This window comes from Canis lupus, chromosome 24, assembly GCF_011100685.1.
Source record: "Canis lupus familiaris isolate Mischka breed German Shepherd chromosome 24, alternate assembly UU_Cfam_GSD_1.0, whole genome shotgun sequence".
NCBI classification, from domain to species: domain Eukaryota; kingdom Metazoa; phylum Chordata; class Mammalia; order Carnivora; family Canidae; genus Canis; species Canis lupus.
Genome location: NC_049245.1, coordinates 25,058,128 through 25,199,441, shown reverse-complemented (window position 1 = coordinate 25,199,441; position 141,314 = coordinate 25,058,128). Strand labels below are relative to the sequence as shown.

Sequence of the window (141,314 nt, the reverse complement as noted above, 5' to 3'; positions counted from 1 at the left end):
GAAACTTTTTTTTTTTTAAGATTTTATTTGATAGAGAGTGTGAGAGGGAGCTGAAGCAGAGGCAGGGGTAGAGGGAGAAGGGGAAGCAGACTCCCCGCTGAGCAGAGAGCCTCGACGCAGGGCTGGATCCCAGGGCCCTGAGATCATGACCTGAACTGCAGACGCTTAACTGACAGAGCCATCCAGACACTCCGATAAAATACAAACTTATGACATGAAGGAATTTTAAAAACAATTTGTGAGGAATAAAACAGAATAGCAGAATAGTAACATATACTCAACTACTATTCATAGTTTACCAAGTTTTGATAACCTTATCAAATACCTAAACTGAAAAAAAAAAAAAAAACCTAAACTGTTCTTACAGGACTCCTTAATTGAGGTATCACTATATTACAAAAGAAAACAATGTGATGTGATGAGCACTGGGTGTTCTATTCAACCAATAAATTGTTGAACACTACATCTGAGGGGAAAAAAAAAAGGAAACAATTTGGATATGGAGTCATCACTCCATGAGGCCTCCAAAGACATTTTCCTGAATTACAACTGTTTCACTGCACAGGAGATTTTAATGACAAATAGATTATTTAATAGTTAACTAACTCATCACCTTATTCTTTAAATATTAACTTTTACTCCTGGCCTTTATTATTAATACCAGGAAATGGCCAACATTTACTTCACCACAGGCTAACTCCTTTACAAATACCTTATCCCCAAATACTGCAACGCAGAGAAGTTGGCAGTATTATCCCATTTTAGAGGAAAGGAGACTTAGAGCAAATAACTTGCCCACGGTCACCTGGCTAGGTGGGGGAGCTGGGATCTGAGAAGCAGGACCTCCTCTAAGATCCACTCTACTTATACTACTTTTTAAAATGGGACCTTTGGGGATGCCTGGGTAGCTCAGCGGTTGAGTGTCTGCCTTTGGCTCAGGACATGATCCCGGAGTTCTGGAATCAAGTCCCACTCGGGCTCCCTGCATGGAGTCTGCTTCTCCCTCTGCCTATGTTCTCTGCCGCTTTCTGTGTCTCTCATGAATAAAAAAAAAGAAATATATATATATATATATATATATATATATATCTTAAAATAGGGCCTTTGAAAATATAAATGAATAATAAATGAAGCCTTTGGGATATCTGCACACTAAAGATTATTAAGGGATTACTGTTTAAGTTGTTCTGTTTTATTTATTTTTTTTTTTTAATTTTTATTTATTTATGATAGTCACAGAGAGAGAGAGAGAGAGAGGCAGAGACACAGGCAGAGGGAGAAGCAGGCTCCATGCACCGGGAGCCTGACGTGGGATTCGATCCCGGGTCTCCAGGATCGCGCCCTGGGCCAAAGGCAGGCGCCAAACCACTGCGCCACCCAGGGATCCCAAGTTGTTCTGTTTTAAAAAGGAAAAAAAATTAAATCTTTTCCCTCTCGACTGAGAGAGTTTTGGATAAAATACAAACAACATGAAGGAATTCTAAATTTTTTTTTTTAAAGTCTGACTTTTGGGATCCCTGGGTGGCGCAGCGGTTTGGCGCCTGCCTTTGGCCCAGGGCGCGATCCTGGAGACCCGGGATCGAATCCCACGTCGGGCTCCTGGTGCATGGAGCCTGCTTCTCCCTCTGCCTATGTCTCTGCCTCTCTCTCTCTCTCTCTCTCTCTCTCTCTCTCTGTGACTACCATAAATAAATAAAAAATATTAAAAAAAAAATAAAGTCTGACTTTTTTTTTTTTTTTAAGATTTTGTTTGTTTATTCATAGAGACACAGAGAGAGACAGGTAGAGACACAGGCAGAGGGAGAAGCAGGCTCCATGCAAGGAGCCGGACATGGGACTCGATCCTGGGTCTCCAGGATCACACCCCAGGCTGCAGGCGGCGCTAAATCGCTGTGCCACTGGGGCTGCCCATGAAGGAATTTTAAAAACAATTTGTGATGAATAAAACAGAATAGTAACATATACTCAACTATTCACAGTTTACCAAGTTTTGATAGCCTTATACACTGGTTTTCTCATTCCCATTTTAAAGATCAGGAAATGGAAGGAGGGGATCCATGGGTGGCTCAGCGGTTTGGCACCTCAGCTCAGGGCATGGTCCTGGGGTCCCGGGATCGAGTCCCACATCAGGCTCCCTGCATGGAGCCTGCTTCTCCCTCTGCCTAGGTCTCTGCCTCTCTCTCTCTCTCTCTCTCTCTCTGTCTCTCATGAATAAATAAATAAACATTTTTCTAAAAAAAAGGTAATGGAAGGAAAATAACATTTACTGATATTTCCAATGATCAATGTGAGGCAGTTAGGACGATATTTAAGGGAGGAAACAGGTCCCAGAGGTTAAGTAACTACCTACACTGGAAGTCACCCTCCAATGCCCATGTCAAGAGTTTTAAGTCACATGCCCAAGTTATGTGTATTCCCAAGAGAGTGGCAGATGATGAAACTCAAACTCAGGCATATTGCCTCCATGTCTTGGTCCTTGCCATGACCTATCACACAGCCTGGATATAAAAGGAGGCCTCTTTCACTACCTTGCCCTTCTAAACTGCAGATACTTAAGTCTTATATAGGTTGCATCATGACCAATTTCCTACTCATCAAATCACATTGGACAGCATTTGCCACTCCATGGGACCAAGGGACAGTCAAACAGCACCAGCCATGGCCAGGAGCCTCAAGAAAGGGAAAAAGGCAGCCTGAGCTGGACAAGTTTGGCTTCTACAACTGAGGGATGTTTGCATTATCAGGAACATCCTCTGGGATGAAGTGGCAAGGCCACCCCTTCTCTCAGTAGTGCTTCAAATCTGGGTTCCAGACTGCCACGTGTTTGACATTGTGATTAACATGATTTATTCAAACCTCTGAGGAGAACAGTATGGCATTTAAGTAAGGATGCAAGAGCACTGGGAAAATGGGTAAAGAAACTTGGTACTCCATTGAACAAGTTATTCAATCTCAGCTTCCATGTCTGTTAGATGAGGATAATAGATAAACTGAAAACATTCCATAATCTCCGGGACGCCTGGGTGGCTCAGCAGTTGGGTGTCTGCCTTTGGCTCAGGGAGTGATATTGGAGTCCCTGCATGGAGCCTGCTTCTCCCTCTGCCTATGTCTCTGCCTCTCTCTCTCTATCTCTTGTAAATAAATAAAATCTTAAAAAAAAAAAAAAAAAAAAAGATTACATAAGCTCCAACAGAGTGCTCCAAAAAATGCTAACTATAGTTATTATTGTAAATGCCCACATTTCCAGGCCAGGTTTCCACAACCTAGGAATCCAAACACTTGTGTGCCTGCAACAAAGGTATGTCAATCCATCTAGCTGTGTACCTTTTCTTTTTTTTTTTTTTTTTTTAATTTTTATTTATTTATGATAGTCACAGAGAGAGAGAGAGAGAGAGAGGCAGAGACACAGGCAGAGGGAGAAGCAGGTTCCATGCACCGGGAGCCCGACGTGGGATTCGATCCAGGGTCTCCAGGATCACGCCCTGGGCCAAAGGCAGGCGCCAAACCGCTGCGCCACCCAGGGATCCCTGTGTACCTTTTCCATGTAGGAAAGAACCCTCTTAAAAATCAGGTCTCGGGGGATCCCTGGGTGGCGCAGCGGTTTGGCGCCTGCCTTTGGCCCAGGGCACGATCCTGGAGACCCGGGATCAAATCCCACGTCGGGCTCCTGGTGCATGGAGCCTGCTTCTCCCTCTGCCTGTGTCTCTGCCTCTCTCTCCCTCTCTCTGTGTGACTATCATAAATAAATAAAAATTAAAAAAAAAAAATCAGGTCTCTAGGGGTGCCTAGGTGGCTCATCGGTTAAGCGTCTGACTCTTGATTTCAGCTCAGGTCATGACTTCAAGATCTTGAGACTGTGTCCAACATCGGACTCCATACTCAGCACAGAGCCTGCTTGGGATTCTCTCTGTCTCTCCCTCCCTCTCCACCTCTCCCACTCCCTAAAAAAATTAAGTCTCTACTAAAACAATGAAAGCCTGAAATACTATCTAAGATGCCTGGGAATCAGCCTTTAAAATCCTAGCATTAAAAAAAATTAAAAAAGAAAAAAATAATAAAATCCTAACATTATGTTCCTGACATGAGATAAGCACTCATTAGATTAAACCATCATTTTTTTTTAATATAAAAAAAATGTCCCCAATGTGGGACTTGAACTCACAACCCTGCGATCAAGAGTCACATGCTCTATAGACTGAGCCAGCCAGGCACACCCAAACCATTTTATTTTTTTAAGATTTTTTTTTTTAGAGATTTTATTTATTTATTCCTGAGAGACACAGAGAGGCAGAGACACAGGCAGAGGGAGAAGCAGGCTCCTCGCAGGGAGCCCGATGTGGGACTCGATCCCAGATCCCGTGATTACGCCCTAAGCCAAAGGCAGGTGCTCAACTACTGAGCCACCTAGGCGTCCTTATTTTTTTAAGATTTTATTTATTTATTCATGAGAGACAAAGAGAGAGACAGACAAAGGCAGAGGGAGAAGCAGACCCCCTGAGGGAAGCCTGATGCAGGACTCAATCCCAGGACCACAGGATCAGGACCAGAGCCAAAAGCAGATGCTCAACCACTGAGCCACCCAGATGCCCCTCAAACCATCATTTTAAATCCTTCCCCACTCCTCCTCTCCCTCCTTCCCCAAAGTCCATGGATCCAGACACCACCTCCCTTTCATACAAACTGCCCTATTTATGCTGGATGACTCACACCAGGCTCCTAAAATTTTATGGGATTTCTGCAAGCTCATTACTTCCATTATTTGGTCAAAGAAAGCAAAGAACAGCTGGATACCTAGTCCAAGACCTAGCAAAGTTGTCACAGCGTTACAAATCAGGGTTTCAATTTTCAATAGGTTACTCTAAGTTAAGGTTAGTCAGTCAACAACCTGTAATGGGCAATTGCTAAGAGAAATGAATAAGACAGGAACATTCTCCCTTTCTCTGAGCTTACAATCTAGCCAAGGAGGCTCTAAGTAACCATCCATTTTGGCTTAAAGAATATTTATCATGAAAAATGTCAACTTCCCCACAGTAGCTCCTAGAGAGATGAGGAAGGAAGGTTACGGAGTTGTATATATAACATTGAGCCCTGATTTCCAGGCAGTGTCAGCAACTGCCTTTGAAAATAATCAGGTGTCCTCAAAGAACTGTTTCATTCAGTGAGGAAGTTATTCGAAATCTAGATTTATCATCGTCCTTAGCAATTTCTTGTCTGGGGTTTTATGGTTGAGTATATCGTTTGGGAAAAAAGCACTTGGAAGTCATTTTTAAATAGTGCTTGCACTCAGGATACACTTTCAAATTTCAGATAGGGAGTTTGAGCACCTTTAAAATCCTGAAAGAAGTACCAGGTAGCTGATTATCCAAGGATATGGAAGGCCTCTAGGAAAAGAGGATTAAAAACATTACATCTCACTTTCCCCAAACTCCAGCCAAAAGCAAATTACCTGCTTCACTTTTAAATTTCATTCTGCCTGCCCTACTAATTCAAAGGCAAAAAGAAAGCTAGCGTGGGAGGGTACCTGGGTGGCTCAGTCAATTAAGTGTCAGCCTTTGGCTCAAGTCATAATACCAGGGTCTTGGGTTCGAGCCCTGTGCCTTAGGCTCCCTGCTGAGCAGGGAGTCTGCTTCTCCCTCTGCACCTTTCCAGCTTGTGCTTTCTCTCTAGTTCTTTCATAAATAAAATCTGGGGGAAAAAAACAAAAGAAAGAAAGAAAAGAAAAGAAAAAAAGAAAGAAAAGAAAAGAAAGGAAGAAAGAAAAAGCAGGCAGGCAGGCAGACTGGGGTAGGGAGGAGAAAACACTTTTTAAATTTAAATCAGTAAGAAATTACCAACATAGTTGTATGGAAACTACAAGACTCTCTGTTAGAGATTCAGGGAAGAACCTAGCACTGAAGGAACACTGAATAACAGTGAAAAGTTTAGGCAATTTTGAATGAAATAAAGCATGGAACTGGCAGAGGACATGGAGGTAGAAGTATGCTGAAGTTGGGTGTGAAGACAAGCCGGCTGCCTAGGCTAGAAAAGAGGCAGTGACAGAAGTGACTAGGAGGAGGGAAGGATTGGCAGCCTGCCCAACAGAGCACGTGAAGGAAATCAGATCTGCTAACAACAAGCTCCCACAGACACTGGGTTTCTAAGCAAGGTACTGACAAAGACACAGGGCAGGGTAGACTTTGGAGATAATCAGCCCCTCATTTTACAAATGGGGAGAATGAGGCCCAGCAGCATTAAGTGACTTGCCTGAGGTCTCACAGTGAGTGGAGGAGCTGGGACTAGGGCCAAATTCAGATCAAATCCGTTACTGAAGAGGAACTGACATTCATGTGAGGGATAAGGGGGAGGGGGAGGCACGGGACACAAAACAGTCTAGTCATTCAGGTTTGTCCTGATTAGGGCCAAGAACAGTATCAAGCTGGAAAAAGGCCATGACAGGTGACAGCCAGGGAAATAGGTGCAGATGACTTAAGACATTTAGGAAGGAAAAAACCACTAAGATTCAGTTGGTACAAAAAGAGAGAGAGTATTGTAAGCACTGATCACCATCAAAGAATATCATCTTCCCACCAGCATTTGCCTTTGTGAAGCTCTGGTACAGAGATAAACCAGTAGCTTCTATTGAAGGTCCAGGCACCTGCCTTTCCCAAGTCCATTTCCAGAACCTAGAAAACCAAGAAGGACTCCTTGGAAATACCAACATGTATGACCCTACTAACTTGGGAGTATCTCAGACTCTCTACGCATGGTAGGATAACAAGTGAGTAAGTAAAAAAGATGAGATGGCTAACTGCAGTATTCACTAGAAGACTATGTCAAGGGGCACCTGACTGGCTCAGTCAGTTGAGCGTCCAACTCTGGATTTCAGCTCAGGTCATGATCTCAGAGTCCTGGGATTGAGTCTCACATCTGACTCCCCAGTCAGCAGGGAGTCTGCTTGTTTTCCTCTCCCTCTGCTTCCCACTCCACTTGTGTGTGCTTACTCCTGCATCTTCCCCCTTTGAAATAAATAAATATTTAAAAAAAATAAAAAGACTATATGCCAAGAATTATGTTCAGGGGCACCTGGGTTAGCTCAGTCTGTTAAGCATCTGCCTTTGGCTCAGATCATGATCTCAAGATCCTGGGGTTGAGCCCTGTGTCACCTCCCTGCTCAGCAGTGAGTTGGCTTCTGCCTCTCCCTCTGCCCTCCCGCACCCCAATCTTTTTTCTCTCTAAAGCAAATAAAGTCTTTTTTTTTTATTCTTTTATTCACAAGAGACACAGAGAGAGAGGCACAGGCAGAGGGAAGAGAAGCAGGCTCCACTGCAGGGAGCCTGATGTGGGACTCCATCCAGGGACTCAGGGATCATGCCCTGAGTCCAAGGCAGATGCTCAACCACTGAGCCACCCAGGGGTCCCATCAAGTAAATAAATTCTTTAAAAAAAAATTTATATTCACAACTGCAGCACCTGGCTAGCCCAGTTAGTAGAGCATGCAACTCTTGATCTCGGGATCATGAGTTTGAGCCCCATGTTGAGTATAAAGTTTACTTTTTTTTTTTTTTAAAAAAAAAAAAAAAAAAAGATTTATTTATTTATTCATGAGAGACTCAGACTGAGAGAGAGAGATGCAGAAACACAGGCAGAGGGAGAAGCAGACTCCTCGCAGAAGCCCGATGTGGGACTCGATCCCAGGACTCCAGGATCATGACCTGAGCCATAGGCAGGCACCCAACCACTGAGTCACCCAGGCATCCCTAAAGTTTACTTAAAAAAAAAAAAAAAAAAAAAAAAAACTAATTATGTTCACAATTAAGCAATTATTTAAGTTTTTTTTTTTAAAGATTTTATTTATTCATGAGAGACACAGAGAGAGAGGCAGAGACACAGGCAGAGGGAGAAGCAGGCTCCATGAAGGGAGCCCAACGTGGGACTCCATCCCGGGACTCCAAGATCACGCCCTGGGCCGAAGGCAGGTGCTAAACCACTAAGCTACCCGGGGATCCCATCATTTAAGCATTTAAATTTGACAAAATAGGTGCCTGGGTGACTCAGTTGGTTAAGCATCTGCCTTGGGCTCAGGTCTTGATCTCAGGGTCCTAGGATCCAGCCCCAAAGGAGCTTCCTGCTCAGTGGGGAGCCTGTTTTCCCTCTCCCTTTGCCATTCCCATTGCTAGTGCCTGCGCACACTCTCTCCCAAATAAATCTTTAAAAATATATAAATTTGACAAAATACATAGAAATTCAAATTCCTTAAGAAATTTTAGCTGGGGGGGGGGGGGGTGCGCCTGGGTGGCTCAGTTGATTAAGCATCTGCCTTCGGCTCAGGTCATAATACCAGGATCCTGGGATGGAGCCCCATGTGGGGTTCCCTGCTCAGTGGGTGAGTCTGTTTCTCCCTCTGCCCTTTTATGCTCTCTCGCTGTCTTGCTCTCAAATAAAATCTTTATTAGAAAAAGGAATTTTCACCATGGTTTCAAAAACAAAATGCTGGACTAGCATATAGTTATAATTAAGTATAACTAATAGTCCTTGGAAGGTGACTTGTACAAACTTTAGGGGACGGGGGCACTTAAGTGGCTCAGTGGTTGAGCATCTGCCTTTGGCTCAGGTCAAGATCTGGAGGTTCTGGGATGGAGTCCCACATCGGGCTCCCTGCAGGGACCCTCTTCTCCCTCTGCCTGTGTTTCTGCCTCTCTCTCTCTCTCTCTCTCTCTCTCTCATGAATAAATAAAATCTTAAAAAAAAAATTGGGGGGAAGTGTCTGGATAAAGAGAAAGTGGAAAATAATACCTCAGCATAAGGCTAACCACACCACCTATTTCCACAAAGATATCCTTGGCTTTGTGTATAGAACCTCACTACTCAGTGTAGTTCAGTAATATGGCCATCACCTGGGAATTAGAAATGCAGATCCAGAGGCTCCAACCTAAACCTACTGGATCAGAATTAGCATGTTAGCACGACCCTTCTCCCACAAGCAATTTATATGCACATTCAAGTTTGAGAAGCATGGACACAGAATACTTTAAAGGTGCACTGTATATAGCAGTACCAAGCAGATAAAATACCAGACAGGCGTATAAAGAGATGAAATATCTGTTCACTTTCTGTGTATCATATTTTATTAGGTACTGCTCAGACAGACCTCCAGTGTTTTTTATCAATTTGGTACTTATTAACCACCACATGATCTAAATGTGGGATCCATTTCACTTCCTGAAATAACACACCTTAGCTCTAGGGCTTTCATGACCATGAAAAATAAAACACTTAGTTGTTCTGAAAATATAGTAACGGTTAATTGTATTCAAGCTCCAACACTGAGTTCAGAGCACTTTTTCACAATCTCCATTAATTCCTACAGGTTCCTGCGAGTATCATTAAATCCTCCAGCATCCCTAAGAAGCAGGTGCTTGGCAAACATCCAATCTCCAAATGAGATTCAGAAGGAAGTGGTCCTGAAAATGCAGTACCTTCCTGCCTCATCCTGCCAGTGTAGCTTCTCAGGCCCAAACTCTCTCCCCCACTGAGGCCTCATACAGCTGCACACTCAAGTACTTCCCAAAAGGGAGAAAGGTCAGAAGTATCATTATCCCATAAGCACTTGGGATTCCAGCTGTGGAGAAATTAAGCCGGTTAGGGGCTCAGAGAAGCCCTGAGTAAGATCTGGAAAGACAGAGGGAAATACAAAAGAAAGAACCTACTGAGAGGCTTTTAAGAGACAAGAGGTCCCAGATATTTGGTGATTTTAAGATGGGGATTGGGAGCAAGGCTTGGCAGACATGTGAGAAAATGATAAGAGGTAAGTATCCATCCCCCACCTGCAACTCAGGGAAAATAACAAAAAGAGTGACAAAGAGATTCCTCCAAATGACCTATTTTCTTGATAAAAGGAAGGAAGAAAGCTAATGTAGGGAGGAAGTTTATGAGCTGGAAGACTGGAAGACTCTCTTCAGAATTTTTTCCCAATGGGGGTGGGGGAGGAGAGAAGCAAAGGAGAAAACAGTACACATCTAACCAGAATCTTATAGGAAGCAAACCACTGGAAGATTAAAAGTCCTGTGAATAACCAAAGAAATGTAAAGGGATTTCCTTTCCAGTTTAAATTCAGCGCTGGAGGGTCAAGCAGTCCTGGATCTGAGGCCAGCTCAAAGGGTAGAAAAGAGAAAAACTCTACAGACTCCAGTAAGCAGAGCACTGTCCAAAGGGAGTTAGAAACCAGAAAAAGGCAGAAAATGGGATAGGGCAAGCCAAGATAGAAGAGTTCCTGTTAGTAGAAAGCAAAAACATAAAAGGTAAAATAGATGTATGAAAGACAGCATGCAGGTACCCTTTAAGGGAGGGATCTTTCACTTGGGGGAGGGAAATTCAAGGTGTGACTATAGGAAGTGTGCTCAGAAAAAAGGCCACTGAAGCAGAGAAAATGCTGTGCTAAAGAAAGATAAGCATTCACCAGAGGAAGGAAGAGGAAATGGGTGCCCTGACCAAAGCAGGGAGAGCACCTAAAAGGGAAATGGGGTTCCAAAGAGGAAAGTAAACTGAGTAACGAAAATGTCTTGGATAAAAGAAAAGCTAAAAAGGATAGGAGGCATCATGCTCAAGAACCAGATATCATGGCGCAGGCCTGAGAGAACTTAGAAAAAATGTGTGCCCTCCCAGATTTAAGAATCATCAGGAAGGTGGCTGCAACCCAAGGACTGGGCAACCAAAAGGAGTGGATCCTGTACATTTTGGAAACACAGGAAACAAATACACTCTCAGATATGAACCTGAGTCTCCCCCAGGAAATAAAGTAGTTTAATTTGAGGAACTCATGAAAATGGGTGCAACCCCAAGAATACAGTGACTAGAAAAAGCAGTGAATTCCTTTATTTGTGCAACCGCAAATATCTACCTTTAAACTTCAGAATTTGGATCGCATTTTCAGTAGACTCTGGAAATAAGGAGCACCCCCAAGGGCTGGGGAAACGAAGCAGCCCCTAAATTTAAAAAATTTTGGAAAGCATTTGCAAGATCTGGGGCCAGGATAAGGAGATTCTTTCTTGGATATGTGGGAATAGAAGTATCCCCGAAACTTTGGCTACCGGACCCCAGATCTGAGAGTCAATTATGGAGCAAACCCCAAAATTTGAAAGGGAGTGCGTGTTCAGATTAGTGGCTCGGAAAAGGGAGTGTCCTCCCAGTTTGGGGGGGGGGGGTGCCTGGGAAATGGGATACATCCTCAGTTTGAGGGGCTTTGGAAATTAAGATAAAACCCCAGGGCTGGAGTTTAAGAAAGGGAGTGCACCACATTCTCTAAACTATAGAGAAAGGGGACACTCCCATAGTCAGGGGCTTGAGAAAGGGGTGTGCTCCCCAGAATAGGATAAAAGAGTCAATAAAAGAAAACGCATTCCCAAAGCACAAGGCAACAGCAGCGGCTGGAGGTGGAGCTCTCGGGGACCACGCAGCTCAGCCTCTCTCTAGCCCCAGCGCTTACCCCCCACCCCCAACGCGGCCCGCTCCGCGCCCCGAGCCCGCACCCCGCGGCCCAGCCCCCTCGGGCGGCGCTGATTGGCCGCGACCGCCGTCATTCCCTCGGGCAGCCCTGGGGATTGGGCGCCGCTCGCACGCCCGCCACGCTCTCAGCAGCGGTCCCCGGGCCTCCCTCCCGGCTGGGCGAGCGGGGCCGGGCGGAGAGCGAGGCCAGGCAGGGGACCGGGCAGCGGCGGCGGCCGTCTCCTCTGCCGCTGGCACGGCGCGCGCACGGCGCGGGCCCGGCCCAACCCGGCTCCGGCCCTCCGGCTTCTCCTCGCCGCGCCTCGTCGCGAGCTCACCTCACAGCCCCGCTCCGGCTGCGCCGCTCCAGGACCAACCGACAGAAGGACTCTGCGTGCTGCGCACCACGTGACCCCCGGGACGCGCCCAGCGTATCCCCCGCCCCCCCACACACACGCACCATCGCCACCACCGAGTGACGCAGCGCCCCAGCTGCCCCACCCACGGCCCCGCCCTGCTCGCTCCCCGTGGAGACGGCCCCGCGGCCACGCCCACTGCCCTGACGCGCGGGAACCAGGCCGGCGCCCTGATCCAGAGCACGAAGTCGCCACTCGTCAGGTAACACGAAGCCTGGGACTGGACACCCACGATCCATCACCTGTTAATTTTGCCTCCCAAGTGCATCTGGAAGCCCTTACTTCTTTCCGTCCCACTGCTGACACTCCAGTCTAGGCCCCCTCTCTCTTAGATGATGGTCGTGCCCTCCATCCCATTACCCTTTCCCCTTCCAAACCATTCTTCACACACAGTGGAAGCTTTTCAAAATTCAAATATAATCACAAACCCGGTTCTTCGGGTTGAAATCTTAATATCCCCCTGTAGCCTATCAACCAGGCTCTTCAAAGTCTAATAAATCCTAACCTGCCTCTCTCACAATCTCACACATCCTGCTTTCCCACGTTTTCCACCCCTTTCAAGTGCGCAAGCCAGGTTCCTTGACCCCTCAGGGTCTTTGCACTAATACCTCCTCCACTTTGCCTCATTAACTCCTTGGAAAGGATTCCAATTGCTGGTGTGGAGAGGAGCTGTATTTCGCCTCTGGGGACCAAGGTCGGAGTTGCAGCCACATCAAAAGAGTATGAAATGTTTTCCCAATAGGACTTGGGAAGTCCCAAGGAGATTGGCTAAACATTTGTTATTTGTGAGGGCAATGAGGACTTTAACTTACATTGAAAAGACAAAGCAGCCAGATTGTATTTTTTTTTAATATTTTATTTATTCATGAGAGACTGAGAGAGAAAGAGAGAGAGGCAGAGACACAGGCAGAGGGAGAAGCAGGCTCCCTGCAGGGAGCCCGATGTGGGACTTGATTCTTGATTTCAGCTCAGGTCATGATCTAAGTCGGGGGATTCGAGCCCCCTGTCAGGCTCTGTGTTCAGCATAGAGTCTTCATGTCCCTCTCCCTCTGCTCCGCCTCTCTCTCAAAGAAATAAAATATTTTTTAAAATGTAAATCTAATCATGTCACCACCCTACTTAAAACAGCCAATCTGTTCACCTGAATCCTTCACCCTTGCTTGTCCTCTAGGTATATTGACTTTCTCTCAGTTTCTAGGATTCTTCCTACATTCTTTCCAGCTGCTGGCTCATCGCATAGGCAAAAAAGCTTTGCTTTTTTGCAAAGCTGACTCTTCATCATGCAAGGTCTATTTGTCATCTCCTTGGTGAGACTCTCTGTAGCTACATAATGTAGAAGTGCTTCAGTTGATCAAATGCCTGCGCCATGACAATTACTCTCTACCTTTTCACTATTCATTTTCAACAGAGCATTAACACAGTTTTGTTTCATTTATTCTCTTGATTGTATTTGTTTCCTGAATTAGAGTGAGGAACTATTTTATTTATATCAACTGAATTGTCAAATCTGGCAAATAATAGATGGTCAATGTGTATCTGTCGAAGAACTGAAAGGAAAGAAAATGATATTGAAAAGAAAAACTAGGGATCCCTGGGTGGCGCAGCGGTTTGGCGCCTGCCTTTGGCCCAGGGCGTGATCCTGGAGACCCGGGATCGAATCCCATGTTGGGCTCCCGGTGCATGGAGCCTGCTTCTCCCACTGCCTATGTCTCTGCCTCTCTCTCTCTCTCTCTCTCTCTCCGTGACTATCATAAATAAATAAAAAATTAAAAAAAAAAAAAAAAAGAAAGAAAAACTAGGGCAGGCCCAGTGGCGCAGCAGGTTAGGGCCTGCCTTCAGCCCCGGGGTGTGATCCTGGAGACCCGGGATCGAGTCCCACGTCAGGCTCCCTGCATGGAACCTGCTTCTCCCTCTGCCTGTGTCTCTGCTTCTCTCTCTCTCTCTCTCTCTCTCTCTCTCTCTGTGTCTCATGAATAAATAAAGTCTTTAAAAAAAAGAAAAGAAAAACTATTAGATTCTTCTTTATGACCCAAGTCCATAGGAGGTGTTCTTTAAATCAGGCTTGAAGAAGGCATTACTTCAGGGCAGAGGGAAGTGTTTAGGAAGAGGTTCTGGGAAACCAAGGACAAAAGCTTCAGCAGCACTTATAACAGTACAGAGTTTAGGGCATCTCTGGTGGCTCAGAGGTTTAGCGCCGCCTTCAGCCCAGGGCATGATCCTGGAGTTCCGGGATGGAGTCCCACGTGGGGCTCCCTGCATGGAGCCTGCTTCTCCCTCTGCCTGTGTCTCTGCCTCTCTCTCTCTGTGTCTCTCATGAATAAATAAATAAAATCTTTAAAAAAGAAAAAAGAAGTGCTAAAAAAAAAAACAGTACAGAGTTTAGTGTGGCCCCTGTCCAAGGATAACATGCAAATTAGTGAAATATTCCATGTTTGTAAAAAACAAAACAAAACAAAAAAAACTTCAGTAATTTAAGGACTAGAACCACCTGCATAAACTCATCTAAATGTTCTAAATACACTAAGAAAGGATCTTCCCAGGATCCTCTTGGTTTATATTTATTAACATGAAATTGTTCAAATGTTAGTGGCTGCTGTAGCATATAGAGGATTTGTTGTCCCACTACCATAAAATGCCAAGAATCCCATATTCAATAGTCCCACATAAATACAACATGTTTCTTCACTTATTTAGCGTGCATGTATTGAAAGCCAGGTTTGGGACGCCTGGGTGGCTCAGCAGTATACCGCCTGCCTTGGGCCCAGGGCATGATCCTGGAGTCCCGAGGTCGAGTCCTGCATCGGGCTCCCTGCATGGAGCCTGCTTCTCCCTCTGCCTGTGTCTCTGCCTCTCTCTCTGTGTATCTCATGAATAAATAAATAAAATCTTAAAAAAAAAAAAAAAAAAGGGACACAGGGCAGAATGAAGTGTAGGCCCTGCTCTCAAGGATCTCAGAGCCCAGTAAAGAGATCATTGCAATTTGTAAGTTAAGGTTCTTTTTGTCTGTTGCAAATACAAGCACTGACAGTGTTGCCAATACAAGCAAAAGAGAAATATATTACAAGGATATTAGGGGCCTAGAGCATAGACAGGAGGGTAAGCTTGGAAAACAAGCAGACAGAAAAGCAGCTTCACCAAGAAGCAGCTGCTGCTGCCAACAGCACCACACACCACAGCTGGGATTCAATCCTAACATCTTTTTGTCTTTGAGTCACTCGTTTCAGAGGCAAAAAATCTTGGCCCAGAGCCACTGTTGATTGGTCAATCTCAGGTCACATGGATTAGTCCAAGCTGCCAGGGAAAGAAGAGAGGAGCAATCTGCCCCTATGGATATTCCCCCATTGGGAAAATTGGGAAAGAGGGGAGAGCTGATGCTGGCCAACCAAAATAATTTGATGCAGATATGAATAAAGTACCTTGGGAGTTAAGCTCTTTCTGATTCCTGCAGAAACCTGGCTTGCCAGCTTCTAAACTGGATCTTCACTGGCTGCTAGTCACAGAACTCCAGTTTGCAAAATTCTCATCTAAAGCCCTAGTTTTACCACTGCCTCCTTAGCAGCATCCATCTTTGGGCCTTAAGATCCTCTCCAGTGTCTCACTAGTAGTGGGTCTCAACCTCCCAATTATATCATAGGTAGAGCCTTTCTTCATACAAGATGGGCATTCAACTAATAGTTGCAATTAGTAGAATAAATGAAACAATGAATGTAAAGCAGCCTCAGTTCCACAGAGTAGAATCTCTCCTGCTAAGTATCCAACCAATTCAGAACTCTGGTCCCAGCCTGTAAAATGACAGCTCCACAAAGAAACCCCGCATACACATGAAAGGCATTCAGTAGCTGCATGGAAAGTCTTTTAACTCCCTACGCATCACTTTTCTTCTTAAATTGTCATATTTAAGTTAAATAGTGTATGAGGAAATCTATTATTAACTGCAAAGTTCTATAAAATTATTTTCTGATTACTTTCTTACTAGATTCATCATCATCTAGAGTATTCAAAATGTCCCTGCCTAAAGAGAAGCAGAACTAATGCCCTAACATGAGATAGGATATTCAATTAGAAAACTGATCTTTCTCAGCCTCTAGCCAACAAACCTTTACACTCTGTCCTTATGCAACCCCAAGGTATTTACAATGAGTCTGTCTAGGGAAAAGGGGAAAACTGAAACAGAAAAGCAACCCTGGGTGCCTGGGTGGCTCAGTCAGTTAAGCATCTGCTGCCTTTGGCTCCGGTCATGATCCCAGGGTCCTAGGATCAAGCCCCACATTGGGCTCTTTGTTCAGCAAGGGGACTCCTCTCTCTCCCTCTGCCTGCCACCCCCCCTGCTTGTGCTCGCTTTCCCTCTTTATTTCCCTCAAATAAATACAATCTTTAAAAAAAAAAAAAAGAAAGAAAAAAGCTGTGACTCACACTCACAGACCCCATATATTCAGAATATTACCAAGCTTGAGCATGTCAGTCTCCAAAGTAGGAACTAGGGTATGATATCTGCAGCACTCAGCTGAGTATGAGAACTCAGGAAGCCGGAAACCACAGTCACAGCAGCATATGAAAGGTCCAAGAACCTTCACAAGGCGCCAGGGGCCCAAGGGAAGCAAGTTGAGTCTTGGCCCTGGCCTGACGTCTTCCAGTCTGGACCTGATGGAAAGTTCTTGAGTTCCCCAAGCCTTAGTGCTCTCCAAGTGAGGGGGAGGAGAATTAAGTATGAATTCTGATATATTTCCAGCATTTTGCAAGATTATAGGAAAGGAGGAAGAAGAGGAAAAAGAGGAGAACATTTTTTTATTTTTGTCCTAGATACTAAGAAGAATAATAAGGGGCATCTGGTGGCTCAGTTTGTTAAGTGTCCAACTCTTGATTTCAGCTCAGGTCTTGATCTCAGGGTTGTGAGTTCAAGCCCTGTGTTGGGCTCCACACTGTGCATGAAGTCTACTTAAGGAAAAAAAATAAAAAATAAAAAAAAAAAGAGTGATAAAATCCACCTGGACTACGTCAAGGGACTAAGTCCTGTTGTACTTTGTCCTTTGGGAGCTCTAGTATTTAGCACTGTTTTCTGTAATTTATGCATACTTAATACGTATTTCTTGTGGGTTGAAACCCATGCCAATCCAGAGATAAAAGAGAAAGGGGGAGGAGTTTAGCCCTAGGGGTCTAAAGGAATGGAGGTTAAAGATGTCAATTAAATGAACAGTCTCTAAATCTGCTGGTACTCCACTCCCCAAATGTTTCTTATAATTTAATTTTAAATAGTTAATGCTATGCTAGGTGGTTCAAATGCCAAAAACTATATAAGGCATACAATGCAAAGTCTACCTCAAATTCTTGTCCTTCTCTGGTCTTGTTTCTACTGATTAACTACTGCTCTTACTTTCTTATGAATCATTTCAGGATTTCTTTACACATAAATAAGCAAACTCAAATATAAGTTAAAAAAAGAAATCTAAGTTCAAATATGTTCTGACTCTTTTAAACAAAAAGAAACATTTTTCTTAAGCTTTTTTTTTTTTTAAGTAATCTGTACACCCAACATGGAGCTCAAACTCCGAAACCTGAGATCAAGCGTCCCATGCTCTACTGACTGAGCCAGCCAGGTGCCCCCAAAAGGAACATTTATATATGTTGTTTTCCACCTTACCTTTTTCATATATTTGGACACTGTGGAATACATTTTGGACACCGTGGAATACATTTTGTCCAATGGCATAAAAATAACTTCTTTGTTATCTTGTTTTATATTACTGCTCTGTAGAGTTTCTTGTATGGATATACTATGATTTGCTTAATCAGTCACTTATTGAAGGACATTTAGGTTGTTCCCAATCTTTTGCAATTTAAAAACAATGTTCCATTTACAAATAGTAAACCACATGTGGGCAGGTAGAAAACTCCCATCTAAGTTCTCAGAAGTGAGATGCCTGGGTGCCTCAGCGGTTGAGCATCTGCCTTTGGCTCAGGGCGTGATCCCGGAGTCCTTGGATCGAGTCCCACATCGGGCTCCCTGCCTGGAGCCTGCTTCTCCCTCTGCCTATGTCTCTGCTTCTCTCTCTGTCTCTCATGAGTAAATAATAAAATCTTAAAATTCTCAGAAATGAGAGCTCTGAGCCACAGGAATATATATACATTTGTAACTTTGGTAGAGATTGCAACTTGCCCTTTATAGATTCCCCAAAGATATAACTCCACAGTTGCAAAATATGTCACAAGTAATCTATTACTTGTAATAATTAAAATCCAGCAATTTATTTATAATTTAAGTAGAAGCAATTTCAAAATTATTCCCATTATGTTATTTTCATTTACTTTCATTCCTGATAAAGAAATGACTAATGTGGGGCAGCCCGGGTGGCTCAGCGGTTTAGCGCTGCCTGCAGCCCAGGGCATGACCCTGGGGTCCCGGGATCGAGTCCCGCATCGGGCTCCCTGCAGGGAGCCTTCTTCTCCCTCTGCCTGTGTCTCTGCCTCTCTTTCTCTCTCTGTGTCTCTCATGAATAAATAAATCTTAAAAAAAAAAGTTAAAAAAAAAGAAATTACTAATGTTCCAGTTTCTAGCTAGAAACATATATAACCCGCTGTACAACTGTGTATATCACACATATCAATGTTACCCCTGTGTCTTTAGAAGAGATATACTGAAAATTATCTTGACGGTCTTAATGTAGAGAAAAATATTCTTAAGCATGAAAGGATGAGTTATTAAGGAAAATATTATAGATTCAACAGCATTGAAAAATTCTATTCTGGGGATCCCTGGGTGGCTCAGTGGTTTAGTGCAGGCCTTTGGCCCAGGGCGCAATCCTGGAGTCCCAGGATCGAGTCCCACGTCGGGCTCCCGGCATGGAGCCTGCTTCTCCCTCCTCCTGTGTCTCTGCCTCTCTCTCTCTATGTCTATCATAAATAAATAAATAAATCTTTAAAAAAAAAAGAAAGAAAAATTCTATTCTATTGGGGCAAGGCTAAAAAAATTCTATTGTTTCTACAAACATATATATATTTTTATATATATACATACACACACACACAAACACACCCATACTGACAGTTTGCTGCATGTAGGGAAATGAGAGTGGGAGTGAAGGCTAAGGAAGCATAACTCAAAGAAAGAGTGGCCATTCACTTTGTTTCCAATGTTCATAAACAATGTTGCAATAAGAGAAAAGAAAAAGGGGGAGAAAAAGAAAATCTTCTTAAAATAGAACATGGTTTTGGCTAAAATGAAGCCCAATCTGAGGAGAATTAAAAAACTGATGATGATGGTTTAGGGAAAGATTTTATTTTAAAGTTTTGGGTTTTTATTTATTTATTTATTTATTTATGATAGTTACACAGTGAGAGAGAGAGAGAGGCAGAGACACAGGCAGAGGGAGAAGCAGGCTCCATGCACCGGGAGCCCAACGTGGGATTCGATCCCCGGTCTCCAGGATCGCGCCCTGGGCCCAAAGGTAGGCGCCAAACCGCTGAGGCGCCCAGGGATCCCCGAAAGATTTTATTTTAAAAAAGAAAAAAACAATGTTGCAATAAGTAATTCTCTTACTAATCATCATTCACAACGTTTCCAATTGTTATAAACAATGCTCAATAAACAGCCTTGTATGTTCAAAACAGGAAAAAAAGAGAAAAAGTGGGGTTGTGTCTGGCTTAATGGAAATTATGCACCAAGAAACAAACCTATGAGTGTATCTGTAATTATGCATTTGAGATTTTTAAAAAAGTGGTGATGGTGGTGGTGGTGGTGGTGGTGGTGAAGAAGAACATTAGTAATTGACATTCTGCTGCTCAAACACCCTGGAGTCCCTCTTGCCTGCTGCTTATTGACTCACTAAGACCCAAAAGCTCTCTCCTCCTTCTTTCTTGCCCCATACTTTTGCATCTGAAATCTCACCTCCTTAACTTCACCCTCCCCAGTACAACCCACAGTTCCCTTAAGTCTAAAACTATATCTAACATCCAATCTGGTTTCTAAATTCCAGGCTCTAAATAGCACACTAAAGAAAGTCATTGGATGATAATTATGGAGAAACAGATAGTCAGTCACAGGTACTCTCATACCTTATTCCACTTTCCATGCCCTTCTTGTCTATATTATTGTCTTTTTTTTCTTTCCTTGCTACTTCATAAACCCTTTTCAGTTCTTACACTTTTCCTTTTTTTTAAGTTTATTTATTTAAGTAATCTTTACACTCAAAGTGGGGTTCAAGCTTATAAACCCAAGATCAAAAGTCATATGCTCCTCCCACTGAGCCAGCCAGGCGCCCTTGGGTCTAAGTTTTTTATTTAACCTACTTCCTAAATTATTATCCCTCCTCCTCCTTTTATTTTCAGGGGAGCCTTTTTATTGCAGGTGGTAAGATAAAGGCAGAAACCTCTGCATCCTAGGCTAAAGTAGAAATGAAAGGTGCCATAGGGAACGCCTGGGTGGCTCAGCGGTTGAGCGCCTGCCTCTGGCCCAGGGCATGATCCTGGAGTCCTGGAATCGAGTCCTGCATCGGGCTCCCTGCATGGAGCCTGTTTCTCTCTCTGCCTATGTCTCTGCCTCTGTGTGTGTGTGTGTGTGTCTCGTGAATAAATAAATAAAAATCTTAAAAAAAAAAAAAAAAGAGAAAAAAGAAAGTTGCCATAAAAACCCAAATGACAAAACCTGACAACTGCAAGAGAGCTAAATCCCACCCACATTTAACTCTCCCTGCCCCAGAGGGCTTCTGTCCTCCTACCACATGCCTTGGGGTAGGACCTCTGATTTTTCAAAGGCCAGATGACAAATGTTATATTTATATTCCCTATAGATTTTTCAAATTTTCACCCCTACACACTCACCTTTGCCTGTCTCCCTTTCTTGATCTACACCAAATCTTTAACCCTTTTGGAAAAAATAATGTTGATGATAATATTCAGTGAACATTTACTGTTTGCTAAGTACTTTACATAGCAAAGCAGGTATCGGAGAGAGGTCCTATTTACTATCATCATTTTGCAGTTGAAGGAATGGAGGCCCAGAGAAGTTATGTTGCTTGTCTAAGGTCACATTGCTAAGAATAATATAAGAGCAGAAGTGCCAAGCTGGCTCAGTCAAAAGAGCATGTGGCTCTTGATCTTGAGGTCATGAGTTGGAGCCCCATGTTGGGTATAGAGATTACTTAAATAAATAAAACAAAAAATTTTTTAAATTCTATTTCATATACTTAGAATTTAAAATTCATGGGATCCCTGGGTGGCGCAGCGGTTTGGCGCCTGCCTTTGGCCCAGGGCGCGATCCTGGAGACCCGGGATCGAATCCTGCATCGGGCTCCCGGTGCATGGAGCCTGCTTCTCCCTCTGCCTGTGTCTCTGCCTCTCTCTCTCTCTGTGACTATCATAAAAAAAAATAATAATAATAATAAAAATAAATAAATAAATAAAATTCATAAAGGTAGGGACATTGTTTTGTTTACTGCTATATCCCCAGTGCATGGAATAATGTCTAACATGAAATAGGTACTTAAAATTTTTCATGATAATATCAAACAATATTTTTTGAGTACTTCCATTATGCCAGGTATTCTAAGCTTCTTTCCATATTTATTTTCACATCTAATCTTTATAACAACTTTGTTTTTAAATTAAAATATTTTTAATTTATTTATTCATGAGAGACACAAAGAGAGAGACAGAAACATAGGCAGAAGGAGAAGTGGGCTCCTTGCAGAGAGCCTGCTGCAGAACTCGATCCCCAGACCCAGGATCACGACCTGAGACTAAGACAAGCTCTCAACCACTGAGCCACCCAGGCATCCCCAATTTTTTTAAAAAGATATTATCTATTCATTTGAGAGAGAGAGAGAGGACAAGCAGGGGATGAGGTATGGGGAGAGGGAGAAGCAGACTCCCCACTGAGCTGGGAGCCCAATGTGGGGCTTGATTCCTGGACCTTGAGATCACGACCTGAGCTGAAGGCAGACCCTCAACCATATGAGCCACGCAGGTACCCCTGTAACAACCTTAGAAGATTTACCAACCTTTTAAATGTGATGTCCAAAACTTGCTGGTGGCCTATGAACAACTGGGTCTCTAAGAAAAAAAGAAAAGGTTGATTTTCAGCATTTGCAGATCTATCTGTGGTATAAATACCCACACTGTAGCTGATTTCAAACTACCAATGTGAAATCAACTGGCTCACAAAATTCCTGGACATTTAATAATTGGTTCATGAACTGGTACAAATCCACTCCAGCATACCACTGGCTACTGTTCTTAGCAGAGCACAAAAGACCTTTCATAAAGTAACCCTTATATACCTTTCCAACAAAATCTCTTGACTTTTCAACTCACCCACGCAGCTGACTTTGAAATCATACAGAATTCCTGTCTGTGTGAGAACATGCCCTGCTTGTCTATACTTAATTGTCACTGGGCAACATGCTAGATTTCTGAGAAATTCTTTCATCCTCTTCTTTACATCCTGGCTTTATACTGATACATCTCCAAAGCAACCCCAACCAATTCAACAAATAGTTGTAAAACAACCAGCACATTCCAGGCAGGATGCTAGGAGCTGAGAATGGGGATGTGGGTAGATAAAGGAGAAGCAGTTAATGTTCTCAGAGCAGCTCACAATCTGGTAGTGAAGTCAGATGTGTAAACTGAATTACAATCCAATAAGAACAATAATGAGAGATTGATTGAATCTATAAGGGTAGGCAGGATTAAGGTCAGCTTCCTAGAGGAAGTAAAATACAAACATCTTTAAGGACAGATATTTTCTAGGCAGGCAGATACAGGCCATCTGAGACTTTGTTAACAGATTAATAAGGTGGGGTAAGACAGATGATATGGCTTCCTGCATTCTTCTGTGCTCCACAAACCTTCAGTGGGAAACTATTGCACCCCATTATACCAGAATCTCCAATGGCAAAATGATCAAAGTTAATGAATAGATCATGAAGACAGGACTTAGAAAAATAAAATCTTTAAAAAAATAAATGGGGCGCCTGGTTGGCTTACTTAGTAGGGCATGCGACTCTTGATTTCAGGGTTGTGAGTTCAAGCCTCTTGTTGGATGTAGAGATTAATTAAAAATAAAATCTTAGGGGTACCTGGGTAGCTCAGTTGATTAAGCTCAGTCAGGTCATGATCCCAGGGTCCTGGGATGGAGCCCCACATCAGGCTTCCTGCTCAGTGGGGAGTCTGCTTCTCCCAAACTCCTTCTGTCTCTGCCCCTGCTCTTGCTCTCCCTCTCTCAAATAAATAAAGCATTTAAAAATAATGATAATAATAGGGACGCCTGGGTGGCTCACGGTTGGGCGTCTGCCTTTGGCTCAGGTAGTCATCCCGGAGCCCCAGGATCGAGTCCCACATTGGGCTCCCTGCATGGAACCTGCTTCTCCCTCTGCCTGTGTCTCTGCCTCTCTGTCTCTCACGAATAAATAAATAATATCTTTAAAAAATAATGATAATAAAATAAAATCTTAAAAACAAATCATGAACACAGAGAGAAATATAGTAATAAGTTAACATCTTGAGAAATGTTTATCAAGATTTTATGTCTGTTGGTTATCATCAAATCCATAGTCAGCAAACTAGGTATTCTGTTGCTAGATCCAAGAATGCCACGGAACTTGACAGACCTGTTTGAATCAACAAAAACATTGGAAAACATAGCAAAAAACATTGGAAATGACAAACCAATGGTCAGATATAGAGAAAAGTACATATAATATATAAATAATAAAAACAATAAAATTAACAGTATTTGTCAGCTACTGATTTATGTGCCTTCCCTGTATTAACTCATTTAACTTTTGCCTCAATTTTATTATGTGGATTCTATTATCCCACAGATACTTCACAGATAAGAAAACTGAGACTTAAAACAGGTTGAATAGTTCACTCTCTGTTACAAACATACAGTAGAGTGCTGGAGCCAGTTTCTATTGGCTTGCAAGAGCTGATAAATATTCAGTTGGTAGCTTAAAATAGGCCATAGTGGAAATATTTACACCATGGCAAACAGTACACATCAAGCTTTTGGGGGTTTTTTTTGGTTGTTGTTGTATGTGTATGTGAGAGAGAGAAAGTTTGTCAGCACACCAGTGGTAGTCTTAGGCATTATTCTAGACCCTGGGGATATAATAATGAATAAACAAAAACCCCTGCCTTCATGGAATCTATAGTCTAATGGTAGGAGATGGGCAATGAACAAATAAGTAAAATATGTGATACTTCAGATGATGACAAATGCTATGGAGAAAAATAAAGCAGGAAAGAGGACTTAGTAGTTAGGGAGAGCCACCATTTTAAATAGGATGGTAAGAGAAGGCCTCACAGAGAAGGTAACATCTGATTGGTGACCTTAAGGAGATAGGAAGGAGGCAGAGCTGTATCTCTCTTGAGGAACAATGCCCTAGGCAAAACTTTCCAGCAAATGCTAAGGCTCTTAGAGGTATAAATGTAGATTGGGTATTCAAAGAACATCAAGGAGGGCAGTGGATTGGAACAGAAAGAGTAATGGGGAATCTGCAAGTGAATTTAGGCTTTTTTTTTTTTTTTAAGATTTTAATTATTTGACAGATAATGAGAGAGCAGAAGCAAGGGAGAGGCAGAGGGAGAGGGAGAAGCAGATTCCCTGCTTAGCAGGGAGCCCTATGTGGGGCTCGACCCCAGGACCCTGGGATCATGACCTGAGCTGAAGGCAGATGCTTAACCAACTGAGCCACCCAGGCGCTCCAGGCTTTTTTCTTTTTTTTAAGATTTTATTTATTTATTTATTTATTTAGTTATTTGAGAGAGAGACAGACAGAGAGAACACAAATAGAGAGAGAGGAACAAGCAGACTCTTCAGGGAGCAGGGAGCCTGAAATAGGGCTCAACCCCAGGACCCTGATCTCATGATCTGAGCTGAAGGCAAATACTTAACAAACTGAGTCATCCAAGTGCCCCTGGCATTTTATTTTTTTTTAAGATTTTATTTTATTATTTATTCATGAGAGACACAGAAAAAGGCAGAGACACAGGCAGAGGGAGAAGCAGGTTCCATGCAGGGAGCTTGATACGGAACTCGATCCCGGGACTCCAGGGTCACACCCTGGGCTGAAGGCAGGTGCTAAACTGCTAAGCCACCCAAGGATCCCCATTTTTTTTAACCTAAATAAAAATTAAATCTTGGTATTCATAGCTGGATAAATCATAAACTAATAGCAAAAATGATAGCTCATGGTTTTGAGTGGTGCTAAGGTCTTCACATATCTTACTTAATTGTCTTCATATTATTTTACTTAATCCTCAGAGCAGTGTGTCAGGCTGGGAAAAGTGAAACTTAAAGAGATTAAGTAAATTGCACAGAATTACAATATGTAGGAGAATGGATGAGAACCCATGTTTGTTCCTGCCTGTTCTATACCTACCCATTTCTATTAGAATTGGTAGGTGAATTTGTTAGATCCACAGAGTTAATTTGAGTGACAGGGTTTCAATGTAATTGTAGGGTTTCAATGTAATTGTAGGGCAATAGAAGGATGTTATTAGGCATGTGGGTGTGATTTGGCAAATGATTAGCAAAACAAAAACCTATAGACCTTAAGAAAGACATTAAAAATTAACTGAAGAAGGGGCACCTGGGTGGGTCATTAAACGTCTAACTCTTGATTTCAGCTCAGGTCAAGCTCTCAGGGTCCTGTGATCAACCCTCACATCAGGCTCAATGCTCAGTAGGGAGTTGGCTTGAGGATTCTCTCTCTCCCTCTGCCCTTCCTCCTACTCACGAGCTCATTCTAGCTCTCTCTCTCTTTTAAGATTTTATTTATTTATTTATTTATTTATTTATTTATTTATTTATTTATTTATTTAAGACACAGAGAGAGAGGCAGAGACACAGGCAAAGACAGAAGCAGGCTCCATGCAGGGAGCCCAACGCGGGACTCAATCCTGGGACTCCAGGACCACACCCTGGGCTGAAGGCGGTGCTAAACCGCTGAGCCAACCAGGCATCTCTCACTCTCTCTCAAATAAATAAATGAATCTTTCCAGAAAAAGAGAATTAATGAATCACTGAGGGTAATGGGGATATATATGTAGAAGGTAGCATTTGAACTGGATCTATAAGAGTAAATATCGGATCCTTACATATTAGTCAGGTTCATGTTAAAAGCTAGAAAACATGTTACTAAAGAGAGAGGATTTGGGGGTGCCTGGGTGGCTCAGCGGTTGAGCGTCTGCCTTAGGCTCAGGGTGTGATCCCGGAGGTCCAGGATCAAGTCCCACATCGGGCTCCCTGCATGGAGCCCGCTTCTCCTTTTGCCTATGTCTCTGCCTCTCTCTCTCTCTCTCTGTGTGTCTCTCATGAATAAATAAATAAAATATTAGAAAAAAAAAAGAAAGAGGATTTAATATAATGGATTGTTAACTACATAACTGAAGAAAAGGAAAAATCTAACATCATGGTGGTAGTAACTATAGGAACAGCTACCACCACTAGGGCTGAGGAAACAAAGGGAAGAAGTTGGAATTATTAAAACACAAAACTTAGAAAAAGGGGGGGGGGGCGGAGGCAAACAGCTGAAATTTAGATGTCTGAAGAAGAGGTGCTACTTGGCAGGTGCCAGTGTCTCTCAGTTCAGAGGAAGAGCCCCGTGGGGTTGAAACTCAGACCTGTGAATAGGAAACAATGGACGATCAGTGTTGGTGTCTCTGAAGAAGGAACAATGAGACTGGTTCTGTATGTTTTGGGAAAACTGCATTCTGATTCAGCTGCTTGTAGTAGGAAGGCACTGCCACTGCTGGAATGGAGAAGCTTTGCTGGATGCCACAGATAGGAACAGGAAGCAAATGGGAAGGAGGCTTCCATCCTTCCTCCTGAGTCTTGCAGTGTTCTTCTAGTAGTCTCTCTCTCTCTCTCTCTCTCTCTCTCTCTCTTTTTAAGATTTATTCATGAGAGACACACAGAGGGAGGCAGAGACACGGGCAGGAGGAGAAGTAGGCTCCCTGCAGGGAGCCCAACATGGGACTCCATCTCAGGTCTCCAGGATCACGCCCTGGGCTGAAGGCAGCGCTAAACTGCTGAGCCACCCGGGCTGCCCTTTCTAGCAGTCTCTATTTGGAGACCTTAATAGAGAGCCAGTACTCAAAGGAGAAATATAAGATCCCAACCCCAAAATTGTAAAGCAGAGGGTGGATTTGGAGGTGCGAAAATACCTAGTAACTGACCCACTTCACCTGTCAGAAGGCTCTGCATGGTCTAGCTTTTCATAAGCTTCTTTGCTGTAGCCACATGACATTCTGGCAGATCCTTAAAGACAGCATACTTCCTCCTGTTACAAGGCCTTTTACATACTCTGTTCTTTGACTGGAAGGTTCTTCACCTATTAAACGCTCTTCTCACGCTAAATCTAGCTTTAAGATGTTTTCATAACCCCATAAACCTCTCTTAGCATTTATCACAGTTGCACATCTTTTTACAGATATGTCTTTTTTTTTATTTTTTTTAAATTTTTATTTATTTATGATAGTCACAGAGAGAGAGAGAGAGAGAGGCAGAGACACAGGCAGAGGGAGAAGCAGGCTCCATGCACCGGGAGCCTGATGTGGGATTCGATCCCAGGTCCCCAGGATCGCGCCCTGGGCCAAAGGCAGGCGCCAAACCGCTGCGTCACCCAGGGATCCCCCAGATACGGTCTTTTGATCAATGCCTGCCTCCTCCAAATAGATTCTAAGTTCCAGGAAGGCAAGGGCCATGACTGGTTTTGTACTCCATTGTTTGTTTTCCTAGTGCCTAGTTTAGTGACTAACACACTGTAAAATTTCAGTATATAAGGATCCCTGGGTGGCTCAATGGTTTGGCGCCTGCCTTCGGCCCAGGGCATGATCCTGGAGACCTGGGATCGAGTCCTATATCAGGCTCCCTGCATGGAGCCTGCTTCTGCCTCTGCCTGTGTCTGTGTCTCTGCCTCTCTCTCTCTCTCTCTCTGTGTCTCTCATGCATAAATAAAAGTTAAAAAAATTTTTTTTTCAGTATATATTTGTTTAAGGAATTATTTCAATATCCTGAAACTGGAGAATGAAGCCATAATGTGCTAAGAGATGTATACAAGAAAGCAGAGATTTGGGGTCTTTTTATTTCCATTATCTCCCTCTAGCATCTTGTTCTAGATTCTAGAGGTCCATAGAAGATCCCTTCTTTTTTTTTTCCCTTTTTACTGAGGTAAAATTCACATAACATAATATTAACCACTAACCATGCAATTGTGTCTAATACTTGGCATTTACTATATTCACAATGTTGTGCAACCATCATCACTAGCTAGTTCCCAGAATATTTTCATCATACCCAAAGGAAATCTCATACCCATTAAATAGTCATTCCCCGGGGCAGCCCTGGTGGCTCAGTGGTTTAGCGCCGCCTTCAGCCCAGGGCATGGTCTTGGAGACCCAGGATCAAGTCCCACCTCAGGCTCCCTACATGGAGCCTCCTTCTCCCTCTGCCTGTGTCTCTGGCTGTCTCTCTCTCTGTGTCTCTCATGAATAAATAAATAAAATCTTAAAAAAAAAAAACTCATTCCCCATACTTCCTTCACCACACTCCCTGGTAACCACTGTCTGTTTTCCATCTCTATGGAATTACCCATTCTGAATGTTTCATATTACATATGTGAGTGACCCTTTGTGTCTGTTTTTTTTTTTTTTTGGTACTTAGCACAGTGTTTTTGAGGTTCATTTACTTTGTAGCACCTATTAGTATTTCACTTCTTTTTATGGCTGAATAATATTCCATTGTATAGGTATACAACCTATACATACATTCATTAGTTGATAAACATTTGAATTCTGCTCATTTTTTGACTATTATGAATAGTACTGCTATGAAAATTTGAGTACAACTATTTGTTTGAAAACATATATAGAGAAAACATATTTGTTTGAAAACGCCTGGGTGGCTCAGCAGTTGAGTGTCTACCTTTGGCTCAGGGTGTGATCCTGGAGTCCTGGGATTGAGTCCCGCATCGGGCTTCCTGCATGGAGTCTGCTTCTCCCTCTGCCTATTTCTCTGTCCACCTCTCTCCCGTGTCTCTTGTGAATAAATAAAATCTTTAAAAAATATTTTTTTTCTTTTTTTTAGTCAGATCATGAATCACATGCTCTACCGACTGAGCCAGCCAGGTGCCCCTGAAAAAAAATATTTTAAAATATTTTATTTATTTATTCATGACAGACACAGAGAGAAAGGCAGAGACATAGGCAGAGGGAGAAGCAGGCTCCCTGCAGGGAGCCCGATGTGGGATTTGATCCCAGGTTCCTGGGATCACCCCCCAAGCCCAGGGCTCAACCACTGAGCTACCCAGGTGTCCCTGAAAACATATTTTCAATTCTCATAACTACACCTAGGAGTGGAATTACTGGATCATATGGTAATTCCATATTTAACTTTTTTTAGAAACTGCCAAACTGGGACACCTGGGTGTCTCAGTGGTTGAGTGTCTGCCTTGGGCTCAGGACATGATCCCAGGGTCCTGGGATCTAGTCCCACATCCAGCTCCCTGTGGGAAGCCTGCTTCTCGCTCTGCCTATGTCTCTGCCTTTCTCTCTGTGTCTCTCATGAATAAATAAAATCTTAAAAAGAAAAAACAAAAACAAAAACCCTACCAAACTGTTTTCCACGGGCCTTGTACCATTTTACATTCACACCAGCAAGGTCTGAGGGTTCTACTTTTTCCATGTTCTTCCTGACATCTCTTATCTCTTTTACAACCACTGCATACAAGTCATGTTCATGCTGCATATATTCCAACTCAGATGCTTCACTTATATAAGGAGATAGGACCTAATTATTTAGAGATATTTAGACAAATAATGTTTCTTTGGGCCTCCTCCAGAAAATAATTGTTAAGAACCTATTTTTTCCAGCTCCAGAAAAGAATGAGCCTACTAAATACATCCTTTTTTTCTGGGCTATTCATTGTATAAGCCCATTCACTCATATCATGTAATCACATGCTCTCATTCAAAATCATTGTGGATTGTTGCTTTTGTTTTTCATCCAACATTTTCAAGGTGTATATCCATCTTGTGATGCCTTGTCAGCAGGATCTTCCTATTGCTAGATTTGCTTAAATCCCAAATCTTTTGCAATGTTAAGGTTTGACTGCATTTCTTTTTGCTTCCATTAACAGATTTTTTTTCCACTCGACCACCATTTATTGGACTTCAATCATGAGCCAGTTTCAGCCCTACAGCATTCTGCCTCTGGGCCCTGCAAAAGAGACATGGAAGGAGAGTAGGCAGTGACTGTAACATGAGACCCTGTTCTGCTCCAGGACCAATGTTAAATGTCCATAAATGTCTGCCAGTCAAATGAAAGGGTTATCCTTTTTTTTTTTTTTTAATTTATTTATGATAGTCACACAGAGAGAGAGAGAGAGGCTGAGACACAGGCAGAGGGAGAAGCAGGCTCCATGCACCGGGAGCCTGACATGGGACTCGATCCCAGGTCTCCAGGATCGCACCCTGGGCCAAAGGCAGGCGCCAAACCGCTGCGCCACCCAGGGATCCCTGAAAGGGTTATCCTAATATTGAAACCATTTCCCAGAAAATAGTGAGGCTCATAGGGAAGTGACCTGGGCCCAAGGGCTGCTCTGGGGGAGGTGCTGGCCTGATGTAAGACCTTTTTTTTCCTCCCCGCCGGGTGACCTGCTCGCAGATTTTTTTTTTAAAGGATTTTTATTATTTTGAAGTAATCTCTACACAAGCATGGGACTTGAACTTACAACCTTGAGATCAAGAGTCAAATGCTCCACCAACTAAGCCAGCCAGATGCCTCTGTTAGCAGATACTTTTTTTTTAAGATTTTATTTATTCAAAAAAACATTTTATTTATTCATTTTAGAGAGAGAAAAAAGAATGTGAGCAAGGGAAGGAGCAGAGGGAGGTGAGGACGTGATCTCCAATAGACTTCACGCTGAGTGCAGAGCCTGATGTGGAGCTAAATCTCAGGACCCTGAAATCCATGACCTGAGCTGAAATCAAGAGTCAGCCGCTTAACCCACTGAGCCACTCTGGCGCCCCTGTTTTGTTTTAAAGATTTTATTTATTTATTTATGAGAGACACAGAGAGAGAGAGAGAGGAAGAGACACAGGTAGAGGGAGAAGCAGGCTCCATGCAGGGAGCCTGACTTGAGACTCGACCCCAGATCCCCAGGATCACACCCTGGGCCAAAGGCGGCGCTAAACCACCGAGCCACCTGTACTGCCCTATGTATTACTTTATTTGTATGCATTTGTCAAACTCATTTATTGGTACAGTTAGGATTTGTGAATTTTGCTATAAAATTTATCTCATTAAAAAAAACTATTAACCTCTAGTTAGGAATATGAAATGCTGAAGTGTTTGATAAATGTATTGATATCTGTAATTTATTTTGAAAAGCATTAAAGGGGCACCAGTCTGGTTCAGTTGGTGGAGCAAGCAACACTTTATCTTGGGGTTGTGAGTTCAAGCCCCACATTCATATAGAGATTACTTTAAAATAATAAAGAATCTTTAAAAAAAAATCTGCTAGGGCGTCTGAGTGGCTCACTTGGTTAAGCATCTGCCTTTGGCTCAATTCATAATCTCAGGGTCCTGGGATTTAGCTCTACATTGGACTCCCTGCTCGGCAGGGAGTCTGCTTCTCCCTCTGCCCCTCCCCCTGGTTGTGCTCTCTCTTCTTTCTCAAATAAATAAAATATTTTTTAAAAAAAGGGGATCCCTGGGTGGCGCGGTGGTTTGGCGCCTGCCTTTGGCCCAGGTCCCCATCCTGGAGACTCGGGATCGAATCCCACATCGGGCTCCGGTGCATGGAGCCTGCTTCTCCTTCTGCCTGTGTCTCTGCCTCTCTCTCTCTCTCTGTGACTATCATAAATAAATAAAGAAAAAAAATATTAGAAAAGGAAAAAGAAAAAAGATCTGCTAACAGATCACACTAAGATGAGGGGAAGAAAATTTTTACATCAGGCCAGTAGCTCCCCCACAGTAACCCTTGGGCCCAGGTCATTTTGAGTTTTGTTTTGTTTTTTCTAAGGTTAATTTTATTTTTTGTAAAGATTTTATTTATTCATGACAAACACACACAGAGAGGCAGAGACATAGAGGGAGAAGCAGGCCCCTTGCAGGGAGCCTGATGAGGGACTCAATTCCCAGACCCAGGATCACACCCTGAGCCCAAGGCAGATGCTCAACCACTGAGCCACCCAGGCATCCCAGATTCATTTTATTATAAAGAGAGAGAGAGAGAGAACGAGCACAGGGTGGGCGGTACAGAGGGAGAGGGAGGGTTTTAAGCAGACTCTGCGCTGTGCAGGCTGGATCTCATGACCCTGAGATCAGAACCTGCACTAAAACCAATAGTCGGATGCTTAACCGACAGCGCCACCCAGACTCCCCCAATGAACAGTATCTTGAACATGATTTTTGTTTCTTCAGGTGTTTTCTAACTAAACTGGAAACTTTTCTTTTTTTTAAAGATTTTATTTATTTATTCACGAGAGAGAGACACACACACACACACACACACAGAGAGAGAGAGAGAGAGAGAAGCAGAGACACAGGCAGAGGGAGAAGCAGGCTCCATGCAGGGAGCCTGACGTGGGACTCCATCCCAGGTCTCCAGGATCACGCCCTGAGCCAAAAGCTCAACTGCTGAGCCACTCCAGGCATCCCCAAGCAAAATTATTATGAGACTTGCAGCTCATGGTATCAGCCTGAAATAAATGGCTAGTGATGTATCCCTGAAAAATCTCCTCTTCTTTTAAGAAATAATCATTCTCAGATTGATGAAAATTCCTTTGGGATATGTCACTACAATGCTCCTGACATTATGGCCAGTAGACAGACAAGTATTTGAAACAAATGCCAAATTCAATCAGTAAATTGATTAGACAATCAAGTATTAAGGAGGAAAATGATAATTTCATACACCCAAATGTGGGTGGCAAAATTAATTCCATCTGTATGGAGAGGCTTGCATTTCTTGCTGTAATAATGACTTAGGGGAAAAAAAGGTTCATTGTGCCTGTCAGTGGCTCGAGAATATTGCTGGAAACTATCAGGCATACTATGCAACTGCAGTCTTTGGTCCAGGTCAAAAACTCTGGCCAAAAAGGAACCTTAGTCTTCTGAGTTAGTGTCTGCATGACTGCATTCTTTTTATTTTTATTTATTTTTTATTTTTTATTTTTCATGACTGCATTCTTTTGGAATGTCAATCACGAATTTTTGAGATAATAAATTCTTTCTCTTATGGGTGGCTTTTTATACAGAGATGTTTAAATTTAAATATAGATATATTGTCTTAAAACTTTTATATTCATTTTTTAAAAGATTTTATTTATTTTTAGAAAGAGAGAGAGAGCACACGTGCAAGTGGGGTGGGAGGGACAGAGGGAGAGGGAAAGAATTTCAAACTCCCTGCTGAGCATGGAGCTGGATGTGGGGCTGGATCTCATTACCCCAAGATCATGAGCAGAGCAGAAATTAGACACTCAACTGACTGAGCCACCCAGGCACCCCTTAAAAACTTTAATATTAAGTTTAAGAGTCCTTTGTATATATTTATAACTAAACTGTAATGTTTAAGAGATTTTTGCATACTAACAATTCTAGTTAAATATTACTGAGTAATTGAGATTTGTGATGTTAGTTGGATTACAATCAGAAAATTTTAAGAAATTTTGGGACACCTGGGTGGCTCAGAGGTTGAACATCTACCTTGGGCTCAGGGCATGATGCCAGGGTCCCGAGATCGAGTCCCACATCGGGCTCCCTGCATGGAGACTGCTTTTCCCTTTGCTTATGTCTCTGGCTCTTTATCTCTGTGTCTCTCATGAATGAATAAATAAAATCTAAAAAAGAAAAAATTTTAAGGCTGACAGTATTTTTTTTTTTTTAAGATTTTAAAAGGAGAAGCAGGCTCCCTGCAAGGAGCCCAATGTGGGACTCAATCCTGGATTCCAGGATCACGCCCTGAGCCGAAGGCAGACGCCCAACCACTTGAGCTACTTAGGCATCCCGGCAGACTATATTTGTAATTTTCTTTTTTTTTTTAATATTTCATTTTTAGGGCATCTAGGTGACTCAGTCAGTTGAGCATCTGACTCTTTTTATTTTTAAAGATTTTATTTAATAAAATAAATATTACATTGGATGTAATCTCTGCATCCAATGTGGGGCTAAACTTACAACTCTAAGAATCACATGCTGAGGGGCATCTGGGTGGCCCAGTTGGTTAAGCGTCTGTGTTCACCTCGGGTCATGATCCTAGAGTCCCGAGATCAAGTTCCATGACCAGCTCCCTGCTCAGCGGTGAGCCTGCTTTTCCCTCTCTTCCTGCTTGTGCACTCTGTCTCTGTCCCTCTCTCTCTCGAATAAATCAAATCTTTAAAAACAAAAGAATTGGGCAGCCCAGGTGGCTTACCGGTTTAGAGCCGCCTTCTGCCCAGGGCGTGATCCTGGAGACCCTGAATCGAGTCCCACATCAGGCTCCCTGCATGGAGCCTGCTTCTCCCTCTGCCTGTGTCTCTGCCTCTCTCTCTCTCTCTCTCTCTCTGTGTCTCTCATGAATAAATAAATAAATTCTTTATTAAAAAATAAAAACAAAAAGAATTGCATGCTCTACTAACTGAGCCAGCCAGATACTCCTATATTTATAATTTTAATTTCTTGGATTTAGATGAATTATTTACCTATTTGGGATAGTTTTAAAGTGCTAAAAAATAACAGAACATGTTAAAATGACAAAAGGGGGTGCCTGGCTTTCTCAGTCAGTAGAGTGTGCAACTCTTGATCTTGGGGTGCTGAGTTGAAGTCCCACATTGGGTATAGAACTTATACCAAAAAAAAAAAAGAAAAGAAAAAAGATCCAGGGGTGCCTGGGTGGCTCAGTTGCTTAAGCATCTGCCTTTGGCTTGGGGCGAGCCCCTCATTAGGCTCCCTGCTCTGGGGGGAGCCTGCTTCTCTCTCCCTCTGCCTACCTCTGCCCCTACTTGCTTGCTCACTCTCTGTCAAATAAATAAAATATTTAAAAAAAAGATCCAAGCATACTAAATTTAAGGAAATTTGTCTAACATAAATAGGACTAATTTTTTTGAGAGTGTAGTCTGTTCAACTTGAATTTAACTCAATGGATAAAATGAAGGTGATTTTAGAATTTTAGCTTCATAAATGAAATTTTAAAATTGAGTCTTTTTTTTTTTTATTTTTTTTTATTCCTGAGAGACACGGAGAGACAGGGACATAGGCAGAGGGAGAAGCAGGCTCCATCCAGAGAGACGGATGTGGGACTCCAGGATAATGCTCTGGGCTGAAGGCAGACATTCTACCGCTGAGCCACCCAGGTGTCCTTCAATATTTGCTTTTAAACATAAAAATACTTTTTAAATAAAGATTTTATTTGAGGGCGGTCCCGGTGGCGCGGTGGTTTAACGCCACCTGCAGCCTGGGGTGTGATCCTGGAGACCCGGAATCGAGTCCCACATCGGGCTTCCTGCGTGGAGCCTGCTTCTCCCTCTGCCTGTGTCTCTGCCTCTCTCTGTGTGTCTCTATGAATAAATAAACAAAATCTTAAAAATAAGATTTTATTTGATATTCATAAAAGATTTTATATATTTATTCATGAGAGACACACAGAGAGAGGCAGAGACATAGACAGAGGGAGAAGCAGGCTCCCCCGGAGCCCGATGAGGGATTCAATCCTGGGGCTAGGATCAAGCCCTGAGCCAAAGGCAGATGCCCAACTGGTGAGACACCCAGGAATCCCAAAAATACTTTGTTTTAGAGTCAAAGTTTTCCAGCTGGTGTTTCTTGGTTGTGCTCTAAATTTCCAGGTTCGGGGAACCTGGGTGGCTCAGTTGGTTATGCATCTGACTTTGGCTCAGGTCATGATTCCTGGGTCCTAGGATTGAGCCCCCCCATCTGGCTCCCCACTCAGTGAGGAGCCTGCTTCTCCCTCTCTCTGTCTCTCCTCTCGTGCTCTCTCTTGTTCTGCTCTCTCAAATAAACAAATAAGATCTTTTTAAAAAAAATAAACTTCCAAGTTCACTCTGATCATCCTTGAGCAGAAAATAATTTAGGAAATACTCAATAATTGGGACACCCTGGCTTGACTCAGGGCATGATCCTGGAGTTCTGGGATTGAGTCCTGCATTGGGCTCCCTGCATGGGGCCTGCTTCTCCCTCTGCCTGTGTCTCTGCCTCTCTGTGTCTCTCATGAATAAATAAAATCTTAAAAAAAGAGAGAAATATTCAATAATCAAGTGATTGAAAGCTTAAAACTTTCCTATTCCCAAATAAGTCTAGAAGTTAAAGTCAAATTTTGTGTTGTCATATTCCCAAACTAAAAAATTAGTAAGGGGCCATCTTTATGCTTTGACATTTGCACAATTAACAAGTCACAATAATAGAACTAAAGGGGCAAAAAGAAGGCAAAAGTTAGCTTTGTTTTTTTGTTAGCTTGAGCAGTTCTGTGATTTTCAACACAAAAAAAATTTTTTTTGGAAGATTAATTTATTCATGAGAGACACTGAGAGAGAGAGAGGCAGAGACACAGGCAGAGGGAGAAGCAGGCTCCTCGCACGGAGCCCAATGTGGGACTGGATCCCGGGACTCCAGGATCACAACCCAATCGCTGAGCCACCCAGGCGTCCCTTATTACTTAAAAAATTTGAAAGAGGATCTGAATTTTCAGAGGAAGCAGTAAGGTAATATCACTATGCAACATCTATTAATCCTTTCAGAGGAACACCTGTGTGGAAAATTAACCAGAAATGTAAAGGCCCTTGATACATTTCCACTAAATAATTATTCAGCAATAACAAGTTACCTTTTCTGAGAATTAAATATTTGCCAGGTACTTTATGGACATTATCTCATTTAATCGTCACTATGCTTCTAGGAGGTCTTCATTCACTTATTGAGTGTCCACCTGGCTGGGCACCAAGCTAACTAAACACTGAGAATTCAACAGTGAGCATTATCAGCTTAGGTCAGTTTCACGAAGCTTAGCCTAGTAATTATGCTACCGCCTCCCTTCTTCATAAAAGGAAATGGAGGATAGGCTTTGAGAGATTAATTTACTTGTCCAAGGTCACAAGGTGTTGGAGCAGCTACAAGAGCCAAATTATCTCTCATGTCTATCTTTACCCTCAATCATTAAGCTCTTAATAGACTTAACTGTAAGATTTTTCCCCCCTTAAGTCCTCTTAACTTTTTCAAAAAAATTTTTTTTCAAATATTTTTATCATGGAGGAGAAAGCCTATAGTCAACAACCTCTCGGCTGCCTCTTCTTTTTCAGTGTTGACCAGAGAAATGTGATGTTTTTATACTGTCAGGTATCTGGGAAACTTGAAGGGCTAGAAGTCAAGTACCCGGGGAATGGGGGACATTTTTGAAGAAAACAATAGGAACCCTGACACAAGGCCGGAGTATCAAATCCGAGGCACAAAGCTGATCCATTGCCAAGGGAAGCACTTTGTTTCTTCACCTTCTCTTTGCCTTTCTCCACTATTTCCAAGGGTGTTTAGTCAGCCGAGCGTAGCCCACTGGCTCCAAAAGGCCGGAGAATCTAATTTTTATTCTACACCCATAGCCCCCTACAGTCTCCTCTTGGCTTCTTTCTTACACGCTTTTCACTTTTTCACCCTTGGAGGTTAATCTATAGAGGGCAGTTTTCGTTATATTCTGTCGCCATATGGACAAATTGCTTTATGGCGACCTTGACAGACACCAGGGTGGGAGGCCCGGGGGAGGGGAGCGGCGGTCAGCTCTGGGAGAGAAACCTTCAGATAGCTGTGAGGAGGCGCCACAAGGAGGAGGAAACCACCGAGCTCCACTCAGCGTTCAGTTTTTAGAAAGATTGACGGGAAGTGTACCAACTGTCTTTGCTCTAGCTTCTTGCGCGGTCTCGCGAGATACGGACGTCTATGTGGAGAGGGTGTCAAAGGCGCCGCTCTAAGTGGGGGATGGGAATATCTGTGGCGCAATCATTGCGCGAGATTGGGCCATGGTCGCTGGGGCCGTGCTTACGTCTCGCGATATTTTGGCTGCTCCGGTCTGGAACTAGGGACAGCTTCTCGCGAGAGCCCGTGCTGGGAGCTCTGTGAGGCCCCGTGTGTTTGTGTGTGTGTATGTGTGTTGGTGGATGTGAGTACGAGGAAGCAGCGGCCGCCATTTCACAGAGCTTGCCGAAGCTGTCGCAGGGGTGGATCCTGAGCTGCCGAAGCCGCCGTCCTGAACTTCCGCGCGGGCTCCTCTAATCCCATTGTTTCTTTTAGATTCGCTCGGGCCTATCCGCCCTCGGAGCCCGAAATTCGGGCTGGGCGGTACCGTGGCCTGGGCCTAGCGGCTTAACAGTAGCAACAGCGGCGGCAGCAGCAGCAGCAGCCCCCCTCTTCCCGAATACAAGCACCCCAGGGGCCCGAAAGCCCGCACAGGTAAGGAGATGTCGCGGGCCTGTGTATTGCCAGAGGTTTTCGGAGGCTTGGTTTTCGGCTGTTTTGAGGGACACTCAGGCGATCTATAACGATGGCGGTGGGGGGGGGGGATCGGTTCCATTTAGGCGACCGCGCCCTTATATTCTTTTCGTGTGTATTTCAGGGTTCTTGGGTGGCAGGGACCCCAGAGAGGCGTCGGGCGGATGGCGACCGGTCCCTTCGAGGCCTGGCCGGCCGCGACCTCCCAACATGGCGCCAGCCGAACGCTACCATGGCACACAACCCCTCCCAACCGAGGGAGTTTCCCTTTGCCCCTAAAATGGCAGCGCGGGTTTTGCGCGGAAAGAGGCGCTCTCACTCGAGGCGCGCGGGTTCTGTTTTTGGAGTTAATTGTGGGCGCTTTTTTTTCTTTATCGTATATTTAATGCCTTGTATTCGGTTTTGGAGATAATTCAGATTTAGTTACCGAGCCTGGTAAAGTGCATCGTGCCACCTCAGTCATTCCAGGTCTTTTTGTAGGCTTTTCTTAAGTTTTGGAGTTTGTCGGATAAGAAGGAAATTGAGCAGAATTGGAAAACGTTTACTCACTGAATTATCTTTCTTATTTTCTAGGCGTTTAGAGAAAATGGCAGACGATATTGATATTGAAGCAATGCTTGAGGCTCCTTACAAGAAGGTGAGAAAAAACATGTCGGTGAGGTTTATATATTTCTTAATTTAGCATTATCACGAAACTACTGCTGAAATGTAAACTAACCTCCCCGGAGCCCTCTTGATTTATCTTGTCAGAGATGCATTACGTGTAACTTACAAAAGTAAATATATGCTATTGATGTAATAATATTGTGCAGTAGTTTCACTTCAGCGTGATGAATAAATGCCCATCTATCTCTCTTTGTAGACTTGCCTAACGATATCTCACCTCTACTCCCATGAATTCACCTTTGATTCCAGTGTGAACTGTCAATCATAAGGTAGTAATTGAGTGACTTATCGCTGTACCGTGGTCCCCTAGGTAAAATGACTCAACTAAGAATTACCAGCTCCAGTTTGGTATAGCAAAAAGGTGAATGTAGTGGTTTGGGAAACTAGCAGGGGTCCAAGAATAACCAAGCATAACCAGTCTGTGGCAAGCAAATCTTTTAAATAAGTTTTACAAGAAGAAATGGGTGAGATTTAAATTTTTTCTATATATATATATGTATATATATATATTGACTGGTGATAGTAAATATTGAAACAGGCAGGTATTGAACTGCTGCTCTGTTAAAAATTACTAAAATTCTTGGATCCCTGAATAGAAATTTTTTTAAAGGCAAAGGAGACAGTATCACAATTTAGAGTCACTTGATGACGGTTTTACTGTCCTCCGTATTGTTTTTTTTTTTTTTTTTTTAATTAGTCCCTGCCATAATATTTCACACTAAAAGCTACAAAGGAATTATTTTGGCTAATAGTATAGTCTGACCCATTTCAGTATCACAGTATAAAAAGTAAAGTGTCTTTTCATTCTTTCACCAGTTGGTGGTGAAAATAGCAGTATGCATGCATTATCACTGGTGTCGCAAACTGTAAGCTTTGTAAGTTAGCACTTATACTTCTATAACTGATGTAATCAAACTTTAAAAATAAACATTGCGCTAAACCTTTTAAAATAATACATTTGTTTTGTTGGAGTGTATAGCACGACCATGTGGTACCAATTTGGATGAATTCTTTTTAGCTTTAAATAGTGTATGTAGTTTTGTAATGCTTAGACTCTTGAAGAACTACTTTCTGTTTTAATGTTAAGATTCTTGTGTCTTAGTTTAACATGGATGTAATTCCATGTAAACAGGTATGGAAGTAGGAAATGTTTAGGTTGGACTGGTGGATTATTAATTGACTTTCTTGGGTTCTTGGGAGTCAACATTACTAAAGCAGTGTGAATCCCTGTTTGCTTCAGGGCGAGATGTGTGACAGAGGTGGCATCAAGCTCTTACAGTCCCAACCCTCCAACGGAAATGGGCGAAGATCTCAGGAATGGCATCGGTCACAGGAAATCGATAGTGGCTGGCTGCTAGCATGGCCACTTGGGGCTTAGGCAGAAATAGAGCCATGGTACTGACCAAAGGGACCATAGCACATGGAATAAAACTCAAAACAGGACTTAATTCATGTTTTATAGAAGTTCTATTTAACCACTTCAACACTGTAAATCTGGATAACTTAATATCTAACTATATAAAAAAGTAAAATTTAACATGTTAATATGCATTTTTATTTTTGTATCTTGATGTCTTAATTGTAAGCAACAAAGTGGTTAAACACATACCCATCTAAATTTTTTTATAGCCTTCCGTGTTAAACTATAAATAAGTAATTAGTTTTAAAATTGTTTTGTATTTTCTTATTCCTGTTCCCTTTACCCTTTGACAACTTGAAATGTTACCACTTCGTCCTCATGATGTTCTTCTATCAACCCTGCTTAGGATGAGAACAAGTTGAGCAGTGCAAACGGCCATGAAGAACGTAGCAAAAAGTAAGTTATAAGAAGGGACCTGGGGTGGGGGGACCTTTATGTGATTGAGATCTTAAATTGTGTTCCTGTGGCGATAGCATCAAACTGAAAGTTCTCTTCAGAAGCTTTTCCTTGTCTCTCCTAGAAAAGTCGTTCTTTACCTTCTGAAGGGATGAGAAACTATTTGAGGATATGAAACTGGATTCTTTCTTAGATTTCAGGATATAGTTTCAGGGATTTTTTTGGACACCTTACCCTCCAAGCCTACTCACAACAATCTGGATAAGAGTTCCTGTATTAGAGTTTGTCTTTTGTCTTAAGTTTTTAAAGTTTGGCTTAATATTTTGGTGGTGTGTTATCAATAAAACTATCATACCCACTAAAGATCAGTTAGGAAGGGAAAAAAAGGTAACAAATGACTAACTCGTGGAAAGTATTGTTTGCTCTAAATAACTGAAGGGGTCAGAATTGTGAATTATGCTCATTGCTGTTTAAAGGCCCTTTTTGTAGTAATAGAGCACACTTAAGTACTTTTTAGGTGCCTCTTAAATGGTTTTTGATGTCTTCAGTTTTTTAAACTCTAATAGACTTAAACAGTGAAAATGGAGTTTTAAATTCTGCATATTTATGCAGTTTACTAGGTTAAATGAGTAACTCGTAACAGGAACTCAGTGTTAAATTTTAGTATAGAATACAGTATATAAGTCTCAATGACTGTATAAACCAGAACCACATTATAAGGTTGAATCCTATTTTTGGAGTATTCTTTCTGCTCTAAAAATTAATGATTCTTAACATCATATGGTCATGTTAAAAGCATTAAATTGTTTTAGTAGCCTATTTTTGTGATGTCATTAAAATAATTTGTCACATACATGACCCTGTAGTACCTAACAAAGAATGGTAACATAGGCCCCTTATTTGATTTTTTTTTTTTTTTTTGGCTCTTTTCCTAATGAGAAGAGCTCAATAAGTGCTTCGTAATACACTACCTCAACATCCTCACAGCAACTTTGTTAGGTTGATTGAATTTCACAAAATAGATGAGAAATTCTTAGATTGAATTATCTAGGCATTGTTATGCTGATTTTTAAAATTCTTATATTTAAAATGATCCAATTTGTAGAAAATGTCATACTTTTGGGGGGTACAAACTGGGGTAGAGGATCTGTTACAGTCCTCACTAATCACAAAAGATTGCAGGAATTAATCACATTGGGTTTAGTCTTGAATTATTACGGTTTGAGGCAGTCAACCAATTGCATGGTTTAACATCACCCGGTTTTAGACCTTTTACCAAAGTAAGTTTTCTGATTAATGGTTCTAATTGCCATTTCATAATGAAAACCTAGGAAGGAGTATCCAAATAAATTAAAATTATCCAATCTAGGATTAGGCCTTTTGTGTGGGTAAAGACCTCACCCTAAGTGCCAAAAGGATGAGGACATGCACTTTGGGCACAGTTTTCTTTGTTCCACCATTCTCAGATGTCACTCCTTGCTACTAACTCAATCTCCAGTTTATACTTGTTTTCATCCTGCATCTAAGCTCATTAAGGCTGCCAAGCTTTTATAGGAAATTTAGCACTAAGCTCCCATGACTGATGCTTTGTGGTCTTTATCTAATGTAAAGAGTCTTAGGATACTGAATAGAAGAATGGATTAATTTTCTTTAATTAGCTATAGAATAGCCAATTTAAGGGAACATCCCAAATACCATTTAGTATCTTTTCAAATGTACAAGTTATTTCTGTCCTGCTTCTCATTCTCTGTTAAAGTTGCTTAAATAAATGGCTTTTTTGTTCAATCAGGAAATTGTTACCCATTTTTCTAAAGGGAATTAATCTTTCAAATTAATTTTACGGTTATCTAGAAAGTTTTCATATTTAAGGTTAGATAAAATGTAAAACAAATACAGTGTTCTGCATGAATTCTCTTAAAGGAAAGTGCCATGTTGCATTTTTCATCCTTAAACTTCATTGTCTGAAAAGCAATCGAGTGTTGGGATATAGTTTTAAGGTAGTAAGAAAATGGATATTCTGAGAAATTGAGAGTTGACTAATTAATAAATGTTTTCTTTAAAAAATAGTTCGTATTCTCAATACATACACTCAGTTGTATTTTGGTAGTAATAAAAAGAACTACGTTTAATAATAACACAAATTGTTTATCAATTAGCCTACTTTCTGAAGAGCTATACCCCTAAGTATGGCAAGATCTCAAAGTATACCTTTTAAGTATTTGAGCTTGCCTTCATGGGAATATTATTTGTTAGTATAACCATTTTTGGAAAGTCTAAACCAGTGTCCATTCATTCAGTTAAGCTCTTTAGGAATTTCTCAAAAAAGGATAACAATAAAATGACACAGTTGAAATATATTGGCTACTGTGTGTGGATTATCTATAAATTTTGGAATAAATGACTTTTCTATTTTTTTTCTTATTTTCCAGAGTACTTTGCATTTAAATTTTAGATCTTCTTACATGGAAGAGGTCAAATCCAGTTATAGCAAAACACCTTTACAGCAGAGGCCATATAACCAAAAAGTCCAAAGGCCCAGCCCAGTGGACCATTTACTTCAATGATGTTCAGTACAAAATTCCACTGCCACTAAAGACTTTGGAAAGTCCCTTTTAAGTTGTAACAGGATTTGACTATTAGTGTGGATTTTGATAACCCTTCTTTAGTTAACTTAATGTTCTTTCAAGCTGCAATTTGTTATAGAGAAGTATATTGCTTTCTTAAATTTTTGTCTGGGCTTTTATGAAGAGGATCGTGCTTCTGAATGTCTTAGTATGTTGCTGTCTTTTTACCTGTCTGGGGTTGCCTTCAGATGTGGGTGGGGACTCATTTGAAAAAAGTTCTAGGAAGACCTTTAGTTGAAGTTAGCTCTCCAATTTTCCAGTCCTTTCCTTTGGCAGAATAAGTTTTGGGCCTAAAAAGAGGTAGATTGGGAGGTTGGCTGCCTCTCTGCTGTGGGCCAAAAATAAAGCAATACTTTGTCCTTTTTGTGGGGGATGGAGTTACTTTTTACTTTGTCCTCTGATTGATTATATGTAGGACTTTTGATTATAGCTATCTCACAGAATTCTTTAGGCTAAGACATAGTGTAAGGTGTTCCAGGCAACAAAGTTGGAATGTAATCTGTTGCCCTTCTGGGCATTGCTTTGATGACTTCTATATAAATAATGAGTGTAGCCTAATTTTCTGTCATGTGCTACCTAGCATATACATTTCTGACAGTCAGGTGGATTATCTTGAAATTTTAGACAAAGTTTCTGCCTCCTTGGAAAGCTCTACATCTCCTTGTGATTGGAGTGTGGGTTTCAAGATTCCAGAAGGTGGGTGTCTTCATTTTCTATTTTCAATGCACTCTAAGATGACCTGCTTACAGGTTCTCTGAGGCAGACTTCAATTGCTCTTGTGCTAACTTTGCTTTTGATAAGGACTAAACAGTTTAATTAAATTTTCCAAATGATGTAGAGTTGTCAAAATGTTTAAGTATCTTTTTAGCCACTACAAATTGACATTTTAGTGGAATAAGTTTATTTTGAAATGTCTTTCAATTTATATTGAAATATCTGAAGGCACCTCTAAAATTTGGGTGATGACACAGAGGTACAGATGGTAAGATTTAATTACAAAATGGATGGGTGGTATACTGTGAAAAAAACAAATGAACAGAAAGATATGACTGACTGGCTTTTTTACCTTTCAGAGTTTGAGATTTTATAAAGATTAATAAAGGTGGTGATCCTTGTTTTTGATTGCACCCCACAGGCTTGTATAAACTGGCATGCTCCATTTTCTGGTGTACTCCTTGTAACTTTAAATAGAAAGTATGTGAAAAGGTCACAAAAATCTAGGTGTGTCGGAATGCATTTTATTGCATTAGTTTTATTGTGTGCCCATGAAAACCAAAATATTGATGCTGGTATGACCCTTTGAGGTATAAAATACTCATTCTTTATATGTATAAATTGGGTCAAAATGGCTCACGAAGGGAAATTAGTGTTTTTAATAAAAATATTTATATATGGCCCACTTACTTAAATGTTAACATAGTCTATTGTAACTTTTATTACTGTGGCCAGTTATATATTGGTCAAAGATTTAAAAGTTCAGGTTTTGATCATCTACCTCCCAACAAATGATTTCCTTGTTAAAGCTGTAACTGACTCTCAGGAGAGATCATTATAGTTCCCGCTTTCAACTGATTGTCAACTGACTGCTGGCTGATTTTCAGTAGTAGAAGGCAAAGGTGGGGTGCTATTTACCTTACCTAGGAATTATTTTTCCATAGGTATGATTATGTATCATTGTATAATAGTAAAAATAGCAAAATAAATTTACAAAAAGATTAAAAGATTTCTGACCATAAAAGGAAGTATATTTTGGCAGTTTTTTAAACTGGCAAGATAATGGTAATTTTTTTCTTCTCAGGAGGAAAAAAAGCAAGAGCAGAAGTCGTAGTCATGAACGAAAAAGAAGCAAAAGTAAGGAACGGAAACGAAGTAGAGATAGAGAAAGGAAAAAGAGCAAAAGTCGCGAAAGGAAGCGAAGTAGGAGCAAAGAAAGGAGACGGAGCCGCTCAAGAAGTCGAGATCGCAGATTCAGAGGCCGCTACAGAAGTCCTTAGTATGTAACTATAATTATGATGATTTTGGTTTAAGAATCATTCTGAGTATCCAGAAAACAATTTAACCTGAGTAATTTGCCTTGTAAAATTTTGTTTTTCAATATTCCTAATTAAAAAGCATTAAATGAGGATATTGGCATTGAAAACACTAGCAAATTAGGAATACAGTGTGTGGACCAATACATAACTTTTGTTTTACTAGGCATACAGATTATTTTCTGTTATTCCATCTAAAATATTTTAACTGTATGCTGGTCCAAATTAAACCAAAGCATTAGAGTGCTTAAAAGATTTGATATGGGTGGTAGTGACAAATATTTGAAAGCTTAAAAGTATATGAGCTATTTCAAATATTTTTTACTGAACATAAATTTAAAATTCTAAAGCTCAAATAGATATGTTATAAATATGTATATTTAGTCAAATATTTAATTAATCTTGTCTGGCTGTTTTCAGCTGAAATGACAGACCCTTTGTGAATTTGATGTATGCTCCTTTATGATGATGAATTTTGGAGCTCATCACATTTATATTTAAGATTTTTAAAAATCATAAAACACTAAAATGAAACTATGGAAGTTTGAATGTAATTAACAAGTTGGAAACATATTTTACTTTAGTCATTTAAAAAACCATGTTTGGAAGGAATCTACCTACATCTCTTACAAAACAAGGATTGAATGTAGCAGTCCTTAGAGCTTTATGATATTCCCTCTTAATATGTTACTGTAAATAAACTGGGGGAGAGGTATTAAAATTAGCCTTGATAACTTGAATGGTTGAAGGTAAAATTCAAAAAGACATCTGGGTTAAGAGTTTTGACTCTTTCACGGGGACAAGTTAACACTCTAAGTTTTGATTTGTCACCTTTTAAAAAAAAGGTAACAACTGACAAGTGAACTTAATGAGTATTGAATTAACAAGAGAATGAAAATAAAGGACCTACAATACTATTCATGAAATGTTTGGGTATTATTTGAAGCCATTAAAGTTAGTAACACTTTGGGATTCTGATCCTGGCTCTTTAACCTTTGGGGGTGGGGATTGAACTTGTTTACTGAGTTCCTCGTAGCTCCTTATTTCACAAAGCTTTTAAGAGCTGAAAGAGGACCACAATATTTTAATTCTTACTGATTAATTCTGTTTTTTGTCTAATATGTTAAGATTTACCATACTTGTTCTTATGGAATTTAAATAGGAAAAGGATCACCTTAATAAATTCTGTATATTATTTTGTCTCTTGAGTGATGAATACTTGAAGGCATCCTATAATCCTGGTCTGACTTAAAAATGATTTAGTTCTTATGTGTGGTTTCATGTGATCTTTAATTTATTAATTGTGACTGTTAGTCTGAATTATGAAGGACCCATTTACCGTAAAATTTTATTTGGAGCTGCTTGGGTGTTTCAGGTATGAGTCCATGAAAAACGAGTCCAAACATTGATCACATACCACTTACTTTGATTTTGCTATCCTTATTAAAAAGGAGAGTAGGATGAGCACTAAGGGACATATGACCTGTCCCTTTAAGTTAATTTGGTCTTTAAAAATAAAGTCCCAAAACTATTGGGCCTTTTTCTTTTCTTTCCTTTTTTTCTTTTTCTTTTTCTTTCTTTTTCTTTTCCTCTTTCTTTTCCTCCCTCCCTCTCTCTCTCTCTCTTTCTTTCTTTCTTTTTTTTTCTTTTAAGATGTTACTTCTATATTCATGAGAGACACAGAGAGAGAGGCAGAGACATAAAGCAGAGGGAGAGCAGGCTCCATGCAGGGAGCCCAACACGGGACTCAATCCCTTGTCTCCAGGATCACACCTTGGGCCAAAGGCGCCCCTAAACCGCTGAGCCACCCGGGCTGCCCTGGGCCTTTTTTCAACTAAGAATAAAACTGGATCTTAGAATAATTTTATCATTTCTTTTGAAAACATTGATTTATTACATCAAGTTCACAAAACCTTTTGAAATATTAACTTTACATCTTTACTATGGAACGTTTTGGCAGAAAGAAGTGAAGTATGACATGAAAACTGCTTTCATGCAGTCTCTGAGATTTACTGTTAAATTGAAAAGTTCGAGTTTTAAGATAATAATTATAGTCCCCTTTTAAAAACTCAAACAAAAAAAAACCTCAAACAAAACGTATGTATGAATGTTGTGTATGTACGTACATATAAATACATATATTCTTGGGAACAAATCTGCAAAGATACACACCAAATTGTTAATTGTAGTTACTTCTGGTGTGAGGGAAGTTGAGGGTGATTTATTTTCACTTTTTTAAATCTCAGGAATGTATTCAAAAACGTGTAATTAAGAAAATATAGACTAAACATGAAAGAATTTTCAGAATCTTAATATTGAGGCTGTAACCTTTGGTCTCGGCACCTCTCAGTGGTCCAGGATGGATAACTATAAGAGCAGTTTGCCTGGGATAGAGTTAAGAAAAAAAAGTCTTTATTTCCTCTTCATAATTGAGGTGGAAAAAAATCAGCCTAAACAATGTTAAACTTGCTGGAGAGCGCATGAACGCGATCTTAGCAAGACCCTAACCCTGTAACTAGTGTAATTTTGTGTTTCCTTTTTAGCTCCGGACCAAAATTTAACAGTGCCATCCGAGGAAAGATTGGGTTGCCTCATAGCATCAAATTAAGGTTTTTAAACATACTTCTGAATTGTTTAAATTGTTTTTCAAGGAACTAATGTGATGTACTTGTTTGGGTAATTTCTGAAACTTTTTAACTTTGCAGCAGACGACGCTCCCGAAGCAAAAGTCCATTCAGAAAAGACAAGAGCCCCGTGAGGTAGCTGTTGTCCCTATTTTTTTTTCTTTAGCACTTTGAGCTTTTGTAAAGCTTTTGCAACTTATGCTAATGTCAAATTTATTAACATTTGGTAATTTGAACTATGTTAAATTAATGTGGATATGTAAGTTTTCATTTTAGTATCCCATAACTAAGAATGGAGCAGTAATTATATTAATGTGTAGATATATTTGCTCTTAAATCCCTTTAAAATTTAATGATTATAGAAAACTTTAAATAGACTTGACTCCACCTACTTTAGAATTAATAAATTGTGAGTTACTAAAATAGCCTCATGAGGAATTGATTGTAACAAATCATGGATTATCATCTGGTTCTCTCTGCTGAGATAAATTTCCAAAGTCTTAACCAAATTGACTTGTTTCTAAGTAGCAATCTTATATTTTTGAGTGTTTGGGTTATTTTCCTCTTAAATAACCTTAAGACTTAACCTATCAAACCTACCATATATTTTGGTTCAGGGAAAACTAATATGTGGTAGCCTTGTTCATTACTGGTGTTCCTTTTGGCTTCCCTTAAAGGGTACCTTTTAATTTTAATTTAGAGTTTGTTATTTGATGTATTCTAATTCTAGGATTTGATGAAAACTAATGATTTTAAAGGCTCCTTTTTGTAACATTGAGCTTTTTTACTCTTAATATTTAATTTAACACTTAAAAGAAAATGCTCCATTCTCATTTTCTGGTTGTGGTCTTTGCTTTGTAACTGTTTTATAGTTTAAAATTACCTGCTTAAAATAACCTGATTCATGAAGGAAATGTCATAATTTTGTAGGTGGAATATTCTAAAAGTAACTTCTGAAAATGTCCAGAATGTATTATGCTTTTATGTTAAGGATTTACTTACAAACTTAACCTTAATGATGCTCTATAATAAATAATGTTAATAGAAACTAATATTTTTTCCTTGAAATTCATGAAATTAAGTTATATCTCATGTGCTCTTTACTTGGGCACTTGAGTTACCTATATACAATCAGAAGTGCCCTCAATCTTCAAGATTCTTTGTAAAAATGAATAAATTGAATCCCACTACTGGTATTTGTGTAGATAATACTTTTAATTTTTGTTTTGCGTATGGGTATTTTTGTGTTTTATAACCATCAAGAAACATTGCTTTTTGGAAAAAAAAAAAAAAAAAAGAAACATTGCTTTTTGGATACTAAATTTGTAGTCTTATAAGACTGAGTAAATGACCAGGTCACTATTCCATATATCTAAAATTGTTAACTAAAAGTTCAGAGGGAAAAATCAAAATAGTTCTCTCATCTCAGGTTTGTCATTTGTGATTGTCAAATTAAAATCACATCATGATTTTAGATTTTGCTTCAGAAAATCATCCTTTCTACTAATTTTGGAACATTTTGACATTGTAGCTAGTCAGTGGTTCTTTTTAGTGATTATTTTTAAACTCTCAGGCTTCTGATTGGTCTTTTATTATTCTGCAGAAATTACCATTTACAAGATTGAAATGCCAATGGACTTTTGTCCTGACACCATGTAAGATATTAGTAGAAGAAGCATTTGCAACTATGATCTTGTTGAGGGAATTGAGTCACCAAATAATTTTATGAACATTTTATATAAATCTTAAGTGAAAAAAAAAAATCTTAAGTGAAGTAGTGGGAATAGTGACAAACTACTTCTGGTAAAGTTTATTCTGTTTATTGAAAATGAATATTATGAAGTTATTTTAAGAAAACAATTTATAAAATATTTTAATATTTATTCCTGTTAGGGAACCTATTGATAATCTAACTCCTGAGGAAAGAGATGCAAGGACAGTTTTTTGCATGCAGCTGGCAGCAAGAATTCGGCCAAGGGATTTGGAAGAGTTTTTCTCTACAGTAGGCAAGGTAAGGTTTTAGTCTGTTCAGGGAGATAGAGCAAATGAGAATTGGTGAACATTTATGACACTCAACTGCTTAGCCAGCTTCCCAAATTAGAGAACATTTAAACACTAAGTCTTTTGATACAGTAAAATTCAGTTAGGGAAGCTTTTGGGTGACATTTCTATTTTGACTCAGAAGTTATAATAATGTTGGAATTAATAACTTATTATCACACATTCATCAAAAGTAGAAGGGGACTGACAGGTTACTTAAAACATGGGCACCTGGCTGCTTCAGTCCAAAGAACATGAGACTCTTAATCTCAGGGTTGTGAGTTCCCGGCCCATGTTGGGCATAGGCATAACATAAATAAAACCACGGTGTCAGTTAAAAAAAATTTTTTTTAATTGGTTTTACAGTAGATGTTGCATAAGGAGAATCTTGTTAAGTGTGTGTTTTCTTTTTAGGTTCGAGATGTGAGAATGATTTCTGATCGAAATTCAAGACGTTCCAAAGGAATTGCATATGTGGAGTTTGTGGATGTTAGCTCAGTGCCTCTAGCAATAGGATTAACTGGCCAACGTGTTTTAGGTGTGCCAATCATAGTACAAGCATCACAGGTAATTTTTTTCCTTTTTTAGGAATTTGATTAGTGTGATAGTCTAAGAAGCCTGCTGTTGCTTAGTATTACACCGTAGTACTTTAGTATGTAATCATTACTACCTTCATTTAGATCTTCTTAGAACAGCTTTTTTTTATTATTAATTTTATCTTTATTTCGATACCATATATTCTTAACAGCATCTTATATATATATATATATATATATTTTTTTTTTTTTTTAAGATTTTATTTATTCACTCATGAAAGACACACACACAGAGGCGCAGAGACACAGGCAGAGGGAGAAGCAGGCTCCATGCAGGGAGCCTGATGCGGGACTGGATCCCAGGACTCCAGGATCATGCCCTGGGCTGAAGGCAGGTGCTAAACTGCTGAGCCACCCAGGGATCCCCCTGTTCTAATACAAGTTGTAAATCTGTTTCATGAAAAATACCTAAAAACTTGGTCTAGAATTTTAATGATTTGTGATGATTTATTGGATGGGGATAGAAGCATTTAAGAATTTGTTTACCCTTTAAAATAGAGTTATTTTTGACGTTTTAATCAATGTTTAATTACAAATGTCTTCACTATTTTATAATACACAGTAGTATAAGATTTTATAAATTTTTTTTTAAGATTTTATTTATTTATTCTTGAGAGAGAGTGTCAGAGACACAGGCAGAGGGAGAAGCAGGCTCCATGCAGGGAGCCTGACATGGGACTCGATCCTGGGTCTCCAGGATCATGCCCTGGGCCTAAGGCGGCGCTAAACCGCTGAGCCACCCGGGCTGCCCTATAAAATGTTATAATTAGTTCGAATAGCTATCCTGTTTAGCATTTCTTGAAGGTAAGATGTTTTGAACTGATTTTGAGAATGTTTTGTTTAGTTCCTCTTTGCTGGTACTTCATAGTAATCCAGTATTGCCTTTGAAATGAAATTAGTGTTACTAATGTTTATTTAAATGTGGAAAAATTGGAATGTATCTTTCTATGATATGAAAGTATTTTTAGGATTCTTTGTCAATACCTATTTTTATTAAGACAGTTATTGATACCTGTCATGCTTGATAGCTCAGGGTCTTTTTTTTAATGGAGAATATAAGATTTATTTATGTATGTATTAAAAGATTTTATTTATTCATGAGAGAAACAGAGAGAGAGGCAGAGACCTAGGCAGAGGGAGAAGCAGGCTCCATGCAGGGAGCCTGATGTGGGTGGGACTCCACAATCACATTCTGGGCTGAAGGCGGCGCTAAACCGCTGAGCCACCCTGGCTGCCCAAGAATATAGGATTTAAATATTCTTGCAATCCAAGATGAAATAGTCTGTTGATTGATACTGTGTAACTTCTAAACTGGTTATTTATCAAACTTAAATGATTTTATAAAGTTAAGTTCTAAATATTGGGTGTTTTTCACTTGAATGTGTATACACAGTAGGAAAGTAATTGTTAGGAAATGGGAAAGATTAGTTCCTTGATTCACTTCCTGTAATGGAGGACAAACTTAATGGTGTGTAGATTAGCCTGAAAAAGGCTGAGGATCCTCAAATTAAATGAATTTATGATTAATTTAATTTTAACACTTTTTTAAAAAAAGATTTTATTTTTTCATGGGGGGCACAAACACAGGTGGAAGGGAGAAGCAGGCTCCATGCAGGGAGCCTGACATGGGATTCCATCCCAGGCCTCCAGGATCACACTGTGGGTGGAAGGCGGAGCTAAACCTCTGAGCCACCTGGGCTGCCCACCACCTTTGGATATATACTGCTCAAAATGTTTCAGTTTGTTAACAAGAAGAGGAGCTTGTAGTAAAATATGAATTGATAAATACTATCTTTGAGAAAGACTTCCAATGGAAAAGATGACAGCTAAACTGAAAGCTTTGATTTGATTTTATATTGACATAAAAAAAGCCTTATGGCAGCAGCAATTGGTGTATTGTACTTTGAGTAACAGTGATTTTGAGGTGTTAATTTTAATGAATATCGAATAATTTATGAATTCCAAAAAAAACAGTATTACTTTCCACATTTACCATGATCTGATATCAGGATGCATCTCATTTAGACGGCATAGTGTACTTTTAGTATTGATTTCATTTTAAGACGGCATAGTGTACTTTTAGTATTGATTTCATTTTATGTAAGAAATGAGGTAATATGATTGTTTAATATATGACTTGTATATGCTCCTAAAACTTAAAAGTTGCTGCAAAATATGTATCTTATATTAAGTAAAATATTGAGGTTTATGGTTAGAAAATGGCATTTGAACCATATTCTTAATTCGGTGCCATTAATCACGGTCACATATAAGTGGAACCATACAAAAGCTTTTTTGTGTATGACTTACTAAAGAGTGTGGTTTCATCACTTTTCGCATCGCTTGTCATTAAGCAAACGGGAATGAGATTTACTATGATTAAAATGTTTTGGATTAGTGTGTGATGTCCATTTTGTCATCCAACTTATAGGCAGAAAAAAACAGAGCTGCAGCAATGGCAAACAATCTACAAAAGGGAAGTGCTGGACCTATGAGGCTTTATGTGGGCTCATTACACTTTAACATAACTGAAGATATGCTTCGGGGGATCTTTGAGCCTTTTGGGAGAGTAAGTCCCAGTATCTCCAATTATCCTTAATCGGTTCTTGATCCAAGTATAATTGCATAGTAAATAATAGTCACAAAATTAATGTATTCCTGAAATTAATACAACATGAAGAACTGTAGTATATGACTACTGTATTTTTTCATGCTATGAATGAACAGCTTTATTGAGGTACTGTGATGTACCCAAGTCATATAGTTCACAGTTGATTGCCTTTTAATGTGTTGACAGTTGTGCAGCGATCAACTACATTCAGTGTTGATTTTATTAAGATTTTTTAAAGATTTATTCATATATTTGAAAGAGAAGGGTGGGTGGGGTAGTGGGGAAAGGCAGAGGAGAGACTGTCTCAAGACTGAGCGTGGAGCCTGAGGCAGGGCTTGATACATCAACCCTGAGATAATGAGCTAAGCTAAAACTAAGAGTTAGACATAACTGACTGCCACCCAGGCACCCCTATTTTTTAAGACTTTTAAAAGTCATCTGTACACCCACTATGGAGCTTGAATCCACAACCCTGAGACCAAAAGTCGCCATGCTTTCCTGACATAGCCACCCAGACACCCCTGCTTAATTAATCCAACATCTTGGATAATTTAATGTGTCTAGTATTAATTAGAATTAATGTTTCGTATTTTTAATATAATGGAAAGGAAACAATTTTATTTCTTACACCTGATTTTAGTTTACAAAGGACATCTGGAATTTTAGTGGTTTGTTTTTGAGGCAAAAGACTAAGATTGTACTTTTTTTTTCCATGCTCCACAGTGCATAGCTTCTTGTTTGGGTAGTGTCTAGGCTTTCAGAGGTTTTTTGGAAATGAGGGTTTTTGATGGTCTGTTTTTGTTTTTTGGGGGAAGATACTTTAAACCATGTTTCAAAGAATAAAATGCTTTTGTTTCCATCTTTGCACTTACAATTGTTTTTATTTTTAGATTGAAAGTATCCAACTCATGATGGATAGTGAAACAGGTCGATCTAAGGGATATGGATTTATTACGGTAAGCAATTATCATTAATACTATGACGTAAATGATTGTCTTTAAGGTTTTGTTTATTTAATTTTAACTATTTATTCATGAGAGACATAGGCAGAGGGAGAGGGAGAAGTGGGCTCCATGCAGGAAGTCCAATGCTGGGACTCAATCCTGGGACTCGGGGATCATGCCCTCAACCAAAGGCAGACAGACGCTCAACTGATAAGCCACCCAGGCGTCCCTAACTTTAAGGTTTTAAATTTTTTTTTTTAATTTTTATTTATTTATGATAGTCACACACAGAGAGAGAGAGAGGCAGAGACATAGGCAGAGGGAGAAGCAGGCTCCATGCACCGGGAGCCCGATGTGGGATTCGATCCCGGGTCTCTAGGATCGCGCCCTGGGCCAAAGGCAGGCGCCAAACCGCTGCGCCACCCAGGGATCCCAACTTTAAGGTTTTAGATCAAAGTACCACAGTAAAACTTTATTCGTTGTTCATAATGGGGAAGGGTGCATGGTTAATATTTTTAAATGGTTTAGAATAATTGTAGCCGTGTTTACCAAATGTTGCCGTTTCGCCAGTTTTCTGTTATCTTGTTTATAGGCCATTTGCATAGCTAAGTCTTCATGTAATTGAAGTTTATGACCCCATTATGAGTTCTTTAGTTTGTAATATTTTTATATGTTATTAAAAGTGTGTGTTGGTGTGGTGCACCTGGATGGCTCAGTTGGGTAAACATCTGACTATTAATTTCACCTCAGATCATGATTTCTGGGTCCTGAGATCCAGCCCTGCCTTGGGCTCTACACTGGGCATGGAGTCCGCTTAAGATTCTCCCTCTCCTGTTGCCCCTCTCCGTACTCATCATGCATGTTTTCTCATTTAGATAAATAAAATCTAAAAAAAAAAGTTTGTGATTGGCCATTGCAGCCCATTGATTGAAGAGAGTATTAGGTGGCAGCGGGAATAATTGCAAATTTAAGTGCCCCTTTTAAAGTAAACTCTCTTATGTTTTATTTACAGATGGAATTCAATTACATAATAGCAATTTTTCAAATGTTCGGTGTTAGAACTTTGGAAGGTTCTGAAAATTGTTATTGATGCTGTAAATGCGGATTGTCATTTTAGCTGCTGTCATAGAAAAAAGTTATATAGGTCCCAGTTTTTTGTTTGTTTTTTTTTAGGTCCTAGTTCTAATCAAGGACTTATAATTGTGTTATATTTAAATTGTGTGTGTGTGTGTTCTATCTAAATTTTAATAAAATTTGGGGCGCCTGGGTGACTCAGGTTAGGCATCTGACTCAATTTCAGCTCAGGTCATGATTTCAGGGTTGTTAAGATCGAGACTTGCATCTGGATCTACACAGTGTCGAGCCTACTTCAGATTCTCTCTCTCCCCCCCATTCAAAAAAAAAAATCTTCTTTAGTGATAGAGGAAGTTTTATTTGTTTTCATTTATTTATTCATGAGAGACACAGGCAGAGGGATAAGCGGGCTCCTTGCAGAGAGCCCTATGTGAGACTTGATCCCCAGACATGGGATCATGTCCTGAGCTCAAGGCAGATGCTCAACCGCTGAGCCACGCAGGCATCCCATTAAAAATGTTTTTAACATCAACTATGCAAACTATTTACTACTATTTAGTAATCTGTGTAATGCTAGATTATGCACATTTACATTGTGCTGTTTGTTGGTTAATTTTTTTGTAAGGATCTGTTATTTTTCCTTCCCAAATAAAATGTTTTTAAACACATTGATGAAAAATACTAAGCTATGGAATTGCTAGGGATATATTTTTGTTTTCGTTAAATGAAAATAAGAGTGTGCAACTAAATTTCTGTTTGCATCCTGAATATTAAGAATTTTCACGGTTTGGGCACCTGAGTTACTCAGGGATCACCTTCTGAGCTGAAGGTAGATGTTCAACCACTGACCCACCCTGGCATCGTAGGAAAAAACATTTTTATGATTTTATTGGTAGTAAGATGACCCGGAATGTTGTATGAAAAGTAGTACCTGAGTGAACTTTTAATTTTTCTAAATAGTTCGTTTGTTCTTTCTCCTTCCTTCTGTCAGCACAGGCAGGGGACTGCCAGGGAAAGGAAGAAGCAGGCTACTTGCTGAGCTGAGAGCCTGACTTGGGGCTCCCTCCAGGACTGAGGTCATGACCAGGAGAGTGCCAGGGAAAGGGAGAAGCAGGCTCCTTGCTGAACTGAGAGCCTGACTTGGGGTTCCCTCCCAGGACCCTGAGGTCCTGACGTGAGTGAAGGCAGATGCTTAACTGAGCCACCCACATGCTCCCAAATAGTTGTTTGTTTATGGAAGGAAAACACCATTTTAGTTTATCCCAGGACATTTAAGAAGATGCATTTTTATTTTTGGAAAATTACACATTCTGTTACTAAGATTATTTCTGAAGATAGGCATTACTTGGTCATATCTTGCTTTTTAAATCCTCACATAGCTAAGCTGATTTGAATCAGCTTTTGTGATCTGATAATATAGCTTATATTACTTAAAAGCTAGAATAATGTCTACTTTACTTTGCATCCAATTGTGTAATTATTGATGAATATACTAGACCAAATAAGTAAGAATTGCTTTACCTTACATATATATGTGATTTAATATATGGGACTTTTTACTTTTACCCCTCATTCAATTATACAGTTTTCCGATTCAGAATGTGCCAAGAAGGCTTTGGAACAACTTAATGGATTTGAGTTAGCAGGAAGACCAATGAAAGTTGGTCATGTTACTGAACGTACAGATGCTTCCAGTGCTAGCTCATTTTTGGACAGTGATGAACTGGAAAGGACTGGAATTGATTTGGGAACAACTGGTCGTCTCCAATTAATGGCAAGGCTTGCAGAAGGTAAGTTTTTCTTAGTGTTGTGAATGATTTATTGTGGATATGGTAATGAGAAAGGTAGCCCATTTACATAAACTAATAAATGAAAAGGGTGTTTTTCTATTTTTGGAGTTGACCGCCTTATGTGGTTTATGCACCTTTATATGGAATTACTTGCTTTAAAGTTCTAATGGAATCTAATTTATGCCTTTTGAGTGCCACAGCATACATTATAAGATTCCTTTTGCTTTATCATAATAATTCCATTCTTAAACTTGAGAAACTTAGTTGCCACTATTATACTATGTTCTGCTTGTAAATACTTTTAGTGAAGTGACTTTGGTGTGGTAGTAAGGACCCAGAAAACTTAGTTTTTCTGCCCTTGACATAATACAAGTTACAAGATCTGTTTTTTTTTACACAGGTACAGGTTTGCAGATTCCACCAGCAGCACAGCAGGCTCTACAAATGAGTGGCTCTTTGGCATTTGGTGCTGTGGCAGGTAGGAATTGAATCTTTTCTAATTTGAAATCATTGTTTTTTCACTAATTCGAAAATTTGCCAAATTTTTGCATTTAAAAGGACTTACTGAGAATTCAATTCATCAAGTACTTCTTAGCTCGTAAATAGAATTATTCACTCATAATAGGCTGTCAGGGCATTTTTTTTGAACCCTACATACCAATTTTTAGTTTGAATTGCCTAAATTAGACCTTTTTAAGTACATCACTTTTAAAACCCGAACAAGTTTATATTAATTTCAAAAAATGTTTTGTTGTGATGTTTGAGTTCAGAAAACTATCAGGGGCCTTTAAGTCCAGTTTTATGTAAAATACTTAACACTATCGAGAATGTAGAGAAAACTGCTTTCCTCTAAATAGTACATGCTATTTTGAGTTTTTTAGTTAGGGTAATGGGCCCTCCTAAAGAGGGCAGGAAAATAGAGTACAGTTGTGTAACAAGGGGGGCTCAGTTTATGAACCTTTTTTTTTTTTTCATTATGACTTAAGTACCTCAGATTTGCTTTTATAAACCTTGACACTAACCCAAATCTATGAGCCTAGGATAGCATTAATTTTAAAATATTGAAGACCTTGCTTTTATAACATCTAAGAAGAACCATTTGCATTTGGACTTTGGAAGACAGGAAATATAAATCTGAAGAAGTATGGCACTTTGTATTTTTAATCAGTCCATTGATTTTATCAACAAAATGAGACTTAAACTAAAAATATGTAAGTTTTAAGACCATAGTGCTACACTGAAACATATATAAATGTTCATGTGGTTGAGTCGTGATTTCCTTTTAAATCAAAAACTCATTAATGAAAGGGAGAGGATCCTTTTTTACTTTCACGTCATATTTCATTAGAGATAAGGGACTTTTCAGTGTTTTCCTTTTAGTGGACATCCACAAGTTTGTGACTAACTTTAGAAAATCTGCCTTTTGTGTTTCTTCTGTCAGATTCTATTATTTATTTTGAAATCTGATAGGTATTTATAAAGTTTCTGAGAAAACTGGGGTACCTGGGTAGCTCAGTAGGTTAAGCCTCCATCTCTTGATTTCAGCTCAGGTTATGATCTCAGGGTCATGAGATCCAGCCCCAGGTGGTCTGGCTCCACACTGGGCATGGAGTCTCTTTGATAATCCCTCTGCCCACCCCCCCCCCCCCACTCATATGCATGTGCGTGTGCTCTTTCGCTTGCTCTCTCTAAATAAATATATCTTTAAATTTTTTTTCTGATAAAACCATGCCCGTTTATCTTTATGGGGAAAAAGTCCTAACCATTAATGGATTTCTGTGTCTTGAGTCACGGGATAACTCCCCCCAGTATCCCTAAATTTTGACTGTGTAAATAATATTATACACCTACTTTCTTGAGTGAGCAAATAGCCATAGAATGCTGCTTACTATCATCAAAGCCATTAAAGGAACCCATCCCTTCCAGAAATGTAACCCAGTCTGTGGTTTTAAAATTACAATTTAATCTGAAAACTAAATCTTCCTATTGCTTCCCATTGTTCAGATCATTTTTTCAGTAATTTAGAAAATACTTGTTTACCATATTCTAGGTATTTCACTTAGAGGCTCTGAGTTATTTGCTGTTTTTAGAGATTTGATGTAGTAACATAGGATTCATTTCTAAACAGTCTTAGTTATATCCTGGGTGTGGTATCCTATATGTTGATTTGATGTTCTTCATAAACAATATCCTCACCTAATTGAAGATTTTTGAAAGTTAGTATTCTCAACTAATATTTCTGGATTCATGATGTATGGCTCACCTTCTTGGGCACACTTATTGTGCGGTTTATATTTAAGGTGGGCTGACCGTGATCAAATAAAACTCAAATTGGTTATAAATAGCTAGTTACCGATATTGTTATATTCACCCTTATTTATGTTTCTTGAGATGATTATAAAGTTTGATTCTGTCTTCTAACCCTTCCCGTAGATTGCTTTTGCAACCAAATTAATAATGGCTCGATTTTTAGGTAAATATTTCTAAATAACTCAGTATTTTTTTCCAGATAGTTAACATTAAATCCTCACACAATTTTTTTTTGAAATGCTATAAAGAATGTTAATGTGTCCAAAACCCTTACTCCTAAGTTCTTTAAGGCTGTTTTTTTTAAAACCAAGGGTAAGTCATCACTCTATCCACTAATTTATTTTAGAAGGTTAACAAGTGGTTTCTAAGATAGAATCCTTATCTTTATGAAACCCATGCTTTCTTTCCTAACTTCTCACAAATGACCTGTAAAGTCACTTTTTAAGTCTTGATAGGGGATTTACATATACTTGAAATAGCATGGATTATGGGTTTTTTTTAGCTTTTATTTATTTAACTAATCTCTACATCCAACGTGGGGCTTGAACTCCAGACCCTGAGATCAAGAGTGTCATGTTCTTCCGATTGAGGCAGCCAGGCATCCCATAGGATGGATTTTTGGTATCTTATACCTTTTTCCTTATTGTAGGGAAAGAATAGACAAATTGTGTTATCATTTAGTTTATTGACAGTGTCTCTATGGATATATCTTCACATTCCTTTAGTATATACTAATTATGTCTCTTCAACTCCCAGATAGCAGTTTTGAGCCCCTAGGACACAGGTATTTTTGTACCCCAGCATAATTTGGGGTACTGATCCCTTTTCCTTTTTGCCACCCTCCCCCCATTTTTTAAGTAATCTCTACAATCCAACGAGGAGCTTGAACTCACAACCCACATTGACTGTCTCAGTCCACTCACTGAGCATGCCAGGTGCCATTTTTGCCTAATTAAGAAACCTTGACGATGATAAACTGTTGCACTGGAAACACGTGTTAATGAAAATTAGGTTACTGGATCTAAACAATTTTTTTTTTTTTCATTTATTTATGATAGTCACACAGAGAGAGAGAGAGGCAGAGACATAGGCAGAGGGAGAAGCAGGCTCCATGCACCGGGAGCCTGACGTGGGACTCGATCCCGGGTCTCCAGGATCGCGCCCTGGGCCAAAGGCAGGTGCTAAACCGCTGCGCCACCCAGGGATCCCGATCTAAACAATTTTTAATTGTATTTTTATAGCTTGTAAACTTAAAGATAGCACAGTGGTATTTATTTAGCCTTGCTGCTTTCACTGCCAAGCAGCTTTCTGTTAACTTACCTTCTAGTGGAGAATTTAATGATTATATGGGGAAATATACTGGGAAAAATCCCCATTTTATTTATTTTTAATAGTTGTGTTAAATTTTTCTAGTATTATATAGATAATAGTAAACTTGGTTAAAATTTACTCCTACTTCATTAAATTTCCAAACTATGCCAAGAAACCATACCTTATTAAACTATTATCTTCTCGGCCAGAGTTGAATAGCCCAAGTACTTGGAATTGAATTCTCAAGATCAGGGTTTTCATGGATTTTCTGACCGGTGTGCTTCCCTTTCCCCATTTCCCATTATTCCCATGTGAAGAGTAGTATAGAGGAATCCATTGGAGATGTGGAAGAGTAACTAGGAGTAGGAAGACAGGCATAAGTTAAGTTTCCTAGGATAGGAGGAAAGAAAAAGGCCCCAAAGCCTTGTCAATGAGGAATGGGGAAGGAGGTTTGGCTGCCAGGTTTTACTATAAGTTTATTTTGATGAACCCTGCTATGTAGTCCTCTTTTATTAATGCTTTCCTGACATTTACCCTGTTAGTTGAGGCTCTTCATTGTTCCTGCACTGAGCTGTAGAATTCTCTTTTGTTATAGATTTGCAAACAAGACTTTCTCAACAGACTGAAGGTGAGTTGAGCTTTTTATTTGTCTTTGAAGTAGATGTCAATTTAGCAACACATAGTTGTTTTTTAATTATATCACTTAGTACATTCTGTATTTTTGGTTTTTGGAGAATGGCATAATATGGTAAATACATAGTTAACCTAATGTGTAATTTCAGTCAGCCTAATCCAAATCATTACAATTCCATGGATTAAAGAAAATGAAAATGTGCATGTGCATCTTTTTAAATTTGGCTTTAGTATGCTTAGAATTATTTTTAGCCTTGTATTAAGTCAAAATGGAATTTGTTGTTTTAGTATACAAATCTTTCAGGAGTCTGAACTTACAAGGTTAAGGACTCTAAATTCATGATTTGTATCAATAGTACCAAGCATGTGGCAATTATACAGAACTAAATTGCATGCATATTTCAAAGAGACTGAAAATGTATCTAAAGTAGGCTATTTTCTCTTGTTTTTTTATTGCCAAATCTCTGCCATTTGTTCTGATCACTTTGCTATTAATTCAGTATCCATCTTTCATGCGTTGTCCTTAAAGGTTATTTAGGAGAATGATTCTATATGAAAAGGTCTACCATGTTCCTTCATAGGAATTAAATGTAGGGGCACTGGGTCGCTCAGTGGTTGACCATCTGCCTTTGGCTCAGGTTGTGATCCCAGAATCTTGGGATCAAGTCCCACATCAGGCTCTCTACGGTGAACCTGTTTTTCCCTCTACCAGTGTGTCTACTTCTGTGTCTTTCATGAATAAATAAAATCTCTTTTTTAAAAAAGGGATTAAATATATATTTTATTTTTTTCCAGCAAGTGAGACAAGTACTCATCCTGCTTTTCCTCAACAGATTTATAAAAGTTGAACTAATAGATTTTTTTCTATTAGTTGTTTTTATGCTGAATTCATTGTGCTTTGCATTCATTTAGTTTGAGCTGGAACCTTCCTATCACATACTTTCTAAAACTTTTATCTTTTTTTTAGTCCTAATATAGTTCATTTGTGAAAATAAAGTACTCTCCAATTGTTTTGTAATGACCTAGGATTTATTTCCAAAAAAATGTCCATCGTTTATGATAGTGTACACAGTGGGGCCTCATTTTTACATTTATTGTAAGATAAACATGGTTACATCTTTCGCTTTTCTGAATAAAATATGATGTTACCCTTTTTTGGCATTTTTATTTTAATATAAGCTTCATGAAAAAATGTTTATTTGAAGTAATAAAGGAGCAGCCAAAAGCACTAGTAATTCTAACAAATCATCATTTTTATGACATATTTCATGCATAGCCCTAATTTTTACTCAGTAAAATAATTTCTGATATTTCCTCAGGTGATTGTTCATTTTAATTACCATAATTTCTAATGCGCTGTTTTATCCTTAGCTTTGTTTGTTATATATTGGAATGAAATTTGGTCAAATATAGTGATTACGGTGAGTTCTGTAACAGCTACTGGTAATGTTTTGTGAATCACATAAAAAGCAATGGTGCAGCTGTCTTGGACAGTGCTCTCACTTCAAATTGAAAACCAGTATGGGTTTTAAATATTCCTTCTGGATATTAGTGTCCAGTAGTTTTTAATTTTCATAGTGAATATTATAGATTTATGCTATTTTTGTTTTGTGCCAAGACAGACTTAGTCATTTAAAAAATTCATTTGATTTTGTAAGAGGGTTTATATTCCTGGCATATTAAATTTTAAATGGTTTGATGATTATCTGCATCTTGTTTGTTAAACAACCCTTTTATAATGTTTATTTTAAAGAAAATGTTTAACTGTATTCATGGGAAGAAACCTAAAAGGATTATATTTTGATCATCCCCTGCTTCTTGTGTATAAACTTGAGCAGTTAAATCAATCTTTTATTTTATCCTTTGCCTTTCTGGATTGATTTGTATTGATATTTGTCTAATTGAATGAGTTTTGATTACACCTGAAGTTTAATTTCCCGTCTAAAACTACAGATTCCAACTCATTCAAGAAAAGCTGTTTCAAATGTTAGGTTGCTTCAGTTTACTGGAAACTCAAGTTGGTTACACACTTTGATAGCATTAGTAAATAAGGTAAATTAGGGAAGTGACCGATCATCCTAGTTTCACAGATAGGGTTTAGTGGGGGTTTTTTATTTTGTTTTACTCAACAGGGCTAGTCTGATGCATTTTCCATGAAACTAATTTCTCTCTCTCTCTTTTTTTTTTTTTTTTTTAGCTTCAGCTTTAGCTGCAGCTGCCTCTGTTCAGCCTCTTGCAACACAGTGTTTCCAACTTTCTAACATGTTTAACCCTCAAACGTAAGTAATAGACTTTGGTCAAGTTGAAAATGGTATATACCATTGGCACTTAAACAATGTGGAGATTAGGTGGGCAGACCCATGCCTGCACAGTCAAAACTCCGTATTGTAAATTTTGACTCCCCTGAAATCTTAACTGTTAAGAGCCTATTGTTGATCGAAAGCCTCATAAATAGCATAAACAGTCGATAAACACAATCTTGTAAGTTTTACATGTCTTACGTAGCATATTCATACAATAATGTAAAGTACAGGGCAGCCCGGGTGGCTCAGTGGTTTAGCACCCCCTTCAGCCCAGGGCGTGATCCTGGAGACCCAGGATCGAATCCCATGTTGGGCTCCCTGCATGGAGCCTGCTTCTCCCTCTGCTGTCTCTCTCTCTTTCTCTCATGAATAAATAAATAAAATCTTTAAAAAAAAATAATGTAAAGTACATTTATAGTACTATAGTGTTTTTTTATTTGAGAAAAATATAAGTATAAATGGACTTGTCCATTGAAACCCATGTGATTTAATGGTTTCAACTACTATGAAAATATTAATATTCAGCTTTTCTAAGTTAACATTTAGTATACTTCAATATATTTCACACTTCAAATAAGTTTTGATCATTTTAGGGTATTTAATGATAACTTTATTATTGCTAATTCCTTTTGGTATGTTGTGAGATTTGAAGTAAAGGGTAGACAGATTTTGTTTTCCAACGATATCTAAGAAGTTTTGTATCAGTATTACTTGTAGTTTACACACATTGTGTTATATTAATTTCTGGCTCTTAACAGTTCTTCCAACTATACCTTATTCTATGCTCACTATAGTTGTAGTTCCTATCTATCACCATACAAGGCTATTATGAACCATTGACTATATTCCCTATCCTGTACTTTTCATCCTGTTGATTTACTATTTCTGTACTAGTAGCCTGTGTTACTTCCCACTCCCCTTCGCCCATTTATCCATCCCTACACCCTCCTCTCTGGCAGTCACCATATTGTTCTCTATGGGTCTATTTCTTTTTGTTTTGTTTGTTCATATGTGTATTTGTGTTTATTTCTATTGTCAGTTTTATCGTCTACCACTTGTTGGCTTTGAAATTTTAATGTTATTTTAATCTTCTGTAGGAATAGAGCATCTTCTAAAATTTACTTCTTAGATTAATGGAAGTCAGGAATCAGGAATTTCTTTCCTGATACCTAGGCACAATGATTAGAATGCCATTTATCTTTCCGAACTCTTCTGGTTGGTTTAATCAATTATATTTATAATACATTCCAAGGAAAATGTAGATAACCTGTTCAGTTGATTTGATGAATTATATATGATCTGAAACATTGTCTTATACAGTGATGTTTTCTACAGTGGTTTGTAACATGCTGTTTGCATTGTTTATATTAATACATGGTTTACCATAGGGAGCCTTGGATTCTTGTGCACTTTTTATTTTAGCTTCGGCTGTGAAATGATGAACTGTTGGTATACATATGATTTGATATATATGAATAAATACTTTAAATATTAAAGAAATTAATAAGCTGGGGTGCCTGGATGGCTCAATTGGTCAATTAAAAATTCATAAACTTTCTTGGAAATAGTGCCTTATATCTTGCTTTTGATTTCCTTCAGTGTCCTACCCTGCTAATGTCAATGATTTTTTAATTAAGTAAAATAATTCATATTTAAAATATTTATATAGTGAGAATATATATAACATTTTATAAGTTTCAATGGTATCTAATAAAGCTTAATACTTTTTACAGAGAAGAAGAAGTTGGATGGGATACAGAGATTAAGGATGATGTGATTGAAGAATGTAATAAACATGGAGGAGTTATTCATATTTATGTTGACAAAAATTCTGCTCAGGTATTTTATTTTTTTTCCCTGGAGCAAAAGAAGTTTAATCTGCCCTTTACCCACCTCACCTCAGGTGTTGTGACAGTATGTTACTAATCTTTTATGACTTAGCCCTCGTGCATACTTGGGGCATATTACTACTATCCTAGGAAGTTTTTGTTTTTTAATTCTGAAAGAAATTTTAACATACTAAATATACATCCTCCAAAATAAGGACACTCCTTTAATAAGTGAAGATAAAATCATGCCATGCTGTAGCAGTGTTGCTGGTTAGTGTTAAAAGCTTTCCATGAAAACCTGGCATCTTGATTGATGTTTTAGTTGCTTTGAAACCATAGACAAAAAAGGAATAGAAAAAGTTTTGGAAGGAGAAAATGATTTGATTGAAATTGAGGTATACATAATAGTTAATGAAACAAGTATTTGGTATAGAGCTCTTGAGTTTTTGTAGACAGTTTGTAAAAATTGTATATTTCCCTTAACTTTTGTTGTTGTATTTCAGGGCAACGTGTATGTGAAGTGCCCATCAATTGCAGCAGCCATTGCTGCTGTCAATGCATTGCATGGCAGGTGGTTTGCTGGTGAGTTTCATCTGTTTTTCTAAGTCGTTTTATGGAGGATGTAATTTTAGTGAACATAACTAAACCTTCCTATCTGTTTCTTTCAACAGGTAAAATGATAACAGCAGCATATGTACCTCTTCCAACTTACCACAACCTCTTCCCTGATTCTATGACAGCAACACAACTACTGGTTCCAAGTAGACGATGAAGGAAGATATAGTCCCTTATGTACATAGCTTTTTTTCTTTCTTGAGAATTCATCTTGAGTTATCTTTTATTTAGATAAAAATAAAGAGGCAAGGGTCTACTGTCATTTGTATACAATTCCTGTTACCTTGAAAAAATAAAAATGTTAACAGGAATGCAGTGTGCTCATTATCCCTAACTAGCAAATCCCACTGTATACAAAGCTGTTCTCTTGTTCTGCCTTTTAAATGTACATGTAGAAAATTACATTAAGGATCTATAGGAATAGTTCTAGGGGGGAACAAATGTGCTTAATGTAAAAAGGCAGACAGGGATGTAATTATGTTTTTAATGTTTCAGAAGCCTAACTTTTTACACAGCAGTTAGACATTTCACGTTTCACTAATGTTGATACTTGGCTAATGGTTTAGCAGAGGTTTCTGGAGTACACATTTAGTGTATGGAAATTCAAGACAGCTAAAGGGCTGTTGATTAAAATCTCATCTTGCTTCGTGATCAATTGGCAAGAAAAAGATTTCAAGATTACATTTCTGGATGGTATCTTTTCAATTAATGTATCTGTAAAAGTTTCTTTGTAAATATTATGTGTTCTGGTGTGTCTAAGATTCCAAACAAAATGATCCCTGCATTTCCTCAAGATGTTTAGTGGCAGTCTGGTAAGCAAAGCAGTCTGAGCAAGAAATAGGAAATGCAGAAATAGGTTTTGTCTGGTTGCATATAATCTTTGCTCTTTTTAAGCTCTGTGAGCTCTGAAATATATTTTTGGGTTACTTCAGTGTGTTTGACAAGACAGCTTGATATTTCTATCAAACAAAAATGACTTTCATATTGCAACAACCTTTGTAAGAACCACTCAAATAAAATTCTCTTAAAAAGGCCACAAGAAATCTTCATTTTTGAAATGTTTTAAAGTCATAGAAACTTGAAAATAGAATATTAGTTTCTTTGACTTTTAGTAGTTATTCAAGACTTGCTTCTTGGGGAAAATTCTTACTGTGCAGAGTCTGGGGAACCTTGCCCTCAAATTGTCTCTGTACATTCCTCCATTTCACCATACCTTAGCCCTGTACTTATTAGGGTAAGCTATCAAAAGCAAAGCTGCCTAGGCCTTAAACCTGGGTATTCTTAAGTCTATTCAGGGATCTCTGTGAAGAAATGTTTCACCTTTTAAATACCAAACAAAGCCTTTTAAGTTTGAACATTTAACTGATTTCCGAAATTTACTTAGCTGCATTTGTTGCTCAAATTAAGGAATTTGAGTCTTAATTGTATTTGGGCAATGAGCTATCACCATTCATATCCTGAACTCTACTTCAAGATTTTGCATCTACCTTGAACCTTTTGAGTAGGCAGTGTTGCTCCTAATGGAATGATTACCTTCTAGTATTCATTTCTTTACATGCTTTTTTTTTTTCCTTTTTAAAGATTTTATTCAAGAGAGACACAGAGGTGGGCAGAGGGAGAAGCAGGCTCCATGCAGGGAGCCCGATGTAGGACTCAATCTTGGGACTCCAGGATCATGCCCTGAGCCAAAGACAGATGTTCAACCGCTGAGCTACCCAGGCATCCTCTTACCTGTTCCTTTCTTTCTACTGTTGATTTTTTAAGGCTCAAGTTTTTAAAATTTGACAGTACAAGCCAGGGACAGTGAGAAGCAGGCTCCAGCCAGGACTCCAGAATCATGTCCTGACCTGATGGTAGACACCTAACGTACTGAGCCACCCAGGTGCCCCCAAGACACAAGTTTTCTAGTTTTATTCAGATATTTGGTCAATTTGAAATTGGAGGCGTCACAATTATATACCAACACTTTTGAATGGATACTTAAAACTTCCCTTAATTGCTTCACTTACCAAATGTAAAGAAAAATTTCAAGATTCAAGTTAATTATTTTTCAAAACCAGGCAGCAGTATTCTTTGGAGCTGACTACATCTGTGTTTTTCCAAAATACCTCCTAGTACCTTCATGATTTTTTAAAAATTTTATTTGTTCATGAAAGTCACAGGCAAAGGGAGAAGCAGGCTCCATGCAGGGAGCCTGATGCAGGACTTGATACCAGGTCACCAGGATCACACCCTAGGCTGAAGGCAGACACCAAACTGCTTAGCCATCCAGGCATCCCCTAAATTTTTTTATTCTTGATTCATGTCTTACCCATGTTTTATCATTACTTTCCAGGGAGATGAACTAACAAAGGTAGACTTCCTTAATCTCCAATGTTAAAAAGTGGTGGCAAGAGAAAAGTAATTTCCCCACTGCCACAGAATGAGTTGTAAATGATTTTAAAGCAAGGATAGAAGTAATTTGAATAGTGTGACAAAATAGTTCAAATGAATTCTTAATCTTACAGATAATGCATTCTTGAGGCCACATGTCACATTGGGAAGTATTGCTGTAGTTCTTCTGTAGTGTCTTTAACACCTCCCCACCCCCCAAATAGACTCGTGTAGTTTATGTGCATTATAACATTACCATTTTCCTTGAGGGGCAATGCAGTTTAAAGTGCAATCTGTCGCAGGATGTATGGCTATAGTAGGGGCGTGCCACTTGGCCTTATTATAAGGAAACTACCTTATGAAGCCAATTAACAGAATTGTGCGTGTGTGTGTGTGGGGGGGGGGGCGTGTTCATTATACAAATGACATCCTCATGGATGGTGGGTTAGAAAATTATGAGGTTTACGCAGTTAAGGCTACATTGTGTTGGATGGTTTGGATTTTTTTGCCAGTGGATGATATTTCTGCACAAAATCTGAACAAGTTTTGGATGAACAGAGTTTTGGAATTGAGACTTAACGTGGGTTAACACTAACTTTTGCAGTGCAACCTTGAAATGTAGGCTTAGTTAAGTTTTTTTTTTTTTTTTTTTTTTTAAGATTTTATTTATTCATTCATGACAGACACAGAGACAGGCGGAGGGAGAAGCAGGTTCCATGCAGGGAGCCCAATGTGGGACTTGATCCCATATATCGATCACGCCCTGGGCTGAAGGCAGCCCTAAACCGCTGAGCCACCGGAGCTGCCCCTTAGTTAACCTTTAAAATGGTGAGAACATCAACCTTAAGGGGTTGAATAACGATAGTTTACTAGAATCTATGAAAAGTTCCAGGTATGGAAAATTTTCCTAATTTTGGATTAACAGAGGATTTGGAAACTGATACCAAATCTCATTGGCTTATTCAATGCTGTAAGCTGGGTATATATAGGTGCAAAGTGAGAAGAAATTCCTTTAACACAGACTACTCAAAGAATTTTGTTTTATTATAGTACATGAGCTGGACTGATGGGAAAGGGTAGGTGTATGGGCAACCACTGCCCAGATTAGCATCGGATGCCCATCCCGATGGCCATGAATGTGCCAAATGTGCCGCCACTCTGCATCATGGTTTTCCCGATGCCGCCCATCAGCTCCCGACCCCGCATTCCGATCCTAAGAGAGGAGGAAAGCAAGATGGGCCAACTGGGAACAAAAATATAAGAAATGGCATAACTGCCCTTTCCCAATTTTTCATGGTAAATCAAACACTTGAAGTCTGGCAAGACATTATCTCTTCCCAGATAAGGGGGGTAATGACTAGGAAATCAATGCATCAAGATTTCTAGGGGTATCAGAATATCCTATGACCTGCCTTCAGTTTGTGGGAGGCAACATAGAGGAGCTAGTTTTTCCCCTTTTACCTCCAGGATATATGGAACACACATGCGCCAATAAAGACATTTATCTTTCTGATGGTTTCCTGGTGTTAAAGCAACGATTCGTGGAGTCAGACCTGTGTTCATGCACCAGCTCTGCAATTAATGGGCTAAGTATAAAATGGGGACCATCACATTCACAGGATTGTTGTGAGAACACATGCAGCACTTAGAATAGTGATTCACACTTGGTCAGTGCTCAGTAAATGATAATTTACAATGTGGAAAAACGGGAATTAACTCTACTACATGTGAAAATGACATTAGGGTGTTGAGTTTATCTGCTGCGTATCTACATCCTGTTTCCAGTAAGTAAAATTGCTCAACAACTGTTTCACTATGTGCAAGTGGAAATAAAAACAGCAGCGACAGTAGTAACCATTTATTGAGCACTTAATATGTGCCACATTCTGTGGTATGTGGGCTCTGATTTAATCCTCACAACTCTATGAGGCAGATGTTACCTTACTGACCTCATTCTCCACTTAAGGAAACCCAGACTCCAACGTGCTTTAAGGTTACAGAATGAGTGAAGAGTCAGATTTTCTGACTTTCAGTTTGAATCAGAACTCATATTCTCAAGCGCCGAGGCTTCCAACCTTCCTTCCAGACTGAAGGTGGGTAGGGAATCAGTCTCGTTAAAGGATAGCGAGGAAATTGAAACGAAGTAGGCTCTATCCAGGCTGCCCGCCAAGTGGCGCCGGGCAGGAAGGGCCCGTAGTCCCGCCCAGAGATCACCGCCCACCCCCCTCACCTGAGACAGGAAAAGGTGCCGAAGAGCGCCCCGGCCGCCATGCCCACTGCACAACCCATCACAAAGCCCATCTTCACGCGGTCAAAGCAGCTCGGTTGGGACTGTCCGTAGGGCCCCACGGCCACCGGCATCTGCGGGGTTCGAAGGTTAGGGGAGTATGGGCCTAGCCGCCAGCCCGGGCGGGGGCCGGAGGAGGCGGGGTGGGGAGCGAATCTAAGGGTTCGGGGAAGTCCAGGGAGGAAAATAAGCGCGTAGCCCAACTCCATCACCCTCTTAGCGTTCGGGTCCCCGCGCCGCGGTGCCCCCCACCTCACCTCGTTCGCGGCTTCGGTCGCTCAGTTCTACGTCTCACCCGGAACGCGAGGCGGAGCGCGCCCGCGGCCCGAGCAATTGCTTCCGGGACGCGGAGCACAACTTCCGGGAGCACGTAGCTGAGGACTGCGGCCGCTTCGGGCGGGGGGCTCTGCCTGCGGGACCATGCTGCTGCGAACCGCTTGGAGGCGGGCGGCCGCGGCTGTGCCGGTAGCTCCGGGGTCCAGGTCCGAGGCGCCCACTCGGGGGCTGCGCCTGCGCGGTACGCTCCGGGTCCTGCTCGCCGCCGCCTCCCGGCAGGCGCGGACCTTCTCCCTTCGCGTGGCGGTGCACCTCAATATTACAGAGCCTCCCTCTTCCGCGCGCGCAACCCAGACCCTCTGACCCTGCCTTCCTGCTGCACCCCTCAAACTTCCTCACGCCCACCCTCAGAACGGTTGACTTTGCCTTCAGATCCTGCCCCACAGGCCTTCGGAGCCTTGCAAGTTCCGTCGGCCTTCAGACCTCTCGGCCAACTTTAAGAGATGCTGGTCGTCCAGCCAGTAATCTTGGAGGGAGATCTTACCTACCCTGTTTCCACAGTCCTGAATGGCTGCCCTTTCCTATCCCTCCCTGCTCCCAACGAAGCAATTCGAATATTGTCCCTACATCCCCCTCCAAGAACATGGTCTCTCTCCCTAACCTCCTTTTACAGTTTGCTTAAGTTCTCTGATCTGATGTTTTGTTTGCTTTTCCGTTGAGATTCAACCCCTGCGTCCTTTCAGCTCATCTCACTCCCATCCAGCTTTCACCTCCTGCTGTCTTGGATACCCTGTGTCCATAGGTTCTCTCACGCTTGGCCCTTCCATACCTTTTTTTTTTTTTTGTCAGTTGTAGACCATGCTCCCCAGTCTGCTGTTCCCTCAGATACAGCCACTGCTCCACCGGCAGAGTCAGTGCTGCGACCTCTGTATATGGATGTGCAAGCGACAACTCCTCTGGTAAGGATGGAGGGGCAGATTTCCCCAAAGCTGTTTATAACAATTACAATGCAGAAGTGATAATGCACCAAAATGACTGGATCCTGCAGAAGTGAGAGTCATCGTGAAGTGTGTGTTGGGAAAAGCAATGGGCCAGGAGTCAGGAGGTTTAAATTATAATAAACTAGAAGCAGTTCTACTTACTAGCTATTGACCTTGATCAAATCACTTCGGTGTAGGCACTATAGTAGGAATAAAAGCATAGGCTCTGGAATTAGCTGGATTGCTATTTACTAACTATGTGAATTTGGGCAAGTATTAAAAGGGTTAAAAAGGTGTAAAGGAGCTCTTTATACAGAACCTGGCACATGATAAGCACTTCAATATTAATGGAAGATTTCATCAACATGTGGACTCTTGTCACTCCTGGCCCTTGTAGATCGCATCACCTGGCAGGATGTAGAAACGGCTGTCGGGACCAGGCAATGTTTGTAGATTACCTGAGGAGATGGTAGGATGATAATCTGGTAGAACGATGGGTCGAGAGTGGGAGTATATTGGGCTGCTATTTGTTTAGTACCTGAGGGAATGGAAGAATGTTTAAGGCACAATCTAGGCGGTGTCTGAAGGGTTGGGAGTGTGTGGAGGCAGTTTGGGCAGGTCTGAGGGGATGGAGTGGGGCCTGAGTGATCTGTGGACTCAAGGAGACTGATTTATTCTTTTGTGCTCAGGACCCTCGGGTACTTGATGCCATGCTCCCTTACCTAGTCAACTACTATGGAAACCCACACTCCCGGACACATGCTTATGGCTGGGAGAGTGAGGCAGCCATGGAACATGCTCGCCAGGTTAGTACAGAAGGATAGGAGGTTCTGATGACAGGTTCGGTGGACTATGGGAGGCATTTCATTCATAGCTCTGGGTGGAGGTGGACATGATTTGAGGCTCTTTCAGGAAGAGATTAGAGATCAGGCCTTGGAGTCCCTCTGAAGGCATTTTATTGGTTGTTACATTTCCTAACTAAATGACCTTTGGAATGTTACCTAGTTTTTATGAATATCAATTTCCACACATTGAAAATGGAGATTGTAATAGTTCCTACTCCTTAAGATCATTTTGTGGATTCAATGAGATATTGCTGATGATGTGTTTTATTAACACAATGCTTATACATACCAAGAGCTCAATTAGGGCTTTTTATTTTAAGTTGCTCCCCCCACACACACAAGTAGATTCCACACCCAGCATGGAGCCCAATGCAGAGCTTGAACTTATGACCCTGAGATCAAGACCTGAGCTGAAATCAGGACTCAGATGCTTAACCCACTGAGCCACCAGGCACCCCTCAATAAGTGCTTTTTTTTTTTTTTAATTTATTTATTCATGATAGTCACACAGAGAGAGAGAGAGAGAGAGAGAGAGAGGCAGAGACACAGGCAGAGGGAGAAGCAGGCTCCATGCACCGGGAGCCCGATGTGGGATTCGATCCCAGGTCTCCAGGATCACGCCCTGGGCCAAAGGCAGGCGCTAAACCGCTGCGCCACCCAGGGATCCCCAATAAGTGCTTTTTAAAAAGCCAATATTGTGGGGTGCCTGGGTGGCTCAGTCAGTTGATCATCTGATTCTTTTTTTTTTTTAAGATTTTATTTATTTATTCATGAGAGACACAGAGAAAAAGAGAGAGGCAGAGACACAGGCAGAGGGAAAAGCATGCTCCATGCAGGGAGCTAATGTGGGACTCGATCCCAGGTCTCTAGGATCAGGCCCTGGGCTGAAGGCAGCACTAAACCGCTGAGCCACCCAGGCTGGCCCTGAGCATCTGATTCTTTTTTTTTTTTTTTTTTAAGATTTTATTTATTTATTTGAGAGAGAGAGAGCACAAGCATAGGGAGAGGTGGAGGGAGAGGGAGAAGCAGACTCTGCTGAGCAGGGAGCCAGACATGGGGCTCGATCCCAGAACCCCGGGATCACGACCTGAGCCAAAGGCAGCCGCTTAACCAACTGAGCTACTCAGACGCCCCCTGAGCATCTGATTCTTGATTTTGGCTTGTCATGATCTCAGGGTCATAAGATGGAGCTCCATGTTGGGCTCCACACTTAGCCGCACTCACCAAGATGTCTGCTTAAGAGTCTCTCTCCTTCTTCCTCCTCCCCCCTGCTCGTGTCCATGCATTCACACATGATCACTCTCTCTCAAATAAATAAATAGATCATAAATAATAAATAAATAAATAGCCAGTATTGGGGCACCTGACTGGCTCAGTCAGTGGAGCATTTGACTCTTGTTCTCAGGAGTGTTTGAGCCCTGTGCTGCGTATGGATATTAAAAATAAAATCTTAAAATAAAAATAAAGATAATAAAATAAAAATAAAATCTTTGAGGAGCCTTCGTGGTTCAGTCAGTTAAGCTCCTGCCTTCTGCTCAGGTCATGATCCCAGGGTCCTGCTCAGTGGGGAGTCTGCTTCTCCCTTTCCCTCTGCCCCTCCCCACCTTTTTAAAAAAAGATTTTATTTATTTATTCATGAGAGACACAGAGAGAGAGGCAGAGACACAGGCAAAGGGAGAGGCAGTCTCTATGCAAGGAGCCCGATGTGGGACTTGATCCTGGGACTCCAGTATCACGCCCTGAGCCAAAGGCAGAGGCTCAACTGCTGAGCTACCCAGGCATCCCTTTTTTTTTTTTTTTAAGATCTTCCCCTCTCCTTGCTTGTGCTCTCACTTTCTCTCAAATAAATAAATAAAATCTTTAAGAAAGAAAAAAAAATCTTTAAATAAATAACCATTATTATTATTATTATTATTATTATTATTATTATTTTGTATCAGGCAGGAAAAGAGCCTCGGATCTGGAATGGAACTGAATCTAAATATTGTCTGACCCTAGTGGGCACAGAACTTTTTGGGCTGTTGATAGGATGCAGTGGAGCTTTTATTTTATTTTATTTTATTTTATTTTATTTTATTTTATTTTATTATTTATTTTATTTTTTATTTTACTTTACCTTATTATTTTATTTATTTTATTTTGAGAGACACAGAGAGAGAGAGGCAGAGACACAGGCAGAGGGAGAAGCAGGCTCCATGCAGGGAGCCGGGATCACGCCCTGAGCCAGAGGTGGCGCTAAACCGCTGAGCCACCCAGGGATCACCTGGAGCTTTTCTTGAACCAGAGCTCTGTCCTAGCTATGTCTGCAGTTGCATTGCTGTCTGCAGAACTGATATTATTTATCTCTGTTTCTTGGTTTGCAGCAAGTAGCATCTCTGATTGGGGCTGATCCTCGTGAGATCATTTTCACTAGTGGCGCTACTGAATCTAACAACATAGCAATTAAGGTAAGAAAATGAGAAGGCATATCTGGGCTTTCCTTTTTTTTTTTTTTTTTATATCTGGGCTTTCCTGACTTGAGACTTGGCCTTCCATCATTTGGGTTCCTGTATATATTTCCCCGCTACCCACTCTGACCCTATTGTGAAAAAAGACATAAGCAAACATAGGCTCTTTCTGATTTATTGCTTCCTTCAACCCTCTGAGATCTACTCCATCTTAAGTCTTTGTTCCTGTTGAACTAAGTTCAGTGAGGTAGTTGGACATGAAGAAGGTGGCTCTTTGACCATTAACTACTGGTATTTTGGACAGCAGCTACTTTAGGGAGTGGATAATGGTGACTCAGCCCTTTTCCCCATACTTTTTAAATAATTTCTACACCCAGTGTGGGGCTCCAGCTCACAACCCTGAGATCAAGAGTCACACATTACCAGCTGAGCGAGCCAGGTGTCCCTTCCGCATCCTTTTGATCTAGTCATAGTGAAGTCCAGAATCCACTTGCAATTAGACATGCTTCTCTTCTAGTTACCACCTTCACCCTTCTATATGTGATTTCAGGGCTGCCTTCCTCTCAGCCTTCTCTTTTCTTTCTGATGAGATCTATTTGCTACAAGTTTCTCCTGTTTCTTTCTTTTTTTAAGATTTATTTATTTTAAAAAATCAGTTATTTATTTTAGGGGTGGCTCCTATCTTTAGGTGCATAGAGCCCAGCATGGAGCTCGATCCCATGACTCTGAGATCATGATTGGAGCTGAAACCAAGAGTCTATAAAGTTAGCCAATTGTGCCGCCCAGGCATCCCTTTAAAAATTTTTTTTTAATTTGTTAAAGATTTTGTGTGTATATATATATATATATATATATATATATATATATATATACACGCACATTTATTTATTTGAGAGAGAGAGAGAGAGAACATGCATGTGTGAGGGACAGTGAAGAGGGGCAGAAGGAGAGGGAGGAAAAAAAAAAAAAGAAGGAGAGGGAGAGTGACTGAAGCACGCTCCATGCCCAGCGTGAAACCCAATGTGGAGCTCAATCTCCCAACCCTAAAATCATGACCTGAGCCGAAATCAGGAGTTGGATGTTTGTTTGTTTTTATTTTTAAAGATTTTATTTATTTATTCATGATAGTCACAGAGAGAGAGAGAGAGAGAGAGGCAGAGACACAGGCAGAGGGAGAAGCAGGCTCCATGCAGGGAGCCCGATGTGGGATCTGATCCCAGGTCTCCAGGATCACACCCCGGGCCAAAGGCAGGCGCTAAACCGCTGCGCCACCCAGGGATCCCTGGATGCTTTTTTTTTTTTTAAAAAAGAGAGATTTTATTTATTCATTCATGAGAGACACACACACACACACAGAGAGGCAGAGACATAGGCAGAGGGAAAAGCAGACTCCACACAGGGAGCCCTATGCGGGACTCAATCCCGGGACCCCAGGATCATGCCCTGGGCCAAAGGCAGGCACTAAACTGTTGAGCCACCCAGGGATCCCTAGAGTTGGATGCTTAACTGAGGGGCACCCGGTCCTCAGTCACTTAAGTGACTGTTTCTTGATTTCCGTTCAGGACATGATCTCACAATCCTGGGATCAAACCCTGTATTGGCTCCCCACTCAGCAGGGAGTCAACTTGAGGATTCTCTCCTCTATCTGCCTCTGCCTCCCCCCCTACTCACTTATGTACTCTCACTCTCTCTCAAATAAATTAATAAATCTTAAAAAAAAGAGTTGGATGCTTAATCAACTAAGCCACCCAGGAGCCCCAGGATTTTATATTTTCAAGTATGTCTACACCCAACATGATGCTTGAATTTATAATCCCAAGACCAAAAGTTGCGTGCTCTATGACTGAGCCAACCAGGTGCCCCTCCTGTTTGTTTAGATGTTCCTATTTTGAAGTACTGATTGCTGTGCTTCTGCATGCATTCACTGCATTGTGGTGTCTCTCCCTATCAGATGGAAGCCTCCAGGGCAGCCAAACTGCTGAGCCACCCAGGGATCCCAAGACATCTTTCTTTTTTTTTTTTTTTTTTTTAAATTTTTATTTATTTATGATAGTCACAGAGAGAGAAGGAGAGAGAGGCAGAGACAGGCAGAGGGAGAAGCAGGCTCCATGCACCGGGAGCCCGACGTGGGATTCGATCCCGGGTCTCCAGGATCACGCCCTGGGCCAAAGGCAGGCGCCAAACCGCTGCGCCACCCAGGGATCCCCCAAGACATCTTTCTAAATGATTTTCTTTCTTTCTTTTCTTTTTTCTAAATGATTTTCTGAAGAGATTGTAGCATAATTACTGCTATCAGCAGGGAATGAGTGTTTGAGTTTCACTTATATACTGACAGCTTTGGGTATTGTTGTCACCGTATTTGCATGTTTTATTCTTAAGTGGAAATAAAGAGAAAAGCTTTTTCCTGGGATGCAAGGATAGGCATGTTCCCTATTTTCTACCTGTAGCATCATAAAATATGTTTTTTTATATTAAAATCTCTTGGCACAGAGCCTCAAAAATCTTTGGGGTTTCCTGAATGATAGAAATGTCTTTTGTTACATAATAATCCTGTTTATACAACATAACAATTGTTTGTTTCATAACAATCCTTTCTGGACCATACCTGAGTTATGGTAGTGAAGTGACTCATGTGGGCTCTTAGTTGCAAGGGACTGGCTGGCCTTTCCAGAAGAACAAAGCATGTGATTAGGGGGTTGGAACTTTCAGCCATACTTCCCTCAGGGCAGGAGAGGGGAACTAGAGATTGAGTTCAGTCCTGTGGCCAGTGATTTAATCAGTCATGCCTTGATAATGAAACCCCCATAAAAACTCTGGACAATAAGGCTCAGAGGATCTTCCAAGTTGACGAACTCATGGATGTACTGGGCGGGTGGCATGCCTGGATTCACAAAGACAGGGCATGGAAACTTTGTGCCCATCCCCTCCTCAGGCCTTGCCGTATGCACCTCTTCCATTTGGCTATTCCTGAATTATATCCTTTATAATAAAACTGTAAGAGTGTGGTGCTTTCAGCAAGTTCTGAGAGTCATTCTGGTGAATTACTGAACCTTAGGGTGCTGTGGGAAGTCCTAAATTTGTAGCCAGTGGGGCAAAAGTACTGAAGTCTGGCTTGTCCCACCTGGGCCTTGTGGCTGACATCTGAAGTAGGTTTAGGCTTTTGGGACTGAGCGCCTTAATCTGCAGGATTTCTACTAATTCAGGGTAGTTAGTGTCAGAATTAAGTTGAATTGTAGGACACATACTTGGTGTCACAGAATTTTTTTTTTTTTAACATTTTTATTTTTTCATGAGAGACACAGAGAGAGAGAGAAGCAGAGACACAGGCAGAGGGAGAAACAGGCTCCATGCAGGGAGCCTGACATGGTACTCGATCCCAGGTCTCCAGGCTCACGCCCTGGGCTGAAGGCGGCGCTAAACCGCTGAGCCACCTGCGCTGCCCGGTGTTACAGAATTGATGTTGGAGCATACAACTCTTTCCCACTTTTTCTTTCAAGGATTGCAGTCCTTGCTGTCTCTCTGAGTATCCCTTCTTTCCTTCCACCACCACCAATTTCTAGGGAGTGGCCAGGTTCTATAGGTCACGGAAAAAGCACTTGATCACCACTCAGACAGAGCACAAATGTGTCTTGGACTCCTGCCGTTCGCTGGAAGCTGAGGGCTTTCAGGTCACATACCTCCCGGTGAAGAAAAGTGGCATCATCGACCTGAAGGTAGGAGTGGCTACTGACAGGAGGGGGCAAAATAGGAGGAGCTTGGCTTCAGCCAGTAAATCTGTTATCAGCCTCAGCCGGAGCTTGAAGGACTAGATCTAATGATGAGGGGAAGGTTGGGGAAATAGGCCTGGGAGAGAAACTGAGCATATGTTCCCCTTCAGTGTGTGGACTATTTTCTTTTTCTCTGGAGGAGTTGTTTCTCAGCTTTGTCAGTGCTTCCTGGTTTGTCTGAGGGCCATTGGCTGTGTGTGTGTAGGATGCCAGGGACTCAACACTCACCATGGCAAAGCTCTAGCCTCTTCTTCCCTTGTACTGATGTTTCTCCTCTCTCTAAAGAGGAGGCGTAGTTTTTGTGAAGAATATTTCCCTTTATAGCCCATATCCTTATATGTACATTTTCGGTAGTGATTTCATGCATCTTGTCCATCAGATTTTGGATACCAACATCCCTAGTCAAATCCTAAGATGCAGTTTGTGGGAAGAGCCCTGTCATATACCAGTAGGGAGAGTTTTACTTCATTTCCAAGTTGGATGCCTTTTATTTTTTTCTTGCCCAATTGCCTGGCAAGGACTTCTAGTACAAAGTTGAATAGAAGTGATGAGAGCAGACATCCTCATTTTGTTCCTGATACTGGAAGAAAGCTTTCCTCCTTAAGTGTGATGTTAACTGTGGATTTTTCATAGTTGTTCTTGCATAAATGTCCTTTATTAGATTGAGAAAGTTCTCCAAGTCTGATTTCTTTTGGGGGGGGGGGTATTATGAAAGCATTTTGGTTTAGTAGTTGGTTTTTTGTGTTTATTGAGGTAGTCATGTGGTTTTGTCCTCTTTATATGGTGTATACATTCACTGATAGGTTACTGGATTTGGTTTGCTAGTATTTTGTTAAGGATTTTTGTATCTCTAGTCATTAGAGATCCTGATCTGCAGTTTCCTTGTGATATCTTTTTTTGGTTTTGATATCAGGGTAATACTGATCTCAGAACAGACATGGTGGTTGTCACCTAGTGTTTTAGTTCTGTTGACCACTGTGGCCCTTCGTAAAACTCTCCACTTCAGCCACAGAGCCTTGATATCTCCCTGATTGGGCCTGACCAATCCTGCTGTGGGTCTCTTCTCACATAGCCCCTCACCTCTGATTTCTTCTCCTCTTTGCACTTTCCTTAATTCTCTCCCTCTTTTACCCACTTAGCTCAAGTTCAGCTCTGTGCTGAAATCTTCTTAGCTGCCCCAACCCCTATTTTTTTTTAAGATTTTATTTATTTATTCATGAGATACAGAATGAGAGGCAGAAACATAGGCAGAGGGAGAAGCAGGCTCCATGCAGGGAGCCCAATATGGGACCTTATCCCAGCACTCCAGGATCACGCCTTGAGCTGAAGGCAGGTGCCCAACTGCTGAACCACCCAGGCATCCCTGCCCCAACCCCTATTAATATCTTTTTTTCTCTAAATTCCTTAAATTCCTTAATGGCTTTTTACTACTATCCTCTGTCGTATGTTTGTCTATCTCTCCACCAGGTTAAGTCTCCTGAATACTAGGAGCATGTATTTTTCTGGCTTTTATTTCTCATAATGCTTAACGTGTGCTATTCTTTCACCTCATAGTATGTATTATGCCATAGTGTGTGGCACCACGGATAGCAGGATGAACAAGACAAGTTTAGTTCCTGCCTCCTGAGAGGTTACATTCTAGTAAAGGGGACAGTTAACATATAGGCAAACATGTAAATGAAGTAGTTACAAATTAGGATAAATACTGTGAAAGAAGCAAACAAGAAGCAAGGGAAACATGGCAGTGAGCACCTTTATAAACCAGTGTCCAGGAAAGCAAGATGTTGGGAGGCTGATTAATAATTCCTTTAAGAGAAATATTTTAGTCAGACGAGATCCCTGCCTCAGTAATGTCACCAATAACCTTGATTTTTGCTACTTTGTTGTTTGCAGCTTACTCTGACAACCTTACATAGGAAAGATTCTCCTCTTTTTTTAATTAAACTTTTAAATAATTGTCAATTCACATGTGATTGTGAGAAATCATACAGAGAGATCTCACGTATCTTTTATCCAGGTTTTCCCATGATAACATCTTGCAGAAGTATATCACAGCCAGGGTATTGATGTTGACACAGTCTGCCGGTCTTGTTTTCGTTGCCCCAGTTTTACTTGAACTCACTTGTCACATAGAGGTTTGTGTAATTACCACCACCATCACATTACTTTCATCACCACAGTGATGCTTCCTGTTGTTCTTTTAAAACCACTAATTTGATCTCCATTTCTTTAATTTTTTATTTCAATAATGTTATATAAATGGAATGATAAAGTGTGTAACGTTTTGGGACTGGTTTTTCTCCTTAGCATAAGTCTTTGGCAACTCATTTAGGTTGTTACATGTCTCAGTAGTTTGTTCTTTCTGTTGCTGAGTCATAGTCCATGTGTGGGAAGTACCAGAGTTTAACCATTCACCTGATGAGCGACCTCTGGGTTGTTTCTAGGTTTTGGCTGTTGTGGTGAAAGCTGCTATGAAAATTTATGTGTATGTTTTTTGTGTGAATCTGTTTTCATTTCCCTGAGATAAATGCACAACAGTACAATTACTGGATCGCAAGGTAATTTTATGTTTAGTTTGGTAAGAAACAAAAAGTGGCAAACTGTTTTCCAGCATAGCTATGCCATTTTACGTTATGACCAATGGTAATAACCAAGTGAGTAAGTGATGCAATTTCTCCGAATCCTTGCCAGCATTTTATGTTGGCGCTATTTTTGTTTTAACCATTCTGATAAGTGGGTAGTGAAAGGCCCCTTTCCAAGACTAAGCTTGCCTATATTCTGAGTTAGGGAGGACTTTGTTGGTACTTTAAGTCTCCTTGCTCCTGATACTCTTAGGAACTAGAGTCTGCCATCCAGCCAGATACCAGCCTGGTGTCAGTCATGACTGTGAACAACGAAATTGGAGTGAAGCAGCCCATTGCAGAAATAGGTGAGTATCATGGGTGGACCCTGATGTATGCCTACCACTGGGATCCATCTGAGGAACAAGAATGGTCTGGGAGGGAGGTCAAGGGAAAGGGAATTTCAGAGCATGAGTCCTTCCTTGTTCAAAGACCTATTGTGTATGGTATAGCAGTATTTGAATCCTGGTCTAGTATTCTTTCTGTTCCTTTCTATTTAACTGCAGTTGCTGCCAAAAACAAAACACCATTCTTTTTTCTCTTCCCCTTTAACTTTTGTCACTTTAGTATATCTCTTTATTATGCTCACTTAGAGCCAGAGACTCACCCTGTAACTCCTAAGGCACATTAGCAAATAGATCTGCTAATCTTTGCTTCCTTTACAAAGGATATAAAAGTTAATCTGATACATTGAAAGGCCTGTGTCAAGGAGGTAAGACGAGTCTTAGGCATCAGGATATCAGGGATGTTTTGATTTGGTGATTTGTACTTGCCCTTATTTTCTCTAGCTGAGAATGACAGAGAGAGTGGGAGAGAGAGATGGAAAGAGAGACTAAGAGAAAGAGAGTGAGAAGTTATTTACTATATGGCTAGAGGGTAATGACAGATGCAGTTTTGCCTTAGAACTCATGGTATGAAAAAAAAAAAAGAACTCATGGTATGTTGTGGGATCACTGCCAGGTGACTTCCCAACATTGTGATATGATTCTTCCCCTCTGTTGTTTCCTCAGGGCAGATTTGCAGTTCCAGAAAGGTATATTTCCATACCGATGCAGCCCAGGCTGTTGGAAAAATCCCACTTGACGTCAATGACATGAAAATTGATCTCATGAGCATCAGTGGTCATAAAATCTATGGTCCCAAAGGTACCAGCCCCTCCTAGAGTTCTTTCTCCCAGACCTCCCAGTAAACTCCTTGACATATGTTCCTTGTAGTTATTTGGGACTGCCGTTGCTCTCAGATGAAGTTGTACATTCATAGTGTCTTGCAGAATGCAGGTGTCCTTTAGCAATAACCAAGAATACACTTGCCTATTTGTAGACTCTTTCAGTTAACTGTATATATCAGTCCATTGTTCCATTGCCTCTTTAGAAAATCCTTAGAAAGCAAGTAGAGGTTTATTTGGTTGAGGACCAAAGGGTTTTGTCATATCAAATTTAGCGAGATAAGTCCATCTATCCTGTCTGCCCCACTATAATATTCAGAGCAATGTTCTTTGAGTCCTTCATTCCCTGTGTCTTTCTGTAACACAGGGGAAGATTGGACTTTTATATCTTTTGGCGTTTATTCCTAGATTTAATGTGTTCCTATTAGTCTCTCAAGGATATTTGTTTGTTCCCTATGGTCCTGTTGGCCCAAGAATGTTTCTAGCCAGAATTCTGTCTTTTCTCTCCAGTCTTTTATCTTTTATGGAAGTAGCTATAAAATTTCTCTGTCTCTGAGGTGAGGAGGGCCTGTGGGGGTTGGTAATGTTGGTACACTTTCTGTGTTTGTAGTGTATGTCATTGGGCTATACATTCTGAGAAAAAAACTGATAGCTCTTGGAAATATGTAAAATGTCTTCTTCTCAAGGTTCCCAGAGGTTATAGAGTGTTTCTATGAGTTATTATTATAAAAACCACAGTAGGCCTCCTATCTTTAATGTTGCCTTTATTGGCTTTTATTGTGGGTAAATGTATTTTGATAAAACCAATTGAGCAGAAGCTCTGATCAACACTTATTTTTTTTATTTTTATTTTTTTTTAAAGATTTTATTTATTTACTCATGAGAGACACACACAGAGAGAGAGAGACAGAGATGGGCAGAGGGAGAAGCAGGCTCCATGCAGGGAGCCTGACATGGGACTCGATCCCAGGTCTCCAGGATCAGGAGGCCCTGAGCTGAAGGCAGCGCTAAACCACTGAGCCACCTGGGCTGCCCTCTGATCAACATTTATTTATTTATTTATTTATTTTAACATTTAAATGTATATAGGTATCTCACTATCCAGACTCCTACTTTCTGAAATCAGGATCCCAGTGGATTTAGATAACATGGTGTCCTTCACTGTCCAGACATGGGGTCAGAGCATGTGCTCTCTAAACTTGGGAACTGCAGAGATTCACATAGTGAGGATACTTGAATTTGATAAGGAAATAAAATATTTCTTAATTAAGTGTAGTTTGTTACATAAATTATTTCAAAACTGAGATCCTTTGTAATAAATCTCTGTCTAAGCAGTTGTTCTATGTGAAAAAAGATGAACTTCACCAAGTGGCCACTCTATTTAAAATCTTTGACAGCTTTGTGAATATCTTTGCAGATTCATGCTCATATTTTGGCATGAAATTCCTGTAAGTGGGTTTGCCAAGCCTTAAGTTATATACATTTATTGAAAATATTTTATTTATTTATTTGAAAGAAAGAGAGAGAGCGTGCATATAAGCAGAGGAAGGAGCAGGGGGAGAGGGAGATAATCTCCAACAGACTCCTTGCTGAGTACAGAGCCTCACACAGGGCTTGATCCCACAACTGCTAGACCATGACCCAAGCTGAAACCAGACACTCATTTGACTTAGCCACCCAGGTAGGTGCCCCTTAAGTTATATATGTATTTTTTAAAATATTTTATTTATTTGAGAGAGAGAGAGCGAAAGACGAAGACAGCACAAGCAGGGAGAGGGGCAAACGGAGAGGGAGACACAGACTCTCCGCTGAGTAGGGAGCCTGATTCGGGACTTGATCTTAGGACCCTGGGATCATGACCTGAACCAAAGGCAGACATGTAACCATCTGAGCCACCCAGGCGCCCAGGTTATATACATTTTTAAGCTTTGATATACTGTGGGAGATTATGCTGATTTTTAATTACAATCTGATCTTTCTTTGCTTTTTCCCCAAAGGTTTTTTGTTTTTGTTTTTGTTTTTTTTTAAGATTTTATTTTTATGTAATCTCTACACTCAACATATGGCTCAAACTTACAACCCTGAGGTCAACGGCCTGTGTTCCACTGACTGAACACATCCACTTTTGTATTTAAAATTTTTTTTTCCCCCAAATTTAAAAGCTACAAAAAAGTACAAGGCCAGAAAGTCTCTCACCTCTATCTACCATTCATGTAGTTCTCTGGGAAGGCTATTTTTTGAATATTTTTCTAGAATTATTCTATGCATTTGCAAGTGCATATCCCCTCTTTCCCCCTCTGTTTTTACTCAAAAAATAGCATAGTATACTCGTTGTTCTGCATCTTCCTTTTTATATCTAATAATGTATTTTTTAAAGATTTTTTTATGTATTTATTCATAAGAGAAACAGAGAAGCAGAGACATAGGCAAAGGGAGAAACAGACTCCATGCAGGGAGCTTGATGTAGGAATCAATCCCAGGACTCTGGGATCATTCCCTGAGCCAAAGGCAGATGCTTAACCGCTGAGCCACCCAGGTGTCCTGTGTATTTTTTTTAAGTAAATACAAACTTTATTCAGATTTCATCAGTTTTCTAAAAATGTATCTTGGAGATTTTACAGTCGCAGTACAGAAGGAGCTTCCTCTCTTTTTTTTTTTTTTTTAATTTTTATTTATTTATGATAGTCACACAGAGAGAGAGAGAGAGAGAGAGGCAGAGACACAGGCGAGGGAAAAGCAGGCTCCAGGCATCGGGAGCCCGATGTGGGATTCGATCCCAGGTCTCCAGGATCGCGCCCTGGGCCAAAGGCAGGCGCCATACCGCTGCGCCACCCAGGGATCCCCTTCCTCTCTCTTTTATACACCACCTTTGTATTTCATTGTGTGGACTGTATCATAATTTATTTGCCCAGTCCCCTGATGATGAATATCTGACTTCTTTCTGGTATTTTGCTCTTATGAATAATGATACATTGCATGATGCCATTTCAGACATCCATAGGGAGCTACTTTAAACCATTTGGTCATTACTCCTTCTAGTACTTACCTTCCTAATGTTAAATAATTTTTATAAATATTATGATTTTACTGCTGTTTCTCCTTTTCCTCCATTTCTTTTTATTTTGAAATTTTCAAGCTTACCAAAAAGTTGAAAGATTATTTTGACCCCATCCAAAAGTGATAATTTGTTCCATCTGCATTTTTCATCTTTTCTCTATTGTAACAAATTTTGTTTCCCAGGGGTTGGTGCCATCTACATTCGCCGCCGGCCCCGTGTACGTGTGGAGGCCCTGCAGAGTGGAGGGGGGCAGGAGCGGGGTATGCGGTCTGGGACAGTGCCCACGCCCTTGGTGGTTGGGCTGGGGGCCGCATGTGAGGTGGCACAGCAAGAGATGGAGGTATGGGGAGAGCAGTTTCCTTCCTCAACTTCTTCCCCAGTGCTAGGTCTACTATTAGAGGTTTCTTTTTTTTTTTTTTTTTAATATTTTATTTATTTATTCATGAGAGACACAGAGAGAGAGAGAGGCAGAGACACAGGCAGAGGGAGAAGCAGTTCCCATGTGGGGAGCCTAATGTGGGACTCGATCCCAGGACTCCAGGATCACGACCTGAGCCAAAGGCAGATGCTCAACCACTGAGCCATCCGGGCATCCCCTATTAGAGGTTTCTTTTTTTTTTTTTTTTAAGATTTTATTTATTTATTCATGAGAGACGCAGAGAGAGAGGGAGGGAGGGAGGGAGGGAGAGAGAGGCAGAGAAACAGGCAGAGGGAGAAGCAGTCTCCATGCAGGGAGCCTGACATGGGACTCGATCCTGGGTCTCCAGGATCAGGCCCTGTACCAAAGGCAACGCTAAACCACTGAGCCACCGGGGCTGCCCTATTAGAAGTTTCTTAGCACAAATGAATGAATCAGACCTTTGCTGGAAGAGGAGGTTTAGGAAACCCATCCTTGTCCCAGTGCTTCTGGCATCTTATTCTGAGGGAGATATAATGGGCTTCAAAATCTAGGTCCATTCAGTAGGTATTGGTTCATTTATTTCCAGCGTATTGGAACCATGTGTCCAGTTATTGAGCACCTTTGCATGCCAGGTGCTGTGCTTAGTGCTGGGGATACAGTGGTCTCCCCACTGTAATACAGGATGATAAGTGGGTCTGATGCACAGTCACTTCTGGACACAGGAATAGGGATCCTCATCTTGTATGTTTCTGAGCTGTTAATGGTCACTATGCTTAGTCCTCCCTTACCTGCTCCTCAGTACGACCATAAGCGGATCTCAAAGTTAGCAGATCGGCTGACACAAAAGATAATGAAGAGCCTTCCAGATGTGGTGATGAATGGGGACCCTGAGCACCATTACCCAGGTATGGACATGCCTTTTCTATCCCCATTCTGGAGGAGTCTGAGACTTTGAAACTTCTTTCATAGTGATTCTCTTTGCAGGCTGTATCAACCTCTCTTTTGCATATGTGGAAGGGGAGAGTCTGCTGATGGCTCTCAAGGATGTCGCCTTATCCTCAGGGAGGTGAGTTGAACTGCATAGACAGGAACTGTGGCAGGACTCATTAGCCTGGCCTCTTAAGTGGCATAACATTATTAAGCTTCCTAAGTGTGGAAGTGACAGAAGAGCTCTTGGCTAAGTATAAAGGTCATTTTGTAAGTATTGAGTTTTTAGCTGGCTTGGCTCTGGCTGAAGTTTGCCACCTTAAGAGGGCTTCCTGGGTAGAATTTTGTGCCTTTTATGGCCTTAAGAGATGCATGCATGCATCTGTTCTAGTGTTATACTAGCAGTTCTGTTGCAGACCCCCAGAATTAAAGGATGCTCCAAAGGCCACCAAGGGTTTAGCTGCCATCTAGGCTGGTACTGATGGTGTATTCAATCATAGGGGAGTGAGCACTTGGTTCTCCACTGCTTCTGGTTGTCAGACTCAGCTCATGTGGTATAGTGTTCCGTCATGCTTTGGTAGTGTCCTTGCTCAAGGACGATATCCTCCATAAGGACCAGAGGAGCTAGGTTCATATTCCAGAAAATGTAGACAGCTCTGGACTCTTTAGCTCTACCAAATTAGAATATCTCTTTTATTTCCATGTAATGACTTCAGGGACCTGAGGATGGGAGGAAGACCAGGGGTTTGTGGCTAAAAGCAGATGTTGATGATGAACTGAGCAAGGATCCTTGTGTTTCTCTTCAGTGCCTGCACCTCTGCATCCCTGGAGCCCTCTTATGTCCTTCGAGCAATTGGCACTGATGAGGATTTAGCTCATTCTTCTATCAGGTCAGTCAGTTGAACTACAACGTTTATGAAAAGCATCCTCTTTGGTATTATTCATCTCCTCTTCAGACTTGTTTTCCTTATCCCTTTTTGATTTTTCTTGGAAGTTTCTAGAGCAGCAGTTCTCAGACTTCATTGAATATCACTTGGGAAGTTTGTGAAGATTTCTGAGTCCCACACTCAGAAATTCTGATTGACTAGGACTGGAGGAGGAATAAGAAACTTCTCTGGTGATTCTAATGTGGCTGATCCACAGACCCGTGTCCTGAGAAACTCTAGCCATGTTCTTTCTGTGACTTTTGTAGAGTAGATCCTTGTTGAGTATTTGCTGAATGAATTTACCTTGGTGCTAGAGTTCAAATGCAGAGCTCTTCTCTTGTGCCTTTTTTCAGGTTTGGCATTGGCCGTTTCACTACAGAGGAGGAAGTGGACTACACAGTGGAGAAGTGCATTCACCATGTGAAGCGTCTTCGAGAAATGAGGTATGCACTATGCACCAGACACCCTTTGGAAGAAATTGTAGTGCTGGCTCCTCTCTTGTCCTCAGGCTTTATGTTTATACTGCCTAAAACCAGCTTTTGAGAATACTGGATTTTAGGATTTAGAAATTCCACAAAGTTGGGGCCCCTGGTTGTCTCAGTCAGTAGAGCATGTGATTCTTGATCTTGAGATTGTGAGTTCAAGCCCCACATAGGGCATAGAACTTACTTTAAAAAAAAAAAAAAAAAAGTTCCACAAAGCAAGATAGTGGATCTTCTTGGCTACTTGTTTTCAGAATATGACAAAGTATTATTTTATTCTTTTTTTTTAATTTTTATTTATTTATTATAGTCACAGAGAGAGAGAGAGAGGCAGAGACACAGGCAGAGGGAGAAGCAGGCTCCATGTACCGGGAGCCCGACGTGGGACTTGATCCCGGGTCTCCAGGATCGTGCCCTGGGCCAAAGGCAGGCGCTAAACCGCTGCGCCACCCAGGGATCCCTTATTTTATTTTTTAATTTTATTTATTTATTCATGAGAAACAGAGGGAGAGAGAGAGAGAGAGAGAGGCAGAGGGAGAAGCAGGCTCCATGCAGGGAGCCCGACGTGGGACTCGATCCCAGGACTCCAGGATCATGCCCTGGGCTGAAGGCAGGTGCTAAACTGTTGAGCCACCTGGGCTGCCCGACAAAGTGTTTTTAAAAACTAAATAACTATATAAAATCAGACGTTTTTCATTATGATAGTATTAATATCAATACAAAGTTAGTGATTTGTAGACTACATAGAAAAAAACTCCCTTTAAGATAGGAATTCTTTTTTTTTTTCCAACTTATTATTTATTTATTTATTTATTTATTCATGAGAGAGAGAGAGAGAGAGGCAGAGACACAGGCAGAGGGAGAAGCAGGCTCCATGCAGGGAGCCCAATGTGGGACTCGATCCCGGGTCTCCAGGATCACGCCCGGGGCTAAAGGCGGCACTAAACCGCTGAGCCACCCAGGCTGCCCTTAGATAGGAATTCTTGAGATGCCTGGGTAGCTCAGTGGTTGAGCAGCTGCCTTTGGCTCAGGCCATGATCCTCGGGTCCTGGGATTGAGTCTCATAGCGGGCTCCCTATGAGGAGCATGCTCCTCCCTCTGCCTGTGTCTCTGCCTCTCTCTGTGTGTGTCTCTCATGAATAAATAAATAAAATCTTTAAAAATTTTTAAAAAATAGAAATTTCTTCTTAAAAAAAAGTTTCATAGTTTTCTTTAAATTCTCAAAAGTTTGGGGTGCCTCGGTGGCTAAGTCAGTTAAACATCTGCTTCAGCTCAGGACATGATCCCAGGGTTCTGGGATCAAGCCTCGAACTGGGTTCCCTGCTCAATGAAGAGTGTGCTTCTCCCTCTTGCTCTTTTGTTCCCCTTGCTTGTGCTCTCTCGTGCCCTCTCTGTCAGATAAATAAAATCTTAAAACCTAAAATAAAAACACAAATTCTCAAAATGTTAAGAACTACTACTCAGAGTATTCTTTGTAAAGATGCTTTATAAGCAAGGTCAAGAGATGCTTTGTCAGCCAGCTGCCACCAGGGCTTCCCTTAGTAGCCATAGAGCTCCACTTCTTCCTAGGGACATTGAAGCCTCTGAATTTTTTCAGAGTCTGGCTCCATTCTGGTTAAATTCAACTTTCAGGATTCTCTTGGTCTAGTTATTGAGAGTGAGGAAATTTAAGTATATACCCTTATTCCCTTTATGAACTTTCTTAGGTCTCTCTGGGCTCTGGACTTTCCCTCCCAGAGTCTAGTTGTATTGCTGAAATATCTACAGCTTGCTTAGTTTTCTAAGGCTCAAGATTCCTCTGGCTTCAGCATCTTCAACCTGTTTCTTCTGACCTTTACAAACTGAATTCAGCATGGTCTTACTAGCCCCTGGCTAAAGCTTTAGTTTGTGAGTCTATGACAGTAAGTGACTTCTAAAGAGAAAGGATAAGAAGGAGATCGCTAACTTTAAGGAGCCACGTTAAAGGTCATACATAGAAAGGCATGCTGGGAATGCATGGCATAAAGGAGAGGGATAAGCCAAGAAAAGAGTGAAATTGGGTAGAAGAAAATTAACTGGGAACTCCAAACCGGAATCCTACAGTCATAACACCTTGAAGTAATATCTGGTCTGGGAATATTATGCAAGGCATTCAAGCTGAAGGGAATTAGAGCTTAGCCGAGATTTATCAGCAGCAGTTCTGTGTAAGATGAAATGCTCAGATCTAAGATGCAAGAGATACTTTTGAATTGGAACCAGGGATGTTGGAAGCACAGTCCAACTCTGGGGTGATGAAGCTGGTAGGAATTGGTTAAGCATGCTACATATCTTGGTAATTTAGGGCTAAGCTCTAGCCCTGAGAAGTAGAGAAAAACCTAGAAAGAAGTGTTGAAAAGTTGTCTATTTGGGTGGGGATGAGTAGAGAGGCAGAAACTTGATGCTTATATAGGTTCCAGGGGTCTTGGTTCCACTAAGGAAACTGTTTCCATAGTATCTCATGAATGGGATGAGAGCTTCTTGAACATGACCGCAACCTGATGCCACTGACTTGGCCCCACTGGAGCTGAACCTGTGGTACTCAGTTATTGTTTTTTGGCAGCTATGGAGAGGCTGGAGCTGACAAGAATTTAAAGAGAGCTGGGAAGGACTTGTTAACCACTATGTTGGGGTTTGTCAGGGCAAGAAAGTGGAGAGACAAGAACGGATAGAGTTAAGTCAGGGCTCAGGGGTCAGAGACCAATGTCAGCTGTTTCCTATCTAAGCCCTTACTCACCCAATGTCTCTTTTCTTTGGCAGCCCTCTCTGGGAGATGGTGCAGGATGGCATTGACCTCAAAAGCATCAAGTGGACCCAACACTAGAGGAGTGGGCCTCTGACTTTGTGCTGTCCTGGCTTCTCCTACTTCACCAGCTCATGCACATCTGGGTATCTTATTATACCCAGTGGATGCTTCATATCAGACCAGAATTGGTGTAGTCCAGTTGACTTCAGCATCAACTACTATCAGCCCAAGACAGAAATATAAGAAAACTATCTTTCCTCTAGCCTCAGCTCCTTTGGTGGGGGAACACTCATGTTTCTCTCCAGGAGTACTTCTTTGGTCTTATGGTGAATGGATGTTCTTGGTGGGGAGAGCCAGAGGAACTGGAAGATGGTTCTTTGTTCAGAGACCTCAGTTCTCTATGTGGACATTTGAATTGTTGCTTACTACTGCACAGCAAGAATGACTCCTTCAGGAGCAAGCATAATCAACTGCTATTTAATTTCTTTTTTGGCTCCAAAGCCCACCTCTTCGTGTTCATTATAGACTGACAGCAAGTTTCTTAGAAGCCTTGTCTCCTGTTCTTGTCCCTTTATATTTTTTTTTGACCTAATGGAGCTAGAAATATCTATATAACCCCACCCATTATTCTAATAATTTATGTTTCTTTTTAAAAAATATTAATTTGCAGATAAGAGAAATAAAATCACCTTCCTTTATTTAATTTGTGACTTTATGAAAGTCTCAGGGAGAATTCCAACCTGTACTTGGAAATCAGGAGCAAACTACCACCCCACTTGATTCCAGTAGATGACTCAGTCTGCTTGCATATCCCTTCATTTGACAACTATTTGAGTACCTTTCAGGAACCTAATATTATTCTGGGTATTATGAATATATTGACTAATGGGACCAAAAGGACTCTGTCCTCAATGAGCTTTCATTCTAGTAGAGAGATGGAAAATAAGAAGTAAACAAAGCTATTATAGATTGTGATGAGTGCTACAGAAGAAATACAATGATAAGAGGAAATATTAGAAACTACTATGCTAGATATACTAGGAAAGCTTTTTAAAGCAGGTGTTATGTAAGCAAGAACACGATTTCCAGTCAGGGAAAGAGCTAGAGATGAATGAGGAATGAAAAGGAGCTGGAAGAGTAAAAGGCCTGATATGTTTGAGAAACCAACAGGATAATGTAGCTAGAGTAGTTTCTCCATTTGTGAGTCTGACACTGTAAGTGGATAGTTACCAGAAATTTTAAAAAGCAAGAGAAAAAATAAATTGGAGTACATCACACATTTTTGAGTATTTTATTTTGTTTTTTTGTTTGTTTTTTTGTTTTGTTAAATTTTTTAAAAAGATTTTATCTGAGAGAGAGATCATGAGCACGGGGGAAGGGCAGAGGGAAAAGCAGACTCCTGGCTGAGCAGGGAGCCCGATGCTGGATTCAATCCTAGGACCCTGGGATCATGACCTGAGTTGAAGGCAGACACTTAACCGACTGAGTCACCCAGGTGCCTCTTATTTATTTATTTTTAAGTAATCTACACCCATGTGGGGCTCCAGCCTACAACCCTGAGATCAAGGGGCACATGTTCCACCAACTTAAGGGCCATGTACCCCTTAAGTATTTTATTTTGATTATATATTTGAATGTGTATACTTGGTTGCAAATGATGGTCAAAAAAGTATGAGAGCTACTAGCTCAAAGTATGGTAAATGTATATGGATAGGAGGTAAATGTATATATATGGGGAGGAGGTTTTTAAACAAATTTTTTATTTTGAATTACTATGTATTTTTAAAAACTTTATTTGAAAGAGACTGAGAACAAGAGACATCACAGAAGGAGAGAGAAAGGGAGAAACAGACTCGCTGCTGAGTGTAATGTCTCATGCAGGGCTCAATCCCAGGACCCTGAGATCATGACTTGAGCCGAAGGCAGATGCTTAACCTACTGAGCCACCCAGGTGCCCCTTGAGTAATATTAGATTTATTTATTTATTTTTAAAAGATTGTATTTATTTATTCATGAGAGACAGAGGGAGAGAGAGAGAGAGGCAGAGACACAGGCAGAGGGAAAAGCAGGCTCCATGCAGGGAGCCCGACGTGGGACTCGATCCCGGGTCTTCAGGATCAGGCCCTAGGCTGAAGGCGGCGCTAAACCACTGAGCCGCCCGGGCTGCCCTAATATTAGAGTTAGAGAAAGTTTCAAAGACAGTACAGAATTAGATGCCCATCACCCAGTTTCCTCTAATTCTAACATCTAATATAAAACTTTTGTGTCAAAACTAAGAGATTAACATCTATATGTTACTATTAACTCCAGATTTTATTCAAATTTCACCAGTTTTCTCATTAATGCCCTTTTTTTTTTTTAAGATTTTATTTATTTATTCATGAGACAGAGAGAGAGAGAGAAGGCACAGACACAGGCAGAGGGAGAAGCAGGCTCTGTGCAGGGAGCCTGACGTGGGACTCGATCCCGGGTCTCCAGGATCAGGCCCTGGACCCAAGGTGGTGCTAAACCGCTGAGCCACCCGGGCTGCCCTAATGACCATTTTCTATTCCAGGAGTGAATCCAGGAAACAACCTGGATTGTTGTTGTTTCCAGTTGCATTTAGTAGGTTTTGTTTCAAAACACTATAGTATACCGACAAAGAGTATATGTAACAAAGTGTAGGTTTGGTTTAAAAGTGTGGCCTGGTTTTCCAATTTTCTGTTTTTGGCATACTGCATTAGTACTAGGCAAGTCTGCCCCTCGAATCTTCCCAAAAACTTGTTGGAGTTGTGGGAGCTTAGTCCCTGATTTTCTTGCGCAATTGACCCCTCACTTCCTGATTTGAAAGATTAGTTCAGAGACGCCTGCGTAGCTCAGTGGTTGAGCGTCTGCCTTCCACTCAGGCAGTGATCTAGAGTCCCAAGATGAGTCCCACATTGGGCTCCCTGCAGGGAGCCTGCTTCTCCCTCTGCCTATATCTCTGTCTCTTTCTCTGTGTCTCCTCTGAATAAATAAACAAAATCTTTAAAACAAAATTAGCTCAATTTTCATGACAGTCATTATGTTGTTGAAAACCAGGCTCTGTGCTCCAGAGCTGAAATATAGCACAAGGATAGAGTTTGGGGGTAAAGAGGAAAGATAGTTTTATGATTTCCAGGCAAAGGAGGCTGCAGCAGGCTAATGCCTTCAAAACTGCCTACCCATAATTGGTAAAAGGCTGAGGGGTTTTATAGAAAAAAATACAGGGTCTGGGCAGTTGGTTGGGAATCTGGAAGTACTGCCAGCCCTATTGGTTATGTCTTCAAGGGAGTCTCATGATTAGCACTGGCAATGGCTATCGGAGTCTCATTCTTTTTTTTTTTTTTTTTTTTTTTTTTAAGATTTATTTATTTATTTATGAGAGATACAGAGAGAGAGAAAAAGGCAGAGACACAGGCTGAGAGAAAAGCAGGCTCCATGCAGGGAGCCTGATGTGGGACTCCATCCTGGATCTCCCAAGATCACGCCCTGGGCCGAATGCAGGCACCAACCTGGTGAGCCACCCAGGTATCCCCAGAGTCTCATTCTTAGGTATACTTTGAGGTAAGCAAGATGTCAACATTGATGCAGAGCTCCTGAAACAAAGGTTTCTATAGAAAAACAAGGGAAGGAAAAGGAGAAGCTTTTTTTTTTTTAAATATTTTTTTAAATTTTATTTATTTATGATAGTCACACAGAGAGAGAGAGAGAGAGAGGCAGAGACATAAGCAGGCTCCTTGCACCGGGAGCCCGACGTGGGACTCGATCCCGGGTCTCCAGGATCGCGCCCTGGGCCAAAGGCAGGCGCCAAATCACTGCGCCACCCAGGGATCCGAGGAGAAGCTTTAAGAATAAGGAAGAGGGGTAATTTGTTAAGTCTTGCTGAAACATTAGTGTGTCTATCTTAATCTCTATCCATCTTCATGTGTGTTGTTTTTTTTTTTGTTTTTTTTTTTTTAAGGATTTTATTTATTTATTCCTAAGAGAGACAGAGGCACAGGGAGAAGCAGTCTCCATACTGGGACTCCAGGATCACACCCAGAGCCAAAGGCAGACACTCAACCAACTGAGCTACCCAGGCCTCCCTCTATGGCGGTTTCAATGACAATAATAGGGTTGAGGCAGCAGGAGTAGAGTCTGGGAGGCTGGGACCAGAGCAAGCACAAGAATTATTTTTTCTGTAATAAAATAAAACTAAGTGCAGCCGTGGAGGGGTTAATGAGAACTGGGTAAGGCTCCTTGGACTGAAATTTTTGTATTTATTTATTTTGTTTAAGATTTTATTTATTCATGAGACACAGAGAGAGAGAGGCAGAGACACAGGTAGAGAAGCAGGCTCCCTTTGGGGAGCCTGATGCGAGACTCCATCCCAGGACCCGGGGATCATGACCTGAGCCAAAGGCAGATGTTCAACTACTGAGCCACCCAGGTGCCCCTGGACTGAAATTTTTTTTTTTTTTGGACTGAAATTTTTAAATTCTGTCAGGGCATCATCAACAGAACCAGGCACTACTTTGTGGTCCATTTCATCCTCGAAACAATTATGCGAAGGAGGCACTATTTCTTGCGTTTCGCTGAGGATCGAGAAAGAAGTAATTTGCACAAAGGCCCGCACTGAGGGGCAAAGCGAGACTCTTACCCAAACCACCGCTCATCAATCACTCCCCTTAGGCGGAGTTAGTGCGCAAACGCCACACGCAAAAGACTGAAAAGTTCCTCTCGCCACAAATACCTGCAACTTCCGGGAAATTGCCCAAGAACCTCAGCGCGCTTGCGCCGCTCCGCCCCGCACGTCACCGTTCCGTCCCTCCCCTTCTGGAACGCGGAGCTGCTGAGCGGGCTGTCGGCCATTTTGTGAAGCGGCGAAAGAGGTGGTGGCTGCTGTGGGCTCCGGGAAGCCGTTCGGGCTGGGGCTGTCGGCCGCGGGGCGGAGGCACTCGCGCGGGGGGTAACTCGGGTCTGGGTTCGGGTGCCGCGCAGCTCTCCCCGGTAAGACTCCCGCAGCCCGGAACGGGCGGGGCTGTGCGGGGCTCGAGCCGCCCCTTGGTGGCCCGGGGCGGGGCCTTCGGAGGCCTCCGAGCCCGCCGCTGCGAGCGCCCCACACAAAAGGGTCGCGGCATGGCTGCGGGGGGCCTGGGAAGCCGCTTGCGCCTTTGAATCCTGAGAGGATGCAGGAAGGACGCAAGAGAGGATGAGGATGAGCCTGCATACCGAAGTGGGGACGGGGCCCTAGGGAGGACGCCCCCGTGGTCTGAGAGGGAGGAGGCCACACACAGCTGGGTGGCCCAGCGGCCTGCGAACTAACGGGGGTTGCAGTGAAAACACATGTTTATCCCGAATGAGCAAGATTCTCTGTGCCTCCCTAAAGGGACAGAGATTGTAACTACATCTCTGTGCCCCGTAGTGAGGAGATAAACGTAGTGAGGACACTCCCTCCATCCCAAGTGGAAAGGAGGCTCCTGTGGCCTAACAGGAAAAGGGGACTGGAGTCTGGATACACCTGTGGGGAGGAAGCTGCAGTCGGTACACTCCTGTGAGCCTAGGAAGGAAGTCAGAACCGGCCGCCCTCTCGGCCGAAGGTGGTGAGGGTTGTAGGGAAACGCTTCCAAGGCTCAGCGCGGGGCGGGGCTTACCCTCTAGAGTGTCGGCGACTTGAGAAGCCGGCCTCTGTAGCGAGAAAGTGGGGGGTGAGTACGCCTCCCAGGCTTCTGAGAATTTCGGAAGCCAGGCCCTTGATCCCCAAGCAGGGAAGAAGCTGCAAAGAGCACCACCTTTGCCTATCCCTTAGGAGAGAGCCTCCAGCACTGAGAGAGGAGCGGACCCAACGAGGTGGAGGGTGGGTGCTTTTTGATGTGTGAGTGAGTTTCTCTAGTGGAGGCTGGAGGTGTTAGTTGGCAGCCACGTGAAATAAGTGGGTGGGGCTTTGAGAATCTACAGGTTTGCGTAGGGGATGGACACCAGTGCAGGCTTAGCTGCCAGATTGTAAATGCATGCACGGACTTCTTGTGTGCCTGTAATGTGAACTTTACAGTGAAAAATCTGAGCGGCTCTGGTGAAGGTAACTGGGTTATTTATTTAGCGTAAGAGTGCTGGGAGCTCTGTATCCTGAGTTGCAGGCTCTAACGTGGGAGCGGTTTCTGGACCCTGAAACCTCCCTTGACTCCAGGATTTCCAGAGATGACCTAATATAATTTGTGGTAGTTGTCAGGAACCATTGAGGATTTCTCAAGAATAGTGTAATTCCAGTCAGTATAATCTGAGGAAAAATGTAATTGCAACTGAAGGATCGTTGAAGGAGGGACTTGTGACTGGAGTATTCTTAGGGCTGCTTGCTTGAATGGTTTAAAATCTTGTTTTTGTGAAATGCAGTATTAGTGAGGTGAGATGAATTACATTGGAGTTTGTTCTTTAGTTTATATTGTTAATGTATTTCAGATCATTTGCAGTTGAAAAATGTCCTAAGAGTCTGGTCATAATGGGCTGATCTTGTTTGTTTTGTTTTATAGAAATGTAATACAAGACTGGTTGTACTCGTTTTTGAAATTTGGTGATTTTGACTGAATGGACTTTTGGATTTAGTGGGAAGTAATTATGTTCAGGCATTTTCCAGGAATATTAAAAAGTTGGGAAGAACTGTTACAGGTGGTTAAAATAATTTTATGGCAATTTTTTAAGAAAATGAAATGTTTGGCCTGTTGATATAAAGGTTGAGGATGTACTCAGTATTGCTGGAAAACTTTGTAATGAAACAGGGAATGCATTTTATATCATCTTTATATGCTTGATTAAATATTTATTTTGTTTAAGGATTGTAATGCATAACTTGTATTTTTCTTACGTTCGTATCTGTTAGGTGGAAAATGAAGCTTTAGAAACCACTTTGGTAGTTACTTGGAACTTACTGTTATGTGCTCATGTCAGCATACTTCTGGCTTCTTTCACTTTCTTGTGATATGCCAAATGTTTTGATGATTGCATATTGAGAGTTTGGGGGTTGTTGGTACAATTTTTAGATGTGAAACGATTTGTGGACCTGTGTATTCCAGGTGCTGGAATCCAGTGACAATGTACATACTGTTTTTATTCCATTTGGTAGAGAGCCACGCTTTTTTTTCAGTTTAGATGAATATTTTCTTCTGTAGAGGTTGTAGAAAGAACTTCTAAGTGTCAGTAATTGCACAAAATATGCTCTTAGATATCTCTCCCTAAAATCTAAGGACTGTCGACTATTTCTATATCTCCTGTCCCCGCCACAAGTACTTAATAAATGTTCGTGGTATAAATGAATGTTGTTGAATATTTTAGGTCAACTAAGCAGAAAAATAACTTCACCTACTTTATAGTTTATCAGATTTTACTACCACCACTCAGATACCTTTTGGTTTGCAATGAGTTTTATTTCATTAAGTTTCAAGCCACTTTTTAAGTCTTAAGACCAAAAGTGAGGGCGAATGTGGTTGGCTAGGTTAGAAGTAATATTGTTGCTTTTAAGTTTAAATCAAGATAATGAACATATTTGTTGGCATTTGGGGGGAGAGCTGAAAAATAATATTATAGTCTTTTTGGCAGGGGGAGTCTATATCTTATTTGGAAATGTCTTGATTTGCCACTTTTGAGGACTGGAGGTTAATGGGAAAGTTAAGTAACGAGCTATCTAAAAGATTCATGTCCCTCAGTGTCAGAAGAATTGTTTCATTAAGAATGATCCCAGGGGGAAAAAAAAAAGAATGATCCCAGGGGGGGAAAATGATCCCAGAATCTGAAATGTGATCCATTTGGGGATGGGAACAAAATCAAGTGGATGAAGCTGTGTTTTTTTTCCATAATGCCTGCCATAATGTGATTATGCGGCTTTATAGCATTGTGCCCATTATGATTGGTTCTCTGTTGCTCATCTCTGAGGTGAACATTTGAGGGGTGCTGCTTTTCTTATTTTTTGAATCTAAAGAATTTAGCTCTGCTGTACTCTGGTTTTTGTTGATTAAAGACTGATAACTGAACAAAGTTAAAATTCACTTTTTGATGTTTATCACCAGATGAAGAGAGTGGAAACGGTTAAGTTCAACTGGTTTGTGCTTTGGCTTTCTGACTATACGAGGATTCTTGTCAGACATTTTACTCTGAAATTCCAAGTGATTGAAATGATTAGTAAATAAAATGTGTTGTGTCATAATAATATGCTAAATTTTCATCGCAGATATTTGTAATTTGTGCATGTATCTTGTATTTCTAAAGCTGACGCAAAGCCACTATGTTAGGACTAATTCCTAACAAAGTGGAAAAGTATACTAGAGCAATCTTCTTGTTTTAGATCTGGTATGTATCAGTGAATTTAATGGCAAATCAGGCACATTTTCTCCTTCATACCTTTATGCTTTACATATAAGTAAAGCCTGTATTTTTTTTTAAGATTTTATTTATTTATTCATGAAAGACACACACACAAAGAGGCAGAGACACAGGCAGAGGGAGAAGCAGGCTCCACGCAGGGAGCCTGATGCGAGACTCTATCCCCCCTCTCCAGGATCACACCCTGGGCCGAAGGCAGGGGCCAAACCGCTGAGTCACCCAGGGATTCCCTAAAACCTGTATTTTAGATGTTTTGTTGCATAAAATTGTTTCAGTCTTATCCTTCTAAAATTCACCAAGTCTTAAGGTGGTTGTAGTGGATTTTTCATTTTGGGATCCTACGTTCCATTGCTCGCTGACATTTAGAACACAGGAATAAGTCGGTTCCTGGAAAACATTGGTGCTTCTATAAAATTATTGTGCTCTTTACAAGTGAAGTGTTGAGAACAAAAGTACTTCAGTTCTTGGTTTCTATTTACTTTGTCTGTTTGAAGGAAGAAGTGTAACGCCAAGAGTTGTAAAGTTCTAGCTTCTAGCCTGAACTTTCTGGGTAGTTTTCTTTGGTATGGGTTGATGTGGGCTTTCCCCTTTGCTTAAATAGAAAAGTTTCACAAATTTATTTCCAGATTGATTTCGTACTTTAGATTGAACAGCATAAAATTTGAATGAGGCATTTGCTGAAATCAGCTGGGCCTTTCAACTTGTGGAATGAGACTTTTCCTTCTTGTTATAGTAATTTCTGGCAACCCTTTAGAAATTTTTGATAGTAGGTCTAGTGTGTTCCCTTTGGGCATAACTGGCTGACTCTGAACTTGTTCCTATCCAAATGGACATATGGAACCTTCTTGGGTCTGGAAGGGAGGAGGCTGAGGAACTTGTTTCCCTTACCTTCAGGGCACATGTTTGGGCCCCATACCAGACGTTTTGAATTGGAATCTCCAGTGGAGGATCATCTATTAATCATAAATGCTTAATTAGAAAATTACTCTGGTTCTGTTAGAGTCAAACTTGCACATTTAGAAATTAATATTGCAAAAATTCATGGTCTTCCTCATTGAGCATAGCCTTTACCTAAAGCAGGCTTTATTGTGTTTTATGTTTCCCTTTGTGACCTGTTAGACAAACTTCTAAAATTACCTAGAAGTTTTTAAGAGTTTTAAAACTCTTTAGACCTAATTAGAACTGATTTGTACATTGTATAAAAGTTTTAATACAGTGCTCTGGGCTTTTTAAAGCATTGTTTGTGACATATGTGCATAGCTTTTGTGGCAAAACAATCTCACTCTGCAGTAATTTTAGTAGTTGTCTAGAAGATGTTTAGCTTGTCCTTTAGAAAAAGTTGAGATTAACACTAAAATTTTTTTGATATGTTAGTGATGAATATTAAGCTCACAGGTGGTATCTCGAACTTGAAAGATAGTTAAAAATGAGCATTTTTAAAATAGTGTTCTGTTGGTAATCTTCATACTTACCAGTGACGATTTTCTTCTCTTTCTCTGAATTAAAAAAATTATCTTTTTAATGTAGTTGTCTAATCATTTGATCTTCTATATTGCTTGTGAATTGTTCACAACCTCACCGGTTTGGAAAAAATTTCAGTAAGAGATAGTGATTCGTTTTTACTTTGGGAACTATTCTTAATATGCCAGACATTTTTAGTTTTTTTTTTTTTTTTTTTAACAAGTTTCTTGGAACAGTTTTGGTGTTAGAAGAAAAAGCACTTTTCCTTAAGATTTTGAACCCCAGTGGTTTTAAATAGGAATTAATTGCTGTAGCCTGAAATTTCGCTTCATTTATGTTTCTTGGTGCTTGATGCTATTTGGTACAAAGGGAGATATTTTGGAAGAGCAATTGCAAGAATTTCCATAAGTACTCTTGAATTGATGATTTTATCATGTCTTGGAACTGTTTATGTGTGAACTTGTGCTTTTTCATCAAACGTTTGGTGGGACCTGAGGAAATAGGTTGTAGTTGGACTTGTATAATGGAATTTTCTGGACTGGTTTAATCATCAAATGATAAAAGTAATTACCAGTGTGAATCTGAGCTTTATGACTGTTTTAGTGTTTAATTGATTCATTCTTGGACTAATTTATGGCACATTCTTGATGTATGTAAATATATAATGTTTTGAGAGATACTCACATTTGAAAGCAATACCAAGTAACATGAGTGGGATTTTGCTTGGTACATGTGTATCTTTCTTTCTTTCTTTCTTTCTTTTTTTTTTTTAATAAGCATTCTAATGAAGTATTCTGGTGGTTTCAGACTCGCCTTCATAATGTACAGTTCAGTGTGGCCTGTGCGTGTTGTTTTGTGTTTCCTGCATTGATTTTTGCCTCCGTTTATTCTCTATTGCAGTCTAAAAGTTGGTTTTAATTGGTTGCCCACAGGATTGCCTTGGCCTCTACTTCTTGTTAAGAAAATACATCTCTTGTTTTATCAGGTAAGAGATTTTGAATAGAGGGTTTGTTTTTATACAAAATAAAATGAGATAGCTTATTTAGTAACATGAAAATATGTGTAGTAACTGAATTGTGGGGTATTTTCTTTTTTCTTTTTTTTTTTTAAGTCTTATCTGAGGGATGGGGGTGGGGTGGACTGGGTACCTTGAACAGTTGTCGCTTTCTTCAGGGTTCAGTTTTATATAGATCCATTTCTCCTGCTGATTCCTTATTATTAGGCAATATGCTGTTTTTTTTTTTCCCCCCTCAGTGTAGCATTCCAGACTAATTGCAAATATAGGTGCTTGTTATTGGTATGGTTTTTAAATATTCCTTAGAGGTATAGCTGTAGACAACGGGTCATATGTTTTAGAGTACCTATTTTGACTTGAGATGAAACTTTAGTGATTGGAATCTAACCTTCTTGTTAAGTAACAAAGGTAGGCTGAAGATAGTTGAAATGATTTACCTGTCAAACAGGCACTTAGTAGCAGAATAGCAGATCTTATTTCATATTTTTTCAGAACCTAAAACCATTTTCTCTTTAGATGGCTTTATGAATAACTCTTGTGCTCTTTGGTTTAATCCTCAACCCTTTTCTAGCTGGTAATCTGGGCAGATTTTTCAGTATCATGTTTTCGAACGTACCTTGTGCAGACTTTCACTAAATCTCTTCTCTTAGCAGCAGATTGTTTTTGAAGAGTTACTGTGTTTGTCACTTTAGCCCTGTGTTTAATTTTTGTGTTCTTGGGACTGTATCAAATTCCCATTTTGCTGTCCAAGTGCAAACTAACATCTCTCAAGTCATTTAGGGTGCTTGGATTAGTTACCCATGATGTTTCCCCCATGTAGTGATTAAATAAGCATTTTTTGAAGTTGAACAGGAATGCTATCTTAATTTTGCATGAAGCCAATATGCTACAGATAGTAAGGAATGAGAATTGATTTAATGACTTGAAATCTGGATAAGCTTCTGTATAGACTGCTAAATAGTAATAAAAATAAGGAGAAAAGAGTTTGTTGGTGTGATTTATTTGTTTAGTAATTAATTTTTCTTGTTGACTTGCAAACCAAAAATGAAAGGCTTCTCTCCTCCCCCAAATTTCTGGTGTTTTATAATGGTCTCACAAAAAGCATTTTCTGTTTGCCAGTCTATCTTTCTGGCTTAGATTTGAAAGTGGCTTTTATTTTTGTGTATGTGTGTGAGAGAATTGTCAAAGCCAAACAATATATCTCTGCTTTGTGTACAGCGGTCATAATAGTTGAGATAAATTACAGATTTTGTTGTATCAAATTAGTATTCACACAATATTTGACACTGAAAAACTGCTTTCATGGAGTTAATGGGATTCTTAGAGCTCGCAGCAGGAAGCTTTGCTCTTTTAATGTTCCTGTTTGAGAAGTGATAAAACCAAAATTCAACTCATTTATAATTTTCCTGAGGTCACAGAGCTAGTTTATATTTAAAAGTTGATTTTTAAGATGGCTTGGAAAACACTGTGTTGAACATATTAATTTCAAATTAATATTTTTTTCCAGTGCCAATAATTTGTTCTGTATAACTTTACAAAGCACTGCCCTTGCATTTACTCTTGGAAGCCATAAGAACTGAAATACTGGAATTTTATTTAAATCTTGGAGAAACTTTTCTCCAAAAGAAAAACTCAGAATAGATTGTTTTTTAAGGAGATCAGTGAGCTCCCAGAAATTCCACAGGAATTCTGTTGAGTAGAAACTATATAGCAGTCACTGAACAAAGTTCATACCCTAGTTCTTTTTAAAACAAAAGCAAAACCAAAAAATATTCTTTTTTTGTTAACAGCTTTCTGTGGGGGAAGAATGAGACATTTTTGGGGGGGGTGTGTGTGTGTGTGTTTTAATGGTGAGTTTGGAAATGAGTCATTGGATCTGAGTTTTCATTAAAACAGCTATGATGAATGGCACTGTAACTGATTCTACTTTTTGGAGTGATGAATATAGATAACTAAGGTTTTGGCTATTCAGTATTTCTTTTGGATTCTTAGTATGTATTAACCTTGTTTGTAATAAGTAATTGCATATATAGTTTAAATTAATAGAGCTGTAATGCAGATTGAAGAGTTTTAGGTTGAAATAATGGAATCCATTCTCATTTGAGACTTGAATCTACTTTAGTGTTAAGTATTTGTAATTCATTAGTATTCCAGTTTTCTGTTTCTGTTTTGCATTTTGAGATTGAGTCATATAAAATGACACTGATAATTCTTCAAAGTTGTCAAATTTATAAGGAAAATGCTAAGCCACTTTTAAATATTAACTTTGATAGATTCTTTGCATGTTTTTCCCCTGCAGATTATTCAACTTTGTGGCCTGATTTGACTTGCACATTTCTTTTAAATCTTACTGAATAATTAGTGGTCTGAATGATGTAATTGGTGACTCTACTTTCTTACGGTGGTTTTTTTCCCTGAAACTTTTGAGTCATGGGACTGAACTTCTAATTGTTTACAGAATTAATGCCTTTTGGAAGTTGAAATTGTCTAGGTTTTACATTGTAAATGGCACATAATGTTCAGTTTTTAGAATATTCAAATTAAAAAAAAACCCTGCATTGCTTGGGATAGTTTGAGGGAATATTTGAGGGCCTAATTAGGTAGCTGGTCATTCTTGTAGTTAAAAACTTGGTATGATAAACAGGAGTCTGACCTGGCCGTTGCCTTTTCTCATCTGCAGGTGTGTGTGGTTTCAGCGCAGCATGGCTGTGGTCATCCGTTTGCAAGGTCTCCCAATTGTGGCGGGGACCATGGACATTCGCCACTTCTTCTCTGGATTGACCATTCCTGATGGGGGCGTGCATATTGTAGGGGGTGAACTGGGTGAGGCTTTCATCGTTTTTGCCACTGATGAAGATGCAAGGCTTGGTATGATGCGCACAGGTGGTACAATTAAAGGGTCAAAAGTAACACTTTTGCTGAGTAGTAAAACGGAAATGCAGAATATGATTGAACTGAGTCGTAGGCGCTTTGAAACTGCCAACTTAGATATACCACCAGCAAATGCTAGTAGATCAGGACCGCCACCTAGCTCAGGAATGAGTGGCAGAGTAAATTTGCCTACAACAGTACCTAACTTTAATAATCCTTCACCCAGTGTAGTTACTGCTGCCACATCTGTTCATGAAAGCAACAAAAACATTCAGACATTTTCCACAGCCAGCATAGGAACGGCTCCTCCAAATATGGGGGCTTCTTTTGGGAGCCCAACGTTTAGCTCAACCATTCCGAGCACAGCGTCTCCAATGAACACAGTCCCGCCACCACCAATTCCTCCGATCCCAGCGATGCCATCTTTGCCACCAATGCCGTCCATTCCCCCAATACCAGTTCCTCCTCCAGTACCTACATTGCCTCCTGTGCCTCCTGTGCCCCCAATTCCCCCAGTCCCTTCTGTGCCACCCATGACCCCACTGCCACCCATGTCTGGCATGCCACCCTTGAACCCGCCACCTGTGGCACCTCTGCCTGCTGGAATGAATGGTTCTGGAGCACCTATGAATCTGAACAATAACCTGAACCCTGTGTTTCTGGGTCCGTTGAATCCTGTTAACCCTATCCAGATGAATTCTCAAAGCAGTGTGAAACCACTTCCCATCAACCCTGATGATCTGTATGTCAGTGTGCATGGAATGCCCTTTTCTGCAATGGAAAATGATGTCAGAGATTTTTTCCATGGGCTCCGTGTTGATGCAGTGCATTTGTTGAAAGATCATGTAGGTCGAAATAATGGGAACGGATTGGTTAAGTTTCTCTCCCCTCAAGATACATTTGAAGCTTTGAAACGAAACAGAATGCTGATGATTCAACGCTATGTGGAAGTTAGTCCTGCCACAGAAAGACAGTGGGTAGCTGCTGGAGGCCATATCACTTTTAAGCAAAGTATAGGACCTTCTGGACAAACCCATCCCCCTCCTCAGACACTTCCCAGGTCAAAATCGCCCAGTGGGCAGAAAAGGTCAAGGTCAAGATCACCACACGAGGCTGGTTTTTGTGTTTACTTGAAAGGGCTACCATTTGAAGCAGAAAACAAACATGTCATTGATTTTTTTAAAAAGTTGGATATTGTGGAAGATAGTATTTATATTGCTTATGGACCCAATGGGAAAGCAACTGGTGAAGGCTTTGTAGAGTTCAGGAATGAGGCTGACTATAAGGCTGCTCTGTGTCGTCATAAACAATACATGGGCAATCGCTTTATTCAAGTGCATCCAATTACTAAGAAAGGTATGCTAGAAAAGATAGATATGATTCGTAAAAGACTGCAGAACTTCAGCTATGACCAGAGAGAAATGATGTTAAATCCGGAGGGGGATGTCAGCTCTGCCAAAGTCTGTGCTCACATAACAAATATTCCATTCAGCATTACCAAGATGGATGTTCTTCAGTTCCTAGAAGGAATCCCAGTGGATGAAAATGCTGTACATGTTCTTGTTGATAACAATGGGCAAGGTCTAGGACAGGCATTGGTTCAGTTTAAAAATGAAGATGATGCACGTAAGTCTGAACGCTTACACCGTAAAAAACTTAATGGGAGAGAAGCTTTTGTTCATGTAGTTACTCTAGAAGATATGAGAGAGATTGAGAAAAATCCCCCTGCCCAAGGAAAAAAAGGGTTAAAGATACCTGTGCCAGGTAATCCTGCAGTTCCAGGAATGCCCAGTGTGGGAATGCCCAGTGCGGGAATGCCCGGTGCCGGAATGCCCGGTGCCGGAATGCCCGGTGCCGGAATGCCCGGTCCCGGAATGCCTGGTGCCGGAATGCCCGGTGCCGGAATGCCTGGTGCAGGAGGTGAAGAGCATGCCTTCCTGACTGTAGGATCTAAGGAGGCCAACAATGGGCCTCCATTTAACTTTCCTGGTAATTTTGGTGGGTCAAATGCCTTTGGGCCACCACTCCCTCCTCCAGGATTAGGAGGCGCCTTTGGTGATGCTAGGCCTGGTATGCCTTCAGTTGGAAATAGTGGTTTGCCTGGTCTAGGACTGGATGTTCCAGGTTTTGGAAGTGGACCAAATAATTTAAGTGGGCCAGGATTTGGAGGAGGCCCTCAGAATTTTGGAAATGGCCCTGGTAGTTTAGGTGGCCCCCCGGGCTTTGGAAGTGGCCCTCCTGGTCTTGGAAGTGCCCCTGGGCATTTGAGTGGGCCACCAGCCTTTGGGCCTGGCCCTGGTCCTGGCCCTGGCCCAATTCACATTGGTGGACCCCCTGGCTTTGGATCTAGTTCTGGAAAACCAGGACCTACAGTAATTAAAGTGCAGAATATGCCCTTTACTGTGTCTATTGATGAGATTTTAGATTTCTTTTATGGCTATCAAGTGATCCCCGGCTCAGTGTGTTTAAAATACAATGAAAAAGGTATGCCCACAGGCGAAGCCATGGTGGCCTTCGAATCTCGGGATGAAGCCACAGCTGCTGTCATTGACTTAAATGACAGACCTATAGGCTCAAGGAAAGTAAAACTTGTCTTAGGGTAGCTGTTCACATCAATTCTTTAGAGGGTAGATCTTCATAGTGCTGTGATTAATGCATCCAGATTGTTTTCCTAGTATTTCCAGGTTAGAACCTGTGGATTGTTTCAATTGCATATAGATTGGTTTCTATAACATAGAGTATTGGTTGACTGTTTACAGAAGACTCACTACCAGGATAAATATTGCTGTATGTTACAGTAAAGCTGTCTGGAGAGAACACAAAAATGATTTTGGCATACCATTAGAGAAACCATTTGTAAAACACAAATGACCGCATAAAGCTTATCAAGGAGTCTAGATTGGTTTCGTTTTATACCATATGGGATGAAGAAAATAGAAATGTCAATAGAGCTCATTAAGGGTGCTCTTGCCAGCTGCTGAAAAATAGAAGTTGGCTACTCTTGGAATTTGGTTTAAAGCTGGACAGATTTGCTTTGTTATAGGGTCAAAGCTTTGTCTAAAAGTCCTCATTTTCTTTTAAAATTGAATAAAATCTCTGTATACAGATCACTGTATGTACCTTTATTGCTTCTTGAGGGTTCTTGCTGTATAGACAGTCCTGCTTCTGAAGTTGCTGCTTTTTTGTTTGCCTAATTGACTCATTTGTAAATGAGCAGAATTGTTTTGTTGTTGTTGTTTTAATATAAAACTCCACACTTGGTTTGTGCTATAACCTTGAACTTTGATTTCTAATGTCACACTTCAAACTGTGTGAAATAAGAACTTTTGCCACAAAAATAAAATACGGAGTCCTCTACCTACCAGAGCCTTTTTGGTTTAACCGCCATGTTTTAGTTTAGTCAGTTTAAAAATTGTTCATGTTGTTTGGATGGCATCAAAAACCAGAAACCACTTTTAATAATCATTGTTTAAGATGCTAGATTTGAAGTCCTGTACAATGATGGACTGATGTTCTGGCAATTTCCTTCTGTCCCAAATTTACGTGAAATTTTGGCCTGTAACTAAACAAAAGGTCCATTTATAAGAAAGAGCATTATTATATCTAGGTTTTTTTAAAAACTGAAGTTGAAATTGTTAGCTCTGTTAGCAGTAGTGTTAGAGAATAAAAGATTCATAAGCCGTTCCATAGATGTGCATTTAATCCTGTTACTTGGAGGCTTTTTGGTCTAGTTGTTTGATCAGGAGCCTGTTCATAAAAATTCTTCATATAGAGTACAAGTGCAGCTGCCAGAGGGGAGAGAATTGAGACTCCTTGCCCTTTCATACTCTTCTTTGGCATTCAGGACACTAAGGCAGGAGGACCACATGGGTTCTGGTTGGTAAGTGTCCTTGTCATGAAAACATTTGCCTTACAACATCCTGCTCACTGCTACAAAAGGCTCTACTTATGGTTACTTTCCTTCTTCGTTAAAATGCTCTAAAGATATGTCACATTATATTATAAACATATGGAATGGGAGATTGATGAGATATCATGAAAAACAATTTTTGTCTTTTACACGGGCCTCTGTCTTGGTTTGAAACATCCCCAACATTTCCTGCAAATCCATGTACTTACAAAGGGGTCAGCCTTTTAAAAGAAATATTTCCTATTAAAAAAAAATAGTGCCTTTTTGGTGTTGCAAGTCAGTGGAACACTGAAATACAGCGTCTCGCGTATTAGAGTTAAGAGTGGCAGCAGTTTCATTTGCGTGATAAGATTTAGAAAGCCTTTTCATCACTACAATCTTAGAGGATTGACAGTACAGGATTTTTTGTTTAGGGAAAGGATTGTTTAGACTTTCAAAGAAGACATGGCTGTGTTGTGGGTCTTTTGACAATTCATGAATACAAATTTGCTTTGACAGATCACTAAGATACTGCCTCTTCAACTAAAAAAGCAATATGATGTTTATATATGCTATTCAATTTAAGTTTTCTGTTAAGTAATCATTTCTCATTCCAAAGATCAAGTGCAGAAAACTTCAGCGCTGCTTGGGAGTCTTATTTCAACTGCAGATTATTTTCCCCATTGGAGAGCTGACTATTTTCATTTTAGAAAAATGGGTTGTTTGAAGATGGAAAGCCTTTTATCTTTTTTCACAGTTTATTTTGGTTATATGTTCGTACAATCTTATTAAATATTTCATATACTTTATTGCAACTACTTTGTTATTTCTACATCTTAGATAAATGCTGAAAAGGAAAACTTGATTTCATTGTTCATCAAATTAAATAAAGTAAGAAAATAGTGGTTTGTGTAGAAATTGGAGAGAACTATGTTTATATTTGGTTGAGTCACAACAGTGCTTCTCGTTGTGAAATGTAATTAAATGCTTTGCCCTCTGGAACTTGATTTTTGTGTATCTGAGACTTATTAATATAGTGCTAACTTCTAAGCATACTGTTCATCTTGTTCTGGGCATTGGAGTTTGAGTTTTAAAAAAATTACTTGAAAATATATTCTGTGAAATCACTCATACCTCTCTTCCTGCGAATTTTCTCAGAAGAACTAGGTTTGGGGTGAAAATGAATTTATTTTCTCATTTGCTTTGTATGGTATGAAGGATTTGTAAAGCTTCGCTCAAAGTTGTGTGCATTTGTAAACACAATCATGATATTTTCAATTTTATGTGTAAATTTTGTCTTTTGGTGACTGACATGAATGGAGGAGAATCTTTTCCATTAGGTTTAATTCCTCCCACCCTCTTGCTGGGGTGTTTCTGGTATTTTTTTTTTTTTTTTTTTAAGTTTAAAGGATTAGAGAAATCTACGAAATGTATTTTATAAATAAGCAAATTTGTAAACTTTTTCTGAACTTCAGTGAAACATTTAGTTTACAAGCAAAATTTGGAGGTGTATTCTGTGTTTAATACTGTAGTTTGGATGTACAATTATTAGTGGCTTTTAAAAAAATGCAACATTGTTAAGTGAAATGTAGTTCTAGCTTTGTGCTCCGAGTTGTCAAAGCATCAACCGAGTTGTCAAAGCATCAACCGTGAAGATTTCTTTAGGGAACTTTTTATTCAGAATTTCAGAGAGTGTAATTAGGTCAGTTTTAACCCACCGGATGAAAATCTAGGGCTGTGTATGGACATAAGCAAACATACCTTGGATAAAATAAGGATCCATGAAAGCCTTAATCAAACTCAAAGTCCTTTTTATTGGATTCTGTCATTGTGTACAGGTGTGGGTCAAGTCTTTAAAAATAATTCCACTCATCAATTTCAAGAACACTTAAAAATAAGTAAAGAAACTGTAAAATTGCTGCTAGTTAAATCTGTAAGGAGTTTCTGGCAGTGATCACTTTTAAAACTTCCCACTCTTTGAAAATTACCACGTTTAAATAGTTTTACTGGCAATTCTACTGTAGTCCCAAGTTTTAAAACCAAACACAATAAGATAATTCATTGCCAGTATGGCCATACAACATTGCCAGCAAATACTGCCTTGGCATCATTCAGCAGAGGTTTTGTCTATAAAGATGAAGTCTTGAATACTGTTCAATAAACTTGTCACAAAATAAAAGGCTGATGCTTTTAATGCTTTACACAAGAGTACTCTATTCAGCTATACCATCAGGTTTTTTGTTGGTTTTGTTTTTTAAACTCCTTATAAATGTTTTGTGCCTTTGGAAAGGTGAATTTGGCGATCTTGGAGGTAACCATTGTTGCTTATGTCTGCTAATGCTGAAGTGTGGAAAGAAGATACCTGGAACGGCAGGGAGGAAACTTGATTCTAGGTCAAATCTGTGGTATCCACCTTTTCAGACTTTTATCTTGTGTGCTTCGCTAGCAATCCACTTCGTTATGTGGACTCAGAAAGAACCAGAAACCAGGTGCTCCTTTTTACAGAAGGTGTCTTGAAGGGGGCCGTGAGTTGTCTTTTTTTAAAAACTGACTAAGAAACGGGAAAAGAAATCTTCAGAATACATTGTCAATTGCACATACTTCTAAAGCTTTCCTTATTTGTTTACTGATTCTTGCATTAGTATGTGAGGTATTTTGAGGTGGGGAAGAGGGGACAGGAATCAAAAATATTGCTGCTTTCTGACACTCATGCTCTGGTTTTGTCCCTTCCACATTTGTTCAACTGCTAAAAAAAAAAAAAAAAAAAACGAATGGAAAGTTTCCATGAACTCTGGAGTCCTTTAAAAAAAAAAATCTCGATTGGAGTTGCAGAGAAATTAGTGGGCTATTCTTTTTAACCAAAGCTCGTGAAAAACACAACTTTTACCTTTATTATGAAAGAGTTTTTAGCCTGTATTTGAGTTCAATACCCAGGTTGTTTTAGAGGGGGTTAGACTTAACATACTTAATTCCAGGTGGTTGCTGAACTCTTCTGAAATGAAGGTTTTAACTAAGTAAGCATTTGAAAAATCACAGAGTGAAATCAGCTGCCTACAGATATCCAGAATGGCCTTTACCATTTTAAAAGGATAGACTGTATGCTAATAATATGTTTCATTTTCTTGCTCAGGAGAAAACTCTTACTTTAATTGATTGTTGTCTGCTTTCCAGTGTTTTACAACAAGAAATGGTTTATCAGTTCTGTGCATTGCCACCATTCTCCTTGCCCCCCAAAAGTAGAGCTTTTATGCAATATGGTAGAGGCCAAACTTATGATTATCCTTTTTTTTTTTTTTTTAAATTTATTTATGATAGTCACAGAGAGAGAGAGAGAGAGAGAGAGAGGCAGAGACATAGGCAGAGGAAGAAGCAGGCTCCATGCACCGGGAGCCGGATGTGGGATTCGATCCCGGGTCTCCAGGATCACGCCCCGGGCCAAAGGCAGGCGCTAAACCGCTGCGCCATCCAGGGATCCCTGATTATCCTTTTTAATTAAAAATTTTGCTTGATTTCAGTTTCATCTTTTTAGTATAAAATCTGATAGATTACATTGACTTAATCTAAATGTTCTGGAAAGAGTGTGTTCTGGTGGTGGCACAGTTCTCTGATGCTGTAGTGACTTTTCTGGAAAAACCCTTCTGTTCAACAGTATGAGCAAGTTTATCTCTTAATGGTGCCTGTTCATGTCAATGTTACTCTTTATTGCGCTGTTCTTGGATTTTTTCTTGTTGCCTCATGCTACTTTGTGCCAGAGGATCTCACAAGCATCTTAGAATATGACTACTTTTCTGGATCAACATAACTAACAACAAGCAACTAAGGTGGCACTACTTTTCTACGTATTGCTCTACTACTGAAGAATCCAGAAGGGGCAAAAAAGCTACTTGATGAAAGCATTTTAGCCCAAAGGCAGAGGGGCAGCACTCTAAAAATCTGGGGGCAGGAAATAGTGCTGGGAAAATCTCATTAACCATTATCTTTTAATTCTGAGAGGCCCATTTACCTTCCTCTAGTGAAAATGTTGATAGTTAAGTCCTAGAGACTAAGGAAACACCAGTTGAGGGTTAAATGAATTGGCATCCCAACTATACCAGACATCTGGATTCTGATTTTGGTAGCTAATATTTCAAATCCTTTTTCCTGGTCAGTCAGTGGCTTGCTATTTCATATTGAGAAAAGGAGGAGGTGACGATTGGGGGAAAATAGAGCCATGACCAGCAAGAGAACATAATTCAATATGAACAGAATCAGATGTTGAAGAAGCATAACACACTCTAAGGAGTGAGCTGTGCTATATATATTCAAACAGGCTGCCCCTTACTTAGTGTTTCATTCCCTCTCCATTCTGATGCTGCCAGTTTACCTGTTTATAGTAGTAAGTCTGGTGGTAACCAGGGCTTGTGAGTTTCTCACTGCTATCTATGTGGCCTAGCCTCCAAACTTGGAGTGGGGAATGTGAATTCACTCACAGTTTTTATTAGTGAATAAGATTTGTCACTTAAGCTTTTGTGTAACATGCCGGATATAACCACCACATTGTGCTACCATAAGTCACCTGTTAGTCCTTGCAGAGTGGGGAAGGCTTAAGGGTAAAGAAATTCAGCTACTTACAGAATCTTAAATCATATTAACTGGTGCTCTTGCTGATTTCATTTTTCTTTTGTTCCACTTGGATGTGAGTTAATACCGTCCTCCACTATACTCCCCCACATATTGTGTTGCTGTACAGAGATGGCCACATCCTTTATATATAACTTCCTTCTGTGGCGTGGGCCTATGGGACCAGCAGAGCTCTTCTGCTATTAATCTGGCTAAAGTGGAAAGACTAATGGAGCTCTTACTTTCTGAAGTAGATAACTGCCAATTATCTTTGCTTCTATGACCACTGAATTGACAGGTTGGAATTGGAAATGTCTGTTGCCTCCAAGCTTTTAAAACAGTTTCACGTAGATAATCAGCTTAGCCATAGCAGTAATGGCTAACTAAATTTTTTGAACAATATTCATAAACCCAGCACTTCCATGCTGTGGTAGAAAAGGAATCAAAATAAGATGCCTCTTCTTAAAGACCTAAGGTTTTAAATTGTACAAGTAAGTGCTTGGTTGTACTTGTGGATGTACAAGGTACACTCATGTCCTACAGGAACTGAATGGATAAGGGTTTCCCGGCCAGTTGCTAAATTGTCAGACTGAAACAAGTATAATGGAAGCCTTGTGTGTAAGCTGAGGGAAGGAATGATCTCTAACAGGTTTTTGGTAACACAATATGTTAACTTAGTAAAATGAAATGTTTAATAGTGTGAGGGAACAAAGTGGCACTACCTAAAATGGTGTTTGTCCTGGAAGCTCTTAAAGTTGTACCATAATAGTGTAGCCTGAGTGGCGTGACTGAGCTGATGAATGGTCAGTAAGGCAGGCAAGTGAGGGTTGTACTAGGGGTGTCCTGACCTACCAGAGGAATAGAACCTTTTTATTTTTTTTAATGACCTTTTGACTAGCTACCGTATACTACTACTAATAAACGGCCTAATAAGACATTGATAAATACTCCAGAATTAAGTGAACTTCCCCATCAATTTCACCACTTACACAGTCCACTATCTGAAATTCATTATTTTCTAGTCTTGCTTTGATTTGATAGAGTTTTAGTTTTTCTGTATAAAACATCCACCTCTTTTCTCATTCTTCTAGGACAGCACTATTCCAGTAGAATTTTTTCCAGTGGAAGTATTCTCCTCTGTATTCACATTAATTAGCCACTGTAGCTGCTGTTTTTTAAAATATTTATTTTGAGAGAGAGCACATGAGCTGGGGCAGCAGCAGAGAGAATCTCAAGCAGACTCCACACTGAGTGAGACTAGGACTTGGAGCTAAATCTCATGACCCTGAGTTCATGACCTGAGCCAAAGGCAAGAGTCAGATCCTTAACTGATAGCCACCCAGGCACCCCGCCACTGTAGCTGCTATTAAATTTAAAAAGCCACATGTGGCTAGTGGCTCCTGTATTGAACTGCACAATTCTAGATTCACAGAGCAACGGAAAATTTCCTCTTCCCCATCGGATCTTTGGAGATCCCCATGTTAGGCAACACTGACCAGTAGAAATAAGAGTCACTTTATCTAGTAGCTATGAGAAAAGTAAAAAGAAATAAGTGAAATTAGCAATATATTTTAGCCCAGTATGTCTGAAATATTAACTATTTCAGTATACACTGTATAAAATTATTGAGAGATTTTTTGGTACTGTTTTAAATGTATATTTTACATCACATTGTGATTTGAAGTAAGCATATTTCAAGTGCTCAATATCCACTTGTGGTACAGATTTAGAATATAAGGAAAGTTACCCTCTATCATTTGTTTTTTCACTGTACTGCCTCTTTCAGCTGTTTCTAATGAGTATTTGAATTTTGTTGCATTCCTCCTAACCTTTCCCCTTCTTGTTATGTTAGCAGCTTTTTTTTAAAGCAGTTAACTTGCTATAGTTACCTCTTTCACTGGCTAACTGGGTGTTAGATATTGTAAAATTACTAATCCACCAGAATCCAGCAGAACTAGAATCTTCCCCACCCCCTGCCAACCCCTGCCCTTCACCCCATCTACAGTCACAAGTGGACAGGTCAGCGTGTGTCTGTAATGCAATTTCCTTATGTTCAAACCCTCTTTTATTTCTCAACTTCCCTAACAAACAAGTTCTGAAGAACGACCCATCTTAAGACCTTCCTTATATCCCAAGTGCATCTATTCCAGTAAGAGGGACTCCGACTATGAACAGTAGGTAGATTTCTTGTCCCAAGGCTCTGGTCTGCTGCTTTTCACTTGGCTCCTTTATGCCATAGATCACATTTCACACTGGAATGTGTGATATGCTCTTGTTGATATCCTTGCCCTGGAGATGCTCAGGAAGGTGATCAGTACTGTTGTCTTCTACACTCTGCAGGTAATAGGCAGGGTCTTGTTAAAATAAGTTAGATTAAAGGAATATAGATTCCAGCAGGGCAGACTGTGGGCAGAATAGACTGTCTAGTAGTTATTCTCTGAAAATTTTGATGTAAATCACAATTTCCTGAGCTAAGTTCTACTTTGTTTGCAGTGTGTTTATTCTTTTGAATAAACTTAAATTCTAGTCCTATACATGTGAAGTCCATCAGTTCCTCTATTTCTGCCCTGACAGACAAATAGGGGCAACATGTGGTAGATGCAGAATTATTTCCATCTAGTATAAAGCTAGTTGGTATAGGCCATGGAAAGAGGCCACATGAGCCTCACTGCTCATGTGGAGTGGCCAGGTGCATTTCAGATTGGACTGGATTACAAAATCTGAGCTGCTGCTAAAGTGGATGGAACAAATCATATTCTCAGAGTTGTAGTTCATTAGTTAGTATATGACCCAGGACTAGTCATTTCCTTTCTCTGGTCTCAGTGTTTTACACAATGAGATTAAAATAGATCTCATTATGCCCGATTTTAAGCTTCTATGATTCTGTAAACCCAGACAATTGATTCTTTATGGAAGTTTATAGGTAATTGGAACCTTAAACTACAGAAAAGCCAGTGGAACTCAAAATTTTGGTCTAGTTACTGCTCTGATGCTTTTTCTGAGTGTGATGACAGTCTCACACTGAAGTTTGAGAATTTCATTAGGAGAGAAAAGTAGGGTCTTCATTTCTGCCAGTTGGGTCCTCTAGAGCAGATAGACCTGACATTTTTCTTGGTTGTCTCATAAACCAACAAGTAGAAAATGGTACCACAAAAAGATCCATTTATGATTACTGAGAAGAGCATTTAACACATTATTGAGCAATTACTCTGTTAGTGTCAGGCAGGGGGTACTTTGCATGGTTGGCCTTATTTCATCCTCATGATAACTCTGTAAAGTTGACACTATTATCTTCCCCATCTTAGAAGTGGGGAAGTCCAGGGGAAGAGAAGCAAAGACTTGCTTAAAGTCTCATTAATAGTAAGAGTAAGCAGAGATTATTCAATCATAGGCTGCCTGCATGATTCTAGAGGCAGAGCACCTTCAACCATTGCCTCTCTCGGACTTTTGGGAGAAAATGGGGGAGGCCACTGGCAGCACTCTTCTTTTGGGTCTGGGGCCTGCTGGGGAAGGGATTCTGGTATTGTTCCAATATGCCAGTGTTTATTTCGAAGTAGGCAGGTGGAGGCTTCGTGTAAACACATTCAGAGTCCTAGGGTAGAGAAAAACTCCCACTCCAGTATGGTCCTACCATGCTTGAAGGCCATGTGTTCTTCCTCAGTTTGCTGCTTTCCCCAAATCCAATTGGTTCCTAAGCTAGATTTCTCTTTGAAGACTTGGACACAGGTTGTATTTGTTCAACTTTGAGTAAGTCTTTTGAGGATGTTGTAGTTTGACTTCCAGACATTTTTTACCTTCATTGAATACAGCAGGATGGGAAACTGACCATTTATGTACCGTACTTTCCTACTTCGCACTTTTTGTGTGACATTCACATTTTAAGCTTTAGAGTATTCCCAAATACAGTGGTAGCCAGACTCTTAGATGGATCTAAACCAAATTATTCTTTAAAATTATAGTTTTAAACAATTTTTGTAGCCTGTAGTCATGTGTATGAATAAATAAGTAAGTACAGCTTTATAGTAAGGATTTATATATTTGGTTCAGTTCGTGACCTATGAGGACTGTGTTGTTTGGGACTGCTAACTTAAATTTGGGGAGTCTCTGAGTTATAGAGGGAGAAACAGGGGTAAAGAAAGACTGACAACCTTATCCATGTCCTTGAGGAGGCAGAGAAGGAAAGAAATAGTGGTGATTGGCATAGTTCATCTTTTCAATCTGAAGGGAAAACGAGTATTTCGTGGGTGGTGTTCTGCCCATTGGAAGCCTGTGGAAAATTTCCTAATTGGTTTTCAAGACTTGATCGAGCATCTGAGCTGCTCCAGCGTGTCAAGGTAGGCAACAGGAGTGTGAGCATGGCTTTGGTTCGTTGAAGGAGTGATCCTGCCACCCAGACATTTTGGTGCTCTATTCTTCAAGGCCTGGAAATGGGATTGAAGGCTGGTTCCGGTTCCTTTCTTTGTTACGCTTTTGGGAAGGGAAGAGGGTAGTGTAATACCTAAGCATGAAAGACCACTGAGTTTCAGCTCCAGTGGCACTGAATTGGATCCAGGAGAAGAGATCTTTTCTTGGATTTATGAAGAGCAGAGTTCGACTCTAAGACAGGGGAGGGGATGCCATAGAAAATGGACAGGTTACTCTCTTGGCAAAGTGGGGTTCCCTGTCAACAAAGGTAAACCGGGTAGTTGTGGAAGGGGAACTATAATTTTTAGAATTTGCCCAATTTGTGGTTTAAAACTTTACCAAATTCATTTACAAAATTACTTAATATTTAACAGTTGTCTCTTGCAAACCATACAAGCCTGCTCCAGCACACTGTTGCAAGGCTCCCTCAAGGTGCTTTGCATTGCTATCATGTGGTTTAGGTCTATGCTGTGTGAAATATAAGAGATGCTGAAGCAGTGTTTGTTCGAAAGATGTTATTTTACAGACAGACGAGCTGGAAACTGACAATACAGTTTGGTTTGGATTGAGTACAGTAGTCCAGAGAGAGAAATTGTTGAGTGGTGGAGATACTGGGAAAAAGAGAGCATATGAGATTTAGGCTTGAAGGATAATAATAGGTAACACTTATTGGTAATAATAGTTCCAGACTGTGAAGCACCTTGCATACATTATATAAATCTTCCCAAAAAGGTAATATCCTCCACTTTACTCTGAGGCTTAGTAATCTGCCTGTTACATAGGTAGGACATCATTCTGGTGGGAGTGTATAGTAGTATCTCATTGTGGTTAGGGAGAGAAGTAAGGCCAGTATTTGGAGCCTGGTCACTTTACTGCAAAACCCATACTCTTGCTCACTACATCACGTTGCTGTTGGAGATAAGAAGGAGAGTTCTTCAGGGAAGAAGGTTATGACTATAGTACAAAGTTCTAGTCAAAGTAGGAGTCAGAATATTTGAGTTTTGGTCTTCATTTTGTTTAGCCATGTATGTGGCCTTAGCTAAATCACATTTTACCTCTCCACTTTGAATTGAAGGACTTGGATTTAGATGAACACCTAGTTCCTTTTTATTTCTGACAATGGAAAAAAAAAAAGAGTTTACAAGGGAGAGCAGAAGGGAACAAGACTTCAGGTGGTAGAAATCAAAGGCAGAAAACATTGGTGCTATATACTTAGTTGTTTCTGTTTGCAATTCCTCACTAGCACCAGATGGAAAGGTTGGGGTGTTGGAGTACATAGAAATAACAAGCTAGTCTTGTGGTGAGTGTTCCTAAAAAGTTCATTTCTCCCTTGATGGCTTCAGCAGCAGGCTAGGACTAGATCTGGGTCATTTCTGAGGATCCTTGGATTATCAGTCCTTTCCTAGCATTAATTCAACAAACACTTAACAAAGCACCTGCTATGTGTGAGTCACTAGGATAGGAGCAAGACAGATCTGATCCCTTCTCTTGTTGGATTTATAGTTACTAGAAGTAATAGATAAGTAAGTAAACAGGTTACATATTTTGATAGGTTTATGAGAAGCTGGGTTTAATGTTAGGTTGGAGTTAGGGAAGGTCTCTGACTTTGTTGAACTGAGAATGGAAATGAGATCAGTTAGGAGACTGTTGTAGACATCAGGCAAGATATGCTGGTTCAGAAGAGAGTGCACAAAGACCTGGCAAATATTAGCTGGACCTCTCTTAAAAATATAAATGAGCAAATTTCTGAGACTTTTATTTACTCACTTAAATGTGTTATTTAATATGCTTTTGTAAAATTCAAATCCTATAGAGGAAACTGAAAGTTCCAGGAGATTAATTATACTGGCACTAGATGAAAAGTAAATGAGTCTGGCATAAGGTTGTAGCTGTTCAAAGGATATAGTATAGGAAAGTGGCACAAACTAGAAATTTTAATTATTATTATTTTTTTTAAGATTTTATTTATTCATTAGAGACACACAGAGGGAGAGGCAGAGACACAGGCAGAAGGAGAAGTAGGCTCCATACAGGAAGGGACTCGACGTGGGACTCGATCCTGCATCTCTAGGATCACGCCCCGGGCTGAAGGCGGCGCTAAACCACTGAGCCACTGGGGCTGCCCTATGTTAAGATTTCTAAACAGAGGTAGGCTTAGAGAGAGTTTATTTTTATTTTTCTAAGATTTTATTTATTCATGAGAGACACAGAGAGGCAGAGACATAGGCAGAGGGAGAAGCAGGCTTCATGCATGGAGCCTGATGTGGGACTCGATCCTGGGACTTCAGGATCACGCCCTGAGCTAAAGGCAGACGCTCAACCACTGAGCCACCCAGGCGTCCCTAGAGATAGATTTTAAAGGAGATCCACGGGATTTGGGAGTGAGTAATAATCCCAGGGATTAGATAATTTAAAGGGTATATGACTCAAAGGATAGAAAAGTGTACATTTTAAAGCTTTGTACAGAATGCTCATTCCAATGAGAACCAAGAGATTGGGAAAAGACAACTGGTAGCACAAGAAGCTCTGGTCTCTTAGAAATGGAATCCAGTCCCATGTGCACATGTAGGCAGGCCCCCAACATTCTGGTTGAGGTTTTAGTCTGGTCAGAGAAGAACCTGAAAAAGGATAGAATGGGATCAGTCCTGGGGAAAGGGTGGACATGGTAATAGATTAGGAAGGAATATTCTAATCTACAGAAATCGAGGCCTAGCACTAGAAGAAGCACCTGGCCTACTGCCAATGTGTCTGCCCCAGATCAAAAACCTATCTGGGATCTTTGAGAAGTCATGGAGTGAGCAAAAAGGCAGCAGCTCCAGTTGTTGCCTGTAACCTCACCACCACAGATAATTACTGGTAATACTTTTGTAATTCTCAATGAAGTATCGGGGATAAACCTGGAGTTCTCCACTGTGAGTCCACATAGTTTTCCCCCAGCATTTTATTGTGAAAACTTTGAGCATACAGAAAAGTTGAATAATTATATAAGAAATATCCATATATCTACCATTTAGATTCTACAATTTAAATGTTCCTGTATTTGTTTTACCACATATCTGTTAAACATAACATTTTATTCTTTTGGTGCATTTCAAAGAAATTGCAAACATCACACTTCACCATAAATATTTCAATATGTCTTGCATTCATTATTTCTTATAAAGTTTTGAGGAGGGTGTGGTAATGTTTACATACAATAAGATTGTTTACACCTTAAGTGTACCATTAGATGAAAAATACATTTGTGACTTACATTCCTATCGAGATAAGGAACTTTTCTATTCCGCTTTGAGTCTGCTGCTTCTCAGTTGATACCTGCCTCTCCCCTGGGGGACATGGGAGTATTCTGAATTTTTTTCATTACAGATTAGTTTTGCCTGTCTTAAAACTTTATAAGTGGAATCTATGTATTTTATGTTTCAGATTCATCCATGTTGTAGATACTAATAGTTTGTTTCTTTTTGTTACCAAGTAGTTTTCTATTACATGTATAACTATGGTTTATTCATTCTCATAATGATGGACACTTGAGCTGTTACAAATTTTTGGCTATTATGAATAAAGCTGCTATGAACATTCTTATATAAATCTTTTTGTGGACATAATGTTTTCTTTTGGATGAAAATCTAGGAGTAGAATTGCTCTTGGACTAGATGTGTGTTTGGTTTTCTATTTGTGTGTGTGTGTGTGTGTGTGTGTGTGTATGTGTGTGTGTGTTTGGTTTTCTAATAAGCTGCTAGGCCATCTCCAAAGTGGTATATTTAATGCTTTCACTAACAATGTATGAGATTTCCATTTCCTTGCCAACATTTGACGTCCATTTTTCTACTTCTGACGATTGTGGTGGATCTGGAATAGTGTGGTTTTAATTTGCATTTCCATGATGTCTACTCTTCCTTTGCATATTTCCAATTCATATATTTTCTTTTATATCTGATCAAATTTTTTGCCCAATTTTAAATTGTCACTTAATATTGAGTCCAGGAGTCTTGCATTTCAATTTTTTTTAAAGATTTTATTTATTTATTCATAGAGACACAGAGAGAGAGAGAGAGATGCAGAGACACAGGCAGAGGGAGAAGCAGGCTCCATGCAGGGAGCCCGATGTGGAACTCGATCCAGGGTCTCCAGGATCACCCCATGGGTTGCAGGCGGCGCTAAACCGCTGCGCCACCGGGGCTGCCCTTGCATTTCAATTTTAAAGCTCAGTTGTACAAAATCAGGATAGAGAAGATTTACTTCTGGACATATTTTAAATGGAAAGGCCTGGAAGTTTGAGTTGAGCAAAAAAGCACATGTTCCATTTATTCAGCAATAGTTGTAGGTACTGACTATATATTAAGCACTGGTATTAGGGATACAGAAATAATACCCAGCCCTAGTTCCGAAGAGCCCATAGATCATGAAGGTAGACAAAAGCCAAAATTTTGATATGGTAGTTTCAGTGTTAAATCACTAATATTTAATTTACTGAGTACCTACTATAGGGTACGTACCATTGTAGGTACTGGAGATAGATTAGGCAAACCAGACATGGTTCCTACTCTAATACAGCTATTTTCTTCGGTATCTATGGATGAAGATAGCACAAAAGCTCTGATACAGGGAATGAGATTGATGTGTGTATGTGGGTCAGAAATGAAACCTGGCTGCAACATACTTGTGTGGCTAGATTGATTAGTTAGATAACTATCAGGTCTTGCTGAGAAGTCTTGTAGACTGTGGTAAAGAACTTTGGACTTTGAGTCTTTTGGGATGCCATTCCAGAGTTTTAAGCAGAGAAATGGTATGGTCTAGTTTCTGTTTTGCTAATAAACACAGAAGTATCTTGTGTGTATTTGCAGGAAAATGATTGGGAAACCATGTAATCTTTCAGAGGAGAGAGAATAAATTTTACTTGAAGAATGTGGGTCAGGCTTCATAAAGGAATAATGTCATAGCAGAACTTTGGATGACAAGGCATTTGTTAGGAAAGTCTGAAGTATCAGCATGTGTGTGGGTGTAACCAGAAATAGCTTTGGATGACTAGTTGGTTGGGTGGTGGGATAGCAGGAGGAAGAGCAAACTGGGAAGGGCTTTGAAGGTTGAATTAGGGTTGCGGGGTTACCATATTACACAACTACCGAATTCTGTGTAGATGTGCTCTCTGGGGTTGTGCCATGAGGTAGTCTTGCTAGGGGAGTTTGGCTCTGAACCTAAGAGCCATGGGCAGCTTTGCAGGGCTTCTAGTTAAGGTAGAGACTCTGGAAGCTGACACAAGAAAGACTAGCTGAGGCAGTGCTAATGAGAAGCCAGAGAAGAAGCAAGAAACTGTGACCCTGAAGTTGGGTAGGGGTTGTTGAACTGGAGATAGGCTTTGGGCTTTGCATAGTCAAGAGGACTTGAGTTGTGGATTGGGGAAAAAAGCTAACAAAGTCCTTTAAAAAATACAAAATAAACTATAAAATATTTAAACAATGCAGAAGTATATTGAGATTATAAAATCCTCACCTTCATTCTGCTTCCATTAGGTGTACCTTTGCATTTTTTGGTGTACCTTCTGTTTTCCGTGTATTTATTTTGTGTATGTATTCAAATCCAGTGTATATATACATACAGTTGAAGTTTCAGGTGGAGTCATACTTTTCTTACCATTCTTTGCAACTTTATTTTTTCCATATAATACCAATGTAATATAGTTCTCCCTTGAATTTTACCTACTGCTCAGCATTCCATTGTTTTAATGTAACATAGTTTACATAGTACACAATAGATCTTCAAGCAGCCTCAGGGGTTTTACTATTCTCAGCAGTAGTGATATGAGCATTCTTTATTCTGTGGAAACACTGCCTCAGAGAACATATGAAGTGAGAAGCATGGAGTCAAAATGTGACTTGTAGAAGTTGTGGTCCCACTCCTTTGGGAGTATGTGTTCTTCTCTGATCTGTTCTTAGGGAACTTCCAAAGAGGGATGATCAGACTGGTCAGAGTCTACAAGACACATTCTAGGAGCAACATTAAAATTAAAAAAAAAAAAAAAAAAACACTGGAGCTGTTTTTCTGGATTTTGGCTGGGGATTTCACCGTTTCCAGCTGTCAGATGGGTTCTCAGAGGGAGCTGGAATAGGGCTTTCCTTGTAGAAGTTTAAACTGGGGAGAAATAGGACAAATATGTAGAAATGAGAATTCAACAGACGTGAGTTAGTTTCAGTGGGACTTTATGGAGCAAGATTGTCTAAATGGATTAGAGTGGTGGGTTTTCCATCATCGGATGCTTTCAAGCAGAGACTGAGGTACTATGAACAGGCAATATGTATGTCAAAGTGTAAGAGTCATTCCAGCATTGGTTGATAATAGCACTCCAGGTGGAGACCATGAGGCACCAAGACCATGAGGAACAGCGCTAACTGTGGGCTAGGTTGGGGGAAGGATTGAGGGTCGGTTTAGGGGAAGCTAAGGCTGGGGTATAGTGCTGGGAAACCTGGAGTGGCTGAGTTAAGCTGGGTGAGAGATCTGATGTCATCTGTACATTTGCTACAGACGTTCTGCAGGTGTATGGGTCATCAGAGACACGGATAATAAGGAGTCAGGATAATTGTTATGGGGACTGTAGGAAGAGGGGTTACAAGAGAATCATGGTGATCCATGCAAGAAGATAGTATTTCAGCCAAGGAAATGGGTGCATTGAAATTGGTGTTCCTTGATTGCCAATCACTTTGGAGATGGTGGGCTGGGAGCTAAGGCTGGAGATGGCCTTTTGGATTTCATTCAGCAAATATTTATTATCTAGGTGCTTGGGATAGAGCGATGAACAGAGCAGACAAATATCCCTTCCCTCCCGTTTACATTCCCTATATAGTGGGGAACAGAGATTATATATTAGAGAATGATAAGTGCTAACGAGAAAAGGCAAGAAAGGAGTATGTGATGTTAGTAGAGTTGAAATATTAAGTACTTAGAAAAGGAGAGCCTTTTTCTTAATAATAGAGAAGATGATTTTTGAATAAAGACCTAGAAGGGAGTGAGGACACAGCAAGCCATGTGAATAATACGAGGGAAGAAACAAGTTTATTTGAGCAATGGCAGGCAAGCAGACCGGTGTGTTCAGAATGGAGTGAGCAAGAGAGGTGTTATTAGGAAATCAAGTTAGAGAGATCTAGATCTTTCAAGACTTTGGAGACCATGGTAGAGTTTGGATTTTTTCTAATTGGAAATCATTAGAGGGTTTGGCAGAGATGTAACATAACCTGACTTAACATTTTAACAGGATCGCCCTGTTTGTTGTATTGGAAATAGTCTGTTGGTGTGAGGATGGGATGGAGGTAGGGATGGTATAGGATAAGGGAGACCAGTTAAAGAGGCTAATGTGATAAACCCAGTGAGAAATGATGATGGCTTGGACTGGGTAGTAACAGTGAGGCTAGTGAGGAGCTGGCAATGAGGAACTGATTACCTGCTAGGAGAATTATTAGGGGGTATCCTAATACCACCTCAGGATGCAATGCCTGAGAGTTAGTGAGAAATCATTGGAGGAAGAAACTTTTTGGGGAGTTGTATCTGGATCATGGTTGTGTTGGTATTGAAACTTTGATTAGGATCTGATTTGGAGCCAGTAAAGGGTTAGAGTGGGATTCATTGGAGATGAGGGTTGGATTCTGGATCTAGAGAACATAGGGAATTTAGGGTGAGGTCCAATTTGGGCTCAGAGTTGTTGATGAAGGCCAGTATACTTTTTCTGCATCTTCCCATCATACCAGGGTTGGTTGTACTCACCGTGTCCTGTCCCATTGAGCTCACCCTAAGGGAATTAGAGGAGTATGGAGACTCTAAGGGCCTTCTCTTCCTTAGGTGTCCTAGAGCTGGATACAGGTTCAGCCCTGCCTGGGTGAAGCCTGCTGGCCTTCCCAAGCTGGGACCTATAGTCAGGGAAGGGTGGAGAAGGTTCCTCAGTGCTTGACTCAGGTCCTTTTTTCCCAGATGGCCCACTGCGTGACCTTGGTTCAGCTATCCATTTCCTGTGACCACCTCATTGACAAGGACATCGCCTCCAAGTCTGACCCACTCTGCGTCCTTTTACAGGATGTGGGAGGGGGCAGCTGGGCTGAGGTGAGAATGGAGATAAAGTTGTGGAGGAAGGCTAGGACTCTTTTGGGGGTGGAGAGTGTGTGACTGTGATGCTGTTGGCCTCTGCCCACAGCTTGGCCGAACTGAGCGAGTACGGAACTGCTCAAGCCCTGAATTCTCTAAGACTCTGCAGCTTGAGTACCACTTTGAAACAGTCCAGAAGCTCCGATTTGGCATCTATGACATAGACAACAAGACACCTGAGCTGGGGGATGATGACTTCCTAGGAGGGGCTGAGTGTTCCCTAGGACAGGTATGTAGGGTTTGGGATAAAAATCCTTTAGACACATGTTCAGTAAGAGTCCTAACAGCCCAGACTGTCTGGAATGTGGAGGTGGGGGGTCAAGCAAGACAACCCTGCCTGAGATTTTGCTCCCCCACCCACCCCTGCTCTGCCCCAGATTGTGTCCAGCCACATAATAACTCTACCCTTGATGCTGAAGCCTGGAAAACCTGCTGGGCGGGGGACCATCACGGTAAGGAACAACCTGTGGGGGAGCGGGGTTTACATCAATGAGGAATTCATGAGGTGATACAGTCTCATGACTCCCCTTCTTAGGTATCTGCTCAAGAGATGAAGGATAGTCATGTAGTGACCATGGAGGTGGAGGCCAGAAATCTAGATAAGAAGGTGTGTCTGGAAGGAAGCCCTGGAGGTTTAAGAATTGGGACAAGGATGGTGTGTTGGGGGGTAAGGGTGGGGACTAGCAAAATGGTTGTCCCTCCTTGAGTCATACTGTGGTCTCTGTGGCATTGACAGGACTTCCTGGGGAAATCGGATCCATTCTTGGAGTTCTTCCGTCAGGGTGATGGGAAATGGCACCTGGCCTACAGATCTGAGGTGTGAGACCCTTGGGACTGGGTGGAGTGGGGTAGGAGAGACTTTCCTGGGGCTTGTGATTACCAAGGTTTGGAACAGGGAGAAAGACTGCATATGGATAAAGAAGGATGACAGCTCCCCATATGTCAGCCCAGAGCTCACTAGAAGCCTTGCGCTCCACCTTTAGGTAATCAAGAACAACTTGAACCCTACATGGAAGCGCTTCTCTGTTCCCCTTCAGCATTTCTGTGGGGGAGACCCCAGCACACCCATCCAGGTGAGGAGTTTGCTTTCTCAATGGACAGAGCAGGGGCAGAGAGCCTGGGGAGGGATTTATTCTCACCTGCCCCCCCACCTCACCTCTGGTCTCTGTATACACATACACACACCCTCCCCCTCCACCCACCCACAGGTGCGATGCTCCGATTATGACAGTGATGGTTCACACGATCTCATTGGTACCTTCTACACCAGCTTGGCCCAACTGCAAGCAGTTCCGGTGAGTGCCAGCCCTGCTCAGGGGTGTTGAGGTGGGCCTAAAGGACTGCAGCCCCAGGGAGAGAGGGAGGGAAGGCAGGCCAGTCCTGGCTGATAGCCTGGGAGTTTCCTACTCTAGTTTTTCTTTTCTCACCAGGTTGAGTTTGAATGCATCCACCCTGAGAAACAGCAGAAAAAGAAAAGCTACAAGAACTCTGGGACTGTTCGTGTCAAGATTTGCCAGGTGAGGCAATAATCCATGTGACCCAGGCTCTGACCCCTGTGTTCCATGGCCCCAACCCCTTCATCTCAGCCATGATCCTGGTTTCATCTGCAGGTAGAAACACAATATTCATTCCTGGACTATGTGATGGGAGGCTGTCAAATCAACTTCACTGTAAGTTGCTTTATCGGGGGCAAGAGAACAGATCTGGGTCACAAAGTGGCCTTCAGCTCCGCTCCTCCTCTCCTCCTAGGTAGGCATGGACTTCACGGGCTCCAATGGAGACCCTTCCTCCCCGGACTCCCTGCACTACCTGAGCCCATCAGGGGTCAATGAATACCTGACAGCACTGTGGAGTGTGGGCAGCGTGATCCAGGACTATGACTCGTGAGTAACTTGTTCTCTTGCCCATCACCCTCCCCACAGTTGCTTCAGCCTCTGGGCTCACAGTCCCCCTGTCTCCCAACTCCCTGTCTTCCCATAGGGACAAGCTGTTCCCAGCATTTGGATTTGGGGCCCAGGTACCTCCTGATTGGCAGGTGAGCACTCTTTTTACCTCTCTAACTCCTTTCACTGTCAGGGTCCTGATTTGGGGGCTTGTGGTTGACTTGCTGTCACCCAGCTTTATGTGGAGATGCAGGGATGTATCCCTACAGGCATGCATACAAAAAGTGTTCAGAACTACATAGCTCCTCTATAATGCTTGGTATATACTGTACTGTCCTTTTTCTTTGCACATAGATGGTCATGGGGAAGAACTTCATTTTCATTCTTGCCCTTAGGTCTCCCATGAATTTGCCTTGAACTTCAACCCCAGTAACCCCTACTGCACAGGTGAGTTCCTCCAGCCTCCACCACAAGGCAGATGTCTGTACCTGGAAGGCCAAATCTATGCAGACAAGGGAGTGTGGGGTGGGGGTAATGACTAATGGAGCAGATATCTGATTCTGTTGTCCAGAGGAGTGGATTTTAGAGCTGGATCTCTGGACTCAAATCTAGATCTCAAATCTTTATCTTGCATCTTTCTAAAACCACATGACTTGGGACCCATGTACTTTGGCTTCATAAAAACAATAAATATTGTAGGATATTGAATATATAAGGAGAGGATACATATAAACGTTGAAGCATGAGCCTGGCATATACTAAGCACCCTCTAAGAAATGGTAGCTGTTGCCTGGAAGCTCACTGGTACCTGTCTAGGCATTAGTGGAAGCCTTGGTGCAGCTCTTTTCAGCGTGATTTTTGCCCAAGCTCTTTTGTCTAGAGTAGGCCAAACCTCTTGACTTCCTAGTACCCCCATGTAGGCAACAAACCAAAGGGGAAAATTTGACCTGACCTGGGTTTTTGACACGAGTTCAGATTTAGAGAAAAGTTACAAGAGTAGTTATAGGGGGTTTAGATCAGTAGAGCTCAGCAATCAGGGCCTGGGTCACAACGGCTATTCACCTTCACCCAGATTCCCCAAACAAACATTTTACCACATTTGCTTTGTTATTCTCTCTTTGTCACTCAGATTTTCTGTGTCTTCCTCTCCTTCCCTGCCCCCCCCATGCATATAGATATGGTTGTATATCTGTATCTGTGTACATGTATATGTGTGTGTGTATACAGATTTTTTTTCCTGAAATGTTTGAGAATTATGAGTAAGCCGTGCCCCAAGTTTGCCTCTGTGGCCTCATCAACTTTGCACCCTTCATCCCTTAAATACTTCAGTGTATGTTTCCTAAAATCAAAGACATTTTCTTATGTAACTACAGTACAATTTTCAAAATCAGGAAATTAACATCAATACTATTATCCAATCTAGAATTTATTCAAGTTTTGCCAGTTGTCTTTTACAGTAAAAGAAAATCTCAGATCACACAGTGCATTCATTTATTTTGTCTCCCAGAGTTCTTCATGTCTTTCATGATACTGTTTTTTTTTTTGTTTTTTGTTTTTTTTTTAAGATTACAGGCTAGATAATTTGTAGAATGTCCTTCAGTTTGGATTTACCTGATTTTTCTTTATAATTAGATTCAGATAATGCACTTTTGGTGGGCATATTACAGAAGCGATGCTATGTGTTCCCTCAGTACACTATGTCAGGAGGCCCTGATGTTGATTTATCCTATTACCAGTGATGTTAACTTTGATCACTTGGCTAAAGTAGAGTCATAGAGTCTACCAGGTTTTTCCATTATTTGTAATTAACGAGTACCTTTTGGGAATGTACTTTGAGGCTATGTAAATATCCAGTTACTCATCAACTAGTACTCTATAGTTTTAGCACCCGTTGATGATCTTTGTCTGAATCATTTATCTCTGATTGTCAAATGAATTTGTAATTCCTCCTCCTTACATTAAGGAAGAGCTTCCTCTTCTTTCCCATTAATTATTTAATATCTAGGGACTCTTATTAAATGGATTAAAATTCATTATTTTATTAAGTGGGTTATATAATCTGATGCTCAACTGTCTTAGATTTGTTTAGGGAGCCCCCTTAATCAGTTTTAACTCAAGTTGTGATTTAGGCCAAATGCTCTTCTTCTCTTTGGTCTTAATTCTCCCATTTATAGGATAAGGTTAAGTACCTTGGGTTATAGGAGTGATTGGATGAAATACACCCACATTTCCAAATTTCCTCAGCCATGATGGGATTATGTCAGGCCTGGCTCAACCCTGAGAGGCCCAGTATTTTACATTGTTTTTTGCCTGCCTTTTCTAGGCATCCAGGGCATTGTAGATGCTTACCGCCAAGCCCTGCCCCAAGTTCGCCTCTATGGCCCCACCAACTTCGCACCCATTATCAACCACGTGGCCAGGTTGGCAACCCAGGCTGCATATCAGAGGACGGCCTCGGTGAGGATCATGGGAGGTAGTGGTGGTAGTGGTCTTGGTCAAGGGCTCCCTTCAGGAATATATAACAAGAGGCTTCTTGTCAGTATGGGAACGTGTGGCTAGGGTGTTTAGAGGTCTGCCTTAGTTTATGATTGGACTTATCCTCAGCAATACTTCGTGCTGTTGCTGCTGACTGATGGTGCTGTGACAGATGTGGAGGCTACACGTGAGGCTGTGGTGCGTGCCTCCCACCTGCCCATGTCAGTGATCATCGTGGGTGTGGGTGGTGCTGACTTCGAGGCCATGGAGCAACTAGATGCTGACGGTGGACCCCTGCGGACACGCTCTGGGGAGGCAGCTGCCCGTGACATAGTGCAGTTTGTGCCCTACCGCCGCTTCCAAAATGTGAGTGGGGGTAAGCTTGGGAACAGATCAGATCTGGGAGTTTATCCCTCCACCTCTTTCTGAGTGAGGATACTCTCAACCATTCATCTAAGCCAGGGCAGCAGGGTTGGGTGTTGGTATTTGTATCCTTTCTTGGGTATGAAATGTAGACTTTGGGAAGCTGTTATGGGTCGCCACTGACCTTGCCCTTCTTCTCCTGGCAGGCCCCTCGGGAGACACTGGCACAAACTGTGCTTGCAGAAGTACCCACACAGCTGGTCTCCTACTTCAAGGCCCAAGGTTGGGCCCCATTCAAGCCACTTCCACCCCCAGCAAAGAGTCCTGCACAGGCCCCTCAGGTCTAGGTTCCATTAGAGGATAGGCTATGGCTAGTCCTCAGCCTTGTGTCCCCAAGGTTTCCGTAAGCGTGAGCCCCTTAAGCACACATTCCCCAGTGCTGCACTTTACATTTTATACTTTTATATTTGCTCCTGCTGTTGTTGCTCTTGATTCCCTCCTGCTTGCCCTGGAGTCATTCATTTAATAAAGATCAATGAAGACCATTGTTTTGCCACCACTCTCTGCTTTTGAGTAGGAATTTGCAATTTGCCATGTTTATTTTTTCTGAGCCTCGGTTTATCCCCCTTAGAGGTTGTAGAGTGAAGGATACCTCTGACATCATAGCCCCAGTCAAATAGGATATTCCTGGCCAGAAGTCTAGAGATACTTTTATTTTTTTAAATAAAAAGATTGAATGTGAGCCAAATACTCAGCCTGCCCTGCCATAGGGCAGAGCTGAGCTGGAAATACAGACAAGGTGGAACATGCTGGGGAGGGATGAGTTTTAAGGGCTATGCTAGACTTCCTGGAGGAGGGAGCAGTGATGGTTCTAATCGTAAAGATAGGCTACAAGCCTGAATCCTTTTAGCAGCTAATTTTTTTCTTACTAGAAAATTAATATGTATATTCATTATAAAAGAAAAAATACAAAAGAAATATCATCATCCAAACTCCTACACCTGGGTGGCTCAGCGGTTGAGCATCTATTTGCCTTTGACTTAGGATGTGATCCCAGGGTTCCAGGATCGAGTCCCGCATCGGGCTTCCTGCATGGAACCTGCTTCTCCCTCTGCCTATGTCTCTGCCTCTCTCTCTGTGTCTCTCATGAATAAATAAGATCTTAAAAAAAAAAAAAAAAAAAAAACATGTACCAAAAAAATATTTGGTGCATAGTTTTTAGTCCATCATGCAAATTTATAATCTTTACATATTTATTTTATAAAAATGGGATCATATTGTATAAAATAGATAACAGAGCAGGTGAGGGTTCTTGTCTTTCCTAGGTCTGACTTTTATTCTAAGTAGGATATTATATTATATATACTCATTATACCTTGTTTTTATTATATTTTGGGTGTCTTACCCATTAGAACTTATTGGTGACCTTATTCTTTTTAATGCATATATAGTTCGTGTATGAATGTCCTATAGCTTATTAGCCAGTCTCTTACTGAGATTTGAGTCCCTTTCAGTTTTCAGTTTTGTTCTATCACAAAGTGCTGTAATGAATATCCTTGTACCTTTATCTGTGCATTTACCACGATATTTTTAAAGGATTTGTTTCTAGAAGTAGAAATGCTAGACCAAAGGATATAAATATTTAGCATTTTAATAGATACTGTAAATTGCCCTCCATAACAACAGGGTTTTTTTAATCCTTTTTCTATTAATTTGACAGGCAAAAACTTTTCACTTTTAGTTTGAATATATTTAATTTTGAAGGCTAGGTATCATAGTCTATGTGCTTATTTGTGAGAAATATTTCTTCTGAATAGCTCTTGATAGGTTTTTGTTGGTGTTTTAACCTTTGTTCTTGTACATGTTAAAAATATTTCTCCAGAGTTGGTGCCTTTTCATTTATAGTATCTTACCAATCTAGCTTGCTTTTTAAGAAATTATCCATATATCATTTATTACTTCCCATGACATTAAACATTCCCTTAAATAGTACCATTTCTTTTGGTCACATTATTTTTGTATCATAATTTATCTTTTTTTCATAATTTATCTTTTTAGATACTATTTCTGCTTTTCTCTTTATAAGCAACAGTGTAATGAATATCCTTAAAAGTATTATCTTTGATTACATTGATGTATCCTTTGAGTTAATTCTTAGAAATGGAATTACTGTGATTAAAGAATATAAAAAGTCTTAAGTCTTTTGGTTCATATTGTGAAATTGCCCTCCAGAAAAGCTATATTAGTTCATATTTTTGACCTTAGGCTTTGAGAGCACTCAGTAATTTAAATCATAAAAGTAATATCCTGAAATTTTAAATAAATGGGTATGTATTTCACCCTCACACATACTCCTGCATTTCACTTCTAGAGGTGTAACCACTGTTCATAATCATTTATATATATATATTCTTCCAATGCAAGAACACACTGGGAAGGATTCCTAATAGCCAAGATGGCACATGTTCCTTTGCTCAGGCTGGTCCCCATTTTCTATTCTCTGCTTGGGTAGAACTTCTTAATCTTTTGATATACCTGTCTCCATCTTTTATTCTTTCAGTTCTACTTTGACTCTTACAAGTAAAGAATTATTATTAGATCAATAAAGGAACTCTTCCCTGGAGCATCCTCCCTCCCCTGTCAGGCTCCCTGAAGGCAGGGACTAATGAACACCAGACCACATATGCTGGGCCTAGAAGTAAAGACAGCCTGAGATGGGGTTACCAGACCTGGATCAACTTGGACTCTGATGCTCCCTAGAGGTTCTCAAGTCTCCTCAGTTTTTGAGTATTTCCCTAAAGAAAAAGGGTAGTTAACCTCTCCACTTTCACCTAGCAGAAGTTGTAGAGACTGTCCCAGAGGTTGTGGGTAGGAATTGAACTGCACAAATAACAGCTTCAGGCTGACTGGCAGCTCTGAGTTAAAGAGGGTGGCCTTGGGCAGCCTGAATGGCTCAGCGGTTTAGCACCACCTTCAGCCCAGGGCCTGATCCTGGAGACCCAGGATTGAGTCCCATGTCGGGCTCCCTGCGTGGGGCCTGCTTCTCCCTCTGCCTGTGTCTCTGCCTCTCTCTCTCTCGAATAAATAAATCTTTGAGAAAAAAAAAAAAAGAGGGTGGCCTCTACAGGAAGATAGGTTTGGGTTCCTCTGTGGCACTGTTTTTCATTAGCTCTGTGACCTTGAGCGTTTCCTGACCTGAGCGGTTTTCCCCTCTGTGATTATAAGGATCAGATAATGTGTAGAATGTCCAGAGCACCATTTTTTGTACATGGTAAACACTCCATTAACGTGAGCTGCTATCATATTGATCTGAACTTCTCAAAATTAAGAGGGTGCACTGGAAAGTAGACCCCCACACACACCATACTTATATGCCAAAGGCAGACAGAGGCCTCCCCCCGCCCCCAGCACGGATCCAGCTTCTTTCAGCACAGACCTGCACTCTACTCCAACAATCAGCATGTTTAATGGGGTTCCCCTGTGGCATTGTCCCCTGCCCCCTCCGAAGTTCGCATGCCATGGGCTCGGACCCGATACAAGCATGTGAAACGAGGGTGGCCCCAGTTGCTTAGAATCTGGATCTTCACCTTGGGAAAGGCAGCTGGGGGATCATTCTAGGGAGACAAATGGATCATGCCAAGGCCTGCTGTCCCAAGGGCTGCCTTTCTCCCCAGTCTTCCTTTGCTGTCCCATTCTTTTGGCACCCTCACCCCCAGAGACACACACCTGTAGATGGAAAGTCTGAATCTCCGATTTCTCCACATTGAAGGTGAATTTCCCCAAGAAAACTTCAGTCTCGTCATCAACCTGGAGGCCCTGGTGGGTGAAGAGTGAGTGGAGGAACAGTGAGGCAGAGGTGGAAGAGGGAGAAAGCAACTTTAATGAGGACCTACTATGGTGTGGAGTCATTATATGCACACTCTCATTTATTTTTTGGTGTTAGGATAGTGTAGTGTGGAATGTAGGCTCCAAGAAACCAGGTTGCAAAGTTTCGTCTGGCCAGTTGTTAGCTGTGTGACCTTGACAAATAATGCTTTTCTGAGCATTACTTTCCTCATCAGTGAGGGGGGAAATGATAGCGCTTCATAGGTTGTTGACCCATTGCAAGGAGATGATCCGTTTAAAGTACTTAGCACAGAATAAGTGTTCAATAAAGCCATACCTACTGTTTGAATATGGTTGTAATTATAACTTGTAGGCCTGAGAAGCAATTGGTAGTATCTCCACTTCATAGATGAGCAAGCAAAGACTGACCCCAATTTTCATGACTGCCTGGTACTTAAATCCCCCACCTCCTTAGCCTCAGCCCCACTCACGTAGACTGCGAAGTCGCGGGGGGCGCTTTTGGCTCCTCCGGTGTGTGCCACACTGGGTGGTGGGTGCTGCAGGGTGATGTCGCTTAGTTGCACACGACCCGGTAGCCGGATCACCACCTGGCCCTGGTCGCCCTCAAAAGCCCAGCAATTCCCCGGGAATACATCTGGCTGCAGGTGAGCAGGTAGATCTTAGGAACCCACAGACAGCCACTATGGCCCTTCCCCAGTGTGGGCATTGGTTCAGGTAAGCCCTGACCTCAACTCAACCCCTTCATCGGCCCCACCCAGTCCAAACCCAGGTCTGTCCCACCAGATTCTGTTGACTGCCCCAGTCCCTAGCACCCCCAGGCCCCGCCTCCAGCCGGGCCCATCCCCTGCCAAGGAGGGCCCCACCTAGTGCCACGCCCTCAGTTCCTCCTTTAGGGATCTGTTGGGTCCTTTCCCCAGCATTCCGCCCCTGGTCTGGTTCTGGGATCCAGGTTCCAGGCCCACCTCCAGGATAACGGTTGGCGGCCGTGCGTAATTCCAGAAGCTGAAGCGATTCCAGAAATAGGCAGTGTTCGCATCCTCATAATCGTGTGATGTCTTCTCAAGGTCGATGGAGGCCCCTGGAGCAGGGAGAAGCAATCATTCAGGGGCTCTCAGGCCTGACCAACAGCTGGGGCTGGGTCTCTGAAGTCGGTCTTTTTGGGCTGGTCATGTGCATAGGTCTGTGTCAACGTCTCCATCTCTTCCCATTTATCTGGGTCTTACCCACAGAACTCAGCGCATAGTCGGGTTTCCTCACAAAGTCTTCATTCAACCTTTGGAATACAAGCTTGGCCACTCTCTGAAAAGAGGGAGGGTGGGTCCTGGAAGGACGAGCTTGCAGGCAGGTTTATAGGGGGGGCAGAATTCTGGGACTAGGTTCTCTAGGTTGGACTTAGTGGGCCCTGGGAGACATTCCGAAGTTGGGGCTCTGGGGCGAGGTTTACCGCTCTGGACCCAAGGAACCAGCCTCCACCAGGGGCTTCCAAGGCGGACCTTGGACTGAGCAGTGGGCGGGCCCACGGGGTGGCACTTTGAAAAGACAGGAGGCTGCAGGGCTCACCTCGCTGTTGGCTGCGCGAACGCTGGACACTTCCTTGTGCAGTTTATCCAACTCGGCCTGGAGCTGCTGCAGTTGCTGCCCCTGGGAGCGTACGCGCTCATGGTACTCGCTGCAGGCGGGAGGTTGGCACTGTGTGGCTAGCTCCCTGTCCCCCCTGGGCACTTCTTGTAAGCCCCCCCCACAGAAGCGCCTTTGAGCTCCCTAATTCCCCACCCCAGGTGCCCTCTTTCACCTTAGAGTCAGCATCTCTTTAGGTTCCTGTTGGAAGAAGGGAGGGACCAAATACAACTGCTCAGCTCCCACTCACTTCCTTCTCCCCCATCAGCCTGGGAGCAGCCTGACTTTTGAGGGCCTTCTTTTTGAGGACTGCTGCCCCTTCCCTGACCTGCCAGGACCTCTCAGAGACCCCCAACCACCTCTGGGCACAATCCCTGAGATCTGTTTATATCCCTTCCTTAGGATTAGAGCCTCCAGTCTGTCCCCCTCCCACCCAGGGGACCCCCACAACCTCCAGTTCATACAGTCGCCCTGACTCACATTCTCCAAAGGAGGGATCAGGTACAGCAGCCCCCACCAGAGTGCTGGGGAAAGAGGGGTGGTGTCAGGGGAAGCCAAGGGAGAGGGTTTCCCTGGCATAAAAGGGCAGTGAGGAGAGAAAAGGCTGGAGGGGGCTGCTATGCCTGAGAGGGGCTAGTGGGCTCTGAAGGGGACTGAGCAGCTGAAGGCGCTGAGTGGGCTGAGGGATATAGGAGAAAATGTGCCAGGTTCGGCTCCAGAGCATCCAGGGCTGGGGCCCCAGGGGATTCGCCACCCTCTCACCTGCCAGAAAGAGGCTCAGCAGTGACACAGCCGTGAGCAGGAAGCGGATGGAACAAACCTCCCTGAAGAACGGAGGGAGACTGAGGCCGCGGACCTTAATGAACCCCACAGCCCCACGCCGGGGTCCTAGACCCAACTCCCGCGAACATGACTCAGCCAGGTGTGAGTCGGGCTCGAGCCTCTGCGGGTCCGGCCCTGCTCCCCGCCCCATTCCCTCCCTCTGACCTGTACACGACGATCAGCACGTCTCCAACCAGGGACAGCAACACGCTCAGCACCTGCAACAGCAGGCCTGGGGAGAGGAGAGGACGTTTAGAGGTGGCAGAGACGAAGAAGAGAGCGTGGGGTTCGAGGTGCAGGAGGGGCTTGGGAAAAGAGGAGTGGGCTAAGAGAATGAGTTGGGGCTCAGGGAAGGGGCTGGAGACTGACATGGGCCCGGCTCAGAACGAAAACGGTCTCTCAGAAATGAGAACTGGAATTCAGAGAGGGGCGCCAGAGGGTCAGAGGGGTTCCGGCTGGCCTGGCCCATACTCAAGAAGCTCTTGGACACGCGCGGTGGAGGCATCTCCTGCCTCAGATCCAGGGTCGAGAGAAGGTCGAGCTGCTCCTCAGAGACTACGGGAGGGCCAGCCGGTTCTGCGGGAGCCCAAGGGCGCCATTGGGGCCTTGCGCAGTGCAGGTCCACTCTTTCCCCGGGACCCGGCCGCAGGTTCCCCAGCCCAGAAGCGGAGCAGCCGCCGCAGGCACAGGTCCCACCGCATCCCCACCCTAGCTCTCTCTCAGCACTCTGAGGCCCACCCCTCAGGGATGCTCGGTCAAGGCGTTAGTCCCCTCGCCAAACCGAGACCCCGCCTTCAGGCAAATGTTGGTGCGGCCATAGTTCTCTGGAAGCCACTTAGGCTAAGAGCAAGGCCGCGCCTCCTCAGGGGCGCCCAATCACAGGATTTCCCCGCCCCTTCCCAGGACCGTCCATCACACCGAGGTCCCGCCCCTTAGGGAATCGTATTTGGTGCCTCCCCTCTTTGCCCTGCAGGCCCCGCCCCCCGGGAGGAGCCCAGGTTCTGTCCCGATTCCGGGCCAAGCACCGCCCCCTTGGGCCCCGCCCCCTCCCTCAGCTCTCCCGGGTTGGACCCCGCCCGCACCCGAGGCCCCGCCCCTCACGGTTGCCGCGCCACAGGCGGTCGGCCCATTGTGGCTCCGAGGCGCAGGCTTCTGCCGAGAGCTTCCAGCCCATGTGGTTCCTCCGGACACTCCTGCGCTCAAGGCGGGCTCACCGCAGCTCGAGCCCCGGGCTCTTCTGCCCTCGGGCTCCCCGGGCCCCGGTCCAGCTGACCGGGGCCCGCTGCTGTCCCCCGAGGTGACGCTCACTGAGCTGTTGCTGTTGTCGCTGTAGAAGTTGGGCGTGTGCTTGTGAGGGGACGTGGCCGAGCCCGGGCGGGGGCTCCGCCGCATCCCGACCCCGGGGCGCCCTCTCTCGGACGCCAAAGTCGCCGCCGCAGCCGCCAAGGCCCTCGGCTCTCGCTCAGCGGGTGTGCGCCGCCGGGACCCCACGGACCCTGCGTGCAGCCGGCGGGGCCCCAGTCCGGATTCAACCCTCTCCCCTGTGGCTGAGCCCGGCTGCTGACGTCATAAAGGAGCCTTTGGTCTCTACGGAACGCCCTGAGGGTGCGTCACAGAGCTAGTGGTGACGTCCCTGGGAGCCATGGCAGTCTCTCATTCTTTCCCATGTTAAAGCAAGCGATGACATCGCACCGCTTCCCAGAAGGCCCCGTCTACGCGCTCGTCGTAAAAGAATATCTATCCCCCTTCCTGCTTAGCTTTTCTCCTCAGCTCATATCACCAACGTGCTGTATATTTGACTTACATATTTCTTCATTACCTGTCACACCCGCCAGAACTTTATGAAGGCAGAGATTTTTGTCTTGCTCACTAGGGTATCCTCCAGGACCTAGATAGGCCTAATGAATGAATGTTAAGAAGGGGCAGGGGGTCGGTCACCTGGGGCAGTTCTAAATAGTTTCTTTTCCTCGAAAACCCTTCAGGACCCTCCTCTTGTCCTAGTCCTCAGGCCAGAGAATTCAGACCTTGGGATCTGTGGTTCCCTCCCCAAGACCCATATTCACCAAGGGTCTGTGGGGTGAGAATTCAGTACCCATCAACAACCATACCCACACTCCCACCAACCATCTGAGGTACTGAAAATGGAATGAGGAATTGCAGAGGGTCACAGCCAAGTCTGGGAACCTCTGGTCTCCCAGACTCCTGCTGTGTAACAGAACAGAAATTCAGGTTCCCAGGCACATTTTGAGATTCTACTTCAGCATTTCCTGAGTGGGTGCAGGAATGTGCATTTTTAACAACCAGGTGTGTGATCCTGATTAAGGACCACACTTTGAAAGGCAGTGCAGTGGGCTTTTGGGTGGCTCAGTGGTTGAGCGTCTGCCTTTGGCTTAGGGTGTGATCCCAGGGTCCTGGGATCAAGTTCTGCATCTAGCTTCCTGCAGGGAGCTTGCTTCTCCCTCTGCCTATGTTTCTCATGAATACATAAATAAATCTTAAAAAACAAAAAAGAATATTAGGTAGAACTGACAGTTTTCAGAGGGGTTAAGGGGAAGTGAGAACTAAAAAAAAAAAAAAAAAAAAAAAGGGGAAGTGAGAACTTGCCAGGCTGTGTTCCTGCCCAGAAAGGGGAAGTGCCCACATTAGTTTCTGGAGGGGTGGCATCAATACTCTTGCTTGACTAGATGCCACAGAATTCAGAGGTGAAGGGAAGGAAAGACTAAGACACTGCAAGCTAAGAATTCTGGTCCCCCACTCTGCCTTTTTTTTTTTTTTTTGAGATTTTATTTATTTATATGAGATAGACAGTATGAGTGGGATGGGGAGGAGTAGAGGGAGAAGCAGACTCCCCACTGAGCAGGGAGACTGATGTAGGGCCCAATCCCAGGCCCCCAGGATCATGACCTGAGCTGAAGGCAGAGACTCAACAGACTGAGAGATCCAGGCATTCCCTGCCCTTCTTTGGATCTCATTGCCCCTATCTGTCAACTGGAAGATGAAGCCCTCCCCCAACATCTGGGGCCTTGAGGTCTAACCTAGACCTTACTTAAAAATAGAACAACCCGGGATCCCTGGGTGGCGCAGCGGTTTGGCGCCTGCCTTTGGCCCGGGGCACGATCCTGGAGACCCGGGATCGAGTCCCACGTCGGGCTCCCGGTGCATGGAGCCTGCTTCTCCCTCTGCCTGTGTCTCTGCCTCTCTCTCTCTGTGACTATCATAAATAAAAAAAAAAAAAAAATAGAACAACCCATGGGCAGGCCTGGTGGCCCAGCAGTTTAGCTCTGCCTTCAGCCCAGGGCGTGATCCTGGAGACCTGGGACCAAGTCCCACGTCGGGCTCCCTGCATGGAGCCTGCTTCTCCCTCTGCCTGTGTCTCTGCCTCTCTCTCTCTCTCTCTCTCTCTATCTCTCTCTCTCTCTCTCTCTGCCTCTCAGGAATAAATACATAAAATATTTTTAAAAAAATACAACAACCCGAGTCGCCTGGGTGGCTCAGCGGTTGAGCATCTGCCTTCAGCTCAGGGTGTGATCCTGGTCTGAGGATCGAGTCCCACATTGGGCTCCCTGCATGGAACCTGCTTCTCCCTCTGCCTATGTCTCGTCTCTACCTCTAAGTCTCTGTCTCTCATTAATAAATAAATAAAATCTTAAAAAAAAAAGAACAACCCATGCCTGATAATCTGATGTTTTGTAGACCTCAAAGCTTGTTTGAACAGCTAACAGGAAACAGGTAGAACAGGGCTTTCCAACCCCTCTGTTGAATCAGAGAAGCTGAAGCACAAGGAGAGACTATGTCTGGCTCGAGGCCACACAGCAAGACCCAGATCCTCTGAAGGTCTAATCTTATCTCTGCTGCTGCCTGATACATTCCTTGTACACAGCCCAAAATGACACATCATAGGTTCTGGAACACACCCTGCATTCCTTCTCACTGCCTTGATGTCTTCTCTGTTTAACTCCTGTCCTCAAAACCCATTTTATTTAATTAATTTATTTTTTAAGTAAACTCCATACCCAATGTGGGCCTTGAACTCATGACCCTGAGATCAAGAGTCACATGCTCTACTGATGGAGCCAGGCAGGCATCCCCTCAAATCCCATCTTAAACACTCCCTCCTCAGGG

At 41.4% G+C, this 141,314-nt stretch overlaps 7 protein-coding genes and 1 long non-coding RNA gene across 33 annotated transcripts in view; 4 read left to right on the top strand and 4 right to left on the bottom strand.

The window, feature by feature from the left end:
* Window positions 1-11,929, bottom strand: part of PHF20 (PHD finger protein 20) — a 195,742-nt gene extending 183,813 nt beyond the window's left edge. Inside the window, exon 1 of the mRNA XM_038572167.1 lies at window positions 11,799-11,929. The gene's annotated coding sequence lies outside the window, so the exon portion shown is untranslated. The remainder of the gene's footprint in view (window positions 1-11,798) is intronic.
* A 17,673-nt stretch (window positions 11,930-29,602) lies between these two features.
* On the bottom strand, window positions 29,603-38,647 carry LOC111092104. Its single transcript, XR_005377800.1, has 2 exons — window positions 36,692-38,647; window positions 29,603-30,090 (listed from the first exon to the last, which is right to left on the bottom strand). It is a non-coding gene; the product is annotated as an uncharacterized LOC111092104 (long non-coding RNA).
* On the top strand, window positions 37,972-67,194 carry RBM39 (RNA binding motif protein 39). Of its 8 annotated transcripts, none has more exons than XM_038572158.1 (19): window positions 37,980-38,301; window positions 38,914-38,977; window positions 39,203-39,275; window positions 40,773-40,822; window positions 44,071-44,142; window positions 45,245-45,439; window positions 48,020-48,085; window positions 48,182-48,235; window positions 49,994-50,111; window positions 50,555-50,707; window positions 53,168-53,305; window positions 54,238-54,303; window positions 56,951-57,155; window positions 57,556-57,633; window positions 61,354-61,404; window positions 63,607-63,688; window positions 65,446-65,551; window positions 66,045-66,123; window positions 66,213-67,194. In XM_038572158.1, exons 9-19 carry the CDS (start codon window positions 50,049-50,051, stop codon window positions 66,311-66,313), a joined length of 1,122 nt encoding a protein of 373 aa, XP_038428086.1. In that variant the 5' UTR covers window positions 37,980-38,301; window positions 38,914-38,977; window positions 39,203-39,275; window positions 40,773-40,822; window positions 44,071-44,142; window positions 45,245-45,439; window positions 48,020-48,085; window positions 48,182-48,235; window positions 49,994-50,048; the 3' UTR covers window positions 66,314-67,194. The 8 variants fall into 8 exon arrangements, with proteins under 8 accessions (XP_038428084.1, XP_038428083.1, XP_038428082.1 ...); XM_038572153.1 differs by lacking the exon at window positions 44,071-44,142 and adding an exon at window positions 40,247-40,401; XM_038572157.1 differs by lacking the exon at window positions 44,071-44,142.
* A 2,358-nt stretch (window positions 67,195-69,552) lies between these two features.
* ROMO1 (reactive oxygen species modulator 1) lies at window positions 69,553-71,225 on the bottom strand. Its single transcript, XM_038572151.1, has 3 exons — window positions 71,074-71,225; window positions 70,760-70,890; window positions 69,553-69,742 (listed from the first exon to the last, which is right to left on the bottom strand). Exons 2-3 carry the CDS (start codon window positions 70,888-70,890, stop codon window positions 69,634-69,636), a joined length of 240 nt encoding a protein of 79 aa, XP_038428079.1. The 5' UTR covers window positions 71,074-71,225; the 3' UTR covers window positions 69,553-69,633.
* NFS1 (NFS1 cysteine desulfurase) lies at window positions 71,162-92,748 on the top strand. Of its 2 annotated transcripts, XM_038572149.1 has the most exons (13): window positions 71,163-71,333; window positions 71,942-72,051; window positions 72,762-72,878; window positions 75,281-75,364; window positions 78,925-79,077; window positions 81,967-82,060; window positions 82,763-82,897; window positions 86,158-86,315; window positions 87,175-87,280; window positions 87,360-87,441; window positions 88,109-88,192; window positions 88,582-88,671; window positions 91,486-92,748. In XM_038572149.1, the coding sequence occupies exons 1-13, from the start codon at window positions 71,237-71,239 to the stop codon at window positions 91,547-91,549; spliced, it is 1,374 nt and encodes a 457-aa protein (XP_038428077.1). In that variant the 5' UTR covers window positions 71,163-71,236; the 3' UTR covers window positions 91,550-92,748. The 2 variants fall into 2 exon arrangements, with proteins under 2 accessions (XP_038428078.1, XP_038428077.1); XM_038572150.1 differs by lacking the exon at window positions 78,925-79,077 and having other exon boundaries at window positions 71,162-71,333.
* Window positions 92,749-96,316: 3,568 nt separating this feature from the next.
* On the top strand, window positions 96,317-131,448 carry CPNE1 (copine 1). Its single transcript, NM_001171749.1, has 16 exons — window positions 96,317-96,460; window positions 126,016-126,144; window positions 126,236-126,415; window positions 126,564-126,638; window positions 126,722-126,793; window positions 126,923-127,003; window positions 127,170-127,259; window positions 127,395-127,481; window positions 127,617-127,703; window positions 127,797-127,856; window positions 127,936-128,069; window positions 128,167-128,221; window positions 128,465-128,516; window positions 130,393-130,526; window positions 130,674-130,910; window positions 131,114-131,448. Exons 2-16 carry the CDS (start codon window positions 126,016-126,018, stop codon window positions 131,252-131,254), a joined length of 1,614 nt encoding a protein of 537 aa, NP_001165220.1. The 5' UTR covers window positions 96,317-96,460; the 3' UTR covers window positions 131,255-131,448.
* On the top strand, window positions 96,334-108,731 carry RBM12 (RNA binding motif protein 12). The gene is given in 3 exon segments (NM_001171748.1): window positions 96,334-96,460; window positions 102,182-102,266; window positions 104,977-108,731. A coding segment is annotated over 1 exon segment (2,772 nt). The 5' UTR covers window positions 96,334-96,460; window positions 102,182-102,266; window positions 104,977-104,998; the 3' UTR covers window positions 107,771-108,731.
* SPAG4 (sperm associated antigen 4) lies at window positions 120,287-138,713 on the bottom strand. Of its 18 annotated transcripts, XR_005377796.1 has the most exons (13): window positions 138,275-138,666; window positions 137,562-137,768; window positions 137,358-137,424; window positions 137,133-137,194; window positions 136,851-136,894; window positions 136,546-136,571; window positions 136,314-136,422; window positions 135,977-136,052; window positions 135,716-135,831; window positions 135,224-135,391; window positions 134,634-134,723; window positions 125,812-125,954; window positions 122,275-124,188 (listed from the first exon to the last, which is right to left on the bottom strand). XR_005377796.1 is itself a non-coding variant. In XM_038572138.1 (12 exons), exons 1-12 carry the CDS (start codon window positions 138,582-138,584, stop codon window positions 120,666-120,668), a joined length of 1,287 nt encoding a protein of 428 aa, XP_038428066.1. In that variant the 5' UTR covers window positions 138,585-138,665; the 3' UTR covers window positions 120,557-120,665. The 18 variants fall into 18 exon arrangements, 16 of the variants coding, with proteins under 16 accessions (XP_038428068.1, XP_038428064.1, XP_038428074.1 ...); XM_038572138.1 differs by lacking the exons at window positions 122,275-124,188; window positions 125,812-125,954 and adding an exon at window positions 120,557-120,677 and having other exon boundaries at window positions 138,275-138,665; XM_038572141.1 differs by lacking the exon at window positions 135,977-136,052 and having other exon boundaries at window positions 122,211-124,188; window positions 135,224-135,289; window positions 138,275-138,710.
* Window positions 138,714-141,314: the final 2,601 nt, after the last annotated feature.

Excerpts from the sequence above, each read along its gene's own strand:
- NFS1 (XM_038572149.1), top strand. The coding sequence starts at position 71,237 with ATGCTGCTGCGAACCGCTTGGAGGCGGGCGGCCGCGGCTGTGCCGGTA. Across the intron at positions 87,281-87,359 it reads CCCTGAGCACCATTACCCAG|GCTGTATCAACCTCTCTTTT; the intron begins GTATGGACATGC and ends TTCTCTTTGCAG. Across the intron at positions 88,193-88,581 it reads TTAGCTCATTCTTCTATCAG|GTTTGGCATTGGCCGTTTCA; the intron begins GTCAGTCAGTTG and ends GCCTTTTTTCAG.
- SPAG4 (XM_038572133.1), bottom strand. The coding sequence starts at position 138,584 with ATGCGGCGGAGCCCCCGCCCGGGCTCGGCCACGTCCCCTCACAAGCAC. Across the intron at positions 137,769-138,274 it reads CGTGAGGGGCGGGGCCTCGG|AACCGGCTGGCCCTCCCGTA; the intron begins GTGCGGGCGGGG and ends GGGCTCCCGCAG. Across the intron at positions 136,053-136,313 it reads TTCGCGCAGCCAACAGCGAG|AGAGTGGCCAAGCTTGTATT; the intron begins GTGAGCCCTGCA and ends CCCTCTTTTCAG.
- ROMO1 (XM_038572151.1), bottom strand. The coding sequence starts at position 70,890 with ATGCCGGTGGCCGTGGGGCCCTACGGACAGTCCCAACCGAGCTGCTTT. Across the intron at positions 69,743-70,759 it reads GGCACCTTTTCCTGTCTCAG|GATCGGAATGCGGGGTCGGG; the intron begins GTGAGGGGGGTG and ends CTCCTCTCTTAG.
- CPNE1 (NM_001171749.1), top strand. The coding sequence starts at position 126,016 with ATGGCCCACTGCGTGACCTTGGTTCAGCTATCCATTTCCTGTGACCAC. Across the intron at positions 126,794-126,922 it reads CCAGAAATCTAGATAAGAAG|GACTTCCTGGGGAAATCGGA; the intron begins GTGTGTCTGGAA and ends TGGCATTGACAG. Across the intron at positions 130,911-131,113 it reads CCTACCGCCGCTTCCAAAAT|GCCCCTCGGGAGACACTGGC; the intron begins GTGAGTGGGGGT and ends TTCTCCTGGCAG.
- RBM39 (XM_038572152.1), top strand. The coding sequence starts at position 38,927 with ATGGCAGACGATATTGATATTGAAGCAATGCTTGAGGCTCCTTACAAG. Across the intron at positions 38,978-40,772 it reads TTGAGGCTCCTTACAAGAAG|GATGAGAACAAGTTGAGCAG; the intron begins GTGAGAAAAAAC and ends AACCCTGCTTAG. Across the intron at positions 50,112-50,554 it reads TTTTCTCTACAGTAGGCAAG|GTTCGAGATGTGAGAATGAT; the intron begins GTAAGGTTTTAG and ends TTTTCTTTTTAG.